Genomic DNA, 144,179 nt, shown 5'->3' on the forward strand with positions numbered 1-144,179 from the left:
TCTACCAGCTTGCTACCTATGGCTCGGCTAGCTATCTAATTCTCACTGGACCCTTTGATCACTCGGCTAAGCATGCCTCTCCTTAATGTCAATATGCCTTGTCCATTGCTGTTCTGGTTAGTGTTTATTGGCTTATTTCACTGTAGAGCCTCTAGCCCTGCTCATTATACCTTATCCAACCTCTCAGTTCCTCCACCCACACATGCTATGACATCTTCTGGTTTCAACGATGTTTCTAGAGACAATATCTCTCTCATCATCACTAAATGCCTAGGTTTACCTCTACTGTATTCACATCCTACCATACCTTTGTCTGTACATTATACCTTGAAGCTATTTTATTGCCCCCAGAAACCTGCTCCTTTTTCTCTCTATTCCGGACGTCACAGACGACCAATTCTTATAGCATTTAGCCGTACCCTTATCCTCATCCTACTCTGTTCCTCTGGTGATGTTGAGGTGAATCCAGGCCCTGCAGTGCCTAGCTCCACTCCTACTGCCCAGGTGCTTTCCTTTGATGACTTCTGTAACCGTAATAGCCTTGGTTTCATGCATGTTAACCTGTTATGGCTAGGGGGCAGTATTTTCACGGCCGGATAAAAAACGTACCCGATTTAATCTGATTATTACTCCTGCCCAGAAACTAGAATATGCATATAATTATTAGCTTTGGATAGAAAACACTTTAAAGTTTCTAAAACTGTTTGAATGGTGTCTGTGAGTATAACAGAACTCATTTGGCAGGCCAAAACCTGAGAAGATTCTGTATAGGAAGTACCCTGTCTGACCATTTCTTGGCCTTCTTGATTATCTCTATCCAATACAGGGGATCTCTGCTGTTACGTGACACTTCCTGCGGCTCCCATGGGCTCTCAGAAGGCGGCAAAAAGCTGAATCGTGGCTTTGCAGGCTCTGGTTGAAAAAAAGTAGCGCGTTTGGATAGTGGCCGGTCACAGTACTATGAAACTCAGGCTCGTGCACGAGGGGATCCCATGCTTTTATTTTCTCTCTCTTTGTACGTATACACGCTTTCCCAGTCGGAATATTATCGCTTTTTTTTTAGAAAAATGGCATAAAAATTGATTTTAAACAGCGGTTGACATGCTTCGAAGTACGGTAATGGAATATTTAGAAAATTTTTGTCACGAAATGCGTCGTGCGCGTGACCCTTATTTACACTTCGGATAGTGTCTATTTTGAACCAAACCAACATTTGTTATTGAAGTAGCAGTCCTGGGAGTGCATTCTGACGAAGAACACCAAAGGTAATCAAACTTTTCTAATAGTAAATCGGAGTTTGGTCAGGGCTAAACTTGGTGGGTGTCAAAATAGCTAGCCGTGATGGCTGGGCTATCTACTCAGAATATTGCAAAATGTGCTTTCACCGAAAAGCTATTTTAAAATCGGACACCTCGATTGCACAAAGGAGTTCTGTGTCTATAATTCTTAAAATAATTGTTATGTTTTTTGTGAACGTTTATCGTGAGTAATTTAGTAAATTCACCGGAAGTGTTCGGTGGGAATGCTAGTTCTGAACGTCACATGCTAATGTAAAAAGCTGTTTTTTTATATAAATATGAACTTGATTGAACAAAACATGCATGTATTGTATAACATAATGTCCTAGGTGTGTCATCATCAAAGGTTAGTGCTGCATTTAGCTGTGGTTTTGTTTTTTGTGACATTATATGCTAGCTTGAAAAATGGGTGTCTGATTATTTCTGGCTGGGTACTCTGCTGACATAATCTAATGTAAAGCCTTTTTGAAAGTGGACAATGTGGTTAGATAAAGGAGAGTCTTGTCTTTAAAATGGTGTAAAATAGTCATATGTTTGAAAAATGGACGTTTTTGGATTTTTGAGGTGTTTGTAATTCGCGCCACGCTCTATCATTGGATATTGGCGAGACGTTCCGCTAGCGGAACATCTAGATGTAAGAGGTTTTAACAACCCTCCAGACGAGCTTCAAAGCCATACAACTCTCCTTCCGTGGCCTCCAACTGCTCCTAAATACAAGTAAAACTAAATGCATGCTCTTCAACCGATCGCTGCCTGCACCTGCCCCGCCTGTCCAGCATCACTACTCTGGACGGTTCTGACTTAGAATATGTGGACAACTACAAATACCTAGGTGTCTGGTTAGACTGTAAACTCTCCTTCCAGACTCACATCATACATCTCAATCCAAAGTTAAATCTAGAATTGGCTTCCTATTTCGCAACAAAGCATCCTTCACTCATGCTGCCAAACATACCCTCGTAAAACTGACCATCCTAACGATCCTCGACTTCGGCGATGTCATTTACAAAATAGCCTCCAATACCTTACTCAACAAATTGGATGCAGTCTATCACAGTGCCATCCGTTTTGTCACCAAAGCCCCATATACTACCCACCACTGCGACCTGTACGCTCTCGTTGGCTGGCCTTCGCTTCATAATCGTCGCCAAACCCACTGGCTCCAGGTCATCTACAAGACCCCGCTAGGTAAAGTCCCCCCTTATCTCCGCTCACTGGTCACCATAGCAGCACCCACCTGTAGCACGCGCTCCAGCAGGTATATCTCTCTGGTCACCCCCAAAGCCAATTCCTCCTTTGGCCGTCTCTCCTTCCAGTTCTCTGCTGCCAATGACTGGAACGAATTACAAAAATCTCTGAAACTGTAAACACTTATCTCCCTCACTACCTTTAAGCACCAGCTGTCAGAGCAGCTCACAGATCACTGCACCTGTACATAGCCCATCTATAATTTAGCCCAAACAACTACCCCTTCCCTTACTGTATTTATTTATTTTATTTATTTTGCTCCTTTGCACCCCATTATTTCTATTTCTACTTTGCACTTTCTTCTACTACAGATCTACCATTCCAGTGTTTTACTTGCTATAATGTATTTACTTTGCCACCATGGCCTTTTTTTGCCTTTACCTGCCTTATCTCACCTAATTTGCTCACATGTTATATAGACATATTTTTCTACTGTATTATTGACTGTATGTTTGTTTTACTCCATGTGTAACTCTGTGTTGTTGTATGTTGTCGAACTGCTTTGCTTTATCTTGGCCAGGTCGCAATTGTAAATGAGAACTTGTTCTCAACTTGCCTACCTGGTTAAATAAAGGTGAAATAAATAAATAAAATAAATACAATTGTCTAGGCCTGCTGATTTGTAGGGGTCCAGATTTTGCAGCTGTTTTAGAACATCAGCTATCTGGATTTGGGTGAAGGAGAAGTGGGGGAGGTTTGGGCAAGATGCTGTGGGGAGCGCAGGACTGGTGACCGGGTAGGGGTAGCCAGGTGGAAAGCATGGCCAGCCGTAGAAAAATGCTTATTGAAATTCTCAATTATAGAGGATTTATCGGTGGTAACAGTGTTTCCTAGCCTCAGTGCAGTGGGCAGCTGGGAGGAGGTGCTCTAATTCTCCATGGACTTTACAGTGTCCCAGAACTTTTTTGAGTTTGTGCTACAGGATGCAAATTTCTGCCTGAAAAATCTAGCCTTAGCTTTCCTAACTGCCTGTGTATATTTGTTCCTAACTTCCCTGAAAAGTTGCATATCGTGGGTGTTGTTCGATGCTAATGCAGAACGCCACAGGATGTTTTTGTGCTGGTCAAGGGCAGTCAGGTCTGGAGAGAACCAAGGGCTATATCTGTTCCTGGTTCTAAATTTTTTGAGTGGGGCATGCTTATTTAAGATGGTGAGGAAGGCACTTTTAAAGAATAACCAGGCATCCTCTACTGACGGGATGAGGTCAATATCCTTCCAGGATACCCGGGCCAGGTCGATTAGAAAGGCCTGCTCGCTGAAGTGTTTTAGTGAGCGTTTGACAGTGATGAGGGGTGGTCGTTTGACCGCAGACCCATTACGGATGCAGGCAATGAGGCAGTGATCACGAAGATCTTGGTTGAAAACAGCAGAGGTGGATTTGGAGGGCAAGTTTGTTAAGATGATATCTATGAGGGTGTGTTTACGGAGGTTGTACCTGGTTGGTTCATTGATCATTTGTGTGAGATTGAGGACATCAAGCTTAGATTGTAGGATGGCCGGGGTGTTAAGCATGTCACAGTTTAGGTCACCTAGCAGCACGAGCTCTGAAGATAGATGGGGGCAATCAATTCACATATGGTGTCCAGGGCACAGCTGGGGGCAGAGGGTGGTCTATAGCAAGCGGCAACAGTGAGAGACTTGTTTCTGGAAAGATGGATTTTTAAAAGTAGAAGTTAGAATTGTTTGGTTACAGACCTGGATAGTAAGACAGAACTCTGCAGGCTATCTCTGCAGTAGATTGCAACACCGCCCCCTTTGGCAGTTCTATCTTGTCGGAAAATGTTATAGTTAGGGATGGACATTTCAGGGTTTTTGGTGGACTTCCTAAGCCAGGATTCAGACACGGCTAGGACATCCGGATTGGCAGAGTGTGCTAAAGCAGTGAATAAAACAAACTTAGGGAGGAGGCTTCTGATGGTGACATGCATGAAACCAAGGCTTTTACGGTTACAGAAGTCAACAAATGAGAGCACCTGGGGAGTAGGAGTGGAGCTAGGCACTGCAGGGCCTGGATTAACCTCTACATCACAAGAAGAACAGAGGAGGAGTAGGATGAGGGCACGGCTAAATGCTATCAGGACTGGTTGTTTAGTGCGTTCAGAGCAGAGAGTAAAAGGAGCACGTTTCTGGGCATGAGAGAATAGATTCAAGGCATAATGTACAGACAGAGGTATGGTAGGATGTGAGTACATTGGAGTTAAACCTAAGCATTGAGTAATGATGAGAGAGATAGCCTTGATGACAGCTTTGCAGACTCTTGGCATTCCCTCAACCAACTTCACCAGGAATGCTTTTCCAACATTCTTGAAGAAGTTCCCACATATGCTGAACATTTGTTTGCTGCTTTTCCTTCACTCCGCCGTCCAACTCATCCCAAACCATCTCATTTGGGTTGAGGTCAGGTGATTGTGTAGGCCAGGTCATCTGATGCAGCACTCCATCACTCTCCTTCTTGGTCAAATAGCCCTTACACAGCCTGGAGGTGTGTTGTGCCATTGTCCTGTTGAAAAACAAATGATTGTCCCACTAAGCGCAAACCAGATGGGATGGCGTATCGCTGCAGAATGTTGTAGTAGCCATGCTGGTTAAGTGTGCCTTGAATTGTAAATAAATCCCATACAGTGTCACCAGCAAAGCACTCCCACACCATCACACCTCCTCTATGCTTCACAGTTGGAACCACACATGCAGAGATCATCTGTTCACCTACTCTGCATCTCACAAAGACACGGCGGTTGGAACCAAAAATCTCAAATATTGACTCAACAGACCAAAGGACAGATTTCCAAGTCTCATGTCCATTGCCCGTGTTTCTTGGCCCAAGCAAGTCTCTTCTTATTATTTGTGTCCTTTAGTAGTTGTTTCTTTTTAGCAATTAGACTATGAAGGCCTGATTCACACAGTCTCCTCTGAAAAGTTGATGTTAAGTTGTGTCTGTTACTTGAACTCTGTGAAGCATTTATTTGGGCTGCAATTTCTGAGGCTAGTAACCCTAATGAATCCTCTGCAGCAGAGGTAACTCTGGGTCTTCCTTTCCTGTGGTGGTCCTCATGAGAGCCAGTTTTATCATAGCGCTTGATGGTTTTTGCGACTGCACTTGAAGAAATTTTCAAAGTTCTTGAAGTTTTCCAGATTGATTGACCATGTCTAAAAGTAATGATGAACTGTCATTTCTCTTTGCTTATTTGAGCTGTTCTTGACATAATATGGACTTGGTCTTTTACCAAATAGGGCTATCTGCAGTATACCACCCCTACCTTGTCACAACACAACTGATTGGATCAAACGTATTGAGAAGGAAAGAAATTCCAGAAATTTTACTTTCAAGAAGGCACACCTGTTAATTGAAATGCATTCCAGGTGACTACCTCATGAAGCTGGTTGAGAGAATGCCAATAGTGTGCAGAGCTGTCGTCAAGGTAAAGGGTGGCTACTTTGAAGAATCTCAAATATAAAAATATTGTTTAACACTTTTTTGGTTACTACATGATTCCGTATGTGTTATTTCATAGTTTTGATGTCTTCACTATTATTTTACAATGTAGATAATGGTACAAATAAATAAAAACCCTTGAATGAGTACAGTAGGTGTGTCCAAACTTTTGACTGTTACTGTAGGTGATGTCAAAACTAGAAGTAGTGTTTAGTTAATTCTGCGGAAAACTCTACCAGGTATATTTCTATGGTATGTTTGTTCAGTCTAAATTTGTGACACAATAGGCAGAAGTCAGTTTTTCTAAATAGATTGCAACAGTTTCCAGGTATGGACTGCAGAAGAGGAACATAATTTGTTAGCACAGAACATCAGCACACTGGGTAATTCTCTGAGAGATATTCATTTTGATGTGGTTGAGCTTCAACCTTTAAAAATTATTTCCATTGATCAAAGTCAGCAATTTCAAATTTCAAATAAAATGTCCCATAACAGACCAAAGAACCAAAGCATTTAGCCCATTTTAGCCCAAGTAATTCTACCTATATTTGAACAACATTTATGGACACTATTTACACTTACTTGATAGCCATGATATTGATATCAATATCAAGCTCTGTAAAAAAAAAAATGTATATATAATAATTACCGTCTATTCTATAGACAAAGATCCGTACACTCATGTATTTGTGAAGTGGGTGTTTCCAGGTGACACAGAGATATGTGGGAGAGAGCTTGGGCAGTTAAGAAGGTCCCGCCCCCCATAGGCCATCTCTTTACTTTGACACACGTCTAGTCTTGATGACACATGCAACAATGCTGTCCCTCCACTCCACAAACCTGACACGACTGGCTCAGACAATGTTGTGGCCTACGGACCATATGCTGTGCTTGCAGCCAGAGATGTGTCCTCTGCCCAAAGGTCAGTGGGAACAGGGAGCAGCCAGACCAGGTCGTCTAGGGTGAGCCTTGCTCAGAGCTCCAGGGGGAATCTTTCAGAGACCCAGACATAACGGCCTGGAGAGGATAAAAAAGGAGAAGAGAAGAGAGGAGAGATGGTCAAAAGTTCTGTTTTTGGTGGCAAGTTGTGTCTCGGCTTGTCAACAATTACACAAACAACTGTCACATCAGACAGAAATATTGGTTTATCACCCTGTGCACTTGGGCCACTATTCCCACCCAATCCTCTCATCCCACTCAGCCCCATGCTTCAAAACCCTTCCACCACCCGCATACACGCAGACTCTCATATCCCTCATTAAAATGCAGAACCCCTCACACCCCTGCCGCATACATTAATTAGCACTCTGGTAACAAGCTAGCTCCGTTTATTCAAACCCAGAGCCCCTTACCATTAGCCTGACAGTGGTTAACAGCAGCTGAAGGCCCACAGGCTGCAGCGCTCTCTCCTCGGGGCCCCTGATTAAAAGGAGAACCCCTTGGACACAAACCTTCCGACTCCTTTCATCATCTCTGCCCCTCAGATGATCCCTTGACCAGACCGCCAACTGTCAAGTGTACCTGTTTCCACGGGCTCCACCCCCATCCCATCTCTGTCCTCTCCAGTCGCCATCCCTCTCACCTCACGGCAGTCTAATCCAGCCCACCACCTCCTGCTCAATCTAATTGACATCTGATATTCCCCACTAGACCCTTATGGTTTTTATTTTCAGCTTAAGCCTTAATGTACACCGAACAAAAATATAAACGCAATTTCAAAGTTTTTTCCTGAGTTACAGTTTATATAAGGATATCAGTCAATTGAAATAAATAAATTAGGCCCTAATCTATAGATTTTACATGACTGGGAATACAGATATGTAGGGGCATTGATCAGAAAACCAGTCAGTATCTGGTGTGACCACTATTAGCCTCAGGCTGTTGATTGTGGCCTGTGGAATGTTGTCCGATCCTCTTAAATGGCTGTGCAAAGTTTCTGGATATTGGCGAGAACTTGAACACGCTGTTATTTTGTGAAGTGCACCAGTCCCTCCTGCAGCAAAGCACCCTCACAACATGATCCGTACTTCACGGTTGGGATGGTGTTCTTCGGCTTGCAAGCCTCCCCCTTTTTCCTCCAAACATAACAATGGTCATTATGGCCAAACAGTTCTATTTTTGTTTCATCAGACCAGAGGACATTTCTCCAAAAAGTATGATCTTTGTCCCCATGTGCAGTTGCAAACCATAATCTGGCTTTTTATGGTGGTTGTGGAGCAGTGGCTTCTTCCTTGCTGAGCGGCTTTTCAGTTTATGTCGATATAGGACTCATTTTACTGTAGATATAGATACTTTTGTACCTGTTTCATCCAACATCTTCACAAGGTCTTTTGCTGTTGTTCTGGAATTGATTTGCACTTTCCCCAACAAAGTACGTTCATCTTTAGGAGACAGAACGAGTCTCTTTTCTGAGCGGTATGATGGCTGCGTGGTCCCATGGTGTTTATACTTGCATACTATTGTTTGTACAGATGAATGTGGTACCTTCAGGCGTTTGGAAATTGCTCCCAAGGATGAACCAGACTTGTGGAGGTCTACAATTTATTTTCTGAAGTCTTTTGATTTTCACATGATGTCAAGCAAAGAGGCACTGAGTGAAGGTAGGCCTTGAAATACATCCACAGGTACACCTCCAATTGACTCAAATGATGTCAATTAGCCTATCAGAAGCTTCTAAAGCCATGACAGCATTTTCTGGAATTTTCCAAGCTGTTTAAAAGCACAGTCAACTTAGCGTATGTAAACTTCTGGCCCACTGGAATTGTGATACAGTGAATTATAAGTGAAATAATCTGTCTGTAAACAATCGTTGGAAAAATTACTTGTGTCATGCACAAAGCAGATGTCCTAACCGACTTGCCAAAACCATAGTTTGTTAACAAGAAATTTGTGGAGTAGTTGGAAAACTAGTTTTAATGACTCCAACATAAGTGTACGTAAGCTTCCGACTTCAACTGTATTTAACCACCTTTTTTGGGGGCACAAAACAGTTTAAGACCTGTCTCTGCTGGGGGGGGGGGGGGGGGGGGGGGGGTTCTACAAAGCTAAATGGAATTGCTTTAAGATGGTCATACCAAGCATAGGCTGGCTGGCTGGCTGACTCTCTCTCTCTCTCTCGTTCTCTCTGGTTCTCTCTTTCTCTCAGGATGCATCTGTCTTGGGGATTTGGACAGGTGTACCTGTCCCAGATTCCATCTTTAGGCTCTTCCCAACAGGGTCTCCCCATTCAGAGCACAACGTCTCATTAGCTGGTGCCCTTGAAAGACGTGGCACTGCATTTCAAATTCAGTTACACATTCTGTTTGAATGGAGGGTAAAGGAGAACGGAGGAGAGAAAGAGAGGGGGAAAGAGAGAGATGGACTCGACACAGAGATAGAGAGAGAGAGTCTTCTGAAACTACAGTCATTTCATGCCATCATAGTCACCTTGGGCAGGAGACATATTCTAATGGGGTTTCTGTGAGGAGCTCCTGGACAATAAAGCTTTTGAGAGATGAAAATGTGGTAGGCTTCCCATGCCACATAGTATTTCTACTTGAAATTGAAAGGTCTAAGCATAGTGAGACATTGTAATATGTGGTGAATGTTATGGACTGAGTGAATGGCTTTAATTGTGTGTGAATTGGAAGGGTGACATTTTCAGCTAAACTTTCAATCATCTCTACGCTCAAAGAGCAAAGCAGAAGACTATGAACAAACAGTTATTGGTCTGACAGTATAATAATCCCTCCTTGTTCTATTCATCCTTCCTGTAGCAGAGAAGCAGCAGACCAATGACTCATTGATCAATGTACGTGGACTGTGTCTGGGACCCATGGTACTACCCCGCTCTCTAGCTAGTCAAAACACCATCACAGCCGTACACCTTTCTGCCCTGTTTTCACAAGCAGGAAAGTGGAATCGCCTTTACCCACTCAACCTTCCCCCAGCCCCTACAGAGTACTGTGCCCAGACATACTTGATACTAGCTCAGTGCCATAGTGGCACCATAGCTCTGAGCTGATTGGGGTTTGCTTTGGAACAACCTCCAGTCTATGGGCAGGTGGGTAGGTTAGGACCTGTTCCGGTTCATAATTGTCCCCCCCCCCCCCCCCCCCCCCCGGTTCCCCTCTCTCCACAGGGATTCTCTGCCTCTAACCCTATTACAGGGGCTGAGTCACTGGCTTACCGGTGCTCTTCCATGCCATCCCTAGGAGGGGTGCGTCACTTGAGTGGGTTGAGTCACTGACGTGGTCTTCCTGTCTGGGTTGCCCCCCCCCCCCTTGGGTTGTGCCGTGGCGGAGATCTTTGTGGGCTATACTCGGCCTTGTCTCAGGATGGTAAGTTGGTGGTTGAAGGTTTCCCTCTAGTGGTGTGGGGGCTGTGCTTTGGGAAAGTGGGTGGGGTTATATCCTGCCTGTTTGGCCTTGTCCGGGGGTATCATCGGATGGGGCCACAGTGTCTCCTGACCCCTTCTGTCTCAGCCTCCAGTATTTATGCTGCAGTAGTTTATGTGTCGGGGGGCTAGGGTCAGTCTGTTATATCTGGTGTCCTGTGTGAATTTAAGTATGCTCTCTCTAATTCTCTCTTTCTTTCTTTCTCTCTCTTGGAGGACCTGAGCCCTAGGACCATGCCTCAGGACTACCTGGCATGATGACTCCTTGTTGTCCCCAGTCCACCTGGCCGTGCTGCTGCTCCAGTTTCAACTGTTCTGCCTGCGGCTATGGAACCCTGACCTGTTCACTGTGATTACTATTATTTGACCATGCTGGTCATTTATGAACATTTGAACATCTTGGCCATGTTCTGTTATAATCTCCACCTGGCACAGCCAGAAGAGGACTGGCCACCCCTCATAGCCTGGTTCCTCTCTAGGTTTCTTCCTAGGTTTTGGCCTTTCTCGGGAGTTTTTTCCTAGCCACCCTGCTTCTACACCTGCATTGTTTGCTGTTTGGGGTTTTAGGCTGGGTTTCTGTACAGCACTTTGATATATCAACTGATGTAAGAAGGGCTATATAAATACATTTGATTTGAACTCCTAGCCATGAGCAGTGGCATTGTAGCCATGGCAGTCCTTTACCTCTGTCTCTACCTGTCTCTAATGATGCGGACGACTGTGCTGGAATACAGCAGGGGGGAACTGGGTCTCTCCTAACGAGGACTTTCTCAGAGAGAGGGTGGTCAGAGATGGGAGGGCCAGGGAGGTCAAACAACACCACAGCAAGAGAGACATTCCTCATTCTAGCCCTCCAAATGAGCTAATAACTGTGATTAGCTGATGCTACAGAAACCACTGAGGAGAGGGAGTCTTGGTGGCCCTGCTGGTTCCATGGTGAATGTCCTACATCAAATGTAAGCAGAAGAGGGGGTGTGTTAATAGGATTATTGCCACAGCTGTGATGCAGTCAAAGGAAAGAGGCGTAGCCAGAAGAATTGACAAGTTCAAATGGTATACCAGTCAATTGCTACAGACCATACAGTGTAAAGACCTCCTGTACTCACAGATGGATTGTGGTAGCGACTGGCCTGCTGTTTGCTCTATGGCCACCCCTCTGTTGTTGAGGTGGATAGGAGTATTTATTGACCACCTGTCACCCCACCACTCCCCCTCAGCAGACCCCTTAATAAACACTTCAGGGGCCCAGGGCTGGTGGTCATGAAACCAAAGGATTAAGACCTTGTCTTTGCCAGACACCGACCTCAGATGAATAGGACCAGACTGTTGAAATGAAATGTTTATGGTGGTGGACAGTCTTGGTTGTAGATTTTACTTTTCTTTCTGACATGCGTTTGTATTTTTTTCATAATCCATTTAGACAAATCCATTTAGAATTTTCAGTCTTCCCATACATTGTGTAACAGTTTGTTGGAGAGGGGTAGCTTTCTCACTTTACCTGTGATGAATCAGTCATTTTAACAGGTAACAGCCTGGAAAATGTTCTTGACGTACTTCGATGTGATTTGATGTATATCCTCTCACTGAATAGATGTACGCAAGTATTGCCAGTTATTAAATTCATTAATTGACTACATTTTAATTGCCAGTCATGGAGATTGATTTCGGTACGTATAAACTTGACTTTTCAATATTTGGGCTATTTCCGTTGTCAGTATATGTATCTTAATCCATTCTGTAACCAAGTACCAATCATATTTTCCTATGGAGATTGCATGGTGGTGTGCTCAATTTTATGCTGAAATAGCCGAATTCATTCATTTGAAGGGGTGTCCACATACTTTTGGAAATGTAGTGTATGTTTTGGTAACTATGTGCTTAATCCATTATATAACCAAGTGCCTATCGTGATGAACACATACATGAAGCAGATGATAGAGAAATAGTTCTCTTTACCCTAGACATTGATGTACATTTGTAGAAGTATGCATGCTCAACCCTAATGGCAGTCAAAGGCTATTTTCTCCCCTTATTCTGCCTTTCGTTGCTGCCAGTTGAAAGCTACCTGATGGACACCTTCTACAGAAAGACTGACACAGATGAAAGCTAATGGGTTATAGTATGGAGGAACTGTAGAACATGACCGAGGTAGCGGTGCGGGCGGGCAAGTGTTTGTGCCCCACGGCACACTGCAAGGGTTGAAAGGTTCCCCCACATCTGCCAAGACAGATACAGGATTAGCATCCCGTGCTCTCGCCGTAGGCAGTTGCTACCAGAGGCACACAGCTGCTCACACACACATACACACAAACGCAAATTAGCAGGGAAAACCCACACAGAACTCACTAAGTCTTTCCTCTGTCAGGTTTGGACTAAGTTTGAAAGCAGATTGCCGATGGTGATTCCGGAAGGATATGTTGAAGCTGTGTGGGGTAATAATAGTTAGAATCAGCTTTATTACTAATGATTTAGATATATTATGATATAGGCCTACTTTACCTGATGATTTAAAGGTATTGATATATAGGCCAAGTGCATACTATGTCATTATATATACTGTATATGTATGTACTGTAGTTGTTTATATGGTTTAAGGAAAAAAACTCAGTGAGCTCCTCCTATCCAACCATATATATATACACACAGTATACACACATACTCTGCACGCTCCCCGTGGCATGTCTGAGGACGTGAAAGTAGGGCAGCTGCAGTGTCCCTGGCGTTATACAGTAAGACCCAGGGGGTCTCCCAGCAGGAAACAGAAACAGACATAGTACAGTCTGCCTTACAATGAGCCCACAAAGATCATGTCAGTGCACTACAGATGTACGATCTTCATTTGATCACCCTGTTGCAGGAGAACTTTACTGCAACGCAGGGAATTTAAAACTTGGAGTATATTTGAGTTTTAAAAAGGATTCTAAAGTTTCTAATTTCCACTTTTAAATTTCAGACTTTATTTTCCCTTACAAAAAATGAATTTTCCCTACAAAAATGTAAATTAATTATAATCCACATAATGATTCACATTTCCTGTTGCTGCAGGATTATTTTCCTGCTGTAGGAGACTGGCTCAAAAACATCTGCAGTTTTCAGGCAGGCCTGAAATAACTATGAAATTCCCTCACTGGGCAATATAACAGGTTATGACATCGTTATGTTAGTGTAGGAGTTAAGACTCAAAGAGGGACCTAAACTGATTGACCTTACTGTAAGATTACAGTTTACAGTATAGGGCATGGTTTTTTCAAATCTGTCAATACATTTCAAGTCTTAATTGTACTTAACTTTAACATTGTGTATACCTTACTTTACTCCTTCTGATGTGTCGTCACTCTTATTCAAAGAGAGACATCAAATAAACGACAGAAACATTTCTTTCGCTCTCTTTCAACAGTTCTGCCCATTTACAGTGAGGGGCTCAGAGTAGCTGTGATTTGAAAGTAACCCAGAATCTCTTTTAATGATTGCAATGATCCACAGAGAGAGCACAGGTAAAGTGCTTTATATGAAGGGGCCCCTATTCCAGCAGTCAGAGCAGTGCCGCTTCTATTCCACATCCAGCTTCAAAGCAAGGCTTCAAATCAAGCCAACGAGACTCCATCTCCTCTTATCTCCCACTGTATAGATCCTCCAGGGTGAGAGGGAGCACAGGGAAGGTGGAAATGAATGATGGGGGAGGATGTATTGCACCTACCCGAGGACACAGCGGAAGAGCCAAATTAGCTGAACATTAGGAAGGAGAGTTCCAGTGAGTTGTTAGAGGCCCGACATCACAGCTCTGGGCTTGGCGAGTCGAAGCGTTCAGTTCTACCTGTCTCTGTCCATGTTCCTCCTTCTTCAGACAGACCTGGAGAGAGACTTTATAATGTTATTGTACTGCAGTGGAACCAGGTCATTTCAGTTGGAGTCTGTACAGTATCAGTTCAATGTTAGATTTAGTTATATGCTTGGTGTCTTTAGCTGATCCAATTTCTTTTGTTCTGCCTGCGGCTTCAGAACCCTGACCTGTTCATCGGACCTGCTACCTTATCCCGGACCAGCTGTTTACACTCTCTCTTTGACATTTACTCCTGAGGTGCTGACCTGTTGCACCCTCTATAACCACTGTGATTATTATTTGACCCTGCTAGTAGTCTATGAACATTTGAACATCTTGAAGAACTATCTACCTTTAATGGCCATGTACTCTTATAATCTCCACCGGCACAGCCAGAACAGCCTAGTTCCTCTCTAGAAGTCTTCCTAAGTTCCTGCCTTTCTTGGGAGTTTTTCCTAGCCCTGTGCTTCTACATCTGGATTACTTGCTCTTTGGGGTTTTAGGCTGGGTTTCTGAATAAGCACTTTGTGACATCTGCTGATGTAAAAGAGCTTTAGAAATACATTTGATTGATTGATTGATTGATTGATTGATTGATTGATTGATTGATTGATTGATTGATTGATTGATAAGATGGCATTTTTGGCAACATCATGGTTTTATGCTCATCAAAAAATAATGATGACAAGTGAACTGGAAAACGGTTCAAACAGACTTTAGGTGGAGTAGAGCACAATAGATACATTCGTTCGGAAGAGGTTGTTTTATCTGCAAATTATGTTGACATTCCTTCTTAATTCGCATGATAACGTTATGAAAAAAGTGTTTGAGTGAACAACCTTGTGGTGACCTTTGGTGGAAGTCAGGCACACCACTGCGTCCTTTGTGAGGCTTTTAAGGCCCTCAGTCATTCGTTTATATTCAGAGTGGAAATTAAACAGCCACCTGAACAACTTTATGTGCCCTCGTAAATAAAGCCTAGGACTTCCAATACTTTTTCCACAAAGGAGATTAATGTGTGTGTGTGTGTGTGTGTGTGTGTGTGTGTGTGTGTGTGTGTGTGTGTGTGTGTGTGTGTGTGTGTGTGTGTGTGTGTGTGTGTGTGTGTGTGTGTGTGTGTGTGTGTGTGTGTGTGTACACTGTAGAGATCTGGTTATACTGTGCAAAGATGGGGGTAAAAAGTATATGCTGTTTAGGGTTAGATCCTTACTCAATTCTACTGGTGTTCCATTACTGTGTGATAGATATTCTACTGGGTAACTACATCCAACTTCAACGGCCCCTTCTAGCTTACAACAAAGCATCTTGGGCCAGAGAAATCCAGCTGGGATTGGATTGAATGAATGAAAAATGAAAATGTCACCAATTTCATACCTGAAGATCTCAGATAGAGGCAGACAATGAATGTACATCAAAGGGGGATGCAGGCCCCACAGTCTTCAAAAGGTACACTAAGAAGCACATTCAGGGTTATTAAATATATGAATATTGACAGGATCTCTCCTATTCGAGGTGAGCGGTAGCTCAGCTATCTCGGCAGATCCAAAGTGGGCAGAGAGGCGGTAAGTACAGCCTGACACTCTCCACCTGTCTGGCTTTCACAATTGCCTTAATTGACAGGCAAAACTCCAGGATGACTATTCCCCCCCAACATGTTCATTGGACCGAGCTGTTGCTGAGCCAATCACGATAAGTTTTGTTTGCCAAACTTGGAGATGTCCTTCAGCACTCAGACCCCGTTCATTTCACCAAACAATCCCCTAAGAATTTAAGTGGTGGGAAAACATCAAGCGCTTCAGTAATGGCAAGGGAACCTTGGCTGTCTGTGTGAATATTGACCTGTCATCAAAGAAGGAACATACATATAAATCTCCACCCGGGTTTGGAGGCTCAGGATCAGGCTTTAGGGAAGGGAGAGGAGAGGAGGGAGGACGGGGGAAAGGATGAACTGGCAATGGCTGTCTATGGCGGATTACTCAGAGAAGCACAGCCAGCTAGATGGGTGTAGGAGGGAGCACTAATCAAATCAAATCAAAATGTATTGGTCACGTACACAGATTTGCAGATGTTATCGCAGGTGAAGCAAAATTATTGTAAGAGATAATATAACAAAATACAGCAAATTTGGCTTAAAGCTAGAAACTGTCTTATCTTTTCATCTTGTAATGGGGAAACAGAATGATAGATTTGTGCTGTCTATTTACCACCAGAAACCGATTTTGGCTCTAAGAACACACTCAATGAGCTGTATAGGGCCATATGCCAACAAGAAAATGCTCACCCAGAGGTGACTTTAATTCAAGAAAACTGAAATCCAATTTACCTCATTTCTACCAGAGGGTAGGGCGTATGGCCAAGCACATCACTGGGGCCGAGCTCCCTGCCATCCAGGACCTCTATACCAGGCGGTGTCAGAGGAAGGCCCTAAGAATTTTCAAAGACTCCAGCCACCTAAGTCATATGTTCTCTCTGCTACCGCAAGGCAAGCGGTACCGATGCACCAAGTCTGGAACCAAAAGGACCCTGGTTTGGAGATGACATGTCCGTTCTATGAAATACAGTACAGTATATTACAGTATATTACAGTACAGTATATTACAGTACAGTACAGTATATTCCCAAATAAATGTATTTTAATTTCTCTGTTACGCTGTGTGCACTGAACTCACATGCACGACTGTTGATGACACTCCGATGTTCAGATGAAGGGAATTTAATAGTCAGTAATGCGCACCGCAGCCAGCAGCACTCAACTCAGACAGAGCTGTGAGCCTACTGTAGCTGCTGGTAAAGTCATTCAAAACCTCTATTGTATCACTCAGGATGGAACTTCCCAGTGCTACTATTTTGTCAAGTAATGTTGTTATTAAAACAAAATCAGACAACCCATAGTAGAATGAATAGTTTATGTATTTACCTAGTCAGCTTGTTGTTGTGTTCCATGCGTGATAAATATTCCTCTCTAGGCGCATTCAAGTTGCGAGAGCCATAGGAGGAAACGTATTCTGACAAGCAGTCAATGCACAGCTATTGTTAATGCAATCACGGGAAAACACTTTGAAAGCAGTTTTGGCAAATGTATTTTGGAAGATTTTTTGGACGGCGATCCCAGTTTTATATTACTACCACGTTTGTTTATCTACTCCTTCAATTGTGGTATGCTTTCACAAACGCAGTTTTACAATCGGAGTTTCAAGCATGGTTTAGGTGTAGCTGCGCAACAGAGCTCTTAAGGGGCAATGCCGTCTTAAAAGGGCAATGACATACTTTGTAATATATGTACATTTTATATACATTTATATACAATGATTTATATACATGTTTATAATAAGAATAATAATAACAATCAGGATGTTTTGTCCAATGTGGTAACCCCATGCTTCAGCCTATGTACATTTTATAGCCACTATGCTTCATCAGTTCGACTATAGGTGATAATGCTTATTGCTAATAGCATATCTGATCATATAGACCATGCATGGTCTAATATCTTAAAATTATTTGCACATCATTGTCCAGTCATTCAAATGAAGATTCCCAGTTTCCCCAACCCTCCAACTTCCTATGATTCACTAATACATTATACAACATGTTACCAATGAAATAGGACCGCAAAAAGTTATAAAACATGATCGTCCTGGGATACAGAGTGATGCTTACTTGTAATATTCCAGTGAAACATTTTTCACACCACTTTTTACTGGAGGGGGTAGTGAGATCCTAGTATCTTTAATGCATAAAAACAAAATGGCTTCCATTCTTCAGTTGAAATAAGCACTACTGCTCTAAAGGGAAATGGCTGATGGAGTGGCAAGGAACCTCTCCATACACACATGGGAATGTGTCTCGCCCTCAAGTACTGTACTCCTTTTTCCTTTTTCCTCTCCATGGGAATGCGAGAGAGGGTGGAAGGCAGGCAGGAAGGAAGGTTTTCTGCCGTCATCTCTCAATGCTAGCGAGTGCGCTCTGCTCTCAGATCAACAAAGCCCCAGTCACATACTGTATTATGTGTTGGCTCTACGTGGCTCCGCAAACCTGTCAGAGATCCTAAAGATGCAAGTAAATTAAAAAAGGAGGACCTTATTATGAGGTAGAAAAAAAACGGTTATATTTTTCTGGTATGTAGACAGATGAAAGGTGGTAATGGTAGAATAAAATGTTCTATTTATTAATTTGTTGATGTCTATTCATAATTCAATATCTCACTGTGCTAGCTTCAAATGACGTCCTACAAGACTACACGCGGCATACTGCAAATACCCATCTACTTATCAGGGTTGAATATAACAAAGAAGCAACTCACGATGTTAATACTTCAAGATCATATTCTCCTGTATAGTGACATATTGCATAATATTTACATAAATATAACTCCACAGCAAAAATAATAGCATAAAACATTGTGAGAATAATCTAACAATGTATTCTTTTAGTTTGTGGTTTCACCAGAGTCATAGAGTTATGACCAGCAGCTTGTAAACAAAATGTCAGACAAAACAACTAAACAGTTTAAGCTTGAAAAAGGCAACGTGTCTCAGTCATGTTGCTCTTTTCAAATCACAACCACACATATTAGAATACTGTATTACTTTCACCAAACTGAAAGACGGGTAACACTTTACATGACACCCAGTGTCATAACAATGTCATAATGTATCATAACATCTGATATAACTTGTCATAATATGTCATAATATGGTCATTACACTGTCATGACCCATATATTTACACCTGACATGCTGTATATTGCATTATTTTACAGCTGGTTATGACACCTGTAGGTAGCCTAGTGGTTACAGCGTTGGGCCAGTAACCGAAAGGATGCTGGATTGAATCCCTGTGCTGACAAGGTAAAAATCTGTCGTTCTGCCCCTGAACAAGGCAGTTAACCCACTGTTTCCCGGTAGGCCGTCATTGTAAATAAGAATTTGTGCTTAACTGACTAGCCTAGTTAAATAAAGGTTAAATAAAAAAGAGTGTCAAAACTCACATTTGTTCAAATTTGTTTTTTTCTTGCCAAGAAGTTTCCTTTTGTTTGGGTCTGTTTCTTAAATCCTTTGTTGTTGTTGTAATTAATTCTTTACAGTCATATTTTTTTGCATCATATTTCAATAACTTGTAGAAAATACACCTTTACTCGGACTAAGAAAATACACTTTATGACACTGTCAAGAAGCATTATGACCATCATAATCATTTAAGCCAGATAGGCCTGTCACGTACACGCCCTTATATCAGTCATCAGTCAAAAAGAGGGCGTCTTGAGATCTGCTCCTGAATTCATCCCAGTAATCAGCAACAGAGCACTGGGCTAGGTGCATGTCTGACATCAATGTACGCATAACTACAATGATAATTTAATATGGTCAATTTCACACAGAAATATATAGCATGAACATACTGTTGACATGTAGGCTGTGGTGTAATGGAAGGTTTTGCCTTGTGTGGTAGGTTTGTGGGTTTTGACACTCTTATGTAGGTATCATAACCAGCCATAGAATAATGCAATATATGTCACAAAAGGTGTAAATATATGTGTTATGATAGTGTTATCACCATATTATAACAGGTTATCACAGGTTATGTCAGCTGTTATGACATATTATGACATGGTTATGACCGTGTCATAATGTGCTATGACGCTGGGTGTCAAGTAAAGTGTTTCCAAAAGTTGTATTTTAATCTACAGCATACCGTAAATTACAAGTGATTCATTATTATCCAAATATAAAATAATACAAAGATGGTGAAACCCTCACTTGGTTTTTGATGTAATACTAGCATATTGGCAAAATTCTTGAATCCAAGACTCCTCTTCAAAATTGATTTTCCTATGAACATGACCCTCAGTTTTCATTGGTTACTTGGAGATGTGCCAGACTAATCCGGATCCATGCCTCACAATAGCAATGACATCACCACAGCAGTGTCATCAGCATACATCTCTAGGGCCTTGGCAGTTATTCCACGTTTCTTCACTGGTTTCTCCCCGTCTCTCTCTCTCTCTATCGCCCACACACAACCTATTTATTTTCAGTCATATGTCTGTAGACACACAAACACCCACATACATAAAATAACCATCTGACCACACACAAATACTCTTACTCATACAAACTCAGTCCCCCCCACTCCACTAACACACGTGCGCACACGCCCCCCACACACACACACACACACACACACACACACACACACACACACACACACACACACCACACACACACACACACACACACACACACACACACACACACACACACACACACACACAAAGCCCTTTGTGCTCTCTTCCACATCAGCTCTCCTCTTGGGGCCTATCCCATGCTCCAGACCCCTTTAGAGAGGCAGCAAGCCGTAAAATGACCCCATGCTGTCCCTGCTGGGCCGCGCCTGGTTACGCCTGTTTCCCAGGGATCCGCAAAGGGGCCAGCACCCCCCAGGCCATCCTCTCAAGCCACACCACCTCCCAGGGCCAAATGCTACAGTGGGCTCTCCGCCCAGGACAATGGGGGCTGGGGAACGTGGGAAAGAAATGTCATAGGCCTCTCTGACAGCGACGGTGCGACCCCCTGACCCCCAGGCCTGGTCCCATGTGGGTCCTTTATGTAAACAGAGGTTGGCCAAACAAAAGCATGCCTCTGTGTTAATTAGATTCATAACCCTTGTGAGGAGCTGTAGAGCTGAGGAGGTGAGTGAGGCTGTGTATGGACCACCTACTAGCTCATGATAGAGAGCTGTCTGAATGTACCATAAAATGTCCTTATACCAGTCTGTGGAAGACTCCACTAATTGCAGATCATTTATCGATAAGAGAGTGATCTTGGCAACCCTGAGCCAAATATGTTTCCTATTGACACATAAAAGTTATACACACTAATTTGCTATCAAAAGTAATCAAAACTGAGAAGTCTTCATTTGGGTAAAACAAGGCTTTAGTCAACAGCAGGGATTCAAATTACAATATTGAAGAAAGTACTATTTAATAGAGGGAGAACAGCTCAAAAGCAGTGCGGTGTTTACAATCTAATTTCCTTCTAAACAGTCCTGGTCATTTAAACTTTGACCTTTGGGGATGTCCTCACTAATTCAGACCGCTGCCCTTTCCATATGGGAGATAGAGATGCAGGTCAAATGGGGATGGCCGGACAGTCAGTTGGGTTGGGGAGGAGGAAGATGTAACACCGATAGACATGCCTCTGTGGTGTGGGACGGTTGACCAGTCAACGGAAAGCACGGTGGTAGCTTCCCTCATTGACCTCTGATCTTGTGTCTTGTTGATGGGGTAAGCTCAAGTGAGAGCTTCATATTGGGTCATTTGTATGATGTCATAGTGGTTTTAGTGGCGTGTCGTTGGAGCCTTCATACTATTGTGCTGCTTGGCTAGATATGTCCTACTATTCATATTAACTCAATTGAAAATAAATCTAGCAATGTTTAACTGATTACTTGTACGGTTGGTGGTTTTTGTTGGAATCTTTAAATACACATATTTTGTGAACTGGAATGTATGAAGAAAATTGTGGTTATGGTCAACTGTATTTTATTTAACTAGGCAAGTCAGTTAAGAACACATTCTTATTTACAATGACAGCCTTGGAACAGTGGGTTAACTGCCTTGTTCAGGGGCAGAACGACAGATTTTTACCTTGTCAGCTTGGGGATTTTATCTAGCAACCTTTTGGTTACTGGCCCAACGCTCTAACCACTAGGCTACCCACCTCTTGTTGAGCATTTGACAGACAGGCATCTTAACCATTGACCCTTAATGGTGGTATTATCACCAGTAGCGTGGCTTGAGACCCTAATAAAGCAGGCCACGTGTCAGCTACCCAGGTTCAGAGGTCAGCCCATTATGGTGTTGGACAGCGTGACGGTTGGCTGTCCCATTTACACACAATGGCCTTGCCTGTTTGCTCACGGCCCCAGACAACGTCCCATTGGTAACCTCATCTGGACATCAGCACATGTCTGGGTCAGGTCACTGTGGTGGCTGGGGGTCAGAGGTTGTGACCTTTCCACCATGACCTGGTTCCCAGGGGGTCACGGCTATGGACTCCATGGTCAGTTAGTGGACATCATTAAACCATTCAGCCCGGACAAGGATGAGGAGAAATCCCACCAAGGCATTGCTGATGGCTGGTTGTATGATTTCACCATAACATTAATATTAAAAACATTGTGTAGAGGGGAATGAAGAGGGTATGGATGGCCAGTCATTAACGATACAGTGTATTATTTGGGAATGTTAATACACTTTAATCTCAAAGAAGGCTAAGGTTAAAGATGCCAGGTGTAAATAGGGGCTGAAGGCACTACATTTCAGACCATGTTATATGTTATGAACCCTATTGTACAGGATTGGATATGGGAATATTTTATATTAAGAGGAACACCCTCTTACATCATCATGTTGAACAAAATCTGGTCCTATAATAACCCAACTGTGGAGATCATCATCCCCATCATCATCATCATCATCATCATCAGCATCATCATCATCATCAGCATCATCACATGCCCCAAACCATCCTATGATGTGCCCAGTTGAAGTGACTCGAGCACAGATGGTTTGTCGTCTTATGTCTCCTTAGAACCTCCATGGACATAAATCTATATCTATGGGCATTTACAAGAACTTCACATGAAGATCCATCTTGCAAACAACGCCCTTCATCCAGTCCCCCAACCTAAGTGTTCAGGTTAAAGACCAATGTCAGATTATGAGATGTGTGATGTCAGAGTTTGGTTTATAGAAGAAGATGCCGGATGCTCCCGTCCGGCAGACCAACAGACTCCTAAACAGCTTCTATCCCATTGCCAAAAGAGTATTAAATGGCTAACAACTATTTCTCCCCCTCAAACCAACGCTGATTGATTATTGATTAGATGTACTATTACCACTATGCTGCTGTTCATTGATAATTGATTAGATGTACTATTACCACTATGCTGCTGTTCATTGATTATTGATTAGATGTACTATTACCACTATGCTGCTGTTCATTGATAATTGATTAGATGTACTATTACCACTATGCTGCTGTTCATTGATTATTGATTAGATGTACTATTACCACTATGCTGCTATTCATTGATTATTGATTAGATGTACTATTACCACTATGCTGCTGTTCATTGATTATTGATTAGATGTACTATTACCACTATGCTGCTTTTCATTGATTATTGATTGGCATTACCATTAGTATCTATCTATTTATCCTGCTACTGGTCACTATTACTACTGTTCACATTTATATATTACCACTAGTATATTAGTTACCATAAGTATTAATATATTCCTACTACCAGTCACTTTTCGGCCTTGTTTACATAATATCCACCTATCACTCCTACACTGACACTCTCTCTCTCTCTCTTTCTATCTCACACACACACACACACACACACACACACACACACACACACACACACACACACACACACACACACACACACACACACACACACACACACACACACACACACACACACACACACACACACACACACACACACACACACACACTTGTGCTGCTGCCATTCTGTTTACTATTATAATTATTTCTCCTGCTACCAGTCACTCTATCCTAATCCTTCACCTACATGTACATATCTATCTCAAATGACTCCAGTATACCTCCACATTAAAATGTGGTGAACACTGACCTTGTATACAGCTTCCTCTTTTATTTCTTATTTCTCACGCAAGTTAAGCATTTCACTGTACTTGTGCATGTGACCATAAAACTTGAACATGAACTTGCAAACAATGTAGAGAGGCCTTGCACACAACTATAAAATGGACTTTAGGTAACGTCTATCCCATATGAAAGAGGAGGATGAGAAGTAGGAAAGACATTAAGCAAGCTATGAGGGAGAGGAGTGGCCAGGGGGGATCCTGAGGTCAAGGCTTAAATGGCTGAGGTCAGAGGGTCATGGCCCCCTGTCTGGGGATCCCTTAGATCACTGAAAGGGTGTTGAACATGTGTACTCAGAATGGGAGATGAATTGGGATAGAGACAAGTGTAGGTTTTTTGGGGGGGGGGAGTTTGGCCATCGGGTGAGCTGTGAACGTGGACAATTGCTGTGCTAATAAAACCTGAATTTGTTGGAAGTCCTAATTATTGAGTGGTTATTTTGATAAATACAGGACACCCCAACAATATGTTGGTTTTCAGAATTTAATACAATATAATTTAGATGTGGTAATATAAGCAAGCAATATTAAAAACGGAATAATCCCTGTTTTGTAGCCACTCCCCTACCTAAGTTTTGTCGGCCCAGACTGGTGTTGGTGCTGCATGGTGCTGGTGCTATGTCAAGGCCCTGTCTGTGTCCAGGCAGGTAGGGGCTCAGGCCAGGCCAGGTTAGCGTAGCGCGCCGCTCTCTCACCAGGCAGATTAGAACACGTCCCCCCGCAGCCCGCTTTCATCTACGGCCAGCTCTCCAGCAGAGCACAGACATGAGACAGATCAGCTTTCTAGATTTTTCCTCACCCCATCCTCCTCCTCCCTCTACCTCTGCTCACACAGAGAGGATAGAGAGCTGAGGCGTGCGGGGACAAACCTGGCGCCGTGAAAAGAGGAGGAGGAGGAGGAGGAGGAGGAGGAGGAGAATCAGGGGTGGAGAAGGAGAGAGAAAAGAGAGAAAAGGAGAAGCGTGCATTGTGCTTTTCAAATGGATGGTAAATGATTTGGTGGGATTAGCTGACAATTATACGGTGGGGTTTAATCAATTGGGCCCATTCACAGTGTGGAGAGGGCTGATCCTGCAGTACAAAGGGTCTGGCCGTGGGGGGGGGCGGTACCTGAAAAAGCACTGGCCTGGTGTAAGTAGCATGGGGCACACTCCCCTCTCTCACACGGCATAGGAGCATATGGCCCTGCTCTGAATTTATTAGCTGGCGGATTAAAGGCAATCCCAGAGCCCTAAGGGCCCCCCTCCTAAACCCTCGTCACCCCCAGGAGTAGGGTTGACTGACAGGGGGCATTGTGTGAGGTACCCAGCTTGTCCCAACCCTTACTTACCCTGTCACATGCTCCTGTTTGATGAGGTTATTTGGAGGAGAAACCTGGTTCTGACCAACCATCTACATCAGTGGTCACCAACCTTTTCTGAGTCTAGATTACTTTCTGAGTCTAGATTACTTTCTGAGTCTAGATTACTTTCTGAGTCAAGATTACTTTCTGAGACAAGATTACTTTCTGAGTCTAGATTACTTTCTGAGCCAAAATGCAAGTCGAGTGCTACCGCTCAGATGCACTTTTAATATTACTTAAAAAACGTAAGCCTATGCAACATTAACCTATTAAAAACAGTACTGTAGCAATGAGGTTTGTGTAGTTGGCTACTGGCCCAACACATTAGCACTGCATATTGGCTTTGCTTGAATTGCCTTGCCAATGCATTGTTGTTCGGACCAATTAAAAATATATACATATTCCCAAATTTGAGGTAGGCTATATGATCAGATGTGAGCATACATTTAAATAATTGGCTTTTTATTTGTATTTTATTGGGCTGGTGGTGCCTGCATCTGATGGTCAGTCTCAGCAAAGGAAGAGAGCAGCAGACTGAGGGTCAGCCTCTCACCATCCCTCCGCTCTCTCTTTCCTCTACTGACACTGACCAAAAAGGGACACCGTCTTCCAGCTGATGGCGAAACTCGAGTCGCACTGCATTATTTCTGCTCATGCACAAATTAATGTTGTTACTCCTATGAACAGAGAAAGTGAAATATTCCTTGATATTAAAAACTAAACAAGCCACCCAAAAACAACAACGCAAGCCTATAGATACACTTTCCTACTCATTCATTACTGCTGCAGTGCTTCTCATAGTGCTGAGTGGAAATAGGAAGAACACACATTTTATGGCTTATACAAGTGTTGAATACAAAGTGTTGACAGTTCTGAGTAAAAACTTAAACATGAACTCACTCATAAAAACAGCAGCTCTTTGCTGTATTCGTTGACCTTCTCTCTAGTCATGGTTTTAAACGTTTTGAAATCTCACAGTATGAACTTTGCTTTCTTGTACGCTTGCTATGTTACTGCAGACACGGTAATCTGAGACATCCGATTGGCCAGCGGTAGGCTTATAGTGCACTTGATTTGCTCTCCAGGCCCGCCGGGAAGGCAAAGTTTGTACCTTCAGACACATGAAACGGTTCAAAATGGGAACACTTCTCCTACCAGTCACACAGGGCAGCTGAATCAGGTGCACCTACCGCCAACAGCGGGAGACGAATAATAAAATAACAGGAACGCAAGGCTACATCCATCATGTCTGAGGAATTTGTTTTGTGTTCTAAATGTCTCATTTATTCATACAAAACCTAGAGTTTGTACTGTATTTCAACCTTTTTCTAAAAAACATGTTGTACCTAGAGATTTTATGCTGAGAGGACTAAGTGCACCTGAATGTGCCCACTGATTATCCCTCTGGATATGAGGGCTAATTAACATCTCATTGCTGCTCACCGGCCTGCTCAACATGGGGACTGCAAGTAGAGAAAAGGTCTAGTGGCCATGGGGTTGATTATAGGGCCATTATGCACCATTGTATTAGTGACTGGCTGAGAGTAGGAATTAAGAGCAGGGAGGGGCTTGGTGCTGGAGGGAGTGTGGGTCTGTGTAGCAGTGTAGCAGTGTAGGGTCTCTGACAGGAGCTTTAGCTGAGGGAGGTCACCCGGTAGCCCCTGCCTGGCCTGTCTGAGTATTCATGGGGAGATTTGGCGAGAGGGGAGCCTCCTCTCTAAGACCTCATTTGATCTGGAGAGTGGCAGGTGATCCTCCGGCTCTTTTTGTGTGGCACCGAGGGGGTCCTTGACCCTGGCGACCTCCCTTACCTGGTGCCTGTCAGCACACCTCATTAAGGGGGAACAGAGGGGCTAATACAGCCTTCGGTGCCCACCCATAGTGGAGCTACACCCAGCCTCACAGGGTACAGGGTCACTGGGTCAGCTTCACACTGTGACGGTGGGGATTCTTGGGACCTACTCTGCTAATCCCCTCACACACTGTGCAAACCCAGAGGTCAAGGCAGAGCAGAGAATGCCATCCTCCTGGTTCTTAAAACAGGATTACAGGCCCAGCAGGGGTGGGTCTTCAGGAGCCAGGACTCACGCCGGAGACCACAGATAGACCATACCGAAGACTACAGAGAGGACCGTAAAAAGGGACAGAGGTGCTCAGCCATCCTCCCCCTCTCCTGAGACCACCTGTGACCTCTGACCTCTAATACACTACCCACCACAGCCCCACAAGACTGACGGCCAGTCACACCTTTTTCAAAGCGTCCATTTTGGGGCCGTCTCTGCTAATGACTAGAATCATGTCTTATGGTTAGTTACCTCCGAGTGTTTGTTCACTTCCAAGGAAAAGGGCTCGTTAGTCGAGCACTGAGCAGTTAATCTTTAATGAGAGGGGAATTTCTCTTCCCCCGCCCCCTTTTTCTCAACAGGTGCTCTCTCTATATTTTATCTTTAAAACCCCTCGCTGGCGTTCATGTGTCTCGTCGTTGCGAGGTGAGCAACAGCTCCTTAGAGAGGCTGGTGTCTTTGAGCGCCATTGATTAATGCTCTATTTTTTATTTTATTTATTTTTATTTCACCTTTATTTAACCAGGTAGGCAAGTTGAGAACAAGTTCTCATTTACAATTGCGACCTGGCCAAGATAAAGCAAGCAGTTTGACATATACAACAACACAGAGTTACACATGGAGTAAAACAAACATACAGTCAATAATATAGTAGAAAAATAAGTCTATATACAAAGTGAGCAAATGAGGTGAGATAAGGGAGGTAAAGGCAAAAAAGGCCATGGTGGCAAAGTAAATACAATATAGCAAGTAAAACACTGGAATGGTAGATTTGCAGTGGAAGAAAGTGCAAAGTAGAAATAATGGGGTGCAAAGGAGCTAAATAAATAAATACAGTAGGGGAAGTGGGAGTTGTTTGGGCTAAATTATAGATGGGCTATGTATAGGTACGGTAATCATTGATTAATCATTGATTAATCATTCAAATGATTAATGCTCTATGAGGACAGGAGAGAGGCAACAACACTTTACATACAAAGCAAAGAAACCCTGTTTTCTACACAAACAGTAATGCCATGGAAGAAAATTGCCTTGGTGGCAGTTCATATTAATGGGCGTAAATGGCCCCCAAATGGTCAAGTCTTTTCTCTCCCAATCCACCGCCAACCACCTGGGCTCAATCAGTTGCTTGTGTGTTTTGCATATCACCACCGTCTTTCTTGACACCTTTCCAAACACTTTGGAAATTCAGTATCATTAAAAGCATTTCTCATGACAAAATTTGCCACGATATGGGTTATGCTAGCTATTTCAAGAAGTAATAAAAACATATATATATATGGCATGGCAGATACATTCAACTCATATCTTAAAAGTTATTATCTTTAAAATGTCAAATGTAGGCTAGATATTGTATTCCTCATTGGAATTGATGGTCAGCAGTAGGCCTAATAAGACATGACTGAAAATGGCCTTGGATATGCTTACAATGATTTCAATGCTAAACCTTTTGCACACTGTAGTGCATTTAGCTTAATGGGAGTGGATGATCATAATGATAACCCTTGGCAGACTTTGAATACATGCACACACGTTAACATAACAGATTAGCCTAATGCTAAACCTTTGGTTCATTTAGCTGCATTTGCTGCCATTAACGGCTGAAACCTGGCAAGAATCCATCTTTCTCGTCATAGCTCTCTCCCTCTCTCTCTTGCTAACTATCAGAGCCAGTCAAATCGAGTTAGCTAGTCAAATCTGGTTAGCCCCTCTTTAGCGTCGACCACACTTTTAATTCAGAGCCTCATTTCATCAGCACCATGCCCGGACGTGTCGGCATGCCAACACTGACGTTCCTGACCACGGCGCTGATCCGTATCTGGCAGGGTCAGCCTGGATCAGGATACCGGCCCAGTTTTTGGGCCATAGGATGTGGGTATGTGATGAGGAGAGGAGTCACTGACACTCCTGATACCCCTTCACTGTGACATGTGTGTTCAGAGGTCCCCACACCCTGTCGTCCCCCTCTGTGTCACGTCGGCTGTCACTGGGGGTGGAGTGGGTGACAGTGTGTCCCTGTTTGTGCTCCCATGGAGTGGGGTGGAGGGGGTGGCAGGGGCCATGTCCTGGCTGCCAGTCACTCCATACAGGGTTGGGCCTGATGGAAACACACACACTCCCCCACCTCCACCATACCATCCTCTCTTCACCACCTTCCCTCCTGCCCCCAGTCACTCTGTGATAGGCCAACTCTCTGGCTCTCCCATTACTCAAAGTCCACCTCAGCTGGTGACCAAATATGTGCATGACCAGACACGTCTGGACAACAAGGATGGACATACACAAGCGCATGAGCGTGCGCACACACGCACACACACCGTTATCTGTTGGCTACCGCACCAGTCCATTTCCATTGGAGAAAAATGTCATAGTGAGATACATTCAGGGAGCACATGAAGGACAGATACTTATTCTCTCTGATGTTGATACTCTCTCTACTGTTGCCTTAGGGCATCTTCACCTCAGCAGGGACTAATAGCAAATCAGAGCATAAAGGGGCTCATATAAGGCTTTGAGGCTATGCAATAAGCACTGGTTTAACTCACCGTGACACACAACAAGCAGTACTACTGTCAAACCTTCAGCCTACAACTCTTACAACATTCTTTTGATACAGCCATGGCTTCCATACCGTATGTATATGTATACAAATGAACTTCACATCCACCACAATGGCTTTAGAATGATGAAGAATATCTTGCCTCAGCATTCTGTAAATTCCTTTGAGACATGACCGATGCAAAAGTCACTCACAACACTAAACCTGAGCTGATTTGGCTGATAATTGTTAAAGCATGTGCATATAGGATGTGCACATAGGAGCTTTATTTACACCTAATTAGTGAGAGGGAAATTAATGCATTTCTGATTCATCTGGATTTTCCTGTTTCATATTTTGCTAATTACTGTGATAAAGACACAGGCACAGCGGTGTCAGCCAGGTCACCCGCGATACAAGTCAGTATTCGACGTCCTTCCATGTCTGAGGACGTCGAGAGATGACGTGGAAACGGGTCACTAGGGGCAACAGTGAGTGCTGTTACCTTCAAGTAGGTTTCTGCTTTTCTAGGGCGTTGTGGACGGGCATGGCGGATGGGTGTAAGCATCTGCCTCTGGTTAATGCTTAAACTTAGCCTTAAACATTTCAAAATTTGAAGTTTGAGAAACATGGACGAACGTCTAATTCTGATGTGAGACTGTGAGAGCTAGTTGAATGTATATCTGTTTCTTGTGCCAAAGGTTGCATGTTTGAATCCAGTGATAGAAAGTTGTTTTTGAGATTTTTCTTTTAAGCTTAAACGTAACCCTAACCTTAAGATTTCGTAGTTATTGCCTAAACTTAACCTGAAACACTTTGAAATTTGACATTTGGAAGAACTTTGAAATTGAACGTTTAAGAAGCACGGATGAACGTCCAATTTTGACGTGAGTGTGAGAGCTAGTTGGATGTGTATCTGTCTCTTAATGCTGTATTGCTCTACTCCTCTTTATAAATACATTGTGGGTGGGTGGATATTTGTATAACACCTATGTGTAAAGATGTGTAAATGTGTACATGCACGTATGTGATCAATGGTGATTAATTCAAGCATACCACCATAAATAATGGTAACTAGGGTTGTAGAATTCGGGGAACATTCAATAAATTCCCTCGTCTTCCCGAAATCCCGGTTGAAGGATTAACAAAATGTATTGAAAAAACTGGGAATTTATTGAAAGTTCCTGGAATTTTGTAACCATAATGCTAACACACATTGTCTTACATCCTGTTCCCTGAGTTAACAGAAGTAGCCCCAACCTGAATAAATGCAAATACCACAATCAATTACAGTCTTTAAAATAACTTGAGGCTACTGAAGCTGCAGGTGTGAGTCATGCATGCAGAGAGCCAGCGTCAGGTGGCCTGTGAGTCTCAACAATGTGAGTGGGAGGAAGAGGAGCAGAGGGTAGATAGTTACAGTGTCAGGGAGGCTCCAAGGCCTTGGTGTAGGTGTATGTCTCTGAGCGTGTGCGTGCGTGCGTGCGTGCGTGTGTGCTGAATCAAGGGAGCTGCAGGGTCTGAGTGTAGGTGTGGTACCCTAACTCTTCTCTGATAACTGCGTAGGTTGTGTTAAATACACTTCAGCCACATCCCACAGCCACTTTACCATACAAGATTTAGCCTGAGGGGCCTCTTTCTCTGACACTTCCCCCATCTCTCTCCCTCCACCTCATTTTCAAACACGTACATTTCCTCTGAAGGAGAATGCCTAACCCCTTTCAATAGTACATCTTTCCTTTCCTCACTTTATTTTGCAATACAGTATGTTGCATTCCTTTGCAGCCTAGTTCCATTGGGAAAAATACATGAATCCACTAAATGGAGGAAACATCCTCTAGTGAGATTGTCTATTATTTACAATATTATCACACCAAAGGTAAAGCTAGTTAATATCCAATTATTTATAAGATGTCCATCCAGACAATGTCTAGTGAAATGAAACTAACTTCAATGTATTTCCTAACAGCATAATTAAGATGATGGTTAATAATTAGTAATAATGAGATCAAACTGTTACAAAAGCATACACAGACAAATCATAGTCCCATTACATGCACTGATTATAATTCACATTATTCATATTGGTCCAGCAATTGAGATGTAAGCCAATGTTAGGCCAATGTTAGGCCAATGTTAGGTCAATGCACATCGGCTTCTGTTGTTGGAATAGGGAAGGAGCTATTTAATTGTTGAAAATGTTCACTCGTAGGGTACAGCACAAATTACCAGGTTTTCATAATAGCATTTTAACTCTGCATATTATCAATCCAGATACACATTGTAGTAATGCATGAAATAAATTGTATGATTTAATCATTTTGTAAAAGCTATTTTAGCATTTAAATTGATGAGTGATGCAACATAAAATGCAAAAACAAAGACTGTGTGCAATAAAGGGAGAGGTCTGCTATAGCACAGAATGTGATGGATGTGATCAGCAGACAGAATAAGGTGGTTTTGATCAGGAATTTCCCTGGAATAATTGTCAGGATTCACTGTTTGGAAGATGACTGACAAAAGGAAAAATATGACACTGGTATTTGTTGGGGAAACATAAATATCTGTCAAACCTCTGTCAAACAAAGAAATGCAATATTTATGGATTTTTGAGGAATCTCTCTCTAGACAGACATAAACACACACACACACACACACATCCTTGTTAATAGCCACGTTATTGTTATTTTATTGTGTAACTGTTTTTCCTTTAGTTTATTTAGCAAATGTTTATTTGTTGGTTAAGAGCTTCTAAGTAAGCATTTTACTGTTTTAGTGTTGTATTCAGTGCATGTGACAAATAACATGTTATTTGATTTTGATTCACAAATATGCAAAATGCGAATTTTCCCGCTTTTTCCTCTTTTACCCACTGCATTTCCATGTCTTCATACAGCTATGTTCCTGCAGAAATGTATTAACATGTAAAAATGTTTGTTTACATAACAATGACAAGAGTCCTCTAAAGTCATCTCCTCTTAACGTGAGTTTCATCAAAGCAACACCACACGGTGTCGAAGATCATCCTAATTCTGTTCCTAATGGAGGCAAATACAAAATATCACACATTTCCCAGAAATTAAATGGAAAGGATGCAGCCACTGAATATAATGTACAGTATGTATTCAGATTCAGATCCTTCTCTATTCCCTTTAGGGGCAAAGAGAGAAAAACACCAGAACCTGAACAGTCTTCAGTTGAATTAGATGAATGACAATTTGCAAATGTTGCTAATTTTACAGTATCAGCCCAACCGGAGAGCCGCTCGCTTTCAGAAATCATTCATTACAGAAGCTGATTAAAATGTATAAATTAAATGTGAAATCACTTTTTAGATATATGCCTATATATGGCAACCAATGACAACCCCTATGGTAAACCTTATCAAAGTAAAGCTCAGCAATCTTTCACCCCAGCTTCACTTATTAATCGCTTTTCCTAAACTTGCACTTCTCTTGGTATCCAGCAAACAATGAATATGTGCATTTGAGAGTGTTGCATAAAAACACAGGATTACAAAAATACTAACTGAGCCGATGGATTTTTATTTTTATTTATTTTTTATTTACAGACAAATGAAGGTCTTCCTGTGAATGTGTTATTTTATTTTTCAGGCTATATACACATTGTGTGTGACATTGGATTGTGAGAAATAATCTACATATTAATACAAAAAAGATATATCTAAAAGAAAGAAACTACAGTGAGATCTTTAATTCCTCTTTTCCTGCGTGGGGGGATGGGGGTCATTCTTGTTTGGTGGGTTCTGGCACAGGGTTTTTGTTGGTTTTAGTTTTTCACCCTCAATCAATACCTAACAGGAAGAGCATTAATCAGGTTTTTAATGTGGCGGTACAAGAGGTGGGCCGGGGTATTGTCCACATGTGAAAGGCTGGTCGGAGGGCAGTCCTCTGGTGTTTCTTAACATTCACCTGCTGGGCCCTATTCGTAGAGAAAGGGACAGGGGAAATGAATAAAGACCACAGGCAAAAGGGTCCGTTAGACGGGACTGTGGTTTAATGAAGGACTACTTGTAATCTCCATAGTGGCTCACAGTGCTGGCTTTTTGTACATCTATGAAAGCTTCCCCCTCTCTTTCCCATGGCTATTCAGACCCACAGAGGACCTGAGACAAGACCAACAGGGCTGCCCATAACATAACTATGAGCTAATGATATGCTACTCTAATGTGTGGAAGAGAGAGAGAGAGAGACAGAGACAGAGACAGACAGACAGACAGACAGACAGAGAGAGAGAGAGAGAGAGAGAGAGAGAGAGAGAGAGAGAGAGAGAGAGAGAGAGAGAGAGAGAGAGAGAGAGAGATGGGGGGGTCTAGGGGGAGTGAGAGAGAGATCAGTGGTGAATTGACAGATATAAAGACATATTTCTGATCAAAAGCGTAAAACCTATTGTTATCATACTGTGATTATTTAATATAAATATTTGTAGGATTTCATGACATTCCTAGCAGACATATGGATCGACGTAAGCTATATGCTTCCTAATTTAAACAGTACGAACATGAATTTTCTGGATGGTCATTACTAACTTCTATGTGATCCATAACCATATATACCCCACACTGGAGAAATGTTCCAGTAAAAGTTGACAAATGCGTCCTTGCATTCCTTTACAAAGAGTATTGTCCAAAGCGTCAGGCACCCACACAATAGTACTGTGACACCATCTAGTGGTTATTAAATGCAATGCAGTTATCACTAACGCTGGGTGACATTTGCCTTTGTGGAGGTGCATTATCACACATGCGCGCGCACACACACACACACACACACACACACACACACACACACACAACAGGAGATTGGTGGCACCTTAATTGGGGAGGACAGGCTTGTGTTAATGGCTGCAGCGGAATGGTATCAAATACATCAAACACATGGTTTCCATCTGTTTGATGCCATTCCATTTGCTCCATTCCAGCCATTATTATGAGCCGTCCTCCCCTCAGCAGCCTCCACTGACACAAACACACTTTTAATGAATTACTCTACAGAATCGAGTGGTGGTCACTGACAGGCTGAATATCCGTGGCACGAGGTGGTTGAAGTTGTCAACAAAGCAGCATGACAGAAATATGATGCCAAGTTTTCAAACTACCGGCAGTTTCTTTGAGAAGATACATAAAGCGATCTGTGCATTTGAACAACACCATAAATACACATTTCATTTTTGAACAGATTCGTCATGAACGAACTCATGCACCTGAGAGACGCAACAAGTATGCAGATGCAAGATGTGAAAACACATGATCTAACTTATATACAGTGCTGTGAAAAAGTATTTGCCCCGTTCCTGATTTCTTATTTCTTTTGCACATTTGACACACTTAAATGTTTCAGATCAAACAAATTTTAATATTACACAAAGATAACCCAAGTAAACCCAAAATGCAGTTTTTAAGTGATGATTTTATTTATTAAGGGAAAAGTTATCCGAACCTTCATGGCCCTATGTGAAAAAGTAATTGCCCCCTAAACCTAATAACTGGTTGTGCCACCCTCAGCAGCAACAACTGCAATCAAGTGTTTGCGATAACTGGCAATGAGTCTTTCACATCGCTGTGGAGGAATTTTGGCCCACTCTTCTTTGCAGAATTGTTTTAATTCAGCCACATTGGAGGGTTTTCGGGCATGAACCACCTTTTTAAGGTCACGCCACAGCATCTCAATCGGATTCAAGTCCGGACTTTGACTAGGCCACTCCAAAAAATGTTTTAAGCCATTCAGAGGTGGACTTGCTGGTGTGTTTTGGATCATTGTCCTGCTGCAGAACCCAAGTGCGCTTCAGCTTGAGGTCACGAACTGATGGCCAGATATTCTCCTTCAGGATTTTTTGGTAGAGAGCAGAATTCATGGTTCCATCAATCACAGCAAGTTGTCCAGGTCCTGAAGCAGCAAAGCAGCCCCAGGCCATCACACTAACACCACCATATTTGACTGTTGGTATTATGTTCTTTTTCTGAAATGCTGTGTTACTTCTATGCCAGATGTAACGGGACGCACACCTTCCAAAAAGTTCAACTTCTGTCTCGTCAGTCCACAGAATATTTTCCCAAAAGTCTTGGGGATCATCAAGATGTTTTTTTGCCAAAAGTGAGACGAGCCTTTATGTTGTTTTTGGTCAGCAGTGGTTTTCGCCTTGGAACTCTGCCATGGATGCCATTTTTGCCCAGTCTCTTTCTTATGGTTGAGTCATGAACACTGACCTTAACTGAGGCAAGTGAGACCTGCAGTTCTTTAGATGTTGTTGTGGGTTCTTTTGTGACCTCTTGGATGAGTCGTCGATGCGCTCTTGGGGTAATTTTGGTAGGCCGGCCACTCCTGGGAAGATTCACACTGTTCCAAATGTTCTCAATTTCTGGATAATGGCTCTCACCGTGGTTCGCTGGAGTCCCAAAACTTTAGAAATGGCTTTGTAACCCTTTCCAGACTGATAGATGTCAATTACTTTGTTTCCTCATCTGTTCCTGAATTTCTTTGGATCGCGGCATGATGTCTTGCTTTTTGAGTTCCTTTGGCCTACTTCACTTTGTCAGACAGGTTCTATTTAAGTGATTTCTTGATTCAACAGGTCTTGCAGTAATCAGGCCTGGGTGTGGCTAGTGAAATTGAACTCAGCTTTCCAAAAAATGTGATTAACCACAGTAAATTCATGATTTAACAAGGAGGGGCAATTACTTTGTCACATAGGGCCATGAGGGTTCAGATAGCTTTTTTCCCTAAATAAATAAAATGATCACTTAAAAACTGCATTTTGTGTTTATTTGGGTTATCTTGTGTAATATTAAAATTTGTTTGATGATTTGAAACATTTAAGTGTGACAAATAAGAAATCAGGAAGGGGGCAAATACTTTTTCACAGCACTGTATATAGCTAACTAACATAGTGTCACAAAGCATGATGCACTAGCCAGTTAACTTACATTCTGTAATAACTTCATATTTCTGAGTTAGTCAGATTCTAGTTTAGAAAAAGACTTGAAATTGGCATGGGAGCTAACTAGCTAGCAAGCTACCAGCTAGCTATACCTAGTTGCTTATCAAAGGTGGATAAATTATTAACTTGACCGAAAAATCTACCAAACTATTTCTCAATGTTTCTCAAAATTACTGTAGCTGGCTAGCTAATTTGATCATGATAAAATTGGCCATGCTTTTTTGTCCAACCATCTCCCCGAGAAGGTTCTAGCTAGTGTAACCCTCTGTCCTTAGACTCTTGTTGGGTGTAAACTGAACAAAAATATAAACGCAACATGTAAAGTGTTGGTTCCATGTTTCATGAGATGAAATAAAAAATTCAAGAAATGTTCCATAAGCACAAAAAGCTTATTTGTCTCACATTTACACACAAATTTGTTTACATTCCGGTTAGTGAGCATTTCTCATTTGCCAAGATAATCCATCCACCTGACAGGTGTGGCATATCATGAAGCTGATTAAACAGCATTATCATTACACATGTGCACCTTGTGCTGGGGACAATAAAAGGACACTCCAAAATGTGCAGTTTTGTCACACAACACAATGCCACAGATGTCTCACGTCTTGAGGGAGCATACAATTCCTGCTGCATGCTGACTCCAGGAATGTCCACTAGAGTTGTTGCCAGAAAATGTCATGTTAATTTGTCAACGTCCTTTTAGAGAATTTGGCAATACATCTGACCGGCCTCATAACCGCAGACCACGTGTAAACCCTTGAATGAGTAGGCGTGTCCAGACTTTTGATTGGTACTGTATATATATATTTTAACCCCCTAGTGTCGATGTCCGCCTCAGAGAAAATCGAATTAGCATAATAAAAAATCCACATTGAAATCGTCTGTTTAAAATAGTAATACTGTATCCATAAGGGCTCAATCTCTGGCTGCTCAATCCACCGCATCCGCCGATGTCAGATCATGAGACTTCCCGAAATTCGGTCTTCTCACGAAAACGTATGTTGTGTCCGAACAGTTTGGCCTACAAACTATGTATGACCACTATATTGAAAGATGAGAGTCTCACGAAAACGTACATGCCGGTTGTTTTGATCTAGGAAGCTCAAGCTTCACAAGACCAGCCGGTACCAGTTTTAAAAAATATGTAAGTATATATGGAAATAGTTTAATGTGAAAAAAATGTGTTCAATATTTGTAAAAATAATTCTAATTCTAATTTCCTGATATTTCTTATATATATCTCAGATATAGGACATACACTTCAAAATAAACTTCCTATAGGCTAATAGCAGTAAGGACAAATTCAATATTTCATCAAATAATTTATTTTTTATCCCGTAACGGGGTCGTAAGATTCTAAATCAAATAGCTAAAGGTCTTTAGTATGACCATCTTAAAACAATTCACCAATCACAAGTGTGGCGGTGAATCAAATAGCATACCATTTAAGGGATAAGCACTCCTCAATACGCAGAAACACAAAGCCTTTGCTATTGAGCGTGCACGTGGTGTGAGAATGAGTACTGCCCAACTTCATGTATCAATGTAGCCTACAAAATGCAGAAATAATGTGTAACATACATTTCTAAATGTAGAAGTAGGCCAGTCAGGACAACTGAATTGTTTCAAATATGGTCAAATCAATCTGTGATACCTTGGATTTTTTTAAACCAAATCAATCAATTAAGCAGAGCATTGTTGAATTGAACTTAAAGAGGACATTATAGAGAATTCGTGGACCCATTAGTGTCATAGGTTAAATCAAATTGTCTTTGTAGTTTGTGAAAGGGATAGGCCTACTTGCAAAGCCTACAATAATATGGTATATGCACATACCTTATTTTATTTAAATAATTAGTTAATTCATTTATTCCTTCTTTCCCAGATGATCGGAACAAAAATGATGAGAATTATGCTTCAGTGTGCTCTTTTTGGAAATTAATATTGTTCTAAATCCCTGCATGAGCAACAGACCTCAGATAGAAGCATTCAATTAAAAACGGATCTAATAAAATATGCATTGTATTATATGCCAGTAGACCATATGCTTAACTTGGTCCCAGGATATCATATGCTGTTGTTTAACTTGTCTCAGTCATGTCAAACTCCGATCTTTTTAGGTGTTCACTAAAAGGTTAGGACTTGCATTTGCAACATTTATCGAATAAAATTGCCAAACTTCTAGTGTTTTTAAAACAATTCAAGTGTTCTTTAAACGTAGCATTTGTCAAGTGAAACAGTGAACTGGTGACTTTGATGGCTGATCCTTTTTGTTGAAGTCCCTGGAAGCCTTCATACGTGTTCAGTGGGGAATCGTCACTGACCATTTAATGCTTTCAGATGTAAGGGAGAAGTTATTTTCAGATGTGAGGGAGAGGTTATTTTCAAATGTGAGTGAAAAACAATTATGTGATTATAGTGCAGCATTTTAGCCAATCAACACCCAGCTTCTAAACCTAGAATAAAAAACGTGAATAGAGACTCGGGGATTGGACTGCAGGGGCTGTGTACTATAAAGGATTGGACTGCAGGGGCTGTGTACTGTGAAGGATTAGACTGCAGGGGCTGTGTACTATAAAGGATTGGACTGCAGGGGCTGTGTACTGTGAAGGATTGGACTGCAGCGGCTGTGTACTATAAAGGATTGGACTGCAGGGGCTGTGTACTGTGAAGGATTGGACTGCAGCGGCTGTGTACTATAAAGGATTGGACTGCAGGGGCTGTATACTATAAAGGATTGTACTGCAGGGGCTGTGTACTGTGAAGGATTGGACTGCAGCGGCTGTGTACTATAAAGGATTGTACTGCAGGGGCTGTGTACTGTGAAGGATTGGACTGCAGGGGCTGTATACTATAAAGGATTGGACTGCAGGGGCTGTGTACTGTGAAGGATTGGACTGCAGGGGCTGTATACTATAAAGGATTGGACTGCAGGGGCTGTGTACTGTGAAGGATTGGACTGCAGGGGCTGTATACTATAAAGGATTGGACTGCAGGGGCTGTCTTTCTCCGCTTTTCACTTGGGATGGAGACATTCTGAGTGACAGAACACAATATGGGTCTTCAGCCCGTGTTCTCACACACACACACACACACACACACACACACACACACACACACACACACACACACACACACACACACACACACACACACACACACACACACACACACACACACACACACACACACATTTACAAAGACATACAACCTTGAACCACAGTCTCTTACGCAAACATTTCTAGTAGGTCTACAGCTAACATTCACACACTTATGGCTCCATTCAAGAACAAAAGCAGAAACATTGCCATAGAGAATTAGTCTTCCGGGTGAATGTGTTGACAAATTCCATCCAATAAATTCTCCATTTGTATATCTGAGAGGGGATTCTTGAGTGCACACCAAACCATTGTTAACCAAGGACAGCTCTATTAGAGTTCTATTAGACTGTGGACCATGTGATTTCAGCAAACCCTCAAATCAGTCTTTTGATTGAATCCTGAAATGAGTTGAAATGTGTGAAATATCTTGCCAATGGGTGGACAAGAAAAGGCTGGCATAGGGGTTCTTAACATTCCCTATAGGATGTGAAAATAAAAGACTGGCCTAGGGGTTCTTAACATTCCCTTTAGGATGTGAAAATAAAACATGCATATTTCATGTATAGTTAGAGGGTGAATTGAGGTTGTAATTTAATTCAGGACCAGTTCTGTAATAAAGTAATAATGTACTTGTATAAACACTTACTGCAGCCAGAATTCCTGACTCTGACTTCACTCTCTCTCTCTCGTGTGTGTGTGTGTGTGTGTGTGTGTGTGTTCTGTATCGCAATAAATTTGAAGAAATTAAAAGCTAGCTATTTAATTCTGCTATTTTGGATGGAGGTATGGATGAATGGATGGATGGATGCATGTGTTTCCAGGGGAGAGGAGTAGGGCTGGTCTCCTGCCTGTTTACTATGCACCTCACACAAAGTCGGTCTGTGTTCCTCATTTAGTTACTGTACAGCTGGGGAGCTGGCACACAGCGTATGCAAATGTCTCTGGATTTGAATGGAGAGGAGGTAGACACAAAGCTCAATTAGGGAGAGGGGTGGAGGGGGAGCGGTGGCTCTCTGAGAGAGAGGGGGAGGGGAGAGGGGGGGTTTAATGCCAAACTGGCTGGCTGGAGAAACATACACACTCAGACACAGAGATACACATGTATTGTGCACAAACACACAGATACACACACAAACACACACACACACACACACAGACACACACAGGGAGACACACACACAGGCATACTCACAATGTTGACAATAACTCAAAGTTAATCTGATATTCAACATAGTGTGTACATTCTCAGACCAATGAGATTGGAGACAATGTATGTGAGATAACACAACTAAATTAAACATTTTACTCACGCAAATGGGTTTCATGATTGATCAAGCACAGGTGCTTACACTGTACCAGTGTAATTCCATACAAAAACTCTAGTGGTGGTCAGTTCTGCTCTTGGGGGTGCTGTATGCCAATAGTCACCTGACACAACGCCTGTCCTTAGGGGAGCTTCTGACATCACCACAGCCACTCATGGTCACCATGGCAACTACTGCATCAATGGTGGGTGTGGAAATTAAAAAGGGGTGGGTATCATGGGGAGCAAGAATTAATATTCACATGAAGGGAATTTAAATAAGGAATTAACTGAGTGTGTCTAAGGATTAGGAATTGATATATACTATACAAAAAGCATAATTTCATACCAATCTCAAACTAAATGGTACATCATATTCTGCCTCAATGACCACTGCAAATAACTGAATGGAATCCAATAATTCTGCGGAAAATGAAGGACAACCATGTAAACTACAACAACAAACCCGTAGATAGGAACTCATCCTTTCCATCTGCACTCTCATCATCATTATCATCATCAACCTGGTCAAATCCTGGTCTTCATCCTCATAATAAATGCAGAATTCATCACTGCCACCACCACCCCACCATCATCACCACAACCACCATAACCATCATCACCACCACCATCATCATCGCCACCTTTACCACCACCATAACCATCATCACCACCACCAATATCATCATAATCACCACCTTTACCACCACCATAACCATCATCATCATCATCACCACCTTTACCACCACCATAACCATCATTACCACCACCATCACCACCACCATCATCATCACCACCTTTACCACCAATATAACCATCATCACCACCACCATCATCATCATCATCACCACCACCACCATCATCATCATCATCATCATCATCATCATCACCACCTTTACCACCACCATAACCATCATCATCATCATCATCACCACCACCTTTACCTCCACCATAACCATCATTACCACCACCATCATCACCACCACCATCACCATCATTCCTGTAATATTTTTCCTCATAATAACCCTAATACTGACTGGGTCCACAACATGAGGCTGATTGGTCGAGTATACAGTGGGGGGAAAAAGTATTTGATCCCTGCTAATTTTGTACGTTTGCCCACTGATAAAGAAAGGATCAGTTTATAATTTTAATGGTAGGTTTATTTGAACAGTGAGAGACAGAATAACAACAAAAATATCCAGAAAAACGCATGTCAAAAATGATATAAATTGATTAGCATTTTAATGAGGGAAATAAGTATTTGACCCCCTCTCAATCAGAAAGACTTCTGGCTCCCAGGTGTCTTTTATACAGGTAACGAGCTGAGATTAGGAGCACACTCTAAAAGGGAGTGATCCTAACCGCAGCTTGTTACCTGTAAAAAAGACACCTGTCCACAGAAGCAATCAATCAATCACATTCCAAACTCTCCACCATGGCCAAGACCAAAGAGCTCTCCCAGGATGTCAGGGACAAGATTGTAGACCTACACAAGGCTGGAATGGGCTACAAGACCATCGCCAAGCAGCTTGGTGAGAAGGTGACAACAGTTGTTGTGATTATTCGCAAATGGAAGAAACACAAAAGAACTGGCAATCTCCCTCGGCCTGGGGCTCCATGCAAGATCTCACCTCGTGGGGTTGCAATGATCATGAGAACGGTGAGGATTCAGCCCAGAACTACACGGGAGGATCTTGTCAATGATTTCAAGGCAGCTGGGACCATAGTCACCAAGAAAACAATTGGTAACACACTACGCCGTGAAGGACTGAAATCCTGTAGCGCCCGCAAGGTCCCCCTGCTCAAGAATACATATACATGCCCGTCTGAAGTTTGCCAATGAACATCTGAATGATTCAGAGGACAACTGGTGAAAGTGTTGTGGTCAGATGAGACCAAAATGGAGCTCTTTGGCATTAACTTAACTCGCCGTGTTTGGAGGAGGAGGAATGCTGCCTATGACCCCAAGAACACCATCTCCACCGTCAAACATGGAGGTGGAAACATTATGCTTTGGGGGTGTTTTTCTGCTAAGGGAACAGGACAACTTCACCGCATCAAAGGGACGATGGACAGGGCCATGTACCGTCAAATCTTGGGTGAGAACATCCTTCCCTCAGCCAGGGCATTGAAAATGGGTCGTGGATGGGTATTCCAGCATGACAATGACCCAAAACACACGGCCAAGGCAACATAAGAGCGGCTCAAGAAGAAGCACATTAAGGTCCTGGAGTGGCCTAGCCAGTCTCCAGACCTTAATCCCATAGAAAATCTGTGGAGGGAGCTGAAGGTTTCGAGTTGCCAAACGTCAGCCTCGAAACCTTAATGACTTGGAGAAGATCTGCAAAGAGGAGTGGGACAAAATCCCTCCTGAGGTGTGTGCAAACCTGGTGGCCAACTACAAGAAACGTCTGACCTCTGTGATTGTCAACAAGGGTTTTGCCACCAAGTACTAAGTCATGTTTTGCAGAGGGGTCAAATACTTATTTCCTTCATTAAAAGGCAAATCATTTTATAACATTTTTGACATGCGTTTTTCTGGATTTTTTTGTTGTTATTCTGTCTCTCACTGTTCAAATAAACCTACCATTAAAATTATCGACTGATCATTTCTTTGTAAGTGGGCAAACATACAAAATCAGCAGGGGATCAAATACTTTTCCCCCCACTGTAGGTAGCTAGTCGACCCTTTGAATATGGTAACCACTTTACAGAGGACATGTAGCTTGTTTAGAGAACACTTAGAGCTTCTCCATGCATAAAGAATAATAAACAGTAGGCTAGTAGTTGACGTGCTCATTTCAATCATATAAAACATATATATTCCATTTAAATAGATATCCTTTAGGCTCTGGTATTCAGTATTGTGGTATATATAATGCTAGTAAAATATGTGTCAATCAATCATTCGGATAGCAATATACACTAGAATCAAATCATGATGACAAGATCACAAAAAGCAGCATCACACTAAAGGACAGCCAACAAGGCACTACCCATTCCCCACTATCATTGCTATGTCGTCAGTTGATACTCAAATTTGTGCTAAAAGACTATCTCATTCTCTATGTAAGACTCTGGAACTAGCACTGTCACTGCCTCAAGCTTTTTATTTGAAGCAATATTTTTACATTATGCTGCACAGGCTAGAGCAAACGCAGTTCATTTGCGACTAAATGATAGTAACTCAATCAGGGTATTGCTCAGATCATTTGGCTGATGTGGTGATGCCAAAGCAACCCTGCGTGATTTCCCACCACACAGTCTGTCAGAACGCATAGACACTGCCTTTAGTCACACAGACAGTAATATGTAGAAGACTCTCGCTCGCTCTCTGTCTCTCTCACACACAGACACACACAGTTTTATGGTATAATGCTAGTAAAAATATGTCAATTAATCCCTCTGATAGCTCTCTCACACCACACACACACACACACACACACACACACACACACACACACACACCCACACACACACACACACACACACACACACACACACACACACACTCCTGTCAGTCAATGCGTGTATTAATGATTTTGTTGCACAAAAATAAGTTACACACAATTATAATACAAATAGGGAAACTAGGCTACATCACGATGTTAGCAATAGGAAACTGTATAGATGTATGCTATATGACTTTACACAAAACAAAGAGTAAGCTCATCATTGTTGTTTAGGCTGCTAAAATGTCTTAGAATTAAATCAAAATGTTCCTCTAATTTCTCACTGCTGAATCGTGCTTGAATAGGGGTAATGCAACCTAAACGCATAGCTGCATGTTATCAAAAGCAGAATAACCACCTAGAAGTGACCACGGACACACTCTTGCGCGGGCGCACACACATGCACGGACATACGCGCAAACACACAATAGTCTATAAAACGCTGCTACGGGCTCATCAATAATGCATTGCACTTCATGTTTATTCAATACACAGGGGGGGGGGAAACGAGCAGTGGGTATAGTAGATACAAGCTCCCTACATATCACGCCATACTAAAACCATATCTGTAAATAAAATGCTCAAACGTTAAAGTTTGAATATTTACCGCCGATAGAGAGCGCGTGCAAGAGTGATAAAGATAGAAAAGTGAGTCTCACCATAGGCCTACCTGTTAAAGCATTTCCTTTGATTTGGTTTATGCAGGCTTTAAGGCTTCATGATAACACCGCACACATGATATACAACTGTAGTGCCATGGTGATATGCAAATGATTGGCTCTCGCTGAAGGCAAGTATATTTATTATTCATAAATTACTAATGTTTATGCAAATGAGGGTGTACGGAATGACTGAGTAGAGTGGGGGTTGGGTTAAGCTTTCATTCTATTATAGTAAACATTTGATTTAAATTGCTGATTTTCCTTTTTCAATGCATACCTTTCTCAGATAGAATCAAATGAACCAATTTGGTATATATTGCCTTGATTGACTATAGGCTAATTGATTTCCCTTTTATGTTAAATCTATAGCCTATAATTTCAGTTGGGAAGGATCTGACAAATAAGCTAATAAAATTGTTCTCCAAAAGAGCAAGACTAGGCATCCTCAAAAGAAAATTAAAGTCAAATGGAACATTTATTGGAATAATAAAAACGAATCACTATGTGCTGATACAGTGCCTGACAACAACTAACCAATCCTCTCAGCTGATGCTCAGTTTTTGCCCAATTGAATAGCCTACCACTGGGTATGTTAAGTTCTACTTTAGCCAAGAAGATAGTTTTTGCATGTATCCACACCTACCGATCTTTACATTTTTACCATTCTTCTTGGCTTCTCTCGCTCTCTCCTTTATAAAAAAGATTGCCGTTTTGAAATTACAGTAAAAGTGCAGGAACTGCAGTCGACTGTGGTATTTTGGACGCAGTTATTGCAGAATAACTGCAGTGTACTGCAGTTACACAGCTAAATTACTGCAGAAAAAAAAATGTTTTCTTTTGGACGAAGTGTTTGCAGCATACTGCAGTTATACTACAGTGTACTGCAATTATACTGTGTGTGTGTGTGTATATATATATATATGTGTGTGTGTGTGAGAGAGAGAGAGACAGGATAAGGTTTAAGAGGACTGCTCTAGACGTAACATAGTAAATCAGGCACACTCCAATTAGTATGGTACTGTATGTTAAGTTTGGTATGGAATGTATTAATTTGTGGACGTCCATCATCCATTTCGTACGATATGTTGCAAATTACAATTTGTATGATATGTTATGAATTACAATTCATATATGTTTAGAATGTGAAAAATGTTGTGGTTAACGTTAGCTGGGGAAGGTGGCCAGTGGTGGAAAAAGTGCCCAATTGTCATACTTGAGTAAAAGTAAAGATACCTTAATAGAAAATGACTCAAGTAAAAGTCACCCAGTAACATACTACTTGAGTAAAAGTCTACAAGTATTTGGTTTTAAATATACTTAAGTATTAAAGTAAATGTAATTGTAAAAATGTACTGAAGTATCAAAAGTATACGGGAAGCAGGGCCACACTCCAACACAGACATATTTACAAATGAAGCATTTGTGCTTAGTGAGTCCGTCAGATCAGAGGCAGTAGGGATTACCAGGGATGTTCTCTTGATAAGTGCGTGAATTTGACAATTTTCCTGTCCTGCTAAACATTCAAAATGTAACAATACTTTTGAAAGTCAGGGATGGTATGGAGTAAAAAGTACATTATTTTCTTTAGGAATGTAGTGAAGTAAAAGTAAAAGTTGACAAAAAATATAAGTAGTAAAGTACAGATACCCCAAAAAACGACTTAAGTAGTACTTCAACGTAGTTTTACTTAAGTACTTTACACCACTGTAGGTGGCTAACACTTGCGTTAGCAAGGTGGCTAATGTTACCTAGGCAGCTAACGTTAGCTAGGCTATGTGTTAGGGCTAAGGGTCAGGGGAAGGGTTAGCTAACATGCTAAGTAGTTGCTAATTGGCTAAAATGCTAAAGTTGTCCGTGATGAGATTCGAACACATTTTCCAATGTGGTTGCTCAGTGGGAGGGATGTCGTTTCTTCCAGCTTCTGTCATTCTGTGCGTATTATTTTTGTTTTGTTTATTCATAATACAAAATGTTCAATAACTTACATCCCTACATTAGACATGTCTAACAAAACAAAACTAAGGTTTAAACAAGGACATACTAAATACATACAAAAAGAAAAAATATATATACACACACACAACAACAACAACAAATATATATATATAAACTTTTTTTTTTTTTTTTTAAATAATGACAATTCTAGTGTAATTGTATACACTCATTATAATGATTCAGGAAGATGTTATGATTAAATTCAATCAAAAATATTTATAACTTTGTAATATAATTCTGGAATTGTTGTTTGTGTATAAAGCATTTGGTAACAATAATAAAAAAGGCACAATAATTTCAATGGTCTTGTTATCATTGCAATAGTAATATATTACAGTATATCCTTCATGTCAAAAACATGGGTAGTGTTTAAAAAGGTAAATAATTATTCTGCAAGGTTTTCACAAAAATCTATCACAGTTTTACATTCATAGAACAAGTGAGTCAGATTTTCACCTTTTTAGCAGAAAACGCAGATATCATCAATAGCCACAAATTGGGAAACATAAAATTACATGGATATATCTTGTAGAATCTTAAAGTGCACTTCCTTAAATTTGTTTGGTAAACAATATTTGTAAGGCATCAACCAAGCTTTATTCCAGACAATGTCCTGATTGTGTGGTGTTGGTCGTGTCTCACTCTTTAAAATACATTCTCAAATATCAAGAATTTGTGTAATGTAACTGAATTAACTTGAAAAAGATGCCACGATAACAGGGTGGAACAAGGTATAACAGGGTGGACAGCTATAAACGGGACAGAACATAAATGAAACCCTGAATAGACATCTACATAGTAATAGATGTAGTAACACCATTGAAACTGCTATTTAGTAACATACAGTTGAAGTCGGAAGTTTACATACACCTTAGCCAAAAACATTTAAACTCAGTTTCACAATTCCTGACATTTAATCCTAGTAAAAATTCCCTGTCTTAGGTCAGTTAGGATCACCACTTTATTTTAAAAATGTGACATGTCAGAATAATAGTAGAGAAAATTATTTCTTTCAGATTTTATTTCTTTCATCACATTCTCAGTAGGTCAGAAGTTTACATACACTCAATTAGTATTTGGTAGCATTGCCTTTACATTGTTTACTCGGGTCAAACGTTTCGTGTAGCCTTCCACAAGCTTCCCACAATTAGTTGGGTGAATTTTGGCCCATTCCTCCTGACAGAGCTGGTGTAACTGAGTCAGGTTTGTAGGCCTCCTTGTTCACACATACTTTTCAGTTCTGCCTACACATTTTCTAAAGGATTGAGATCCGGACTTTGTGATGGCCACTCCAATACCGTGACTTTGTTGTCCTTAAGCCATTTTGTCACAACTTTGGAAGTATGCTTGGGCTCATTGTCACTTTGGAAGACCCATTTGCGACCAAGCTTTAACTTCCTGATTGATGTCTTGAGATGTTGCTTCAATATATCCACAAAATGTTCTTCCTCATGATGCCATCTATTCTGTGAAGTGCACCAGTCCCTCATGCAGAAAAGCACCCCCACAACATGATGCTGCCACCCCCATGCTCCATGGTTGGGACGGTGTTCTTCGGCTTGCAAGCCTCCCCCTTTTTAGTCCAAACATAACAATGGTCATTATGGCCAAACAGTTCTATTTTTGTTTCATCAGACCAGAGGACATTTCTCCAAAAAGTACAATCTTTGTCCCCATGTGCAGTTGCAAACCGTAGTCAGGCTTTTTTTAATGGCGGTTTTGGAGCAGTGGCTTCTTCCTTGCTGAGCGGCCTTTCAGGTTATGTTGATATAGGACTCGTTTTACTGTGGATATAGATACTTTTGTACCCGTTTCCTCCAGCATCTTCACAAGGTCCTTTGCTGTTGTTCTGGGATTGATTTGCACTTTTCGCACCAAAGTACGTTCATCTCTAGGAGACAGAACGCGTCTCCTTCCTGAGCAGTATGATGGCTGCGTGGTCCCATGGTGTTTAAACTTGCGTACTATTGTTTGTACAGATGAACCTTCAGGCGTTTGGAAATTGCTCCCAAGGATGAACCAGACTTGTGAAGGCCTACAACATCAATACATCCACAGGTACACCTCCAATTGACTCAAATGATGTCAATTAGGCTATCAGAAGCTTCTAAAGCCATGACATCATTTTCTGGAATTTTCCAAGCTGTTTAAAGGCACAGTCAACTTAGTGTATGCTAACTTCTGACCCACTGGAATTGTGATAAAGTGAATTATAAGTGAAATAATCTGTCTGTGAACAATTGTTGTAAAAATGATGTGTGTCATGCACAAAGTAGATTTCCTAACCGACTTGCCCATACTATAGTTTGTTAAAAAGAAATTTGTGGAGTGGTTGAAAAACGAGTTTTAATGACTCCAACCTAAGTGTATGTAAACTTCCGACTTCAACTGTATTCATTGTGAAAAACAACACAAAAATACATTGCCAGTAGAAAAATCATTGGAATTAGCATTAAAACACATTCCTCTCCCTCTCTTCCTCTCCCCCAATTTCCATCCGTCCCCCCTTTCACCCCAAATGCTCTTCCACGTACTTCCAGGTGGATCTTTCCATCTGTACAGAGTGTTTATTAACAGCCCATGGCTCTGGCATCTGACAAATTATCTGTCCATCAGAGTACCAACAAATATCTTCCTTTGGACTTGGCCAGAAGAATTTGTTGATGCCATTCAGGTGCATGCACTTCACCTTAATGTTATGTTCCTCTACATCTATGATGATGCCAGGGTATCCTTCATGGTCATAATTGACAACACACCACTCCCCTACGTGATTAAGTTCAATGGTTCCAGGTCGCCATGTGGTGTCAGCCTCGTCATGAGATGTAGGGAGCTGGTTAGATGCTGCAGGGTCACCCAGAGTTGCCTCTTTGAGCTGAAAACAAGGACAGTCCAACATGCCACTATCCTTCTGCACAGACAAGTATTTTATCTGGCCTGATGAGACACTGATAACCTGATTAATCTTCATCGTTCCTTTAATGGCATCTAAGGCAGGCATCCGAGGTGAGAAGAGATAGCATATGGTAAGATATAAAGAGTAACAAACATCTTATACATTTCAATACTCATCAAGTGTATACAAGAAAAATGCATGTATGTGTGTATGGGGAGGAAGGAGGGTTACCTCTGCAGACTGCAGCAATGCACTAGTCTTGACCCTGGCTCTGAGTATCCTGTTTGAATCTCTCCATTTCTTCCTTTCTGCATGCTGCACTCTGTCACTGAGTTCAGCTATTGCCTTCTTCTTCCCAGTCTCTTTTATCTTTCCTCCCTCTCTTTCTCTAGATACTCTCCTTTCTGGGGCAGCATTACGTCGTTCTCTGTATTGCCGCTGTCTTTCAGCTGCACTAAGATGAGGTGCCATTCATTCAGAAAGACCTGATTCAATTGATATTTATTTATTCTTAAAATACTATACATGCTATATATACACATTGTAATTATGTAATACAATTTATGAACAAAAACATTTTGCAACACATTACTGCAAGATATCCATTTGTCCACCCTGTTGAGTGCATGCCCACCCTGTTACGTGTACATGGATAACATTTTGAGCAAAAATTTGCAACTATGCTCCAAGTGATTGTGATGAAGCTAGGATAATGGCTGCCACTTGAAAATGAATTTGCATTGTTTGACAAATATATTTTAAAATTATGAAATTCGATTAACATCTTTTGTAATTTTGCTTAACAGGGTGGACATGTTATGCTTTCCCACATCACAACACCAACATATAATGATAAAAATGTAATAGTATGAAATCTAGATACTCACCAGGTTCACCACAGTTGTTTTCCCGCCAAGGAAGTGACATCATTTCCTGTTGGTGATCTCATTGTAGAAAATATACATTGTATTTTGATGTCAAAATATATAAAATATATATAAGTGCCAGTAACCACAATGTAACAGGGTGGACAACGACTGAGGATGTACAGAAAATAGTCAATATTCTTATAAAAAGTGCAGCATTTAACACAAAAGTCTATACATAAGATAACATTTAATGAAGAAAATTTGAAAATGTTTCTTTAAATGTATAATTTTTTTCGTTGAAGTTGATTGAGCAGCACTTGGGACATTGCTTCCTTCCACTGAAATAAAATAGTCTAAAATGTATAAAATGTAGTTTGAAGTCTACATCATTATGCTTCTATTATCATGAAGGCATACATACAAAAGGATCCTTTTGAAATTTCATCAAGTGTATATTTTTTTATATACAATTTTGAATGATTTATCTTGAGGACAAAAAAATAACACTTTTAGTGATATTGACGCACAAGCAAGAGTATTACCCCTGCTGTCGAAAACATCAAGAACAAAGTCAATATTCCTCCCATGCCAGCTAGGGTAGAACAATTACTTATGTATGAATTATTTCACAAAAAATAGCTTTATGTAGGCAAAAATTGTGCAAGAAACATTTTCCAGGACATTAAAGCTTGTTGGTGAAACCTAGCCAATTTCTCAGGAATATAATTACATTTCAGTAAAAATTGAAATCCTCCAACTTATTAAACACATTGTTTGGAATGATTCTTGATTCTGTATTGACCAAACATCTTTTCAACCAATTGGTCTTGAAAGTGTTACTTATGTCAACAAAACCCAACACTTCCAGATGAAGTCAAGAAAGGTCTTGTTGATCTCTTTACAGGTAGAGGGATTTACAAATGAAGATAATGAGGGGTACAAAAAGCGAGACAGTCCCTCTGCCTTGGACAGAAGCACTCTCCCAAGTATAGAAAGATCCCGTTGTAGCCAATTATTAAATATTTTCTTGGTTTTCTTAATGTTAGGAGAGAAATGCATATGTTGTCTCACACACGAATATATTTTTGCGCACTTTACCATATATTACGGTCTTACTACGTCATCATTAATAGACATGTTGACAATGAGTGAGAAAGCTACTTGCTATGATAGATACTTAAGGAAGACATCCTGCAAATATGTATAGTTTAGTTATTGAGCTATCAAGTTAGTTCTATCATAACGTTTATACGGATCATCTGGAGTTTGATTAGATAGCTAGCAGGAACTTTGTTGAGTTTGATTAGATAGCTAGCAGGAACTTTGTTAGCAAGTCGACCAGCTAACGACTGGCTAGCTCGTACTAGCAAGTTAGCTACCATCTAACGTTACTAGCTAGCCACATTTAGCAAGTTAGATGCTCCAACCTTTGTACATTGAAGAAAACATGTATTATGTTACCGAACAGGTCTGGCTTCCCCAAAAGCATCGTAGCACTAAGATCATGTTTTGTCCATTGAGTTTCAATGGACTTTAAGAACCGAGGTAAAGACAGTTTCAGGTTGGATATTCGCCTGTAGTTTTCCTTACGTCCACCAACAGCAGTTAGGGACCGTCAACATAGTGACAAATCAAATGTTTCAAATGTCAATAGCTCTTTAACCATTACTCCTAAAACTTTCAAAACTGGTTGTAGCTAACCCGATGGCATAGACACACATTGCACACACTTTGTTTTGTCGATTTACATCTCGCGCCATTTTAAATTATTTATTTACATGTTTGAATTTCAATAGCTCATTGGTCATATGACCTAGTGACTTCAATAAAGGTTCAGAATGTCCAATGACTACTCTTTTATATTGCACACCCTTTAGTTTGTACATTTTCATCTCACATGTTTTTACATCAATTTTTCTACATTTAAATTGTCAATAGCTCCTTGGCCATGTGACCTACTGACTTCAAACAAGGTTCAGAATGTCCACTGACTATACCTTCATATCGCACACTTTGATGTTTGTCTACTTTCATCTCATGCTATTAGACTTAAATCTGTAAGCTTTGCATGCCTTCATTTTATATGGGTGTTAAAAAAACATTTTGAAGTTAACAAGCTGGAAAATGATGGTGGCCACACAAAATATTGACACTTTGGGCCCAATTTGGACATTTTCACTTAGGGGTGTACTCACTTTTGTTGCCAGTGGTTTAGACATTAATGGCTGTGTGTTGAGTTATTTTGAGGGGACCGCAAATTTACACTGTTATACAAGCTGTACACTCACTACATTGTAGCAAGGTGTCATTTCTTCAGTGTTGTCACATGAAAAGATATACTCATATTTACAAAAATGTGAGGGGTGTACTCACTTTTGTGAGATACTGTATATCTATCCTACTCTGCCTTTCTAAGGTCTTTGAAAGTAAAGTTAAACAGATCACTGACCATTTTGAATCCCTCCGTACCTTCTCCGCTATGCAACCTGGTTTCCGAGCTGGTCCTGGGTGCACCTCAGCCACGCTCAAGGTCCTAAACGTTATCATAATCACCATCGTCAAAAGACAATACTGTGCAGCCGTATTCATCGACCTTGCCAAGGCTTTCGACTCTGTCAATCACCACAATATATCGGCAGACTCAACAGCCTTGGTTTCTCAAATGACTGCCTCGCCTGTTTCACCCAGGGGCGAAAATCTGATATCCACTTTGGAGGGGACAATTACATGAAATTTTCTCAAGAGCAATTCCTGAGGGGGACACCAAAAGTAGTGCTGTAACACATAGCCTACATTGTAATATGGTAAATGTATATTGAGGAACCAAAGAAATAAGGTGTTTGCCGTACTCCTAACTACCGGTACCCAAAACTACACAACTAATCACAACAGTAATACCATTGCCTTTAACAAATCTTAGTTCAGTCACCAGTTTAAGTTGAGAGTGGGGGTATCCATGGCATTTTCCAATTATGTTCCTATTTTACAAGTCAAAAAAATTGAGAACCTTTCATAATGTTGCCAAAAAAAGACTCAACAAACTTACCTGAGACTCCCTGTCTGCCAGTCTGTCCCTGCATATCTGTCCCCAACTCTGCTGTCTGTGTGCCATCTGTTGCCTGCTCTGCCTAGTGACATCATTGTGAAACATTTCCATTAGAATTTCATTTCTTTCTTATGAACATTTTATCAACTAGTCTTTGAGATATTAGGCTACTAGGGTTCTTACTATGCATTTTGGTGTATTGAAAATAACTGATGTCCGTCTTTTATTTTTCTGCCATTTTTCTACCTGGCTGGCGACACACACAGTGTGTAGGTTATTTACAGTAGGACATGGGCTTCTATCATCTTCAATCATTCTATATGGGCTTCGATCTAAAAGGTAGCTAGCAAATGTGAAACGGATTAAAATGATAAGAGTTGACAGCTGTATGAGTTCACCATTTACACAACATATGCTGCAACCTTTTGTAATTTTAATAGTTTGTTTCATATTGGCTGGCTTCCAACAATAGCTGAATTTGCAAAGCTAGCGAGCACCAATTCAGTTTCAGTGGTGTTTGCTATAATCTTTGCTACCCGGGTTAAATAAAGGTGAAATAAAATAAATAAATAAAAGTTCCCTTCGACAATTTAGCTTTTGCAACGAGACCATTAAATAGATTTAAGACAATGGTAGAAGAGAGTGTAGTTCTGTTCAGTTTGGACTTCAGTTTATCGCTAACCTTATCACAGGGACTTCGAAGCACTAACTTACATCATCTGCATGCTGATTCCATCTTTGACGACGCCACATAAATGGAATAGGTACTAGCTAGCTTAATAGTTAATATTTGCGCGCTAGCTCTGCATATTCAGCTAGTGTGTGTGCGCGCGATTGACTGGATGAACCTCACGGCAGTTACGTAGCAAGCTAAGGAACTGGCAGTGGATCAAACCATTGTGAGGCAAAGGGCGAGGGGGGGTCGCAATCTTTTGAAACTTAAAAACGCGCTATTAAGTGTCTATAATCAGCACAATTGCTTTCATTGCGTATTATTAATATTATTTAAATTACATAGTTATGTTTCAGTGATATATTGGGGGGGACAAATCATATTTTTCCCAGGATGGGGGGGTCGTGTCCCCCCCCGGGATTTCCGCCCCTGGTTTCACCAGCTACTTCTCAGATAGAGTTCAGTGTGTCAAATCGGAGGGCCTGTTGTCCGGACCTCTGGCAGTCTCTGGGTGTACCACAGGGTTCAATTCTCAGGCCGACTCTTTTCTCTGTATATATCAATGATGTTGCTCTTGCGGCTGGTGATTCTCTGATCCACCTCTACGCAGACGACACCATTCTGTATACTTCTGGCCCTTCTTTTGACACTGTTAATAAACTCCAGATGAGCTTCAATGCCATACAACTCTCCTTCCGTGGCCTCCAACTGCTCTTAAATGCAAGTAAAACTAAATGCATGCTCTTCAACTGATTGCTGCTCACACCTGCCCGCCCGCCGAGCATTAACCCACTGGCTCCAGGTCATCTATAAGTCCTTGATAGGTAAAGCCCCGCCTTATCTCAGCTCACTGGTCACCATAGCAGCACCCACCCGTAGCACACGCTCCAGCAGGTATATTTCACTGGTCAACCCCAAAGCCAATTCCTCCTGCCAATGACTAGAACGAATTGCAAAAATCACTGAAGCTGGATACTCATATTTTCCTCACTATCTTTAAGCATCAGCTATCAGAGCAGCTTACAGATCATTGCACCTGTTCATAGCCCATCTGTAAATAGCCCATCCAACTACCTCATCCCCATATTGTTATATATATATATATATATTATTTTTTTTTTCCTCCGTTGCACCCCATTATCTCTACTTGCACATTCATCTACTGCACATCTATCACTCGTGTTTATTTGGGAAATTGTAATTATTTCACCACTACGGCAAATTTATTGCCTTACCACACTAATCTTACTTCATTTGCACACACTGTAGATAGACTTTTCTATTGTGTTATTGACTGTACGTTTGTTTATTCCATGTCTAACTCTGTTGTTGTTTGTGTCACACTGCTTTGCTTTATCTTGGCCAGGACGCAGTTGTAAATGAGAACTTGTTCTCGGCTGGCTTACCTGGTTAAATAAAGGTGAATTAAAAAAAATATATATATACTGTATGTGGGAATGTCTTATGTCCGTCCTACATGTAGTGTTGGTACGTGGAATATTCCTCAACTGCATATATCATAAATTGCAAATAGAAGTATTATGTTCAACAACTGACATTTTCAGATATTATTTTGACAAACACACTTTAGTGCTTAAATTCATTCTCCATTGTCATAGATGGCGTAGCAGTGCAGACGTGTTTTGTTCGTCCTCTCGTGTACTTTTGTATTTTGTCCTTTTTTGTATACATCTCTTTTCCATTTTAACTCAATTATACCTTCCCGTAACCTGCCACACTCAATGTGATACAGAACCGCTATTATTTTAAATTTTTAGACCTTATAGCAAGAGCCATCTAGCCATCAGAAGCTAACCAGCTAATTTAGCTACATGCTATTTAGTCATTGTTAGCCACTGCTAGCGGCCTTTACCTTCTGCACAGATACCAGCCCTTTTTTAGCTTGGATAATACTCGCTAGCCTACCAGTATCGGACTGTCTCTCCACTACAACGCCGGACTCCTGCCGTAATCCCTGGACCATTACTCCTGATCTTCACAGCTAGCTAGCACCCACCGAGTTACCCAGTACCGAAGCTACCCCTGAGGCCCACCTCCCGGCCTACTCAGTTGTTCACCCCAACTCCACCCAAACACGGCTAGAACCCACTACTCCACCGGATCCTTGCCGTAAGCTCTGGACCTTCGCACCGGATCACCGCTGCTACCGAGTGGCTATAGTGGCTAACGCCCCATGCCCTGAAGCTAGCACCAGTTAGCCGTGAGCCAGGCGCATCCCCCGGCTAGCAAACTAAATTACTACATCTGGCTTGGATCCTTTGTCGACACGGCGCCCCACCGCACCACCACAACTGGTCTGCCGACAAATACTCCATCCGCTGTGCCTCCAACCGGCCTCCGTCGGAGCAGACGCTTCTACTAGCCCCGGGCTACTAACTTTAAGCGCCGTGTCGCCCGCGTAGTAGCGACTACTCCGCGGCCTTCCTGTTCCATCTACCGCTGCCCCCTGGACCCTATGATCACTTGGCTACATAGCTGATGCCTGCTGAACTGGCCATTTATCACGGTACTCCATTCTTTTTATTATTTGTTTATCTGTCGGCCCCAGCCGTGAACTCAGGCTGTGTGTGTAGTCAACCGACCCTCTGCCCAGTCATCGCCATTTTACCTGTTGTTGATGTTTTAGCTGATCAGCTGTTGTCTCACCCGTTGTCTAGCTAGCTCTCCCAATCAACACCTGTGATTACTTTATGCCTCGCTGTATGTCAATATGCCTTGTATACTGTTGCTTAGGATAGTTATCATTGTTTTAGTTTACAATGGAGCCCCGTGTTCCACTCATCATACCTCTGTTACCTCCTTTGTCCCACCAACACATGCGATGACCTCACCCATTATAACCAGCATGTCCAGAGATACAACCCCTCTTATCATCACTCAGTGCCCGGGCTTACCTCCGCTGTACCCGCACCCCACCATACCCGTCTGCACATTATGCCCTGAATCTATTCTACCACGCCCAGAAACCTGCTCCTTTTATTCTTTGTCCCCAACGCTCTAGGCGACCAGTTTTGATAGCCTTTAGCCGTACCCTCATCCTACTCCTCTGTTCCTCAGGTGATGTGGAGGTAAACCCAGGCCCTGCATGTCCCCAGGCACCCTCATTTGTTGACTTCTGTGATCGAAAAAGCCTTGGTTTCATGCATGTCAACATCAGAAGCCTCCTCCCTAAGTTTGTTTTACTCACTGCTTTAGCACACTCCGCCAACCCTGATGTCCTTGCCGTGTCTGAATCCTGGCTTAGGAAGGCCACCAAAAATTCGGAGATTTCCATACCCAACTACAACATTTTTCGTCAAGATTGAACTGCCAAAGGGGGAGGAGTTGCAATCTACTGCAGAGATAGCCTGCAAAGTTCTGTCATACTTTCCAGGTCTATACCTAAACAGTTCGAACTTCTAATTTTAAAAATTAATCTCTCCAGAAATAAGTCTCTCACTGTTGCCGCCTGCTATCGACCCCCCTCTGCTCCCAGGTGTGCCCTGGACACCATTTGTGAATTGATTGCCCCCCATCTAGCCTCAGAGTTCGTTCTGTTAGGTGACCTAAACTGGGATATGCTTAACACCCCGGCAGTCCTACAATTTAAGCTAGATGCCCTTAATCTCACACAAATCATCAAGGAACCCACCAGGTACAACCCCAAATCCATAAACATGGGCACCCTCATAGACGTTATCCTGACCAACTTGCCCTCCAAATACACCTCCGCTGTTTTCAATCAGGATCTCAGCGATCACTGCCTCATTGCCTGTATCCGCTATGAGTCCGCGGTCAAACAACCACCCCTCATCACTGTCAAACGCTCCCTAAAACACTTCTGTGAGCAGGCCTTTCCAATCGACCTGGCCCAGGTATCCTGGATGGATATTGACCTCATCCCGTCAGTCGAGGATGCCTGGTCATTCTTTAAAAGTAATTTCCTCACCATCTTAGATAAGCATGCCCCGTTCAAATGCAGAACTAAGAACAGATATAGCCCTTGGTTCACTCCAGACCTGACTGCCCTTGACCAGCACAAAAAAAATTCCTCTGGCGGACTGCAATAGCATCGAATAGTCCCTGTGATATGCAACTGTTCAGGGAAGTCAGGAACCAATACATGCAGTCAGGAAAGCTGTAACGGTTGCCGTCGGGAAAGGAGGACCAAAATGCAGCAGGAATGTGGATGCTCATCTATACGTTTATTTAACTCAAAAGAGAACACCAAAATAATAAACAACGAATACTCACGATCAACACAGTCTCGTTAGGCTCACACACGCTAAACAAGAAACAGGCAAAACAAGAAACAATCTCCCAGCAAAATACAAACCCAAACACACCCTAATATATAGGACTCTCAATCAAAGGCAAAGAGACAACACCTGCCTTCAATTGAGAGTTCCATCCCCAATTAACTAAACATAGAAACAGATTCACTAGACTAAACATAGAAATACATGAATATGACAGTGCCCAAAAACCCCGGAATACATAAATCAAATGCCCTTCTACAACAACCACCACCCCGAACCACATAAAACAAATACCCTCTGCCACGTCCTGACCAAACTACAGTAACAATGAACCCTTATACTGGTCAGGACGTGACAAAAGCAAAGGCTAGCTTTTTCAAGCAGAAATTTGCATCCTGTAGTTCTAACTCCAAAATGTTTTGGGACACTGTAAAGTCCATGGAGAACAAGAGCACCTCCTCCCAGCTGCCCACTGCACTGAGGCTAGGTAACACGGTCACCACCGATAAATCCATGATAATTGAACATTTCAATAAGCATTTCTCAACGGCTGGCCATGCCTTCCTCCTGGCTACTCCAACCTCGGCCAACAGCTCCGCCCCCCAGCAGCTACTCGCCCAAGCCTCACCAGCTTCTCCTTCACCCAAATCCAGATGTTCTGAAAGAGCTGCAAAACCTGGACCCGTACAAATCAGCTGGGTTAGACAATCTGCACCCTCTCTTTCTAAAACTATCCGCTGCCATTGTTGCAACCCCTATTACCAGTCTGTTCAACCTCTCTTTCGACACGTCCGAGATCCCTAAAGATTGGAAAGCTGCCATGGTCATCCCCCTCTTCAAAGCGGGTGACACCCTAGACCCAAACTGTTATAGACCTATTTCCATCCTGCCCTGCCTATCCAAAGTCTTCAAAAGCCAAGTTAATAAACAGATCACTGACCATTTCGAATCCCACCCTACCTTCTCCGCTGTGCAATCCGGTTTCCGAGCCGCTCACGGGTGCACCTCAGCCACGCTCAAGGTACTAAATGATATCATAACCGCCATCGATAAAAGACAGTACTGTGCAGCCGTCTTCATCGACCTGGCCAAGGCTTTTGGCTGTCAATCACCGTATTCTTATCGGCAGACTCAATAGCCTTGGTTTTTCTAAGTACTGCCTTGCCTGGTTCACCAACTACTTTGCAGACAGAGTTCAGTGTGTCAAATCGGAGGGCACGTTGTCCAGACCTCTGGCAGTCTCTGGGGGTATCACAGGGTTCAATTCTCGGGCCGAACATTTTCTCTGTATATATCAATGATGTCGCTCTTGCTGCGGGCGATTCCCTGATCCACCTCTACGCAGACGACACCATTCTGTATACTTCTGGTCCTTCCTTGGACACTGTGGTAACTAACCTCCAAACGAGCTTCAATGCCATACAACACTCCTTCCATGGCCTCCAACTCCTCTTAAACACTAGTAAAACCAAATGCATGCTTTTCTACTGTTCGCTGCCCGCACCCGCCCGCCCGATTAGCATCACCAGCCTGGACGGTTCCGACCTAGAATATGTGGACCACTACAAATACCTAGGTGTCTGGTTAGACTGTAAACTCTCCTTCCAGACTCATATTAAACATCTCCAATCCAAAATCAAATCTAGAATCGGCTTTCTATTTCGCAACAAAGCCTCCCTCACTCGCCGCCAAACTTACCCTAGTAAAACTGACTATCCTACCGATCCTCGACTTCGGCGATGTCATCTACAAAATAGCTTCCAATACTCTACTCAACAAACTGGATGCAGTCTATCACAGTGCCATCCGTTTGGTTACCAAATCACCTTATACCACCCACCACTGCGACCTGTATGCTCTAGTCGGCTGGCCCTCGCTACATATTCGTCGCCAGACCCACTGGCTCCAGGTCATCTATAAGTCTATGCTTGGTAAAGCTCCACCTTATTCACGATAACAACACTCACCCGTAGCACACGTTCCAGCAGGTATATCTCACTGATCATCCCCAAAGCCAACACCTCATTTGGCCGCCTTTCATTCCAGTTCTCTGCTGCCAGTGACTGGAACGAATTGCAAAAAAAAAAACACAAAAAAAAAATGGAACAAAAATATTAAAAAAAATATTAAAAAATACAAAAAAATTAAATAAATAAAAAATCGCTGAAGTTGGAGACTTTTGTTTCCCTCAACAACTTTAAACATCAGCTATCTGAGCAGCTAACCGATCGCTGCAGCTGTACATAGTCCATCTGTACATTGCCCACCCTATCTACCTACCTCATCCCCATACTGTTTTTATTTTATTGACTTTTCTGCTCTTTTGCACACCTGTATCTCTACATGCATACCATCATATGCTCATTTATCACTCCAGTGTCAATCTGCTAAATTGTAATTATTTGCTCCTATGGCCCATTTATTGCCTACCTCATGCCTTTTGCACCCACGTTATATAGACTTTCTTTTTCTACTGTATCATTGACTTGTTTATTGTGTTATTGGCTTGTTTATTGTTTACTCCATGTGTAACTCGGTTGTTGTCTGTGTCACACTGCTTTGCTTTATCTTGGCCAGGTCGCAGTTGTAAATGAGAACTTGTTCTCAACTTGCCTACCTGGTTAAATAAAGGTGAAATAAAAATAAATATAAAAGATTTGGTGGGCACTGTCATCTGTGATCTTTGTGATATGACTTTCTTTAAGCATGTACTGATGAAAGTGTCACTTAATATTATTTTCTTAAAGTCGACAAATGCTCTAAATTCTTTCACTCTGTGATCGGGTTGGATCCTATATGCTACTTTTAATGTAAATGATTCAGTGCCTATAGTTTAGGCTGTGTGTAGAATGGGGCATAAAGGAAATTACTTCTACTACGAAATTACTACTAGATTATAGTGATAAGGAAAAGAGCATACAAATTTGGCTTGTGTATTCATTTGCCTATAACTAATCAGAATTCCATTATGTTTACATAAAAAAGAGAATACTTCAAAATGAGAAGATCCTGCCATGGAAAAGACAACTGGGTGGACATAAAGTGGAAAGGAGGGGAAATAACTCACACCATGCAGCAGGACACTTTCAGCTGCAGGGTCTTTGTAATGCAGGTTTGATAGTTATATTTTCAATAATGAATGGTGGTTAGCTGTTATGTGACAATTAGGTAAAAAACTCTATTTCATTTTTTGGTGTAGATGGCCAAGGAAGTTGCACAGAACTTCCCCAACATCCCCTCCCAAATTGATATGGAACCTTCAAAACCACATGGAGCAACTGCGAAAAGAAATGGCTGAGGATATACTAAAAATGTCTGCTATGTAATGACATTTAATTCAAAGTAAATTCTTTATTTTTATGTAGTTGTGTGGGACAGCCATATGTTCAGTTCATGCCTATGATTTCAGAGTTCAACAAAGCCAACAACTGCTTCATGTGTGCCACTGATAAAGAACCTGGATGTGGGCCAAAGACTGACTGGGTTAGTAACTTTATTTAACATGTTTATAATCTTTTGACAACAGTGACGGCATGTAAGACAATTTATGATGTAACACAATGGATGGCTAATTCGTCAAACTGCATTGATATTATTTATAACGTGTTACGCTTAGTTTTGTTTTAGATTGAATGTTTTGCATGCCAACGGTGGTTCCATGTGCTGTGCCTAGGAATGAAGACAAAAGAGTTCAACAGAGTAAAGAACACAAACTGGAAGTGCAGTCTTTGTTGTTGAAAATGTATGCTATCAACCAGGGATAAAGAGAAAGTTAACACTGAAATGTTTCATACTTATTTGAAGTTAAGTGTCTGTTGACATGTTGGAAAAGATTAAAGGTCTACAATTTCTGTTTAATTTGTCAATCTAACATTTTTATTAATTGATTTACTGACCACCATTACTGTGGTTACATGTTCAGTATATGTACTGACCAGCAAACCCACTGCAGCCTACCTCACTCTCCATCCCTGCTTTGGACAATTAATAGCATGACTCTCGTACTTTGCCCTTTTCCTTTATGGTTGATATTAACGACGAAAGGAGATATTATCTGTCTCTCTCCTATTGTGTACCGCTGTTAAATACTGTGGAAAAAATTACTTAGAACTACCAATTATTATAGATACATTTTAAAGAAAAGGTTAAACACAACACTGGACTGAGCCCCTAATTGTCAAACTAATATTAATGTACAACAATATAGAATATACACGACTAGAGGTTATATCCACTGCACGCTTCTTAGGTGTGTAATTGACAAGACCAAGGAGCTATTGAAATTTAAAACGATTAAAAATGTACGTTACACCACGTGATTTTACAGTACACAAACAAGAGTGTGCAATATAGAAGGGTAGTCAGTGGACATTCTGAACCTTGTTTGAAGTCAGTAGGTCACATGATCAAGGAACTATTGACATTTTGAAAATTAATGTAAAATCTTTTGATATGAAAATTGACAAACTAAAGGGTGTGCAATGTTTAGGCCCACTCAGTGGACATTCTGAACCTTGTTTATCAGTCAGGTTTCAAGACTGGGCATTCAACTGAGACTGCTCTTCTCTGTGTCACGGAGGCTCTCCGCACTGCTAAAGCTAACTCTCTCTCCTCTGCTCTCATCCTTCTAGACCTATCTGCTGCCTTTGATACCGTGAACCATCAGATCCTCCTCTCCACCCTCTCCGAGCTGGGCATCTCCGGCACCGCGCACGCTTGGATTGCGTCCTACCTGACAGGTCGCTCCTACCAGGTGGCGTGGCGAGAATCTGTCTCCGCACCACGTGCTCTCACCACTGGTGTCCCCCAGGGCTCTGTTCTTGGCCCACTCCTATTCTCGCTATACACCAAGTCACTTGGCTCTGTCATATCCTCACATGGTCTCTCATATCATTGCTATGCAGATGACACACAATTAATCTTCTCCTTTCCCCCTTCTGACAACCAGGTGGCGAATCGCATCTCTGCATGTCTGGCAGACATATCAGTGTGGATGACGGATCACCACCTCAAGCTGAACCTCGGCAAGACGGAGCTGCTCTTCCTCCCGGGGAAGGACTGCCCGTTCCATGATCTCGCCATCACGGTTGACAACTCCCTTGTGTCCTCCTCCCAGAGTGCTAAGAGCCTTGGCGTGACCCTGGACAACACCCTGTCGTTCTCCACCAACATCAAGGCGGTGACCCGATCCTGTAGGTTCATGCTCTACAACATTCGCAGAGTACGACCCTGCCTCACACAGGAAGCGGCGCAGGTCCTAATCCAGGCACTTGTCATCTCCCGTCTGGATTACTGCAACTCGCTGTTGGCTGGGCTCCCTGCCTGTGCCATTAAACCCCTACAACTCATCCAGAACGCCGCAGCCCGTCTGGTGTTCAACCTCCCCAAGTTCTCTCACGTCACCCCGCTCCTCCGCTCTCTCCACTGGCTTCCAGTCGAAGCTCGCATCCGCTACAAGACCATGGTGCTTGCCTACGGAGCTGTGAGGGGAACGGCACCTCCGTACCTTCAGGCTCTGATCAGGCCCTACACCCAAACAAGGGCACTCCGTTCATCCACCTCTGGCCTGCTCGCCTCCCTACCTCTGAGGAAGCACAGTTCCCGCGCAGCCCAGTCAAAACTGTTCGCTGCTCTGGCACCCCAATGGTGGAACAAGCTCCCTCACGACGCCAGGACAGCGGAGTCAATCACCACCTTCCGGAGACACCTGAAACCCCACCTCTTCAAGGAATACCTGGGATAGGATAAAGTAATCCTTCTAACCCCCCCCTTAAAAGATTTAGATGCACTATTGTAAAGTGGCTGTTCCACTGGATATTATAGGTGAATGCACCAATTTGTAAGTCGCTCTGGATAAGAGCGTCTGCTAAATGACTAAAATGTAAAAAAAAAAATGTAAAAAATGTTGTTTGAAGTCACTAGGTCATATGACCAAGGAGCTATTGAAATTATACATTTTGAAAAATTCATGTAAAATATTGTGAGATGAAAATGGACAAACTAAAGGGTGTGCAATATAGAAGGGTAGTCATTGGACATTCTGAACCTTGTTTAAGGTCAGTAGGTCACATGACCAAGGAGGTATTGAAATTATACATTTTGAAAGATTCATGTAAAATCTTGGGAGATGAAAATGGACAAACTAAAGGATGCGCAATGTGTAGGCCCACTCAGTGGACATGCTGAACCTTATTTGAAGTCAGTAGGTCACATGACCAAGGAGCTATTGAAATTTGAATTTTAAAAAGTTTGTACTTCGATTACGCTCCATAATTCAACGAGGAATACAAAATGCTGCTCATATGTCCACATGTTTATTAGCTTTGGAAAGCGAATTAATGTCCAAATCGTGAAAATAAGACATGTGCGATGTTGTGCGCAATTTTTCTAACATCATGACACTTATTTGGAGTCTGTGGCTCAAGTGGTTTGAAAGTGCGAATATCCTACTTGAATCTGTCTTTACCTCGGTGAATTATGATTATTTTAGTGCTACGATGCTTTTGGGAGACCCAGGCCAGTATGCTTCATTGAACTATCTAATAACATTTTCAATTTAACAGGCAACGTACTGTCCCATGCTATTGTAGATGGCTAAAGAGTTTGCTAGCTTGCTAGGTAACTTACCTTGAACATGTCATGTTTGGTGTCAGTATCTGCAAGAAAGAGGGTGGAGCTCCATCTCTTCTCTTAACTTGTATGGACCCAGAACTTAATTGAGCAGCTGACCAATTATGTGAGACTTTAGTTCTCAGTTAACCAACATTAGGGTACACAGTAAATCCGACCTAACCAGTTTTATGTAAGAGATTAACATTGCAATCATCAACAGGGTACAGCCATCATGTATTTCCGGAGATTTTACCTGAACAACTCACTAATGGAATACCACCCCAGAACAATCATGTAGGTAGTCAAGGGCTTGATTTTGACTAGTATTCCTATATTCTTATATTACGAAATACAGTATATAGGTTCCTCTGATTACTCCTATTCAGGTAGCTACAGATACACTTGATTTCTGAACTAACTGTACATAACCTCCATGTCTCTCTCCTTCTCATTCTCTCTTCACAACTTTTCCTTCCTCTGCTCTATTGTTTTGCTAACTTCCCACTCTTTTCATCCCACCTCTTCCCTGGCTTACCTCTTTTTCTTCTCTCTTTCAGGCTAACGTGTCCAGCACCCAGTTTGTGGGGGATCTTGTGCAAGAGAGTGCGGCCGGACAGGAGAGGGCTCTGGAGCAGATCTTGGAGTATGTGCTCTTTCTCATTCAGCAGCTCAACTTCCACCTGGTGGTACACACCCTTTACAGACTGATGGAGGGCCTGCTCATAGACCTCAAGGTGGGTGGATGGAAATGAAGATACTTGCCAGGTCATTGAAGCTCAGTAGAGATACAGCAGATGAACATAACCTAATGAAGTGTGCTGCTGAGATTTAAAGACCCATTTTGCAGACTTGTAGGTGTGTTAAATCTGTATGAATAGAAAACCAAGCAGGTTAGGCTTCAGATAACAGCCCTGTCTATTGGTGACCTTTACCTCAGACAAGATACCCTCTTCTGGAGAACCCAGAGTCTCTGAGGAAGAGTGCTGATGACTTCCTGACTCGGGCCACCCTGACGGACACTGGCCTGCTGTTTCCCCCGTCTGAGATCGCCGACGGCCATCCTGAACAGTGCGTCGCAGGCCAGCCTCAGTATGGAGAGGTAGGCCAGCACCAGGGCTCTGTTCTAGACAAGAGCATGGCCCCGCTTCAGGGGATAAGGGCTGAAATGGAATGAGGCCCTAGCTAACATGGCCTCGAGAACTGCAAGTGTCAACTAACATACTTTCATAGTCTATTGTAAAGAAGGGTAGTATTCTCACGTTTTCATTCAATGCAGTAATCTATTAAGTTTCAAACTAGTTTTGTTTTTCACTTTGTTATAGCTATCTGACAGAATGTATGAGACTGAAGGAGGACAAAGAGACTCTCAAAGATGTACGACGCGATGATTCCAATTCCAACCACAAGGTTGAAAGCTTGATCAAAGTTGTGACTGCAAATCAAAATTCTACAAATGCTATTCATGGTGTTGTTTCACGGACAATCATTTTCTTTTTACACAGGGATAAAAACTCATGAAAAAGCATGAATTTCTGAAACAAGAGGAGGTGAATGCTTACAAAATTAAGCTTTTTTTTTTTTTTTAAATAGTTTATTTATTTCTTTTTTACCCTAGTTTGGTAAATATTTTCTTAACTCTTCTTGAACTGCACTGTTGGTTAAGGGCTTGTAAGTAAGCATTTCATGGTAAGGTCTACACTTGTTGTATTCGGCGCATATGACAAATAAAGTTTGATTTGACCAACCAACCAAAGGACATCCAGCCAAATGTGGGAAGTATTGTAGCCAACATGGGCCAGCATCCCTATGGAACGCTTTCGACACCTTGTAGAGTCCATGACCTGACGATTGAGGCTGTTCTGAGGGCAAAAGGGGGTGCAACTCAATATTAGGAAGGTGTTCCTCATGTTTGGTATACTCAGTGTATTGAGTTAATGAATGAATGAATTACTGTCGGTTATAAACACATGCAATTGTTGCGTTGCGCAAAAAGAGTGTATACTTACATGGGTGCACTACCACACAACTGGGGAGGTAGACATGATCAGCTGACTTGAGTAACATGTTCATTTTGTGTGATAGGAATGGCTGTCAGGTAAGGAGAGGATATTCTGTTAAAGACCACTTCAGAGTAAATAGTCTTGCACAAATGAAGCAATACCTTTTGCCAAACATACTAACAGTTTTATTTAGCCAGGTCAAACAAGTGTATCTAAGATGCAAAAGATTCACAGTTCTATCAGGTAGAAAAATCTAAAATGAACACATCCGCTATATGAAATGAAGAGGAAGCAGAACAGTTACATTTGTACATTTTGAAGAGAGGAGTTGTGTCACCCATATTGATAGTCTAGTCTATGAACACTTGGGTGAGGTCTGTGTAATCTTCAGTGCATCTAAACTGAGAAACTACAGGTCATCGGCTCCAAGGCTCTGACTGAGCTGTTTGGAAAAGCAGACGATGGTTGTACAAAATCAACCAGTTCTCATCCAAATGACTGAGTGGTGAATCTGGGCTTGGCCTGCACAGAAGTTATCTGTATGATCTTGGTAAGTGTATCACCTAGAAAGGTGGGTTAGTGAGGGTTACATTGAAGTTACAATTATATGAAAGCTTCTGTTGATGAGCCTAGGCTTAAACGGGAAGATTTCTCAGTTCCTTTAGTTTCTCAGGCCCAGACATCAGGTTAGTTTCCATAGGGTTACACATTCACAGGTTACAAATAGGTCCTACAAACTGTTAAGCTATGATACAAATATGAACCTATAGTACAACTCAATTTAGCAGTCATACACAAACACTGGTTTTGTCATATAAGCCTAAGTGTATCCTATCAACAGGTAAAACAGCTTATAAAATATATAGCTAGTAGCTTCAGTGATGTGTATATGTACATATATACATACACACACACACACACACACATACAGTACCAGTCAAAAGTTTGGACACACCTACTCATTCCAGGGTTTTTCTTTATTTTTACTGTTTTCTACAATGTAGAATAATAGTGAAGACATTAAAACTATGAAATAACACTTATGGAATCATGTAGTAACCAAAAAAGTGTTCAAGAAATCCAAATATATTTGTTATTCTTCCAAGTAGCCACCATTTGCCTTGACAGCTTTGCACACTCTTGGCATTCTCTCAACCAGCTTCATGAGGTAGTCACCTGGCATGCATTTCAATTAACAGGTGTGCCTTGTAAAAAGTTAATTTAAGGAATTTCTTTCCTTCTTAATGCGTTTGAGCCAATCAGTTGTGTTGTGACAAGGTAGAGGTGGTATACAGAAGACGGTCTTTTACCAAAAAGGGCTAAATCCAAATTATGGCAAGAACATCTCAAATAAGCAGAGAAACGACAGTCCATTACTTTATGACATGGTCAGTCAATCTGGAAAATGTCAAGAACTGAAAGTTTCTTCAATTGCAGTCGCAAAAACCGTCAAGTTCATTAGAGTTAACTGCACCTCAGATTGCAGCCCAAATAAATGCTTCACAGAGTTCAAGTAACAGAAACACATCTCAACATGAACTGTGCAGGAGACTGCATAAATCAGGCCTTCATTGCTGCAAAGAAACCCCTACTAAAGGACACCAATAAGAAGAGACTTGCTTGGGCCAAGAAACATGAGCAATGGACATTAGACGGGGGAAATCTGTCCTTCGGTCGGATGAGTCCAAATTTGAGATTTTTGGTTCCAACCGCCGTGTCTTTGTGAGACGCAGAGTAGGTGAACGGATGATCTCCGCATGTGTGGTTCCCACCGTGAAGCATGGAGGAAGTGGTGTGGGGGTGCTTTGCTGGTGACACTGTCAGTGATTTATTTAGAATTCAAGGCATAATTAACCAGCATGGCTACCACAGCATTCCGCAGCGATACGCCATCCCATCTGGTTTGCACTTAATTTGTTTTTCAACATGACAATGACCCAACATACCTCCAGGCTGTGTAAGGGCTATTTGACCAAGGAGAGTGATGGAGTGCTGCATCAGATGACCTTGCCTCCAATTGAGATGATTTGGGTTGAGTTGGACAACAGGAAAAGCAGCCAACAAGTGCTCAGCATATGTGGGAACTCCTTCAAGATTGTTGGAAAAGCATTCCAGTTGTAGTTGGTTGAGAGAATGCCAAAGGTGCGCAAAGCTGTCATCAAGACATGTGGCTACTTTGAAAATATTTAACACTTTTTTGGTTACTACACGATTCCATGTGTTAGTTTAGATGTCTTCACTATTCTACAATGTAGAAAATAGTAAAAACAAAGAAAACCCTTGAATGAGTAGGTGTCCAAACTTTTGACTGGTACTGTGTGTACGTGCATATATGCCAGTGTGGACTGTAAGCGGCCATTGTGGAGATAGGAAGAGGTTGGTTTGTAAAATCAAGTGAAGTAGTGGTGTGTAGAAAGGGAGTTAAGGCTTTCTTGGGTCGGTGCTACATTAGATTTCCCTGAAGGTCGTTGTTATCGCTACGGTGCTTTGGCTAGCCTCTGACCCAAGGTCCTCCGGGAAGGTTCCACTGTTGACAAGGAGGCTAAATGTGTAGGGACCTCAAGGGTTCAAGTCAGCCCAAATTCAGGACAAAGGCCAAGCCAGTCAACATACAGGAGATGGTCCAGGTTATAGTTCTCTGTGAATGTCTGTAAGCTATATAACTCTTCCATGTAGGCAAACAGTCTTCAAAGTGTCCTCTTGTTCGATTTGGCCCTTAAGCTTGAATATAGTTCAGGTTAGCATTGGGTAAGGAGTTACTCATTATTTCACCAGTGTCTGTTCAAGGGCTTGGGACTGGCAAGAGATTCCCAGATCCAGTCAGTCATTTTCCCATTGCAGGACTCAGTCGGCCATAATGGATCATAATGTCCAGAAAGCTACATGTTCAATACAAAACCACCTAGCTTTTCGGTCCAGCGCTCCATGCCAGTACATGGTTGACTGACCTCGTCCCATTGGTAAAAATCACATTACCTGGATGGTGGCAGCCAATGCCATGATGGTGCACTCAGTCCTGCAAGACAAAGTGCACACTGTTGAGGACTGTACATCAGTTACATCTTAATGCCATTTATTGACCATGCCACCATAACCCCTTCCACATCCATCCTGCTATGAACTCTGGACGGCCACTTCACACGGTGTTTACCATGGAGCTGTCATGACACAGATGGTACACTAGACAACAGGGGGGGGGGGGGGGGGGGGGTGCATGACTTGAAGGGATGATCATGAGGTGCAAACATTGAGGTTCTTAAAAACTAATGTGGTGTACTAAAAGATGTTCCAGCAGACCGATCTCCATGATTTACCTTGCTTTAGTCCAGTCAGTTAAAGCCTACACAGGTCAACAATACTACATATACCACCCGATTGTGCACTAACATCAGAAAAAGTACAAATATACATTTTCAAAGCTCTTTTACAGGAAACGAGGATGATCATGTAGTGAAAGAGCCCCAGATGACAGAAGAGGTGAGTCAAAACCACTTCAACACATTTTTGCTACCAGTGCTTCATGATTTTCAGGTCATTAAATAGCTCTGTTTTATAGGAGTGGACTGATGAAGATCTGGATGACGCAAACATTGTTTTTTCACCCAATCCCGTCACTGAAGGACTGTCAGCAATACTGGCCAATAGTCTCACAGGTCTACCCAATGTGTGCAAGACTCAACAACGAGAGAGGATTTAGATATTGTATTATCTTTGAGGCCATACATAATACTTTTTCAAATGTCTTGTCTTCTGTAAGATACATGTTTTATTGGGTGTCAACTTTGAAATGCAAATGTGTTTTTAATGACTCTTATGTAGTAAAAATGTGTATATTCCATGGGCATAACATCACTAGGCTCTGAGCACAGTGAACTTTCCAACATTCATTTGCCATACTTCAATACACATTTTTGAAAAGTTATGATACAAGGCTGCTCTTAAATCTCAAACCTGGCTTTCTAGGCCATAACACAGAGCAGACAGTCCTGAAGGCACTTTAACAATCACTAATTACCTGGGGAAGAACGACTCCATTATCTACTTTACAAAACAACTTTAATAAGTGCATGCATGTCTGATACAATCTGTACTATTCAAAGATGTACTGCTGTAAACATTTAACTTTATTTTTATTTATTCTGCATCTTGTCTGGCATTGAGAAGTTAAGGAAGAGTGAACCAAACAATCAAAATGTGATACAAGGAAGGAAAAAAAACAAAAGTTTCTCAACTATATACTCATGATTCCAGCAAGAATTTTTTTATAGATAAAATAAACAATTTCTGCAAGAATCTCCAGAGAAAAATACAGAGAAAGAACCCCAAAATACTGGAGACAAATAGAAACGCTAGTTTCAGCACTTTGTGGACATTGTCACAAGCATTACAGGGTTGACTGTAGCTTCTTCATGTCAGTTGACTTTCCTCATATTGAGCAGGGAGATAGATATACTTTGGCAACCTGTGCTGTGTGGAAAAACATGTCTTGGGCATGTGAAGCTTTACTTTGAAATCAAATCTTTGACCCTCTTGATAAAGGGGAATGATACACATACATGTACCCAAGTCACAGAATCATGAACACTGTTTTCAGAAGAAAAAAAAACATTTCCTGCACATACAGCAGTCTGGTGCAAGTTGAGTTTTTTTTGTTTAGGTACTGCGTTGGTTCGGTTTTCTGCTGCTTTCATTGCATAGCTCTCCTGGCATGGGCAATGTGGTGGGTGGGACTGTCGAAGGAGGAGATGGGAGATGCCATGGTAATGATTGGAGCATGCTGGGTCAGGTCCCCTGTGCGTCTCTGTGCAGGGAGACAAAGGGAGAGAGCAAGAGAGAGAGGCGTGCTGTACTACCTGTTGCTGTTGGACATGGCATAGTGATCTTGTTTCTGCTGAAGGAGCTCAGTGATGGCCAGCAGCTTTTTCAGCACGTGCTACAAAGAGAGAAAACAAACGAGACAGAGCCATGGTTTACAATCATGACAACTTGGCATGTTTCTGGTACTGATTGTCATATTAAAAGGGGAAATCAGCAGTTGTAACAAAAGTGTACACCCTGCCCCTGTTTTGCTAAAAAGCAGAGGGACAGCCTAGAGAAATGTAACTACTAAAATTCATAGACATAGCTACGGATGCAAGGACTGACCATCCATGATAACATGGTTAAAACTAATGTTGATTTGAGGCTATATAGTGTTTGTTTACATTTGCTTTGTTTACACACATTGGAGAGAAACAAGCTTAAATGTTTTGGGTTCTGATGGGGTATGACAGTTGAATTAAGCTCATGAGGAATGTGTAAGTTACAACGATGTCGCTCTTGCTGAGGGTGATTCCTTGATCCACCTCTATGCAGACGACACCATTTTGTATACATCTGGCCCTTCTTTGGACACTTAACAAATCTCCAAACGAGCTTCAATGCCATACAACACCACTTCCATGGCCTCCAACTGCTCTTAAATGCAAGTAAAACTAAATGCATGCTCTTCAACCGATCGCTGCCTGCACCCACCCACCCGACGAGCATCACTACTCTGGACGGTTCTGACTTAGAATATGTGAACTACCACCTAGGTGTCTGGCTAGACTAAACTCTCCTTCGACTCGTATTAAGCAGCTCCAATCCAAAAGGAAATCGGCTTCCTATTTCGCAACAACGCCTCCTTCACTCACACTGCCAAACATGCCCTCATAAAACTGACTATCCTACCGATCCTCGACTTTGGCAATGTCATTTACAAAATAGCCTCCACTCTACTCAGAAAACTGGATGCAGTCTATCACAGTGCCATCCGTTTTGTCACCAAAGCCCCATATACTACCCACCACTGTGCCCTGTATGCTCTCGTCGGCTGCCCTCGCTACATATTCGTCGCCAGACCAACTGACTCCAGGCCATCTATTAGTCTTTGCTAGGTAAAGCTCCGCCTCATCTCAGCTCACTGGTTACCCTAACACCCACCAGTAGCACGCGCTCCAGCAGGTATATCTCACTGGTCATCCCCCAAAGCCAACACCACCTTTGGCAACCTTTCCTTCCAGTTCTCTGCTGCCAATGACTAGAACGAATTGCCAAAAAAACAAAAACAAAAAAAAATCTAAAAAAAAAATCACTGAAGTTGGAGACATATCTCCCTCACTAACTTTAAGCATCAGCTATCTGTGCAGCTTACCGATCGCTGCAGCTGTACACAGCCCATCTGTAAATAGCCCATCCGTAAATAGCCCATCCAACTACCTACCCCATATTGTTTTATTTACTTTTTTTGCACACCAGTATTTCTACTTACACATCATCTGCCCATCTATCACTCCAGTGTTAATCTGCTAAATTGTAATTACTTCGCTACTACGGCATATTTATTGCCTTACCTCCTTACGCCATTTGCACACACTGTATAGACTTTCTATTGTGTTATTGACTGTACATTTATTCCATGTGGAACTGTGTTGTTGGTGTCACACTGCTTTGCTTTATCTTGGCCAGGTTGCAGTTGTAAATGAGAACTTGTTCTCAACTGGCCTACCTGGTTAAATAAAAGCTGAGAATTTTTTTTACAAAAAATGTCAAGAATCTATTTAATTCAGAAATCCCAAAATGGGTGAAACAGATTGTCCCTTTAACATTCAAAAAGCCGTTCTAGCCTTTCGATCACTGGTTAAATGCACGACACACACACTACATGATCAAAAGTATGTGCACACCTGTTGAAAATATCATTCGAAAATCATGGGCATTAATATGGTGTTGGCCCCCACTTTGCTCGTATTACAGCCTGAACTCTTCTGGGAAGGCTTTCCACTAGATGTTGTGACTTGATTCCACTCAGCCACAAGAGCATTAGTGAGGTTGGGCAGTGATGTTGGGCGATTAGGCCCGTCTCAGTCGGTGTTCCAATTCATCCCAAAGGTGTTTGATGGGAATGAGGTCAGGGCTCTGTACAGGCCAGTCATGTTCTTCCACACCCATCTCAACAAACCATTTTGGTTTGTTAAGATGGGTCTGTTAGATGCATAGAATCGTCTAGAATGTCATTGTATGCTGTTGCGTTAAGATTTCCCTTCACTGGAACTAAGGGGCCTAGCCCGAACCATGAAAAACAGCACCAGACCACCTCCACCAAACTTTACAGTTGGCACTACGCATACCGGGCAGGTAGCGTGCTCCTGGCATTTGCCAAACCCAGATTAGTCCGTTGGACTGCCAGATGGTGAAGTGTGATTCATCATGCCGGAGAACACATTTCCACTGCTCCAGAGTCCAATGGCAGCAAACTTTACCCCACTCCAGCTGAAGCTTGGCATTGCGCATGGTGATCTAGGCTTGTGTGCAGCTGCTTGGCCATGGAAACCCATTTCACGAAGCTCCCGACGAACAGTTCTTGTGCTGACGTTGCTTCCAAAGGCAGTTTGGAACTCGGGAGTGAGTGTTGCAACCGAGAACAGACAATTTTTATGCGCTATGCACTTCAGCACTCGGTGGTCCCGTTCTGTGAGCATGTGTGGCCTACCACTTCGCAGCTGAAAAGTTGTTGCTCCTAAACGTCTTCACTTGCCAACCACAGCACTTACAGTTGGGCTAACTGACTTGTTGGAAAGGCGGCATTCTATGGTGGTGCCACGTTGAAAGTCACTGAGCTTGTAAGTAAGCCACGTTGAAAGTCACTGAGCTTGTAAGTAAGCCATTCTACCGCCAATGTCTATAGAGATTGCAAGGCTGTGTGCTCGATTTTATACACCTGTCAGAAATGGGTGTGGTTGAAATAGCCAAATCCACTAAGTTGAAGGGGTGTCCACATACTTTTGTATAGATAGTGTACATATCTACCTCTATCACTCCAATATCCCTGCACATTGTAAATATGGTATTGGAACTGACCCTGTATATAGCTTCTTCCTTTCTCGTGTTCTTATTTCTATTTCTCGTGTTTTTATTCTACCCTGTTATTTTTAGTGCTACATTGATAATGATTACTGTTTTGTTGGGTTTTCAGCTTGCAAGAAAGGCATTTCGCTGTACTAGTGCATGTGACATTAAAACTTAACACACCTGCTGTGCTCCCCTCTCATTGCTCAGGGTGCGGAGGTCGTCTGAGTGTGAGACACAGATCTCATGCAGGGCAGCAAGGTCACGGGACAGGTCTGTCCTAAAGTGCTCTGTAGCTTCAGGGAGGTCAGGGACATTCTAGAAAGGACACAAATGCACACACATTAATGTCGTCCCTAGACATTGGGAAAGAATTGCTATGACGTCTACAAGTACGTAAGAGTTCCAACAATGTCTAAAGGAAATGAAAACAGGTAACCTACACCCAACTCATCCAGAAACATGATCATCCTATGTTTGTTGTTTTTGATGAAGGGGTTCACTCCCTCCATGTAGGGCTCCTGGATTGAAAAGAGGAACACTATTACTTTCTGACATACAGATGGTAGAGTTATGAATGGGTGAGTCTGTTTTGCATGGCCCCATGTCCTGGGTAGGTGGAGATTTCACTTGAGCCCAATGGAATGGTCTGAAATGTACAAACTCCAGCCCCCAGGGGCACCGAGCCACGCAAAATAAACTCTCCCAATATAATAACTACTGTTCCCTGAACCAGGTACAGCACAAAGCTGTGAAGGATTACTTTGGTTTGCCTGTGCTTAGATGACACAGGGATAGAAACGTCCCCACACTGAAAAGCGTAGGAGCTTTAAGGAGGTCTTACCTTAGCACCAAACTCCACCAGGTTAGCCAGGTTCTGGACAGACTTGGCAACCAGAGTGAGGGTACGTCCCGCTGTTGCAGAGGGAGGGTCTACACAAAACAAAAAACAATTGAACACACACGGATATAAAGTAATGTATGGACATCATACTGTTCATACTGCAATACATCGAAGGGTTAAGCTCACCAGTGATGATGTTGAACATTCTTGGGTTGAGGATGGCAGGACAGATCAGTCTCAGGAACACAAAGCCACTAGAATAGCCAAACAAGAAATCAGTTAGATCAGAACTTCAAATCAAAATTGTATTCATCACATGTAGAACTTACAGTTAAATGTTCCCAAATATAGCTCCCCCTTGACCAAGGGCTTCACCATTCCAATTATATGCGATGCCTATACATGAGGCTTGCAGACAGCAAAGTAGATTTATGGTGTTTATAGTTAGTTACCTGACCACCCGGGTTCTCATAGTGGTGTTGGGCCATTTCTGCTGCACTGACTTCTGTAGACACCCATAGATATATCTTAGAGTTCTGGAAGGGTCAATGAGAGAGAAAGTGTGAGTACTGGAATATGACATATATACTGTATATACGTCAAACTACCCTATGGATCTACTGTCATGTGTTCAGTTAATTTGCTGGTTTGTCCGATGACATAATAGAGTGATTGTACAACAGAAGAACGTCATGATATAAGGTTCAAACTATGGAAATGGTTGCTTATTGGCAGTGTATATTTTACTGGCAGAAAATTAATGGCGGTGGGTGGCGGTACTCTAACCCAATGTTACTTTTCCCTAACCTCAAACTATACCCAACCTTATTCTGACTCCCATTCCAAAACCTAACCATAAGTGATTTCGACCCCTAAACTTAAGTTTGTGTTCTGCTGGTCGAATATACACATCCTTACTTATTAGGGTTGGGTCGATGAACGATGTCATCGGGTGTCGACAATGATTGACAGCCATCGTCGATGGGGACGTCATCGTCGATAACAGACGAAAGCCTATTTACACTTGACAAAGCAGAACAGTACAGACACAGTGAAATGTTTTAATTCTAGTCAAATGATCAACTGGGATTGATTCGTCTTTTTGTTAGTCCAAATAAACGAGTCACGATCGACGATATGACTAAAGTTCGTATATCACCCAACCCTAATATCACATGTGGATGGTTCCCGTGTTAGTTTGTTGGTATATGCACCGTGGAGTGGTGTGTGTGCTTACGGGGGCAGGATCTCAGCAGCCATGAAGATCTTCTCCACCAGCTCAGACAGGATGAGGAGGAGGTGGGCCAGGTTCAGATTAACATCCTCATTCTTCTCCAGTTTAGAGGGGTTCAGCTAGAGGGAGGGGGGGAAAGAGATGTTTCATCATAGACATACATCGAGTGTAGAAAACATTATGAACACCTGTTCTTTCTATGACAGACTCACCAGGTGAAAGCTATGAACCCTTACTGACGTCACTTGTTAAATCCACTTCAAATCAGTGTAAATGAAGGGGAGGAGACCGGTTAAAAAATGATTTTCAAGCCTTGAGACATGGATTGTGTATGTGTGCCATTCAGAGGGTTTGAGGCTGTTCTGATGCAAAAGGGGGTGCAACTCAATATTAGGAAGGTGTTACGTGAGACCTCTTCTATTACTAGAGTAGGATTTGATGTTGAAAGCAACTGTACAATATCAATGTTCAATGTCACAGTGTGTGTAATGCCCTCTGTCCCAGAAGAGAGATTCAGAGTCCTGCAGGATCACAACGGAGACTGGGGAATGCCAAGCAGGAACCAAAGTTGAATCTGTGTCATGAGTTACCGTTTTGTCTTCTGGGTAGCCAAAGTACTAATATGATGTTACAAATGCCAAGTGCTCCATTCCACTCAGGAGAGAACATGAATAAATAGCTGGGTTGGAGCCCACACACTTCTCAGCTGAAAGAGTTGTGACCAACGTAACTTTACAGATGTTGCCGAAACTACTTCACAAGCCCAAACAGATACAGTAGGTAGAGCTTGGGCTAAACAAAAACAAGTATGAAAAGCCTTTCTGCATAAATAGAAAGTGTGCGTTTACCTCGCAGGACTGCTTGCTCTCCATGATCTTGAGGATGGTATCTTTGAGGGCATGGTGGACGAAGGGTGTGGCCGTGGCCTTCATGTACTGCTCCATCAGCGTGCTGGCCAGAGTGGTCGCTCGGAACAGGGTCGTCGCCTCGTCTGGGAAACGTCAGAGAGAGGGGACTTCTCGTCAGCCAACGGTGTGTATGTGTCATAGCTTTCATGTTGAAATCACACTAACACAATCTGCCTCCAAGCATCTACAAATGGAGATACTTCAGGATGATAAAGACCCAGCCAAAGGGAAATTCTATGTCACTAAAATAGCATGATGTCGCTAGAACAATAGAATATGTTTATATTCATCTCAATACCCTCCATGTTGATCTCTCGGTCGTTGAGTGTCCTGAGTAAGGGGGCCTCTGTCTTCTCGTGTCTGAAGATGCGCAGCAGGATGCTGGCCAGCAGGGTGCGGTCCTGCCCACACACATGGGCCAGAGCATAGATCACATGGAACTCCTTCAGCAGGATCAGCTGAGGGACACGGACAGACGGACAGACTGGGGTCAGTGACGCGAGTGGGCGATTATTTTCCATTTATCTTTTTCCAGGACACGTACTCTGCACATCACAATACACTATGTAACTAACTGCTGATCCTTGTTTTGGATGTCTCACTGAGTATGTGTATTAAATCAAATTGTATTGGTCACATAGACATATTTAGCAGATTTTATTTCAGGTGTAGTGAAATGCTGGTGTTTCTAGCTCCAACAGTGCAGTATTATCTAAGAATTCACAACAATACACACAAATCTATAAGTAAAAAAATGGAATTAATAAATATATAAATATTAGCTCGAGCAATATCGGAATGGCATTGACTAAAATAAAGTAGAATAAAATACAGTACATATGAGATGAGTAAAGCCGTATGTAAACATTATTATAGGGACTAGTGTTCTGTTACTAAAGTGGCCAGTTACTAAAGTGGCCAGTGAATCCAAGTCTATGTAGATAAGGCAGCAGCCTCTAAGGTGCATGGTTGTGTAACCAGGTCACTGCTAATCCTTGTTTTGGATGTCTCACTGAGTGTGTATTACTTAACTAACTACTGATCCTTGTTTTGGTGTCTCAATGAGTGTGTGCTGGTCATTATACCTTTGTTGGAGCTGGAAACAAGCCTTTTGCTGCACCTGCGATAGCATCTGCAAAACTGTGTACACGACCAATAAACTTTGATTTGACTAATGTTAATCCTACATTGATGAATTCATTCATTATCTTCATTAGTAGGGTATGTCTGACCTCTTTGAACTCGCTGTACTCCTCCTCAGGCATGATCTTCTCCATGGAGTAGCGGGCTCGAACCCTCAGAGAGCCTGGCTCGATGCCCTTCAGAGGCACGTGGGAGCTCAGAGGGAACCACTCGTCTATCATCTGGCCCTTCTGTAGGCGGCTCAGCTGGCAACGCATGAACACTGAGGCAGAGGGAGAGAGAGATGGAGATTGAGTACACTCAGGTCAATCAGACCTTTGGGTTTGGTGGCTCTCTTCTCCCTCTAGTGGTGTGGGGGCTGTGCTTTGGCAAAGTGGGTGGGGTTATATCCTGCCTGTTTGGCCCTGTCCGGGGGTATCATCGGATGGGGCCACAGTGTCTTCTGATCCCTCCTGTCTCAGCCTCCAGTATTTACGCTGCAGTAGTTTATGTGTCGGGGGGCTAGGGTCAGTCTGTTACATCTGGAGTATTTCTCTTGTCTTATCCGGTGTCCTGTGTGAATTTAAATATGCTCTCTCTAATTCTCTCTTTCTGCCTTTCTCTCGGAGGACCTGAGCCCTAGGACCATGCCTCAGGACTACCTGGTATGATGACTCCTTGCTGTCCCCAGTCCACCTGGCCGTGCTGCTGCTCCAGTTTCAACTGTTCTGCCTGCGGCTATGGAACCCTGACCTGTTCACCGGACGTGCTTGTTGCACCCTCGACAACTACTATGATTATTATTATTTGACCATGCTGGTCATTTATGAACATTTTAACATCTTGACCATGTTCTGTTATAATATCCACCCTGCACAGCCAGAAGAGGACTGGCCACCCCTCATAGCCTGGTTCCTCTCTAGGTTTCTTCCTAGGTTTTTGGCCTTTCTAGGGAGTTTTCCCTAGGGAGTTTTTCCCTAGGGAGTTTTTCCCTAGGGAGTTTTTCCCTAGGGAGTTTTTCCCTAGGGAGTTTTTCCCTAGGGAGTTTTTCCCTAGGGAGTTTTTCCTAGCCACCGTGCTTCTTTCACATGCTTTGCTTGCTGTTTGGGGTTTTAGGCTGGGTTTCTGTACAGCACTTTGAGATATCAGCTGATGTACGAAGGGCTATATAAATACATTGGATTTGATTTGATTGAGTGGAACAGAGGCACTAACACACTGCCGCAAGTCATTTCTCATATCGATATGGAATGGGATTATAAAAGGAGAGGGTTTGAGATGGCTAGTCCAAGTAGAACGGCGACTCACAGATGTCACTTTCTTTGCTCTTCTTTGTCTTGTTGCTCAGGCTGATTTCAAACCTGTTGATTTCACTCGACAAGTCACTGTGGGGAATAATAATTTAAAAAAAAAAGTCTGTCAATGTAAGGAACCCAAACATGACAGCTAATCATTGTATCAATGCAATATTATAGACATATTACTAAGTGCAGTGAGGAGTTAAGATATAAGTTATAGTATATGGAAGCCAAATACAAAATTTCCATTTCACACTAAATTGCCATTGAATGGAGTTGTAACTGGGACTGACTCAAAGATGAACTCTTCTGTGAAGACGGGGTTCTGGCCCTCTCGGGGGTGGGTCTTGGCCACCTGCACATTGTTCAGGTAGATGTTGCAGTAGGGATTGGTGAAGTGCTTCACAGGCAGCTTGTGGGCCTCCTCCACATACAGGACCAGGCTGCTCACCTGATGGGACACACACACACACACACACACAGGGTTTCTGATGCCTCAGCTGGCTGGAGTAAGGTGCATGGAACACCACAGCAGCGGGTTTGAATCTCACATTGGGTCACATACATGCCACTTTGGATAATGGCATAATATCAAATGAACATATTGGTAAACAATCTTTCTTTTAAAAGAGATGAGTGATGCATAGGGTTTGTTCTTTGGGGAGTTGAGGCCCAACTTGCATTTCAAGATTCAATACTGTATTGCCATATCAAACAAATTTGTTAGGAATTTGATTTACTATGCATACATTTGTGGCAAATGCATTTTCCGAAATGCACAATGCAAACAGCATTTGACTGGTATTGCCAGTGTTTGTACCTGTCGGAGCCTCTTGTTGGGAGTGGGCTGGGTGGGTTTCCTAAGGTTACTGCAGAACGTGTGCAGACATTTCATCCAGTCCTACAGAGAGGGAAGAACACTGTTAGACTAAAGAAAGGTGTGATTGGGACAGAACATCCAGACACAGACAAACAAAGAGGGATCGGTACAAACCTGTGCCTGTTCAGGAGTCTCGCCAGCGAAGTAGAATATGTACTGTTCCTCACTAAAGTGCTGGACCACAACTTGGAAACAGTTTGGTCTGCAAACAGGAACAGCCAGGTATTACTGAACAAGTATGTACCCAATCGAACGTATCCAATTGATCAAACTCAGACTGCGGAGAACTAAGTACAAACCTCAGCACAACATGGCAACAAAAATAAAAAAAATACATTTGACATTTTGCTCAAATCCAGAGTGAATTACAATTAACACATTCATCTTAAGATAGCTAGCTGAGACAAACACATATCAGTTGTAGTAAGTACAATTTCCCTCCGTAAAGTAGCTATTATGTTATTTTGCAATGATTCGTAGATCTACGCGGAGTGTCTCACCTGCCAAACAGACTGTCGTGCACACCGTACACGGAGCATACACTCAGGTCAATCAGACCTTTGGGTTTGGTGGCTCTCTTCTCACTCTCAAAGTAGATGAGCTGGGCGTCGTTCCCCTCCAGGATGAAGTAGAGGTTCTTCCACCGCTTACCTTTGCCTGGAGGTGGTGAGAGGGTTAGGGAGGATAGGAGAAGACGTCAGGTCAATTTCCAAATTATCAATTCTCTCTCATCTGCCTGCACTTCTTCACTCCCTCAAGTTTATGAGGGAGTTTACACCATATTTAACACACTAGTCCTTTCCTTTTAAATATGGAGGAGAAGTAAGAGTAAGGGAAACAGGCTAAGGTCTACATTACATTTACAGACATTTGAGATTCCATTCTCTGTGGAAAAATCAACTAAGAGTAAAAACATATTGGTACCTTTGTTACCAACTCAGTGGCCTTGCGGTTAGAGTGTCTGCCCTGAGATTGGAAGGTTGTGAGCCGAGTCATACCAAAAAAACGGGACCTGATGAATCTCTGCTTGGCACTCAGCATAAAGGAGATAGATGGGGGTAAGGCCCTGCGATAGACTCCTGTTCTATGAGCCGTTCCGGCTCGCGCAAGCAAAGGCTCATACAAGGCGACTTACGTCGGAAGTTCGCATACAACTTAGCCAAATACATTTAAACTCAGTTTCACAATTTCTGACATTTAATTCTAGTAAAAATGCCCTGTCTTAGGGCAGTTAGGATCACCACTTTATTTTAAGAATGTGAAATGTCAGAATAATAGTTGAGAATTATTAATTTCAGCTTCCATCACATTCCCAGTGGGTCAGAAGTTTACATACACTCAATTAGTATTTGTTAGCATTTCCTTTACATTGTTTACTTGGGTCAAACTTTTCAGGTAGCCTTCCACAAGCTTCCCACAATAAGTTGGGTGAATTTTGGCCCATTCCTTCTGACAGAGCTGATGTAACTGAGTCAGGTTTGTAGTCCTCCTTGCTCACACACGCCTTTTCAGTTCTGCCCACACATTTTCTATAGGATTGAGGTCAGAGCTTTGTGATGGCCACTCCAATACCTTGACTTTGTTGTCCTTAAGGCATTTTGCCACAACTTTGGAAGTATGCTTGGGGTCATGGTCACAAATGGGTTTTCCAAATGGACAAAGCTTTAACTTCTTGACTGATGTCTTGAGATGTTGCTTCAATATATCCACAATCGTTCTTCCTCATGATGCCATCTATTTTGTGAAGTGCACCGGTCCCTCCAGCATTTAAACACCCCCACAACATGCTGCTGCCACCCCCGTGCTCCATGGTTGGGACGGTGTTCTTCGGCTTGCAAGCCTCCCCCTTTTTCCTACAAACATAACGATGGTCATTATGGCCAAACAGTTCTATTTTTGTTTCATCAGACCAGTGGACATTTCTCCAAAAAGTACAATCTTGTCCCTATGTGCAGTTGCAAAATGTAGTCTGGCTTTTTTATGGCGGTTTTGGAGCAGTGGCTTCTTCCTTGCTGAGCGGCCTTTCAGGTTATGTCAATATAGGACTCGTTTTACTGTGGATATAAATGCATTTGTACCCGTTTCCTCCAGCATCTTCACAAGGTCCTTTGCTGCTGTTCTGGGATTGATTTGCACTTTTCGCACCAAAGTACGTCCATCTCGAGGAGACAGAACGCGTCTCCTTCTTGAGCGGTATGACGGCTGCGTGGTCCCATGATGTTTATACTTACAAACAATAGTACGCACAGATGAACGTGGTCATCTTCAGGCGTTTGGAAATTGCTATCAATTATGAACCAGACTTGTGGAGGTCTACAATTCTTTTTCTGAGGTCTTTGCTGATTTCTTTAGATTTGTCCACCATGTCAAGCAAAGAGGCACCGAGTTTGAAGGTAGGCCTTGAAATACATCCACAGGTACACCCCCAATTGACTCAAATAATGTCAATTAGCCTATCAGAAGCTTCTAAAGCCATGACATAATTGTCTGGAATTTTGCAAGCTGTTTAAAGGCACAGCATCCTGACTGGTTGCATCACTGCCTGGTACGGCAATTGCTCGGCCTCCATCCGCAAGGCACTACATAGGGTAGTGCCTACGGCCCAGTACATCACTGGGGCTAAGCTGCCTGCCATCCAGGACCTCTACACCAGGCAGTGTCAGAGGAAGGCCCTAAAAATTGTCAAAGACCCCAGCCACCCCAGTCATAGACTGTTCTCTCTACTACCGCATGGCAAGCAGTACCAGAGTGCCAAGTCTAGGACAAAAAGGCTTTCAACAGTTTTTACCCCCAAGCCATAAGACTCCTGAACAGGTAATCAAATGGCTACCCGGACTATTTGCATTGTGTGCCCCCCCAACCGCTCTTTTTACGCTGCTGCTACTACTGTCTGTTTATCATATATGCATAGTCACTTTAACTATACATTCATGTCCATACTATCAATTGGGTCGACCAACCAGTGCTCCCGCACATTAGCTAACCGGGCTATCTGCATTGTGTCCCGCCACCCACCACCCCCTCTTTTACACTACTGCTACTCTGTTCATCACATCACACACTTTAACCATATCTACATACTACTTTTAAAAAATCAGCCTGACTAACCGGTGTCTGTATGTAGCCTCGCTACTTTTATAGCCAGTCTTTTTACTGTTTTATTTCTTTACTTACCCATTGTTCACCTAATACCTTTTTTTGCACTATTGGTTAGAGCCTGTAAGTAAGCATTTCACTGTAAAGTCTACACCCGTTGTATTCGGTGCACGTGACAAATAAACTTTGATTTGACTTAGTGCATGTAAACTTCTGACCCACTGGCACAATTCCAGACTTCAACTGTACCTTTGTTGAATAGGAGGTAGCCTTTCTTGACAATGTTTTTGTAGAACGCATCTTTCGTTTTCCGTCTGATAGTGTTATAGATCTCCTTGCCGTCCACCAAGTCTGAGAGCACTTGTTCCTGGTGCTGAAATTCATGTTTGTATGTCAATAAAACAACAGAATTAAATAAAATGTAAATCTATAGCCTTCTGAAAGTGATATGACAGGGGTTGCACAACTATGGAGGTGTCTGAACTCAGGTTTACCTGCACCGAAACAGCATCTTTCAGGTTGTAGCCCTCCACGATCTGCTCCTTCTTATAATGGTCCACAATGTCATCAACACTGTCAGAGAGAGAGAAGAGACTGAGCACATCAGTTATTTCTACTGACCAGCAGTGACCATCATAACGCTTCAGACTTAATAGTATTTAGTACTTTCTGTATAAGCTATATTTCTATGTGGGACTGTAAACCTGGATATCGCAACATCTTTACACAAGTATAGTTAAGGCCACAGGGTTTTCCTAACCAGTTATTTTCTGATTCTATTAAAATGCCTGCCTCATGGTTGATGGTTACTGCACTGGGAGACAGTATGAGCCCCCGTCAGACATACCTGTTGTAGTACCTCCCCCCCATCATGTACTGATTGTTGGGGGTGGGGCATATCTTAAACCTTTGGATGTTCTCATTAGTGCGAAAAAACAGTGAGTAATCCCCGGGTGTGTTGTCTGACGGCCGGACCAGGAAGCTGCACACTTGACCAACTAAATGAGAGAGAAATTCACTGATATTGTTGGCATTAACATGTTTAATATTGATGTTTTACTACCAATACATTATCGGAACATATATTTTGGCAACAGAACATTGTGTTGATAACAAGATCACATAGAAATGGGAACGTAACCCCCACTGTGCAGAGAGAGTTTACCCGTGGTACCCGTCATCAGAAGGTTATAGTGAGGATCACGTAATATGTAAAGTATAGTGGTACCTGTCATCAGAAGGTTATAGGCCTCCTGTTTGCTGATCTTGCCGTGATACCAGCTAAGACAGGATGGACCATTGGAGAGAGCGAGAGAGTAGAGGGAAAGAGAACCGACAGATCAATATGTGCTAGGTTAAAAAGGGGCAGTGAGGGGTTTTAGAAGGGTTAGGTCAGTCTGGGATGATGAATCACAACTTCATAGATCCTGTTGGACTTGGTCAATTGTGACATCACAAAGCAACCTTAGTCTGTGAATTAATTAACTAAAACAAAAGAAAAATAAATTGATGCTCGATTTGTGAAATTTATTTCACATTCTACAGTCCGTCTTTGGGAGGCTGGCAAACAAAATAAACACACCTAGAAATACAGCCGGATTGTGTTTGTATCAGAGTCACTAACTACGTCATAGAGACTCGCTTAGCCGCATGGATGCAAACATGGACTATGTCAACGTCACTAACGACATATGCTGTATACCCCACACTACCCTTCCCTGCACAACAGGAAAACATATGTTGGATAGAAGATATTGTAACCATGGGTTGCGTGCATAGAGGCAGCCAGAAGGTGGGGATATAATGAACTTCCAATGATAGGCTGTCTAAAAATATGGGGGGGGGGGGGTGTTGTTGGATAGTATGGCCACCTAGGAGAATAAAAATATATCCAAACTTACACTTTGCCCTCATGTGGGTCCTCCTCCCGTCCCTGAAAACAAGAACAATGTCAGTTCAACCAATCAGTGGAGCAGTAATGACAAATTTAATAGACAGAAAATACTTATAAAATAGCTACCATTGCCACCTGGGTTAAAAAAACAAAACAAAAAAAATGTAAAAGTTGAAGGCGTTTTCAAATGGCAAACCACAACAGTTTCCCCAAATGGTACCATATTTACTTTAGTAGTGCACAACATAGTGTACCGTTTGGGGCACAAACCAAGTGAATGGTGTCTGGTTAGGGCTGATCTTAAGCCTGTGCAGAGCACTGATCTTAACTCACCACCTCCTCCACTAGGTCCTCTACGATGAGGCCCTGCTCCTCCGTCCTCACGTTGGTCACCCACATCCAGCCGTCATCCAGTTCATTGTGAACGATAAACATGTCCCCTTTCAGGAAGCTGACGGACAGGACGGGAGGAACAGGTCAATGTTTTGCTACACATCTCCTTTTACACAAAAAATAACACTGTTCTTCTCAATAATGATTGTCTATTTAGTTAAGAGATCTAAAGGCCATGGGGTTCCTTGAGGCTTTACAGCGAATCGCCGACTGAACTAGTATGTGGACACCCCTTCAAATTAGTGTATTCTATTTCAGTCACACCGGTTGCTGACAGGTGTATAAAAAAAAAAAAAAAAAAAAAAAAAAAAAAATATATATATAATCGAGCACACAGCCATGCAATCTCCAGACAAACATTGGCTGTAGAACGACTGAAGAGCTCAGTGACTTTCAACGTGGCTCCGTCATTAGATCCCACCTTTCCAACAAGTCAGTTCTGCCCTGCTAGAGCTTCCCCGGTCAACTGTAGGTGCCGTTATTGTGAAATGGAAACATGTAGGAGTAATAACGGCTCAGCCGCGAAGTGGTAGGCCACACAAGCTCACAGAGCGAGTGCTGAAGCCTCTGCCTCTGGAAGCAACGTCAGCACAAGAACTGATCGTTGGGAGCTTCATGAAATGGGTTTCCATGGCCGAGCAGCTGAACACAAGCCTAATATCACCATGCGCAATGCCAAGTGTCGGCTGGGGTGGTGTAAAGCTTGCCGCCATTGGAGCAGTGGAAACACGCTCTCTGGAGTGATGAATCACACTCCACCATCTGGTAGACAGACAAATCTGGGTTTGGCACATGCCAGGAGAACTACCTACCCAAATGCATAGTGCCAACTATAAAGTTTGGTGGAGGAGGGATAATGGTCTGGGGCAATTTTTCATGGTTCGAGCTAGGCCCCTTAATTCCAGTGAAGGGAAATCTTAACGCAACAGCATACAATGACATTCTAGATGTTTCTGTGCTTCCAACTTTGTGGCAACAGTTTAGGGAAGGCTCTTTCCTGTTTTAGCATGACAATGCCCCCTGTGCACAAAGCAAGGTCCACACAGAAGTGGTTTATCAAGATCGGTGGAAAAACTTCACTGGCCTGCACAGAGCCCTGACCTCAACCCCATCAAATACCTTAGGGATGAAATGTAATGCTCACTGCGAGCCAGGCCTAATTGCCCAATATCAGTGCCGGACCTCACTAATGCTCTTGGCTGAATGGAAGCAAGTCCCCGCAGCAATGTTTGGGTGTAGTAGCACCAATTCACCACAAGGTGTCTTCTGTAAGCTACACAACACCACTGTAAATAAAGATTGCATGGTTCTATCCAGCCAGCTAAGATTGAGCTAGCAGTGACCTCTGTGTTAAGGCTTGGATTCAGAAAGATGTTTCTCAGATCTGACGAAGACTATCGAGACTCACCTGTTAGTGTGCTGGGTCTTGCTAAGGTATTGTATTATTCCGATTATGTGCTTTTCGGTGCTCTCCTTCAACAAGGCAAACACGCACTCACATTCCATAAATGTGTCTTTGTAGGTTTCTTGTAGGGCTTACCTGATCTCATCGGTCTCTGGCACTTTGGTGTATGGAAGAATGGCTCTCACTCTCCTCCTGTCCTCTACAGGCTACACACGAGCACAGACAGACACAAGCACACTATTTAAAACAACTGCACTATTAACCAATGCTTCCACTAAAATCTTCAAACCCTCCCCTCAGCAATCCAAATGAAAGTATTCGCCTAGACACCCTCCAGGACACCTCTCATTAGTATTTTCCTGGGTTCTCTCTTGAGAGTAGTTATGAAATATGGCCTGGGGTGTTGGGGCAGTAGGGACAGATATCTCCCAGATACAGTGCCTTCAGATAGTATTCATACCACTTGCCTTGTTCCACATTTTGTTGTGTTACAGCCTGAATACATTTTTGTACTAAAATAGATTCTCTCTCACACTATGACTACGTGGATTTCTGCTCACTTGTCACGAACATGCACACTGTCTAATCTGGCCATATTTTAAAACGTTGTATTTCCCTTTTGCATTTAGCCATTTCTTTCTAGAAGCACTACTATATTATTCTATAGCTCCTTTGTTAGCAGTAAGCTACTGTTTATAGTTCATGCCCAGTTTGGTAGGAAAATGTTTGTATGGAAAGATTTGTATAAATTGGTTCCACACATAAATTAGGTTATTTTCCTGTCTCTAGCCTACCAGAGTGAAATGTTATTTGCATTTATTTTTTTAGTATTACTTCAGTGCTTTGTTGCAAACAGGATGAATATTTGGAATACTTTTTATTCTGTACAGGCTTAATTCTTTTCACTGTCAATTAGGTTAGTATTGTGGAGTAACTATAATATTGTTGATCCATCCTCAGTTCTTCTATCACAGCCATTAAACTCTGTTTTAAAGTCACCATTTGCCTCATGGTGAAATCCCTGAGCGGTTTCATAACTCTCTGACAACTGAGCTAGGAAGGACGCTTGTAATCTTCGTAGTGACTGGGTGTATTGATAGCCCATCCAAAGTGTAATTAATAACTTCACCATGCTCAAAGGGATATTCAATGTCTGCTTTTTAAATGTTTACCAATCTTCACCTTTATTTAACTAGGCTAGTGAGCTAAGAACAAATTCTTATTTATATTGACGGCCTACCAAAAGGCCTCCTGCGGGGGCTGGGATTTTAAAAAATAAGACAGAAACACACATCACGACAAGAGACAACACTACATAAAGAGACCTAAGACAACAATATAGCATGGAAGCAACACATGACAACCCAGCATGGTAGCAACACATGGTACAAACATTATTGGATACAGACAACAGTACAAAGGGCAAGAAGGTAGAGAAAACAATACACCACGTGAAGTAGCCACAACTGTTAGGTTACCAATAGGTGCCCTTTTTTGCAAGGCATTGGAAAACCTCCCTGGTCTTTGGGGTTGAATCTGTGTTTGAAATTCCTTGCTCGACTGGGGGACCTTACAGATAATTGCATGTGTGGGGTACAGAGATGAGGTAGTCAAAAATAAAATGTTTAACACTATTGCACACAGAGTGAGTCAACTTATTTAAGTTGTTAAGTAAATTTTTACTCCTGAACTTATTTAGGCTTGCCATAACAAAGAGGTTGAATACTGATTGACCCAAGACACTTACGTAAACATTTCTAAAAACATAATTCTACTTTGACATTATTGGGTGTTGTGTAGGCTAGTGACCAATTTTTTTATTTATTTTTTAAACTAAATTTAATACATTTTAAATCCAGCCTATAACAACTAAATGTTAAGGCAAGGGGTGTGAACACTTTGAAGGCACTGTACATTGAGTATGTAGGGGGAAGAAAAAAAATTAATATCTAACCTCCGTTTCTACTCTTGAGCGTAATGGAATCTTACCTCTGGGGGAGCCACGGGTGATAGCAGCTTTTCACCTTTCAGCAGGCAAGACACATAGCTGTAATAACCAATCAGGTCCGACAGGGACGAGAACCGGCGCCCGCCAATGTAATAGTCTCCACACATGGCGATTATCCTGTAAACATGCACAGATACACAGAGCACAATATTAAATATTAAGTATGAAAATAAAGGCCTAAATTAAATTGACAGTTTGAACAATTCAAATCAGCAGAAATAACTAGGCTACACTTTCCACAAATTCTACTCAAACCATCAAAAAGTACAAGAGCAGAACAGCACAGTGCTAAAATTAGGCCCAGTTGCCCTGGGATCGATGAAACAAAAAGGAGAACAGATGCATTAAACTATCGTGACTCAACTGATTATAGTCTGGTGTGAAATTACTCCAGTAATGATGACAATGGCATGATTAAAGTCTTGGCGAGCCAGCTAACAGTGGGGAGCCCAGAATAATTCTTCAGTCTCAGCTCATCTGTTGAGCAAATCTCTGTCTGACTAATGTACAGTAGATTAGACACCATTCAAGGACATCTTCCCATGGTTAGGCTATTGTTTAACCTTGCCTTCCTAATACCATTCCACAAGGGTTTCCAGCATCAATGCTATCATGTCTCTGTAAAGAAATGCTGTGAATGAGATGTCATCATTTCCCCATAGGTTAATCAATCGTCTACTGAAATGCTTGGTGTTGATCTGGTCCAGGCGGGGTTGATGTCATGAATGCAGGCCAGGCCTTATCGACAGATATCGAACTCACTGGAATAAATACAGTTGAATGTACAGTGCACACACCCTGAAGGTATTAATAAATAATATGCCATTTAGCAGACGCTTTTATCCAAAGCGACTTGCATACATTTTACGTATGGGTCGTTCCAGGAATTTAACCCACTACCCTGGCGTTACAAGTGCTATGCTCTACCAACTGAGCTACAAAAGGACCCAACAGTCTTGTGGACACAGAGCCTAGATAGGGCAGACAGAACTGCTATTTGTGGATGGCTGCATGCATGTTCTGACTAACATCTACTCTCACAGCCTCAGAAAGCCATCCAAAGCACTGGAGAAACCCAGAAAACTTCACGCCAGGAGTGCTGTGAAAACTTCTCCACATTTCAGTAGATGCGAGTGGGTAGTGTCGTCAGGGGCTAATGTCTGATGGAGACCCAATACCAAGATGAGGGGGTGGATTATTATAAAAAATTTTACACCTTTATTTAACTAGGCAAGTCCGTTAAGAACAAATTCTTATTTACAATGATGGCCAACCGGGGAACAGCGGGTTAACTGCATTATTCAGGGGCAGAACAGATTTTTACCTTGTCAGCTCAGGAATTCGATCCAGCATCCTTTTGGTTACAGGCCCAACGCTCTAACCACTAGACTACCAGAGCCCCAAAAGATAATGAGGGGGTGGAGGTTATGTCCTGCCTGCTGGTAATCGGAAACATGGTTGCCGGGCCGTCCACCCACACACCCCTCTGTCAAAGACAAGTCTCACCTTCACCCACGCACTTGCCCCAAAGGAGCCAGCAATGGGATCCTGAATGTTATTTCTAACACCTGCATTGGCTCACTTTCTGAACTGCTCTGTGATGCAGGCTGTTAGAGACATGGTGGCTAAGGCTATAAACTTAGACTCAGTGGTCTGTGCAGTATTCATAGCGTCTGTATCTGTACCCCACGGGGATAGGTCACGGGATAGCGGTTAATTTCTTGTTTGGGTCTCGAGCTGAAAAAAAGCTTAAGAAGCACGGGTCTACAAAAAAAGGTTTGTAGCCCACGATATGCAGGTCATGGAGACATACTTCTGCATCTGTGCGATTGACCTGCGTCATGACTATTGCATTGTGAATTAATTAACTCTGTGTGCGCGCGTGCGCATGCTTTGACTGACCTGAAGTGGTTGACCACGCTGGTCAAGCTGAGGAAGGACAGGACAAAGGAGCCGGGCCGGCGGTCACTCTCCCTGATGAGGTAGCTGCCAGGGGTCTTGGCCTGCCGCAACCGCTCCTCAGCAATGGTCCGGTCCAGCTTCCCATGGTACCACCTAAAACACAAAGGGAGGGAGGGACGGACATCGTCAACCTTGGATACCTAGGCCTACATGTACCCCATTTTGGCCTCTGTATTCAGCTCAAAATATTATACTTTTTCTCTCTCTGGGAGACATTGTCAACACTAAGGCTGTGTTCTATGAAGCATACCACCTGAGAGAACTCGAGGGGGGAGGGACATACGCACAGTAACACACAAACAGTCTTTATGTAGGCTTGTTGCACGGCGTGACATTAGCCAGAATGTGATTCAAACACATTTTATATTCAAAAACAAGTGGAACACTTTTCTGTGCTGTAAAAATAAATCAGCCTAATAGCTGTGCAAGTTCAAATTGGGTTCACTTTGTAAAACAATATGAATAATAAATAAATAAAAATCACAGAATTTATGATTAACTGTGCTGCAGTGTCATTCATAAATTGACTTACCACATTCATCCAAACACCCACTCCACTGTTCACCCCATCTATCATTAGCTTAGGCTATTCCATTCAGTCACATGAACTCTTTCAGTTCCCAACATCTCAAACCATTCTCAGTTTGTTACAGCCATCCGCTCCCACACAGACTCAATGGAGTCACATATTCAATGAACATTTAACTCGTTGGTCCATCATTAGTAATCATTCAGTGGTTAACACTCATTCATCCAGGTCTCCTAAAAAAGGTCTGAATCAAGAGTTTTATAAATTAGAACATTTCTTCTTTACTAACACTCATTCATAAAACCCTAACAACCACACAGGGATTCTTTGTGACTGATTCAAGGCAAACAAATAGGCCTAGCCTGCTGCTCAAAATAACCCTGTATTAGGCTGGGTCTGTTACGTTATAGTCTTGACTTGGGACTAGGCTTTGTTTTGGGGTTCTTGGTCTCGCAGAGATCGTAGTATACGGCCTTGCTCTTGGACTTGATAGAATGCCCTTATCTAGTTTTATGTAGACTAGACAACACCTAAATGCCAGCAAACTATGCTAGCCAAAACATGTAGGGATCACCACTATTCATGTTATGCGTTTAAAAGACACCACTGAGTTTGAGAAAGTGTCTAGGACTCTAGGGTCAATTCTCAAGTCAACAGCGAGTGTGAGCATAACATTACATTGACATCTTCTGAAATATTAAGCTAGTAAGAAACTGCACCAAGATTTTACCCTCTAGTCTCCCTATATAGAGCAGCCACTAAAACAGGCGAGAGGAGAGTGGAACGGAGCGTAAACGACAAAAGCTTTTTAAGCTTCAGCCGCACCATTAAAAGCAGGCTGCTTTTTTAGTCAAACAGAAGCTTTTCTACCACTGGTTAAAGTTTCAGCAGTTCACCGACTTAGTTCCCGCCAGATGAGTGAAACATATACACGTTGGCCCAGATTTTGGGCTAACGCCTCAGAACAGGGGGGGCCTGGGGAGGTGAGATAAATGAGTTGTCACAGTTATTTTCAAACAAGACTTTAAGGGCTCCCATCTGGTTTAGAGGAGCAGGGGTATGCTATTGTAAAAAAAAAAATGAGAGCGATGAAGTCTGGTGTGTGGGTAGGTGTGGGGATGGGGAAAAAGGCCAGTGGAGCTCCTGGGAGGGGGTTAAGAGACTGGCAGTTTGATGGAGAGATTGAGGAAGACAGATGTGAGAAGTGAGCGCATGATTGAGAGACTGCTAAATAGTTAAAATATCTGTATTGACCCTTTTGCACCAACTCCTTTGACTCATCACATACTCTGCTGCTACTGTTTATCATCTATCCTGTTGCCTAGTAACTTTACCTCTACCTATATGTACATATCTACCTCAATTATCTCGTACTGGTAGCCCGTCATGTATATAGGGGCATGGAGACATCTGTCAGCATGGAGACTGACTATAGTACAATGCCTTCAAATGGTGAGGTGGAAGATAAATGTTGGCCTGAACCAACAGTATTGCTGTTGAATTGGATGTTCAGGTCTTCATTAATGAGATCCTCCAAACAGCCGAGTTTTTGCTGACTTAGCATCTTTCCAACATCTGCCTAAACTAAAAAGATATTATATATATATATATATATATATATATATATGAAAAGATGGGTTTATCAAGTGTCTAAGCAGGCCTAAGCCTACTGTAATTTCAAACTCTGAAAGAACTGCTGAAATTGATTCATGATCATTCTCATTTCAAATGCATCTTTCCTAGTGTATAGAGAACCATATTATTCACCCAACATTTGCATAGAGCAAATATCCTGCCCGTCTCAATCTGAAACAACGACAACACAATAACAGCAGAGGAAAGAGTCTGATCCAGGGGTGAGTCATTTGGTGTTTGCCTATGCACAGTCTGCTTTGTAGCTCGGGGTCAAAGAATATCAGCACAACCAGGGTTGTGATTCCACTAAAGATGCAGCAGCTCCAAGTTTTTTTTTTCCCTCTCCATCTCCACTGTCGGTCACGGTTGTTTCTTTCATTATTTATCCAGCAACTATTAACCCCTCAGCCTGTAAAGGGAACAACACACGGCTTGCCAACACACACATTACCTGCACCATGAGATATGTGCACAGAACATCCTCTCATCATCATAATTTACAGGCCAGAAGACAGTGGGGGTTCCATCCGGAGGAAGCAGAATGAGAGCTGTGCATGGATTGACTTCCTTATTAAACCTTCCAGTGAGGATAGGGTCAAAGGACTGCTTCATAAAAAGGTCCACAGTAAACTCAGTGCTGCTGTGCAGATTCACAGAGTGTTAATGCTAAGGCAGGTGGGTTCCTACATTGAAACTCCCCCAGGCTGTGAGTCTTTCTTCCGAAGCGGAGCTGTACTGGCCAGCTGTGGCTTGGACAGACGTCCAGGTTTGCTAAACTACACTGTAGCTGCACTGGAGAGAATTGAATTGCCTTAGATCAGAACTGTCTGTATAGCCGTTATAGTCACTATGGTGTCTGATTGTGGATGTGTGAGTAGAAAGAGATGGCTGATTAGCCTAGGGGCCAAGGTGTGAATGTTTTTTGGGCAAATTTTCTTGCATACATTCTAAAAAGTGCCACTCTTGCAAACAGATTATTATTGAATAATTTCAGTGTTCCTTTTTAGTGTTAGACCGATGCTTGTCATATTTTTCATTGCAACACCCGTCATAAGAGTTCCACTCCCACCACGTCTGAAAACGCTTGTGTGCGCAAGTTTATTCATTGAGAGATGAGCGCGTAGAAACACTTTCCATTTCCCATACTTAAAATTAAAACGTCTATAAATATTCCACCGACCTATGTGCAGTAACCAGCTAGAAGTTACTCAAGCTGCTGCATACAGTTACTTTCAAAGCAACAAAAGCATGGAAACTAAGCAATGTTTTATCAAAATTAAGAAGTTGTTACACCCTATGACAATGCACAAGCTTATTTTTTATATAGGTGTACGTTAGCACGTTTTGAGGGGTGGGGGAGGCCGGGGTTAGCCAGGGTGTTGATGAATGGGGTATGAACATAAACCACAACAGCAGCGATAGGACACGCTGGTTTTATCAGCCTGAGGAATGCCTCGTAGTGCCAGTGCATGAATCAAGAGCAGCACAGTGAAGCTCTGCTCTGGCTGTTCCTACAGGCAACTACTAGTTTAACCCTTAAGCACTACTCTTAAAAAAAAAAAAAAAAAGCCTAAAATAAGGCTGCTCTATATCCTGCGTACTGTGCACTAAAATAACAAACTAAACTTGTCAACAATAAAACTGACTGGTCATGCAAACATGAATGTCCTTCACCTAATAGGCTAGGTAAAATCAAAACAAACCTTCACCCACTCACACAGTGGAAGCAGGCACTCTCCTCAGAGTCTAAGTACCCCTTTCTCACAGGAAGCCCAGGTACAGGGAGTTACATCACATGACAGCAGGCAACAGAGGCTCCTTCACTTCAACAACATGATAGAAGAGGGCCTCCATTTCCAGCATGTGACATATGCAGCTGGCACGAAGTGAAAAAGCAAGACTAATTTAATGCAAAGTCAGAAATTCACACCAGTCATGAGAAAGAGTAAGAGAGTTGGGTAGATTTAGTGTTGAGGACTAGATGGGAGGCTCCTATCTGAAACCCAGAGAGCTTTCACACACAGCATAGTGCGGGCAGACAGAGTTAGTGGCTGCTGCAATGTCGTGTCTTGACAGTTTCGGAAGGAAGCATAGCAAGCAAATTATTTAAATCCTCCATTTGAGTCAGTGTGTATCGCACATAGCCAGTACGCTACAGTGTATCCTGAGCAGATTAACCAATACAAAATGTTTTTTTTCCCCTCAATTAGCTGAGTGAAGAATATGACAACAGTTTTCACCTATGAAACCAATGTGCAAGAGTATTCAGGGAAATATAAACAAGCTGAAACCCTGCAAATCTCTCAAAAGTATTTCTGAAATCTATATAGAACAGACTATTGCATTGGATTCCCAGGGTGCTGACGTTCATAATAGCAATTTTCAGACCATTTAGAGTGTACCATTTGGACTGACAACCTGTGGAAGGGTTTCTGCCACAGGAGGCTACAGGCTGAGAACAAATTTTTCATAAAACTACCTCCCTCCGGAGCTGCTGAGATGGTGTCTAGTCGCATGCAGCTTTAGTGAGGCACATCAAGGTTCACCTCTGTCTAAATGTTTTAGGTGTAGACCGACCTAACTTATATTTTTACATCAAATATGGCCATGTAAAAACACTGTAGCATTTAAGCTACCCGATTTCATTAGGCTAGACTACTCACTGAAAACATTATTTGGCAGGACCAATGTGAGATTCCTCTACAGATGGACTTACACAATGATATCATTTGTAGTTCAAAATAGCCACTTTGAAGGAACAGGTTTCAAAATTATTTTGGGGAAAGCATTTTGCAGCTTGAACCCTCAAATTGTGCCGAGGGAAACAAGCCAATAGCCTAGCTATGTACCATGTACTGTCTTTTCCCTTCCGCCGGGCTCCTCAAACCAAAGAATCAGAACTGCATCGGTGTTTGAGCATTCAGGACATGACCTCTGGTTAGCCCTGGACGGATGGCGTGGAGGGCAGGAGGGAGAGAGGGACGAGACCTCGATTTCCAAGGGCTACATCTCTAGGGCTGAAAAGTCAGACTCAGCTTGATGTTCGATTGAGGAATTACCATTTCTCTCTAGTTCTCGTGTGCATTCCCTCTCCTGTCTTCCCCCCTTCCTCCTCCCACAATGGATGACAACATGCTAAAACATCTCAGAAGACGCCAAGTCACTCCTCATCAGCGTCAACAAGTAATGAAACTGCACCACTTTAGATTAGCGATGCGCCTCAGCTGAGCTGCCAGCGGTCATGAGGGAAACGAGCCAATCACGCTTTCCCCGCACGGACGGGATTGTCCTCCTTAACTGGTGCCCACAAGGTCTAGCAAACATATAGCCTAGAGCTGGGCAAAATGCCTGTGGTAAGTGTCAATAATATTCGGTTTATCATCCAATCTCTAACAGCCTATTTCAATTTATATTAAACTTCATCAATCAACGGTTTTCTTTAGTGGTCAACAATTTGAGTTAAGAGCTTGCTTTATTCCAACGTAAAATAAAAGTTCATGTGCAATTTTCTAAAAACAAAAATGTGATATTTGGAGCCATATTGAAATGAGATGGGGATAATGTAGCTTGTCATAAGAATGAAGACTATAAAAACCTCAAAGGAGCATCAAGTTGTAACTGCAGGAGGAGAACCTAGGGAACATTTGCTACATCCTTATATAGAGCGCAATTTGTCTACATCAATGGATCCAATTAATGTGGACTCCAACAATCGATCAATGAAATAGAATCATAGCATTAACTCACACAAACAAAAAGCAAAGCCTTACAAAAAGATATTTAGGGGAATAAGGTATGGGTAAATCCAAGAACCATACTCTGTCTGGTAGAGATGAATAACAAAGAGAGAAAAGAGATGGCGCATCATCCACCGTCTCCTGTCCTACCAGCCTGTTAGGAAAGTAAAGAGGGCTAGATGGCTAGGTGCCACACTTACGCGGAGTTCGCTCTCTGCTGCATCTCCTGGTCTGTCCCGCTCTCACAAGGAGTTCCCGCTCCACTGATGCTGATTGTTCTGCTGCCGAGGAAAACGTTGAGTTGGAGTGACTAGGGTCTGAGTGCTCCGGTGCGGAAAGCAATGCAAACAACTCTAAATCCATCTGTGCCACGCTATGAACCTGCTGCCCAGATAAAGTAATCTCCGCACTCTAGGGTCAGTAAGCAGCAACCAAAGTAGGAAGAGGGCTACTGGAATGGACCTCACATAATATGAAGGAAGCTTTGCTAAGTGATTTAAAAAAATATTCTGAGCAGTTGTCCAGTTTTTTAAAATTGTCTAAACACTGAGGGAAGAGGTTAGTCTTACAGGATGAGGAGGCGGAGTCCGTCTGCACCTTCAAGCCAAGCAGAGAGGATGAATCTCACTCCATTTCCCTCGCTCTCTGGAGCCTAAAATAAAGCCACGCATCATGAGCACGCAGCCTATAGGTTTAATGAGAAGTGGGGCAGTGGGGGTAAGGAGTTGTATCACACGAGTGTGGTTGCATGGCAACACACATAATCCCATGACCTCTGGGTGCTTATGTGAACGGCTTACGTACAACCACACCTGAAGCTAGCGGTGTGCATGGTTCATAACACACTCACCCTGAAATTCCGTATTGGTTACAAACCCCGGGATTATTTAGGTAAATGTACAAAATGCCACAGCTTCAAAACCCTGCATGGATTTATGCACTAACCAGACCCTTCAACTTGTCTCTAACCAATTTTTTTGTTTTTACTTTCCACAGTGGGGAAAAAGGGAGCAGTTGTGAAAATGCTCTATTTTTCTTCACACATGGAATGTCACAGCTTGTTACCCTCAGTCAGAGCGAGAGAGTGACAGCACACGGACTCGTTTGACGCACACTAGGGATGGGCATTTGAAATTATTTGTGATATATTCGGATAGTCGAAATACATGTTTTAAAGAAGAATAAAAACTGGGGGGGTAAACTTCAACGGAGAACTGCTCCTGCAACTCAAGAGCCGATGTGCTGCACTTTGCTTGTTGTTTCAGCAGAAGGGTGGGGGGAGGGGCGAGAGAGGAGTAGGGGCCGGTGTGTGGCATGGAAGTAGTGCCTGTCTTGACTGCATCAAATCATTGACTTGCCTAGTTAAATTAAATGTTAAATAAAAATAAAATAGTAAAGCTAGAGTAGCCAGCTAAGTTGACCAGCTAGCTAGCTAAAGTAGCAAGGCTATTTTGCTGCACTCCCCATCCAATGTCTACAACAACTCCATTCATAGGAAACAACCTACTCCTCATTTAGCCAACTTAATTACAATTTTAAATTCCATTTTGTATTTATGAGAAATCTCCCACTTTACTTGCTACACAGGGATGTTCTGACTATAATCGCCGTTTTGATTGGCTGACCACACAGCTACACGTACGAAGGCTACCAGCATATACATACCATACAAAAAAGGGGCACACTAGGCTTGGACAATAGACAGATTTTCATATTGTCATACCGTCCTCTCATCCCGGGATTGCCGTTAATACCGTAATCGCACACACGGGGTGCTAAAAAGGCAAAAAAAGCCACTCGGGCCTCGATTACCAGAACGCTAACAAAATTGGCACAAACTAATAGCGAAATTAGATTCGGTTAGTTATATGCCAACGAGCAAAAACAGAACAAAATATAAAACGCAACATGTAAAGCGTTGGTCCCATGTTTCATAAGATGAAATAAAAGATCTCAGAAATGTTCCATATGCACAAAAAGCTTCTCAAATTTAGTGCACAAATGTATTTACATCCCTGTTCCTGAGCATTTATCCTTTGCCAAGAATTCATCCACCTGACGGGTGTGGCAGATCAAGGAGCTGATTAAACAGCATGATCATTACACAGGTGGACCTTGTACTGGGGACAATAGAAGGTCACTAAAATGTTCAGTTGTGTCACACAACACAATGCCACAGATGTCTCAAGTTGAGGGATTGTGCAATTAGCATGCTGCCTGCAGGAATGTCCATCAGAGCTGTTGCCAGAGGATTTAATGTTAATTTCTCTACCATAAACAATGGTGAAGGCGGCTTAAGAGAATTTGTCAGTACGTCCAACTGGCCTCACAACTGCAGACCACATGTAACCACGCCAGCCTAGGACCTTCACATCCGGCTTCTTGACCTGCGGGATCGTCTGAGGCCAGTCACCCAGACACCTGATGAAACCGGGTTTGCACAATCAAAGAATTTTTGCATAAACAGTCTCAGGGAAGCTCAGGTGCTCATCTTCACCAGGGTCTTGACCTGACTGCAGTTTGGCATCGTAACGGACTTCAGAGGGCAAATGCTGACCTTTGATAGCCACTGGCACGCTGGAGAGGGTGCTCTTCATGGATGAATCCCAGTTTCAACTGTACCAGGCAGATGGCAGACGGCAGTATGGCGTCATGTGGGCGAGCGGTTTGCTGATGTCATGATTGTGATCAAAGTGCCCAATGGTGGCGGTGGGGTTATGGTATGGGCAGGCATAAGCTAAGGCCCATTGTCGTGCCATTCTGCCATCACCTCATGTTTTAGCATGATAATGCACAGGCCCATGTCGCAAGGATCTGTACACAAATCCTAGAAGCCGAAAATGTTCCAGTTCTTCCATGCCCTGCCTACTCAGACATGTCACCCATTGAGCATGTTTAGGATGCTCTGGATCGACATGTATGACAGCGTGTTCCAGTTCTGCAAATATCCAGCAAATTCGCACAGCCATTGAAAAAGGAGTGGGACAACATTCCAAAGGTCAATCAACAGCCTGATCAACTCTATGCGAAGGAGATGTGTTGCGCTGCATGAGGCAAATGCTGATCACACCAGACACTGACTGGTTCTGACCCACAGCCCTACCTTTTTTTAAAAAGGTACACTACATCACCAAAAGTATGTAGACAACCCATCAAAATTTGTGGATTCGGCTATTTCAGCCACACCTGTCACTGACAGATGTATAAAAATCGAACACATAGCCATGCAATCTCCAAAGACAAAACATTGGCAGTAGAATGGCCCACACTGAAGAGCTCAGTGACTTTCAATGTGGCACCATCATGGGATGCCACCTTTCCAACAAGTGAGTTGGTCAAATTTCTTCCTTACTACAGCTGCCCCAGTCAAAAATAAAGCTAGTAGAAAGCACAGGGGAAAAAATGTCAACTAATTCAGAGCCTTTGACTTCTGGCAGAAAGCCATAATAAGATATGATGGCAAACATTTAGCAGTGAATCTCATACAAGTGTAACGTTGTCACCTCACGTGCGCCGCACAACATAGACTTGCCAATAAATATAGAACACTATGGACTCACCAGCTCCTGCTTTCTCCTGCTGTGCTATTCACAAACACGTGACTGGCTCAACTGTTCTGGGGAACTAGGTTACGCTTAATAATAATAATAATGTGACAGGTGAATCTGCTTCATCTAAAAAGGTATTGCACTAGTTGACTGCAAGTATTAACTTAGAAAGTAGCTCAAAATATTCAAATGTATTTTAACTTCAAATAAATAGTTGATGGTATTAAAAAAAAAAACATTGTGGCTTTTTCCAAATACCCCGGTATACCACCCAAGCCTACTCATAAAAACTGTTATAAAACTGTTATAGAAAAAAAAGAAAAGTTTAGAATGTAATGGTCTATCCTTGTAGGCTTTGTGGCAATGTCATAGATAATTGTACCCCATGATGAAATCGGGGAGCGGACGAAGGATCTGTCTAACTTCTGTTAATGCATCCATACGTTTGTTAGTAACACGCGATATCTCCAACAGCACTGGCCCAATTTTGATGAAACTTGGGTGAATGATGAGTCTTGCAATAGAGATCCAGCATTAACAAAATTATACTGATTTGCCCAAGGGGGGCACTATAATAGTCAACTGAAATTCCAAACTTTCAGTCAATTCATTGACATCAACCATTACCATCAGTATAGTCCGGCAAGACTGCTATCAGTAAATATCTCTCATCTGCCCATAAAAACAAGTTCTGTTTTATATCAATGCATCTCCTTATCAAATAAAATGTTACTTATCAAAAGCGCCAAATACAACATGTGCCGACCTTACCGGGAAATGCTTACTTACAAGCCCTTAAACCAGCAATGCAGTAGTAAATATTTACTAAATAAAGTAAAATAACGAGGCTATAGACAGGGGGGGGGGGTACCGATACCGAGTCAATGTGCAGGGGTACAAGTTAGTTGACATAATTTGTCCATGTAGGTATGGGTAAAGTGACTATGCATAAATAAACCATATCTACAAGTACATACTACCTCAATCAGCCAGACTAACCGGTGTCTGCATGTAGCCTCACTACTGTATAATGCCTGTCTTAACTGTTTTATTTCTTTACTTATCCATTGTTCACCTGACACATTTTTTGCACTATTGGTTAGAGCCTGTAAGTAAGCATTGCACTGGTCTACACCTGTTGTATTCGGCGCACGTGACAAATAAACTTTGATTTGAAACAGCGAGTACTACAAGTCCGGGTACTATGGCTAGGGGGGGGTAGAAGCTGTTAACTTTTTAGTGACTGGGGGCAGTAGTCGGTAATTCAGATGAATGACGTGCCCAAATTCAACTGCCTGCTACTCGGGCCCAGAAGGTAGGATATGCATATCATTAGTAGATTTGGATAGAAAACACTCTGAAGTTTCTAATGATGTCTGAGTATAACAGAACTCATATGTCAGGCAAAAACCAACCAGGGAGTGGTTTGTAGTTTTTTCAACTGATTGCCTTTCCAAACTACAGTGTCTGTGGGGTCATTTTGCACTTCCTAAGGCTTCCACTAGATGTCAACAGTCTTTAGAACCTTGTTTCATGCTTCTACTGTTACTGGGGAGAGAATAAGAGCTGTCTCAAGCCTGGGACCAGTGAGTTGTTTACTGCACGCTCACGCAGGCGTGCCGTTCCTTCTTTTTCCTCTGTAATGAATACGCTATTGTCCGGTTGGAATATGATCGAAGATTTATGTTAAAAAGACCCTAAGGATTGATTGTAAACATCGTTTGACATGTTTCTACAAACGGTAATAGAACTATTTGACTTTGTCTCGGGTTTTGCGCTAGCGCATTATGCCTTTGGATTAGTGATCTGAACGTGAACAAAACGGAGGTATTTGGACATAAATATGGAGTTTATCGAACAAAACGAACATTTCTTGTGGAAGTGGGAGTGCATTCCGACGAAGATCAGCAGAGGTAAGTGAAGATTTATAATACTATTTCTGAGCTTAGTTGACTCCAGAACTTGGCGGGTAACTGTATAGCTTGCTTTGATGGCTGAGCTCTGTACTCAGAATATTGAACAATGTGCTTCCGCCGTAAAGCTATTTTGAAATCTGACACAGCGGTTGCATTAACCTGTTAGGGCTAGGTGGCAGCATTTACACGGCCGGATAAAAAAACGTACCCGATTTAATCTGGTTATTACTACTGCCCAGAAACTAGAATATGCATATAATTACTGGCTTTGGATAGAAAACACCCTAAAGTTTCTAAAACTGTTTGAATGGTGTCTGTGTATAACAGAACTCATAGGGCAGGCAAAAACCTGAGAAGATTCTGTACAGGAAGTACCCTCTCTGACCATTCCTTGGGCTTCTTGGCTCTGTTTATTGAAAACTGAGGATCTTTGCTAACGTGACACTTCCTACGGCTCCAATTGGCTCTCAGAACCCGGGAAAAAGCTGAATGATGTAATTCCAGCCCCAGGCTGAAAAACATTAGCGCCTTTGGTAAGTGCTCTATCAGAGGACCATCAGACTGAGGCGCGTGCATGGGGCGACACCATGTTTTTATTTTCTCTCTTTGTACTAAAACACGATTTCCCGGTCGGAATATTATCGCTTTTTTACGAGAAAAATGGCATAAAAATTGATTTTAAACAGCGGTTGACATGCTTCGAAGTACGGTAATGGAATATTTAGAAATGTTTTGTCACGAAACGCGTCGTGCGCGTCACCCTTCTTTACCCTTTCGGATAGTGTCTTGAACGCACGAACAAAACGCCGCTATTTGGATATAACTATGGATTATTTTAAACCAAACCAACATTTGTTATTGAAGTAGAAGTCCTGGGAGTGCATTCTGACGAAGAACAGCAAAGGTAATAACATTTTTCTTATAGTAAATCTGACTTTGGTGAGGGCTAAACTTGTTGGGTGTCTAAATAGCTAGCCCTGTGATGCCGGGCTATCTACTTAGAATATTGCAAAAAGTGCTTTCACCGAAAAGTTATTTTAAAAATCAGACATAGCGAGTGCATAGAGGAGTTCTGTATCTATAATACTTAAAATAATTATGTTTTTTGTGAACATTTATCGTGAGTAATTTAGTAAATTCACCGGAAGTTTGCGGGGGGGGTATGCTAGTTCTGAACGCCACATGCTAATGTAGAAAGCTGGTTTTTGATATAAATATGAACTTGATTGAACAAAACATGCATGTATTGTATAACATAATGTCCTAAGATTGTCATCTGATGAAGATCAAAGGTTAGTGCTGCATTTAGCTGTGGTTTGGGTTTATGTGACATTATATGCTAGCTTGAAAAATGGGTGTCTGATTATTTCTGGCTGGGTACTCTGCTGACATAATCTAATGTTTTGCTTTCGTTGTAAAGCCTTTTTGAAATCGGACAGTGTGGTTAGATTTGAATAACGCGCCACGGGATTCCACTGGCTGTTACATAGGTGGGACGAAATCGTCCCACTGGCCCTAGAGAAGTGTATCTATAATTCTTTCAATAACTGTTGTAAATTTTATCAACGTTTATGATGAGTATTTTTGTAAATTGATGTGCGCATTCACCGGAAGTTTTGGGAGGCAAAACATTTCTGAACATCACGCGCCAATGTAAAAATGGGGTTTATGGATATAAATATGAACTTTATCGAACAAAACATACATGTATTTTGTAAAATTGAGTCCTGGGAGTGTCATCTGATGAAGATCAAAGGTTAGTGATTAATTTTAGCTGTATTTCTGGTTTATGTGACACCTCTCCTTGCTTGGAAAATGGCTGTGTGGTTTTTCTTGTTTAGGCGCTGTCCTAACAATCTAATGTTATGCTTTCGCCGTAAAGCCTTTTTGAAATTGGAAGTTGGATTAACGAGAAGATTCTCTTTAAAAAAATGGGATATAATAGTTGTATGTTTGAGAAATTTGAATTTCGAGATTGTTGTTTTGAATTTGCCGCCCTGCTATTTCACTGGCTGTTGGCAGCGTGTCCCGCATGTCCCAAGGAGTTAAGGAGCCTTTTGGTACTAGAGACTTTGCCCTCCAGTACCACTTGCCGTGCGGTAGCAGAGACAACAGTCTATGACTTGGGTGACTGGAGCCTGACAATTTTTGGGCCCTTCCTCTGACAACACCTTGTATATAGGTCCTGAATGGCAGGAAATTTGGCTTCAGTGATGTACTGGGCCGTACGCACTACCCTCTGTAGTAGAGGTCGACCGATTTCAAGTTTTCATAACAATCGGTAATCGGCATTTTTGGACACCGATCAAGGCCGATTACATTGCACTCCACGAGGAGACTGCGAGTGCAGCAAGGAGCCAAGGTAAGGTGCTAGCTAGCATTAAACGTATCGTATAAAAAAAACAATCAATCAAAACAAATGGTTAATAATATTACTAGTTTATCCAACTTGTCCTGCGTTGCATATAATCGATGCGGTGCCTGTTAATTTATCATTGCCTACCTCGCCAAACGGGTGATTTAACAAGCACATTCGCGAAAAAAAAGCACTGTCGTTGCACCAATGTGTACCTAACCATAAACATCAACGCATTTCTTAAAATCAATACACAAGTATATCTTTTTAAACCTGCATATTTAGTTAATATTGCCTGCTAACATGAATTTCTTTTAACTAGGGAAATTGTCACTTCTCTTGCGTTCTGTGCAAGCAGAGTCAGGGTATATGCAGCAGTTGGGCCGCCTGGCTCGTCGCAAACTGTGTGGACCATTTCTGCCTAAGAAAGAACGTAATTAATTTGCCAGAATTGTACATAATTATGACATAACATTGATGGTTGTGCAATGTAACAGCAATATTTAGACTTAGGGATGCCACCCGTTAGATAAAATACGGAACGGTTCCGTATTTCACTGAAAGTATAAACGTTTTGTTTTTGAAATGATAGGTCATTAATATGGTCAAATCTGTAAACTAAGGCTCGTATTTCTGTGTGTTACTATAATTAAGTCTGATTTGATAGAGCAGTCTGACAGAGCGGTGGTAGGCCGCAGCAGGCTCGTAAGCATTCATTCAAACAGCACTTTCCTGCATTTGCCAGCAGCTCGTCGCTGTGCTTCAAGCATTGCGCTGTTTATGACTTCAAGCCTATCAACTCCCGAGATTAGGCTGGCAATACTAAAGTACCTATTAGACCATCCAATAATCAAAGGTATATGAAATACAAACTAGAGAGAAATAGTCTTATAACTACAACCTAAAAAAAACATTACCTGGGAATATTGAAGACTCATATTAAAGAGGAACCACCAGCTTTCATATGTTCTGAGCAAGGAACTTAAATGAAAGCTTTTTTTACATGGCACATATTGCACTTTTACTTTCTTCTCCAACACTTTGTTTTTGCATTATTTACACCAAATTGAACACGTTTCATTATTTATTTGTGGCTTAATTGATTTTATTGATGTACAGTCGTGGCCAAAAGTTGAGAATGACACAAATATTAATTTTCACAAAGTCTGCTGCCTCAGTTTGTATGATGGCAATTTGCATATACTCCAGAATGTTATGAAGAGTGATCAGATGAATTGCAACTAATTGCAAAGTCCCTCTTTGCCATGCAAATGATGGAATCCCCCCCCCAAAAAAATGTCCACTGCATTTCAGCCCCGCCACAAAAGGACCAGCTGACATCATGGCAGAGATTCTCGTGTTAACACAGGTTTTGATTGTTGACGAGGACAAGGCTGGAGCTCACTCTTTCATGCTGATTGAATTCGAATAACAGACTGGAGGCTTCAAAAGGAGGGTGGTGCTTGGAATCATTGTTCTTCCTCTGTCAACCATGGTTACCTGCAAGGAAACACGTGCCGTCATCATTGCTTTGCACAAAAAGGGCTTCACAGACAAGGATATTGCTGCCAGTAAGATTGCACCTAAATCAACCATTTATTGGATCATCAAGAACTTCAAGGAGAGGGGTTCAATTGTTGTGAAGGCTTCAGGGCGCCCAAGAAAGTCCAGCAAGAGCCAGGACTGTCTCCTAAAGTTGATTCAGCTGCGGGATCGGGGCACCACCAGTACAGAGCTTGCTCAGGAATGGCAGCAGGCAGGTGTGAGTGCATCTACACGCACAGTGAGGCGAAGACTTTGAGGATGGCCAGGTGTCAAGAAGGGCAGCAAAGAAGCCACTTCTCTCCAGGAAAAACATCCGGGTAGACTGATATTCTGCAAAAGGTACAGGGATTGGACTGCTGAGGACTGGGGTAAAGTTATTTTCTCTGATGAATCCCCTTTCCAATTGTTTGGGGCATCCGGAAAAAAGCTTGTCCGGAGAAGACAAGGTGAGCGCTACCATCAGTCCTGTGTCATGCCAACAATAAAGCATCCTGAGACCATTCATGTGTGGGGTTGCTTCTCAGCCAAGGGAGTGGGCTCACTCACAATTTTGCCTAAGAACACAGCCATGAATAAAGAATGGTACCAACACATCCTCCGACAGCAACTTCTCCCAACCATCCAGGAACAGTTTGATGACGAAGAATGCCTTTCCAGCATGATGGAACACCTTGCCATAAGGCAAAAGTGATAAACAAAAACCAACTAATTCTGACAAACTCCAAGCATTGATTATGCAAGAATGAGCTGCCATCAGTCAGGATGTGGCCCAGAAGTTAATTTACAGCATGGCAGATTGCAGAGGTCTTGAAAAATAAGGGTCAACACTGCAAATATTGACTCTTTGCATCAACTTCATGTAAATAGTCAATAAAAGCCTTTGACACTTATGAAATGCTTGTAATTATACTTCAGTATTCCATAGTAACATCTGACAAAAATATCTAAACACTGAAGCAGCAAACTTTATGGAAATAAATTTTTGTGTCAGTCAACTTTTGGCCACGACTGTATTATATTAACTTAAAATAAGTGTTCATTCAGTATTGTTGTAAGTGTCGTTACAAATATATAAAAAAATAAAATTATGCCGATTAATCGGTATCGGCCTTTTTTTGGTCCTCCGATAATCGGTATTGAAAAAAAAATTAAAGTCATTAAAAAAATAAAATAAATCATTTTTTTTTATTTAAATAAATAATAATAAATTAAAAAATAAAATAAAAAATAAAGGAACTTGAAGCTCTCAACCTGCTCCACTGCAGCCCCGTTGATGAGAATGTGGGCCTGTTCAGCGCTCCTTTTCCTGTAGTCCAATCAGCTCCTTTGTCTTGTTCACATTGAGGGAGAAGTTGTTGTCCTGGCAGTGTGACCTCCTCCCTATAGGCTACCTCATCTTTGTCGTGATCAGGCCTACCACTGATGTGTCATCAGCAAACTTAACGATGGTGTTGGAGTCGTGCTTGGCCACACAGTCGTGGGTGAACAGGGAATACAGGAGGGGACTAAGCACGCACCCCTGAGGGGCCCCAGTGTTGAGGATCAGTGTGGCAGATGTGTTACCTACCCTTACCAACTGGGGGTGGCCCATCAGGAAGTACAGGATCCAGTTGCAGAGGGAGGTGTTTAGTCCCAGGGTCCTTAGCTTAGTGATGATCTTTGTGGGCATGATGGTGTTGAACGCTGAGCTGTAGTCAATGAACAGCATTTTCATATAGGTGTTCATTTTGTCCAGGTGGGAAAGGGCAGTGTGGAGTGCGATTGAGATTGAGTCATCTGTTGGGGCGGTATGCGAATTGGAGTGGGTCTAGGGTTTCCAGGATGAAGGTGTTGATGTGAGTAATGACCATCTTTTCAAAGCACTTCATGGCTACCGACATGAGTGCTACAGAGCGGTCGTCATTTAGGCAGGTCATCTTCGCTTTATTGGTCACAGGGACTATGGTGGTCTGCTTGAAACGTGGTTATTACAGACTTGGTCTGGGAGAGGTTGAAAATGTCAGTGAAGACACTTGCCAGTTGGTCCGCACATGCTCAGAGTACACTTCCTGGTAATCTGTCTGGCCACGCAACCTTGTGAATATTGACCTGTTTAAAGGTCTTGCTCACATTACCAGCGGAGAGGGTGATCACGCAGTCACCCGAATCATATCAAGCAGTATAGTCCATTCTTGAACACACCGCCCATAGTCAACTATCAACTTTTAATTTCCAGCAAGGGACATTTGTTTTTTTACTCTCATTAATCCACACAACATACATTGGTATAATTGTCACTAATTGACACTGGTGGAGGGCGAAGTCTTTAGAGCCCAGTCTGAATGTTGCCCCATATCCATCACAGTGCCCACACGGGAAACAAATATACAACATTATGGTCACCAATCAGGTTCCCTGGAATAACTCAAACCTACAAAGCTACCCAGAGCTTTTGACCCATTTAAAATCAGTGGGCCATTAGAGTTTCAAGGGCTTTGCTCCTCCTCCAAAAATGACTAATAATCATGTACCATCTGATTTAATTGACAATGGGCTAATGAGGGAAGAACATCCTGAGGGTTGTTCTCTCGCTCTCAAACGGAAGAAGTGTTTCAGTGTAGTCATACGTTTGATTAGTCATAGTTAGGTAAAATATTCAGTAGCTAAATGTGTTTGTTCTGTGACAATGGAGAGTAAAAGTTCTGAAAAGGAATGATAAAAAATAAAATCCCAAACTATTGTAGAATGCCTGAAGATCCTGTGGAGGCCACAATGAGAAGCTCAGAAGTCTTGAAAACAAGATGCAGGAGAGAAAAGGCAGGCCAGTGTGGGTATGGAAAGGCATGACATTGCATAACATGCAGAAAATGCATGGAAACTGTGCCTTATCAATACACAGTTTGACCAAATATGAACGTTACCATTATTGCACTGATGTATGCATTTAAGACGACAAAAACATAAGAATGTAGCTACAACCGAGAGGACTGTCAACCACCATCCCGGCATTTAGTTTTAGAGTGGCGTCTTGTGGCTTTTCAGCGTTGTGCATTGCAGCAATTTCAAAAGCTTAGGCCAAGGAAATTAGGCTACACTAATAAGGTTCTCATAGGCCCAAGCTAATTCTAATTGTTGGGATCACCACTCAGCAAATCTGTGTAATTACTGAGACTTTAAAAAAAATTAGTGTGTATTGTTATAAAAAGGACTGTAGTATTTGGCTCTAAAGATAAGCGGCTGCGTCTCAGCAAGGGGATAGGTATGTAACTTGATCCTCGTGCCATTAGGAATTCCACCAGTGCCAAGTTTCAAAAAGGCAATTAGGGAGCGTGGGTGCTCAATTAGCACTTCAGCAAGAGACATTTGCATGACCAACTGCTTATCTGGTGGTTTATGACCAAATCCTCTCTAATCTTCGTGGAAACACAAAATCAGCAGCTTGTTTCGAGGTAGCCTGTTTTAGCTCAGGCACTGGGCTGGCGTTCTCCGAGGTGGGGAGAGCGACATTAGGCCTCCTGACGTCTTCGTTATGCAGTTGTTAGTGTGAAACATTGATCCCACCGCTGCCGCCATTGTTTATGAATGAGCCTCTGTTGTACAGAGGCGTGAATGAGTCTGCTGCTGGTTGTGTTGCTCTCCCTCTCCATGGCATTCTACAAAGTGCTAAGTTAAGCACCTCTAAATGAACATGAGAATTAAAGACTATAGCTTCTGACAGTCTCCAGGGATGATGAACCTATGCTGCAAATACCAGGTCACCTCAGAAGTGGCATTCTATGATAACATTTTAGCAAGACATTCTCGAGTGAAGTAGGCCAGGCCTTGTATTTACCCATCACCACCAATACTGGTAAAAATGTAGGCCATTAGGCCTAGCCTACATGAGTTTTCAAATGTGTTTATTAAGACACCACACAAGGGGTTGATTTAACCTCACCAAAACTGTGTTAAGTCCACTGACTCTTGGGCTATGCACCGTGTACTTGACTGACTGCCTTTAGAAATCAGACTTCGTATCATCCATGGGACGGCACCACTGCTTCAGTCACCCTGCCACGGCTCCAGTCGACAGCCATCTGTCACAGTGGATCACTGCCACATGCGGAGGAGACCCGCATCTTAATTGGGTCATCATTTCATAGCAAGGGCGGAGTCCTCGCAATTACACTGTCCTCAAGAGTGGTCCATTAGGCTCCCAGGGAAGTAAGGGTGTGCCGCTCCGAGTGTGACATTGTAAAGAGTCGCCTATGGACTTGTGTGTAGATGGTGTGTAGATGGTGTGTGCATTCCAATTAGCGAATTAAAGCATTAGCTAAAATGTGTTAGGGCCTCAAATATAATTGTCAATGAAAAGTGATGATGAAACTGCTCCCTTTTGCTCTGTAGTGTTAGGCTTCATTGAAAATAAATATAAATCACTCAATAAGAAAAATGACTTGATACGAAACTGTTTTGCTCTGGTATTTGATGTTGAATTGCAACGCACTTGGTTATATATGACAACATGAGGTGGGGTAATTTGTAACCACTGGCACAGCACCTCACCACATGCTAGTTCGCAGCAGCCAGGTCACCGCAACTCAACCAACACACACCATATTAAGATAAATAATACCAGATAAAAGAGGAACTTGTGTTGCATCAGACTCCAGTCGTGTGAAATGTCTCACATTGAGTCAGTGTAGTGGACCGATGAGTGGCTGGTAAAAAATAAAATCTCACTAACCAGGCTTCCAGCCAACCATGTCATGCAGATTAATTACCTGACCAGAGCTCCAAATAAAAGTTAGGAGCACCAGAAAATACGTATTCTTTATTTTTAAATTGAGATACAGCCTTTATTGGGCCTATATCAATTAGTTACTTTTGAAGCAGGCTGTGCCCTAGAAACTAATATATAACTGTAAATAGTACATGACGGGGTAAGCTGCCTGCCATCCAGGACCTCGACACCAGGCAGTGTCAGAGGAAGGCCCTAAAAATTGTCAAAGACCCCAGCCATAGACTGTTCTCTCTACTACCGCATGGCAAGCGGTACCGGAGCACGAAGTCTAGGACCAAAAGGCTTCTCAACAGCTTTTACCCCCAAGCCATAAGACTCCTGAACAGGTAATCAAATGGCTACCCAGACTATTTGTATCATGCGTGTGTGCCCCCAACCCCACTTTTACACTGCTGCTACTCTGTTTATATATGCATAGTCACTTTAACCATACCTACATGTACATACTACTTCAATTAGCCCGACTAAACAGCGAGGCTATATACAGGCACCGGTATCTTTCATTGTTTTTTTATTTATTTCTTTACTCATCTATTGTTCACCTAATACCTATTTTTTTACTTAAAAATTGCACTGTTAGTTAGGGCCTGTAAGGAAGCATTTCACTGTAAGGTCTACACCTGTTGTATTCGGCACACCTGACAAAAACTTTGATTTGAAATACATTAGTTTATTAGGAAAGGTAAATTGTTAATATGAATACCTGTCATAGAAATGACTAAGTCATTTGTGGAATATTAGGTTTCTACATTATGTAAAAAAAAAAAAAAAATTAAAAAAAAAATTAACTATTTTCCTATTGAGATTTTATTTATGATGTCAGGTTTGTGATGGGAACGCATTTTATATTCATGTCTATGATCATTCTGTGCCCCCAAATGTTTGCATATGCTGGTAAATGTACTAGGTTGTTAGCTAGCCAGACAATGAGGTAACATGACTGAACAAAGTATAAACAAACAGTTAACATGCGAGTAGTTTTAGAACAGCACACATGGTTTATGAATATAAAATGTGTTCCCGGCGATCCTCTATAGGAAGATAAAAATGTTGCACCAGTAACATGGGTCAGATCGTTGCACTAGATGCAAGCTGTTTTCGCTGTAGTAATGGTGCTATCGTGCCGCTATTAAATCGGAACTTTTTTATTCTGGTGCACTGTGAGAAAAATATAAAAAGTATATATATAAAAAAAAAAATCAAAATAAAAAAAGGGTACAGCAAAGCCTTATCATTACAACAATTATAAAATCTGAGATTTTCCTTCCTAGTCTCATAGTACTCCCAAAATAAAACTCCTGGTCGCACAGCAAAATATTTTGGCAATTTTTTTTTTTTTTTTTGTAAATGGTTACACTTTAGAGCCCTATATATCTGACGTATTAAAAAAAGAATGGCCTGATGGAAACAAGAAATGTCAGTAGAATTTCATAAAATGTCGACAGAATGTTTACCTTCAACATGGTGGGATCTTTTTATTAATTAGGCGAGAAATGGTGTTGGGAATGCCTTAATGCTCAAATATTGATATAATGACCATCATATTAAGGTAAACTTGGAGTCACGTGAAGATGTCAGGTCCTCCCACTAAAGATGAAATAAGTTACGAGTCACTTCACAGGGTGGTGAAAGTCCACAGTGATGAGCATGATGCTCCTTTCCAATAGAGGAAATTATTTTGGGGACATGATGATCGGCTGCCATTTGACAAATAAAAATTCTCGCTCTTATTCATAATAATTCCTGATGTAGGCTAGCCTACCGGCACTATTTGAGAGCTGTTCTCTAGAACGTATGTGCCAAGACCAGAGTGCATATATGCCATTTAACGCAACAGTTTGTGATAAAACTAAAATAGGTAGAGTTGAAAATGCAATGGAAACACATTGAACTTTAGATTTTTTATTCAGGACATAACTTACACAAAAAAAGTACCTTCTATGCACTAAATCATCACGCAATGCTTTATATCTGCAACAAGTCAGTTTGGTGGAAATACGCCACTGGTGGGCAAGTGCATGTTCTCTTTATGCCGATTTTAGAATAAGTGCATGAAAAACTGTCACCAATTGGATGGAAACCTAGCCATTGTGGAAAACGAGGGGGGGGGGGGAAATAAAAATCCATCCCCTTCATTACATCTTTGCTACTGCCTGGTGCCCCGGCAGAAAGGGATGTAAAGGAAACCGGAGGAGAATCCACTGACTCATTGAGCTAAACATTTATTTTTTCAGCTAAAAAGCTGGCCAATCTGACAGGGAGATATGTAACTTCTAAAATAAGAGCTGATTTCACACTCCAGCCCCAGTTATTTCCATATCTCACAGCGTGAGGCCAGAAATTATAAAGCTCAGCACTTCACTAATGAGACTGACAAAAGTGAGTGCCACACACACACACTACAAAGATATATAGGCTAATATGATTGTGTAGGGAAACCCAATACGTTTAATCTCCCACAATGGTTAGTTCTACTGCAGCAACACTGACACAAAAGCCTGCAGCAGCAGACATTGGCTACCCTTACTCAGGAGCTGGATGTGAGAGGAATTATTATTCCATGAGAAAACGTTTCCATTGAATATGGTTATGACCACATGATTGTGTGGTTAAAAAAGAAAACCCTAATTTGTGGCCAGAACAATGAAGATAAAAACATTTGTTGACAAGTGCTGTAAAGATTTCAAATCTGCTACACCTGCCGCATTACAATGATTCTGGGAATTAGAGTACCAGTCAAAAGTTCAGACACACCCACAAGGGTTTTTCTTTATTTGTACCATTTTCTACATTGTAGAAAAGTGAAGACATCAAAACTATGAAATAACACATATGGAATCATGTAGTAATCAAAAAAAGTGTTAAACAAATCAAACTATTTTCTATTTGAGATTATTCAAAGTTGCCACCCTTTGCCTTGATGACAGCTTTACACAGTCTTAGCATTCTCTCAACCGGCTTCACCTGGAATACTTTTCCAACAGTCTCGAAGGAGTTCCCACATATGGTGAGCACTTGTTGGCTGCTTTTCCTTCTCTGTGGTCCAACTCATCCCAAACCATCTCAATTGGGTTGAGGTTGGGTGATTGTGGAGGCCAGGTCATCTGATGCAGCACTCCATTGCTCTCCTTCTTGGTGAAATAGCTATTACACAGCCTGGAGGTGTGTTGGGTCATTGTCCTGTTGAAAAACAAATGATAGTCCCACTAAGCCCAAACCAGATGGGACGGCGTACCGCTGCAGAATGCTGTGGTAGCCATACTGGTTAAGTGTGCCTTGAATTCTAAATAAATCACTGACAGTGTCACCAGAAAAGCACCCCCACAGTATCACCCCTCCTCCTCCATGCTTCACGGTGGGAACCAAACATGCGGAGATCATCCGTTCATCTACTCTGCATCTCCCAAAGACAAATTTGGACTCATCCGACCAAAGGACGGATTTCCCCCGTCTAATGTCCATTGCTCATGTTTATTGGCCCAAGTATGCATCTTCTTATTAGTGTCCTTTAGTAGAGGTTTCTCTGCAGCAATTTGACCATGAAGGCCTGATTCTCTGAACAGTTGATGTTGAGATATGTCTGTTGCTTGAACTCTGAAGCGTTTATTTGGGCTGCAATTTCTGAGGCTGGTAACTAATGAACTTATCCTCTGCAGCAAAGGTAACTCTGGGTCTTCCTTTCCTGTGGCGGTCCTCATGAGAGCCAGTTTCATCATTGCGCTTGATGGTTTTTGCGACTGCATTTGAAGAAACTTTCAAAGTTCTTGAAATTTTACAGATTGACTGACCTTCATGTCTTACATTAATGATGGACTTGTTTCTCTTTGCTTATTTGAGCTGTTCTTGCCATAATATGGCCTTGGTCTTTTACCAAACAGGGCCATCTTCTGTATACCAACCCTACTGTACCTTGTCACAACACAACTGACTGGCTCGAACGCATTAAGGAAAGAAATTCCACAAATTAACAAGGCACACCTGTTTATTGAAATGCATTCCAGGTGAAGCTGGTTGAGAGAATGCCAAGCGTGTGGAAAGCTGTCATCATGGCTCGCTACTTTGAAGAATCTCAAATATAGTTTGATTTGTTTAACACTTTTTTGGTTACTACCGGATTCCGTGTGTTATTTCATAGTTTTGATGTCTTCACTATTATTCTAAAATGTAGAAAAGAGTAAAAATAAAGAAATCCCCTTGAATGACTAGGTGTCCAAACTTTTGACTGGTACTATATATTGCATTCATAATTGTATACAAACAAACTGGCTGAGTTGGGAGAATAATCTAACCTCTAGGTATGCAAATATTTCTCTACATTATGAGATATGGAAATCGTTTTCAGGACAGGTTCATGCATTATTCACTACATGGCTAGATTGAAGATCAGCAGCCTGAACCCCCTCCTTCAATTTGACTGCCTACCTGTCATTTGGGGCATGTTATAAACTGCAGTAGTCAACAAGTTGAATAGATACTTGAGCACTGGTGGTGGATGCAGCTGGAAGGAAATATACCCAGGACGTTTCAATAAAACCCTAATTTAGATTGTTAGCTAGGTGTCAATGAACAATAGAACAATTTGAGTGAATATGAAAAGTCCTTACTGGTTAGTGGGTGGCGCTGAGAGCGGGAAGACCACCTCCTCTTCCTCGTATTCTGGTCCATCCTGCATGTCGCTTTCATCCACAGTGCCGAGTCCCCCGTAGCCTGTGGGCAGCAGAGGTGGTGGTGGTAGTGGGGGGAAGACACTGGGCCCGTCTGGACCCGCCGAGGTGGGTGATATCCGGCTGCCGGGCCCCTCTGAGGTGGGGGAGTAGCACACACCGCCAATGGTCCCTGAGCTTGTTCCTTGACAAATTGCGTTTCCACCACCACCATTCCCTGTAGCGGACAAGACTGGTCCGGTAATATCTCCTCCAGATACGGGGTAAATCATACTCATATCAGGGAGGGCGTCCGGGGAGGTGTTCGACTGGTAGCGGGAGTTTGGTGCTGATCGCTGGCCAAAATCAGTGACCCGCACTCTGGTCTGATTGGGATAAAACGGAAAATGGGCCGTCTCGGGGCCTCCGCCGCCTGCCACCCCTGTCGAGACAGAGCCCGTGTCCTCACTACTGACCTCCGCAGCTATCATTTTAAGGAAAATGTGTAGAGGGGTTATATGTCAAGAAGGGAACCTGCCCTCCCCCTCTAGTCTTGAAGCACTCCCTCACTGTTCGGGTTATTAAAAACACCACCAAAAGTTTATTGGAAAACAACACGTTTAGTCAGCTAGCTAGCTTAGCTAACGTTAGTCGCTAGCAAAACGCTACTGTAGCTAGCGAACACCGCTCACTCACTAGCTAACTAACGCTAATTAACGTTAGCTACTACAGAGACACTTGATGAGTTCTGGCTAAGTCTTCATTGTTTCATGAATTTAAAGTTCAGTGAGAATTGATGTTTTGAAAATAACGTTTAAATACCTTAAGGGAGAAGCAGATGACGTATTTATTTCCTTTTTCCCTTGTCCTGCCTGCTCCTTCGGCAGCCAGCAGCCCACTTGTCAGGGAGTGTTGTTTTATTGTCACTGCCTGTGTTAAATCCCGTATTTTTGCTTTTGTTGTTTTGTTCCTACGGAGTTCCCAAACGGTCTCCTCTGTCACCTGAGCCTCTGGTGGACTTAATTTACCCAATGTAGCCCAGCAGGTGAGAAAATTACAGTAATTCTTTCTTGCGTAACTTATCTTTTCTTTTCTTTCTCGATTACGGGGCTGGTGGCTTGCTGCCGCCGATGTTAGTTCGCTCCCTCCCTCTCCCTCTTCTCGCTTGGCGCGTGCTAGCTCACGCGCAGGCCCAGCCAAGCGAGTACCGAGTAAAACCACGACACGAGCATCACCCATGATATCTGGCATTATATCCTATCCGTGGTCAAGAAATCTGAAAGAGGTAGTTGTACTATTCAATTCTACTCTACTATATTCAGCTTTTAATCTACAATATAATAGTTTATTGTTTTCAGGAGGAAATTATTTTCCACACGCTTATATCAAACAAACCAACCAACAAAGGCACTAATTAAGCAATAAGGCCCGAGTGGTTGTGGTATATGGCCAATATACCATGGCTAAGGGCTGTTCTTTGCACGACGCAACGCGGATTATCACAAACCCCCGATGTGCCTTATCGCTATTATAAACTGTTTACCAATGTAATTAGAGCAGTAAAAATAAGTGTTTTGTCATACCCCTGATATACCACGGCTGTCAGTCAACCAGCATTCAGGGCTCGAACCACCCAGTTTATAAATTAAATGTAGGCCTACTGGTATTTTTATTTTATTTAACCCTTATTTTACCAGGTAAATTGACTGAGAACACATTCGCATTTACAGCAACGACCTGGGGAATAGTTACAGGGGAGACTAGTCTTTTCAATAAGACACATTTTGTCAGAAGTATCCCTCCAAATCGATAAATGATTAATATCTCCAAATCTATAAATTATTCTTATGTGTATATATATATTTATATTTATTATTATTGTTATTATTATTATTACCTGCTGATTTGAAACACAACCAAGCTAGCACATTTGGTTCATTGGAAGTTGTGGGAACGTACGTTTTTTGGATTCTCATTGGTTCTGGGAACGAAGCCATACGTTTCCTGATCGATAAAACAGAATGTTTTTTTAAACGTTCTGAGAACTAAAGTAAAATTGTAGCCTCTTATGGGAACTTTCATTTTTAGGTTGCAGGGAGTTTCTGAGAACGTTTTACTATGGTTTCTTGAAAGTTTTATTAACGTTCTGATCATTTTTTAATAGATTATTTGAAGATAATTAAATAGCATTCTGAGAACATTCTCTAAATGTTGTATTTGTATTTTTGCATTTATTAACGATCCCCATTATCTGCTGCCAAGGCAGCAGATACTCCTCCTGGGGTCCAGCAACATTAAGGAAGTTATATACATAATTTAAAATATTACATGGCATTACATTTTATAACACTTTACCTAATACATGTAGTGTGTTCCCTCAGGCCACTACTCCACTATCACATATTTACAATACAACGTACATGTGTGTAGAGTGTGTGTCTTATCATGTGTATGTGTGTCTGTGCCTGTGTGTGTGTGTCTCTCTTCACAGTCCCCGCTGTTCCATTAGTTGTATTTTTTTTCTGTATTTTTTTTATCTGATTCTACTGCTTGCATCAGTTACCTGATGTGGAATAGAGTAGCTATGGCTCTATGTAGTACTGTGTGCCTCCCATAGTCTGGACTTGAGGATTGTGAAGAGACTTGTGGTTCCCAAACATGTTATAGTCCCGTACCCCTTCAAACATTCAACCTCCAGCTGGGTACCCCTTCTAGCACCAGGTTCAGCGCATTCTCAAATGTTGTTTTTTGCCATCATTGTAAGCCTGCCACACACACTCTATATGATACATTTATTAAACATAAGAATGAGTGTGAGTTTTTGTCACAACCTGGCTTGTGGGAGGTGACAAAGAGCTCTTATAGGACCAGGGCACAAATAATAATATAATAATAATCAATCGTTTTGCTATTTATTTGGCCATCTCACATATAAAACTTTATTTGTTCATCGAAAATTGTGAATAACTCACCACAGGTAAATGAGAAGGGTGTGCTTGAAAGGATGCACATAACTCTGCAATGTTGGGTTGTATTGGAGAGAGTCTCAGTCTTAAATCATTTTCCACACACAGTCTGTGCCTGTATTTAGTTTTCATGCTATTGAGTGCGAGAATCCACTCTCACATAGGTACATGGTTGCAAAGGGCATCAGTGTCTTAACAGTGCAACTTGCCAAGGCAGGATACTCTGAGCGCAGCCCAATCCAGAAATCTGGCAGTGGCTTCTGATTAAGTTACATTTTCACTGAACTGCTTGTTGCAATTTCGACGAGGCTCTCTTGTTCAGATATCGGTAAGTGGACTGAAGGCAGGGCATGAAAGGGAAAACGAATCCAGTTGTTTGTGTCATCCGTTTCGGGAAAGTACCTGTGTAATTGCGCACCCAACTCACTCAGGTGCTTTGCTATATCCCATTTGACATAGTCCGTAAGCTTGAGTTAATTTGCTCACCAAAAAAATCATACAATGATGGAAAGACCTGTGTGTTGTCCTTGTTAATGCAGACAGAGAAGAGCTCCAACTTCTTAATCATAGCCTCAATTCTGTCCCACACATTGAATAACTTCTTAGGGCTAGGCCCCTTTTTTCTCAATTTCCTCCTGAATGACGTGCCCAAGGTAAACTGGCTGTTGCTCAGGCCCTGAAGCCAGGATATGCATATAATTGGTACCACTGGAAAGAAAACAATTTCAAGTTTGTAGAAATGTTAAAATAACGTAGGAGAATATAACACAATAGATATGGTAGGAGAAAATCCATAGAAAAATCAACCAGATTTTTTTTTGGAGAGACCATCCTCTTAGAATGGCAAGTGTAAGGTCATATTGAAAATGAACTCCCTGGATGCAATTCCTATGGCTTCCACAGGTTGTCAGCAGTCTATGTTCAAGGTTTCAGGCTTGTAAATTTAAAAACGAATAAGAAATATCAGTTTTAGTACAGAGACACAGTCTTGGAAATTTTCGGTTTCCTATTGTTTCAAAACATCTCCTGCCATGTCACTGATGCGTCGTGAAAAAGTGTTGTTTGATGAAGGCATTGTTTGTATAGTTTTTTTGGCCTTTTCTCCAAGCATTGTCCCAGCCATATCCGTGGCAGCAGGAAGAATTAAGTCCTCCACAATAGTATGGGACTTGTCTGTCCTAGCCACTCGGTAGCTCACCATACAAGACACTTCTAGCCCCGTCTTATTAATGGTATCTATTGCTTTTATACATGTCTTACTACTCGAAGGTCGTCTATATTCTCGCTCCAAAAACTCCCATGGCTTATTTTTCAAATTTGCATGTTTTGTTTCTAAATGTCTGCACAAGATTGAAGGTTTCATCGAGTTGTGAGATAGTACTTTTGCACATATAACACACTGTGGCTGAGGAAAGGCACTACTCCCAATATAAGTGAACCCCAAATCAATGTAGTTCTCATCATATTTGCGCCTCTTCGATGGTCCAACGCCCCTGTCTGTTGTTCGGTGCTTTCCCGGGTAAGGGGGCGGTAACCCCCCCTTCCCAATCCTCCTACCACGGAGGTGGCTCTGGCTCTGGCCGTAGCTCCGGACTGGAGGGCGACTCTGGCAGCTCCGGACTGGTGGGCGACTCTGGCCGCTCCAGACTAGCGGGAGACTCTGGTAGCTCCGGACTGGCGGACGACTCTGGCAGCTCCGGACTGGCGGGCGACTCTGGCAGCTCCGGACTGGCGGGCGACTCAGGCATCTCTGGACTGGCGGGCGACTCTGGCAGCTCCGGACTGGCGGGCGACTCTGGCAGCTCCGGACTGGCGGGCGACTCTGGCAGCTCCGGACTGGCGGGCGACTCTGGCAGCTCCGGACAGGAGTCAGGCACAGGACTCGCCAGGCTGGGAAGACTTGCAGGAGGCCTGGCTCTGGGCGCAGGCACAGGATTCACCAGGCTGGAGAGACATGCAGGAGGCCTGGCTCTGGGAGCAGGCACAGGACTCACCAGGCTGGGGAGACTTGCAGGTGGCCTGGCTCTGGGAGCAGGCACAGGACTCACCAGGCTGGGGAGACATGCAGGAGGCCTGGCTCTGGGAGCAGGCACAGGATAGACTGGGTCTTGGAGACGCACTGGAGGTCTGGAGCGCACGGCCTGCACAACCCGTCCTGGCTGAGTTGTCACTGTAGCCCGGCATGCGCGAAGCGCTGGCACAGGGCGAACTGGGCTGTGCTGGAGAGTGAGGGCTGCCGTGTGTAGAAGAGGTGCAGGGTAAGCTGGACCGAGGAGACGCACTGGTGGCCAGATGCGCTGAGCAGGCACACTCCTTCCTGGCAGAGTGCCAACTCTAGCACGGCAACGATACAGAGCCTGTACCGACCGCACCGGACTGTGCGTGCGGATGGGCGAGATAGTGCGCATCACCCCGTAATGCATCGCTCACCCCTCCGCACGCCTGCTCAGTCGTGCACTCCTCGTCAACCGCTCCCCACGGTAAGCACGGGGAGTTGGCTCAGGACTCCACCCTGACTCTGCCCAACTCCCCGTGTGCCCCCCCCCCCTGCCTCTCAGGCTCCTGTAGCTCCCTTAACTTCTCCTCCCAGAATCGCCATTCCACCTCCCAAGTCCATTTTTCTCCACTCTTCTCCTGCTCCTTACCCCGCTGCTTGGTCTTCTTTAGGTGGGTGGTTCTGTCAGGTGCGTCATAAAAGCTAGACCAAGGCGCAGCGGGTATCATGCTCATCTTCTTTATTTATTAAAAGAGAACACTTAAACAAAAATTAAACTAACGCCAAACAACAGTTCCGTAAGGACACAAGCATGATACGAAAAACAACCACCCACAAAACCCAAAGGAAAACAGGCTGCCTAAGTATGGCTTCCAATCAGAGACAACGAAAGACACCTGCCCCTGATTGGAAACTACACTCGGCCAAACCTGGAAAACGGAACATAGAAAATGAAAACTAGAACCAAAATCCCCTAGACAAAAAACCCCAAAACACAAAACAAACACCCCCTGTCATGCCTTGACCATACTACAATGACAAAAGACCCCTTTACTGGTCAGGACTTGACAGTATTTGACATTGTGTTGTTATTTCGCTGAACACTAGATGGTTTAATTTTATTTTTGTCAGTGAAACGATGCTACTCAGGCGAGAATAAAACCTCACCCAAATGTATAGCCTCGTTGGAAAATGTAGATGGACTGTTTGAAAATGTGAAGAATTTTTATTTTTTTGAATAACATTTAACATTGAATAACATATATATATATATATAAAAAGTGAATCCCGACGGCATTGCGCGTACCCCTGGTGGTAGTCATTGTCTCCTCCACTTTGAGCTATGAGAGATGTACATGCATGTTATTAACATTAGCTCCCCGGGTGCATTTAAGGGCGAGCCTTGCTTCCCTGTTCTGAGCCATTTGTAATTTTCCGAGGTCCCTCTTTATGGCACCAGACCATACAACTGAACAGTAGTTATGGTGCGACAAAACTAGAGCCTGTATTACCTGCCTTGTTGATAGTGTTGTTAAAAAGGCAGAGCAGTGCTTTATTATGGACAGACTTCTCCCCATCTTAGCTACTGTTGTATCAACATGTTTTGACCATGACCATTTACAATCCAGGGTTACTCCAAGCAGTTTAATCACTTCAACTTGCTCAATTTCTACATTATTGATTACAAGATTTAATTGAGGTTTAGGGTTTAGTGAATGATTTGTCTCAAATACAATGCCTTAGTTTTTGAAATATTTAGGACCTACTTATTCTTTGCCACCCATTCTGAAACTAACTTCAGCTTTTTGTTAAGTGTTGCAGTGATTTCACTCACTGTAGTAGCTGATGTGTATAGTGTTAAGTCATCCGCATACATAGACACACTGGCTTTACTCAAGGCCAGTGGCATGTCATTAGTAAAGACTGAAAAAAGTAAGGGGCCTAGACAGCTGCCCTGGGGAATTCCTGATTCTACCTGGATTATGCTGGAAAGGCTTCCATTAAAGAATGCCCTCTGTGTTCTGTTAGACAGGTAACTCTTTATCCACAATATAGCAGGGGTTGGAAAGCCATAACACATACATTTTTCCAACAGCAGACTATGATCAATAATGTCAAAAGCTGCACTGAAGTCTAACATAACAGCCCCCACAATCGTTTCATCATCAGTTTTTCTCAGCCAATCAACAGTCATCAAGTGCCATGCTTGTTGAATGTCCTTCCCTATAAGCATGCTGAAAGTCTGGTTGTCAATTTGTTTACTGTAAAATAGCATTGTATCTGGTCAAACACAATTTTTCCAAAAAGTTTACTAAGTGTTGGTAACAGGCTGATTGGTCTGCTACTTGAGCCAGTAAAAGGGGCGTTTACTATTATCGTGTAGCAGAATTACTTTAGCTTCCCTCTAGTCCTGAGGGCCCACTTTCTAGTAGGCTTAGATTGAAGATATGGCAAATAAGAGTGGCAATATCGTCCACTGTTATCCTCAGTAATTATCCATCCAAGTTTTCACTTCTTCCACATTCACTTTACAGAAGAAAAAATTGCAATGCTTGTCTTTCATAGTTTGATCAGTTACAGTTGGATGTGTATTGTCAGCATTTGTTGCTGGCATGTCATGTCTAAGTTTGCTAAAAAATAATTAAAAGTAATTGTGAATATCAGTGGGTTTTGTGATGATTCAATGAATGATGGAGCTGAGTTTGCCTTTTTGCCCAACATTTCATTTAAGGTGCTCCAAAGCTTTTTACTATAATTTTTTATGTAATTTATCTTTGTTTCATAGTATAGTTTCTTCTTCTTTTTATTCAGTTTAGTCACATGACTTTTCATTTTGCAGTACATTTGCCAATCATTACACCCACAGACCTGCACAAGTCTCGTAGCCAGTTATGGAGGGCTAAAAGTCTGCTGAAACGTTCAATGCCAAGATTTCAGGAGGGCACAGGGACAGATATTATGGGGCGTTTGTTGGTGTCAAGCAGAGACCCAGTCAGTTCTTTAAAATCCATCTTCAGCTGTTCTGTGCTGCCCTTCATAATGTCATTGAATCCCACATGAAATATGATTGAGTCAATTTCCTGATGCAGGTTTAAAATGTTTGGGAGCAGCTTATTGATGTCCTGTACTTTTTATTCAGGAACTGAGACATTTCTCACCACTGAACTGCCCAATACAATGGCCAGAGAAGGGGTTGGAGAAATCCACCCATTCCTACCCCTCACACAATTAGTTCAATCTTTCACGGGCCCACGAGAAGTAGGGTAGCATACACCCTGTGCTCCCAGTGATAAGTCCAGACCTCCCACAGCAGGCAATGCCCTGTCAGATCAAGAGAGGGAAAGGAGCCGAACTCGACGATGACGCCACTGCTGGAGTCAGCGTAGTTGGAGTCAGCACAACCGCCGCAGGCACAGGCAGTCCCAGCGATGAAGGCGCAGGTACAGTAGATCAGGCACCAGTGCAGCGAAGCTATTCCTTATGTCAATCTGCTCTGAACCTCTTGCAGACACTGAATCCGCTTAGCAGCATGCTGCTGCCTTCAGTTTCCACGACTTGTGACATGGGACCTGCGCTGATTGGAACAATCCTCTTGCTGATCTCCATCTACTCCACTACAAGATGGAGGAGGAGAAGCAGATGGAGACAACTTCCTTGGCAGACAAGTTCCAGGTAGCACAGGCCATTCGGATAGGGACAGATGACAAGGAAGGGATACATCCATCAGGCCTGAGCGGCGACCAGCCACAGGAGTTGAGAACGAGAAAGTTACAAATACGTTTTCCCCATAAGTTTGTGCAGAATTGAAATTTGCTTGCTAAAGATAGCCACCTCATTTCTGTAATCCTCTGCAAGCAAACAATTGCTGCATTGGAACTCTGGATTGTCAATACTGTCCTGGACAAGAGTGTAATTAACACAGCCTTTACAGCGCTGGAAGTGTTCGTTAGCTATTCCAGGTGAAGCGGGCTCCATTGCAACCTTGCTGGGTAGTTGGTAGCAGGTGTTGACACAAACATGAAAAAAAGTAATACCGTTTATAAACAACTGGCCGAAACAACAGGTCGAGGCAAAGGAGGCATCTGAGTTTGTGAATGTTTTGACAGAAATGTCAAGGTTATTTGGAGGTTTTTGAGTAAGTTCCTTAATAACCTGTTGGGGCTAGGGGGCAGTATTTGCATGGCCGGATAAAAAACATACCCGATTTAAACTGGTTACTACTCTTGCCCAGAAACGAGAATATGCATATAATTAGTAGATTTGGATAGAAAACACTCTAAAGTTTCTAGAACTGTTTGAATGGTGTCTGTGAGTATAACAGAACTCATATGGCAAGCCAAAACCTGAGAAGATTCCATACAGGAAGTGCCCTGTCTGACAATTTGTTCTCCTTTTGTGGCATCTCTATCGAAAATACAGCATCTCTGCTGTAACGTGACATTTTCTAAGGCTTCCATTGGCTCTCAGAAGGTGCCAGAAAGTGGAATGACGTCTCTCCTGTCTCTGGGCGAAAAACAGCAGGAGATTTTGTGAGTGGTCAGGCTGAGAACAGTGACACTGGAGATGCGCGTTCATGAGAATTCTATTTTTTTTTCTTTCAGCCTTTGAATGAATACAACGTCACCCGGTTGGAATATTATCGCTATTTATGAGAAAAATAGCATAAAAATTGATTTTAAACAGCGTTTGACATGCTTCGAAGTACGGTAATGGAATATTTTGAATTTTTTTGTCACGAAATGTGCTCGCGCGTCACCCTTCAAATAGTGACCTGAACGCACAAACAAAACGGAGGTATTTGGATATAACTATGGATTATTTGGAACCAAAACAACATTTGTCGTTGAAGTAGAAGTCCTGGGAGTGCATTCTGACGAAGAACAGCAAAGGTAATCCAATTTTTCTTATAGTAAATCTGAGTTTGGTGAGGGCCAAACTAGGTGGGTGTCAAATTAGCTAGCCGTGATGGCCGGGCTATGTACTCAGAATATTGCAAAAAGTGCTTTCGCCGAAAAGCTATTTTAAAATATGACACCGCAATTGCATAAAGGAGTTCTGTATCTATAATTCTTAAAATAATTGTTATGTATTTTGTGAACGTTAATCGTGAGTAATTTAGTAAATTCACCAGAAGTTTGCGGTGGGTATGCTAGTTCTAAACATCACATGCTAATGTAAAAAGCTGTTTTTTTATATAAATATGAACTTGATTGAACAAAACATGCATGTATTGTATAACATAATGTCCTAGGAGTGTCATCTGATGAAGATCATCAAAGGTTAGTGCTGCATTTAGCTGTGGTTTTGGTTTTTGTGACATATATGCTTGCTTTGAAAATGGCTGTGTGATTATTTTTGGCAGGGTACTCTCCTGACATAATCTAATGTTTTGCTTTCGCTGTAAAGCCTTTTTGAAATCGGACAATGTGGTTAGATTAATGAGAGTCTTGTCTTTAAAATGGTGTAAAATAGTCATATGTTTGAGAAATTGAAGTTATAGCATTTTTTAGGTATTTGTATTTCGCGCCACGCGATTCTACTGGCTGTTGACTAGGGTGGGACGCAAACATCCCACCTTGCCCAGGGAGGTTAAAACTTTCACTGAATGTTTCAATAAGACTTTTAAATGCACTGCTTTATTAACTGTTTTGAACTCGAAGCACAGATAGGACACATGGAAATTAATTGCTTAGGCATTAGTATGCAAATACATGTATTTTTTTGTGACACAGCGTCAGTGAGATGAAAACCTATGGGCCCTGTTTCAGAAAACAGGTTTAGTGAAAACTCAGTTGACTCACAGTTGAAGGAAACTCTGGGGTTTCGGTTTCAGAAAGCAAATTCAGATTAACTCTGAGTCAGTTACTATGGCAACATACTCTGTGAAGTTAACCTGCTCGCTGTCAGGTTTTCTTCAACTAACCCAGAGTTTCTCCTCCTCTTTAGCTGAAGCCTGCAGACTGAAGGAGGTGTCAGACACGGCGTGTCCTTTTCTTGAAGAGCCAGTTGATATTGAAGCACAAATACGCCGCAGAGTAATGTGACTCTTGCACTGAAACGTTTACTGTACACTTTTGTGGTGTTCCCAAGTCACAGACCCACAAGACTCAAAGAATTCCAGGTATCAATCTCAGCAATAATTTATTTAGTATGAAGCTTTGAGACTTGAAGCACTAATCAGTTAATTTGATATATTTTAGGGTTTCCAGGTGTGATTGGCTGCATAGACGGCACTCATATTCCTATCACAGCTCCTTCAATAAATGAAGGAGATTATGTGAATAGGAAGTCTTTCCACAGCATTAATGTGCAGGTAGGCCTAAATAGTAGCCTTTAGCATTCCAATTGAAAGATACTTCACAATACAGCTACTGCAACTAATTAGTGTTCTGCACTGTGAAGATCATATGTGATGCAGCCTATATCATCAGCAATGTGGAAACAAAGTGGCCTGGGTCTGTGCATGACTCGCACATTTTTCGTGAGTGTACACTGACCATCTAGATTTGCCCGTGGTGACTTATACATCTGTATCCTATTATAATCAATATTTTGTTTCCTCCTATTGCAACTGAAAATGTAATCTTGTATGATCATAGGAGAGTTTGATGGTTACCTGCTCAGTGACAGAGGGTACCCCTGCCAGCCCTATTTGCTGACCCCTTACCCTGATCCTGAGCCCATCCGCAGCAACATTATAACTTGGCTCACTGCAGGACACGAGCCAGGGTAGAGATGACCATTGGGATGCCCAGGGCCCGGTTCCAGTGCCATCGTAGGCTCAGAGTCACCCCAGAATGGGCGTGTGACATTATTGTGGCATGTGTGATTCTCCACAACATTGCCACAATTAGAGGAGAACAATGTCCTACTCAATCAGTGAACGATCCTGACCACCCCGCTGACACACAAGGTGGAAGAGCAGTCAGAGACACAATATGCTGCCATCATTTCTGATTGACCCATCACCTCCCCAGTGTCAAATAAAGACAATATGCTTTTTATGAAGTCTTCTTTATTTTCTGCAAGTACAAATGCAGTACAGTAGTTAATATAAAACTGATGTTCCAGCAGTTGTATTTCTATTTTTATCTTTTGCATCTGCAGCCTTGTGGTCAATTTCTAAATTTCATTTTTCAATTTGTTTCTCTAAGTACGCCTTGCACAGCGGTTTCACACGGAGCTATAGGAACACAAAAAATGACATTGAATTTCACAGTGTCAGGTCTACTTGGGTTCATTGTAAGTCATGGGCCAATGCTGAACAACATCTTACTGAGGTAAGTTGTGCCGTGGAGGTGGATGGACCCTCTTCCTCATTGTAATTTCCAGCATTGCACTGTTAGAGAAAAATAAGGTGAAAGTTTTATTATGGTACAACACTATCAACAGTTAGTTATTTAAGGTGTATACCTCAATAGGCCTCACTGTATTTTCCCTCTTTGTTGCAGCTGACAAGGTGTCTTCATCATCCTCCTGTAATGAAAATGAAAAACGTTGGTGTTATACTCCAACCCATTATGAAACATCTGTGCAGTATTAAGAGTATTTACAACTGCATGGAGGTATGTTATGGCAGAAGGCTCCACCAGACATTACACCATCAGTAACTGGTAGAAGATTAGACAGTTAAATTATAACTTTACCCAGAAGTGCCCCACCTAATTAGAATTTTGTTTTTACAACAGCGTGCAGGCCACATCAATTTTTCAAAGAATTTTAGTGCTACAAGAAACTCAGTGTGTCAAGTTGTGTCTAAGATGGATGGGTGGGAGCGTCACTCAGGTAACACTGACAAAAGGATGAATGTACATATACCGTTAATTTGAATAACTAACCTCTTATGTAGGCCCTTCTGGGGGTGGTTGTGTCAGATGAGCTTCCTCTAGAGATGCCTTCAGCAATAGGTCACCCACTGTTTTGACTGAGGGCCATCTCTTCAGCCTCTGAGTGGTGGTGGACCCCCACCGGTTTTTCAGCCCTCAGCCATTATTCTATTGGCTATAATGGAGGTCAAATTTGAACATGTTCAGTAAGCACAACATGTATGTATAAAGGCATTTAGGTGTTATTTTTAACTAGACAATATTAATACTTGCAGTGTTGGGATGGCTGAAATGTTTTCTTTTTTTTGCTTAGAAAATTTCACTAACTACTTAAATATATCACATGTTGAATGTAGTCTCTGAATGCTGTTTAATTAGGTAGGGTAGGCTAAACAACATCACAATTGCTTGTAATGAAATGATACCTTACCTGTTTGAAGTATATTTTTATATTTCATATTCAGTTGCTGCCAAGTACATTTTCTGCCTGTTGGGTTGCACCTGCATAACTATTAACACACACACACACACACACACACACACACACACACACACACACACACACACACACACACACACACACACACACACACACACACACACACACACACACACACACACAATAAATGTTGATTAAGTGGAACACTCGAGATAAAACGTTTATTTTTTTTCAATGAACACTCACGCATTGACTCGGTCAGCAATATTCTGCCACGCCAGCTCACATTCTTTTGCTGCTGCTACTGTATTGTTTTTTTATTAAATATATACTCATATTCCGCATACACAGTCATTAATATTTCTAACTCCACTGGGGAGAAGTAGGAGGTTTGAGCCCTTTTCTCTCCTGTTTCCATGATGAATCATGTTATCTGCGTTCCATTGACGAGGGCTTTTTATCTCCTCATGCATGTACTTTACTCAGGGTTAACTTAACTCAGAGTTGATTGAACTAATTGTTATCACCTGTTCTGAAACTGAAAACTCTTGAGTTTGACAGCTCAGAGTTAGTCAACCCAGAGTTCAGGTTTAAACCTGCTTTCTGAAACAGGGCCCTGATCTTCTGTTGTCTATCCATGGAACTAGTCCACTACAACACCAGGATGGAGCTAGCATACGCATAGAAAACTGTTCATTAGTCTATTCAAACAGACCCCATTTCAAAGGAAACAAGTACTCATTAATATCAGATGTGGCCAATTTAAGTGTGATCACACTTAAAGTTACATTCACTTTTTGGGCGACCTGACCAAATTCACATAGAAATGTGTATTAAAAATGTGTGATCTGTCATTGTCATTGAAAGCCAGTCTTAGAAGCTGTAGATCTGTTCTATGTAAGCAATTTTATGCTTAAATTTCGTTTTTGGTCTTTTACTTTCAGTTTTGAACTCCAGCTTCAAACAGCTAAAAATACAATATTTTTGGTTATGGAAAATATATTTCACAGCGGTTTAGATGGTACAATGATCCTCTACACAATCATGGCTTGTTTTGTCACATAAACTATTAGAATTTTAGCAACCTGGAAATGGCAAGGTGATTTCTGCATATGGTATTTTTACCTAGATAGAGGATAGAGAGAGTTATGTTGAAGCTGAGAACAGAATGTACGTGTCTTTAAATTCTTTTTTAGAATGTTCTTTGAACGTTACTATGGTTTTCTTGTCTTCTGAGAACAGAATTTATGTTTTTAAATAATATTCTTAGAATGTTCTCTGAATGTTACTAAAGTTTTCTGAAATTCCCACAGAAGAATGTTCTCTGAACATTTTGAGAGCATGACTATATATTGAATCACGAGGAAACCTGTAGAAAAAGTTTTGCTGTACTGACATTCCCACAGAAGAACGTTTCTTAACATCTGAATGCAAAATAACCATAGGATAACCACACTCTCACCAAGCTCTAAGAAACATATGGTTCTCAGAACGTTATGTGCTAGCTGGTTATGGTTCATCTGAAATGAGGGATGATGGTCTTTACAAAAATCAATAACATTGCTATCATGCTTTATGGCAGTTGTCAATCAGGTGTTACAGATAGTAGACTACAGATATCTGTTTTGCTTGAGGATTATTTTTTGAATTTGCATTGATATTGTGTTCCTCATCTTTCCTTAAAAAAAACTTCCATCTTAGTGAGTTTCTCTTTCATTGTTTTTGACAATTTGAGCTTCCCCATTCTCTTTGACCATGCCTGAGTGGATGTTTCCCGATTTGACTAACAAAGCATAAATGTAATGTAGTCATGGGAACCGGGAAGCTGCTGCCTGTGCATCTGTGTGTGATCTCATTTAACCCGTGCTTTGATCTGATAGCACTGCAAACTCCCCCTCTAGTCATCCTTCTAATGACCATGTCAATACACATTAGCTAAATGTCTGAGTACCATGTCGTTTAGGTTATGGCCATGCACTTAATTACGCAGGCCTGTACAGTAGGCATCAAAAACATGCTGTATCTAAAAAATATATTTGACAAAACCTGCTGTTGAGTTAAGACACCACATTTTCAGTCCTCAATGTCTGATAGGATTATGTTTACTGTCATCATCTAGACAATGTTTTGTTCCAAATAACCCCTCAGCAGCAACTAGGCTAGTCCACCATACTTTCTCAGATACTAGGCTGTTTTATCAATTTAACTTTAGAGTGCCGTAGATCTGTAGAAGCATAGAGGAGCTAAAAGGCCAAGTGTGATTCATTTTGACAGGAAGTGCAGGCCAGGTGTGAGGTGACATCAAATACCTTTCTCACCCGCTCAGCAGGATGTGATTGGCCTGGTGGCATACACTGTGCGACAGCCACCTGCTGAGTTGGAGGAAGTTGCCTCAAGACATTGATCTTAGGGCAGTTTTGTGTCTTTATCCCGAATGGTTAAGAATAGGATTTGGGTAGGTAAGCTGTTCTTTAATCTGCAACTTTTACCCAGAGTGACAGGCTTCAGAAGTGGGCGGTGGCCTCCTGTGGTGCTCCTCTCACCACTTCCTGTTGTGCCCTCTGGGATTCTGTCTACCATTACCTTCCTTCCCACCACCACAATGTTGCTGCTCTGTCTGAGAGCTACTGACACACACACAGCATTAAGCATGTCTTGGTGTCACTACTTCTCTCTTTTCATTGCTAAAGGTTCATTGCTAAAGGTTCTCTCTCTCTCTTTGACTCCATTTCTCTGTATCCCTCATTCTCTCTCTCTCATTCCTCCTCTTAGAGAGAGAGAGAGAGAGAGAGTAAGTACTGGGTGACACTTTTTTGAGAATTTTATTCTGGTCTGATGAAACAAAAATAGAACTGTTTGGCCATAATGACCATCGTTACGTTTGGAGAAAAAAGGGGGAGGCTTGCAAGCCGAAGAACACCATCCCGACCGTGAAGCACGGGTGCTGTCTAGCCCCCTGCGGTCTAGCCTCCTGTTGTCTAGCCCCCTGCTGTCTCTCAGTGCTAGCCCCCGCTGTCTAGCCCCCTGTTTTCTAGCCACCTGATTTCTCCCCCCTGCTGTCTAGCCCCCTGCTGTCTCACCCCCTGCTGTCTAGCCCCCTGCTGTCTCACCCCCTGCTGTCTCACCCATTGCTGTCTCGCCCCCTGTTGTCTAGACCCCTGCCATCTAGACCCCTGCCGTCTCGCCCCCCCTGCTGTCTCGCCCCCTGCTGTCTAGCCCCCTGCCGTCTCGCCCCCTGCCGTCTCGCCCCCTGCCGTCTCGCCCCCTGCCGTCTCACCCACTGCTGTCTCACCCTCTGCTGTCTCGACCCCTGCCATCTAGACCCCTGCTGACTGGCCCCCCTGCTGACTCGCCCCCTACCGTCTTGACCCCTGCCGTCTGAATCCTGCTGTCTAGCCCACTGTTGTCTCGCCCTTGCTGTCCAGCCCCCTGCTGTCTAGCCCCCTGCTGTCTCGCCCCCTGTTGTCTAGACCCCTGCCGTCTCGCCCCCCCTGCCGTCTCGCCCCCTGCCGTCTAGCCCCCTGCCGTCTCGCCCCCTGCCGTCTAGCCCCCTGCCGTCTCGCCCCCTGCCGTCTAGCCCCCTGCCGTCTAGCCCCCTGCCGTCTCGCCCCCTGCTGTCTAGCCCCCTGGTGTCTCGGCCCCTGCTGTCTAGCCCCCTGCAGTCTCATCCCCTGCTGTCTAGCCCCCTGCAGTCTCATCCCCTGCTGTCTAGCCCCCTGCAGTCTCGTCCCCTGCAGTCTCGCCCCCTTCTGTCTTGCCCCCTGCCGTCTCGCCCCCTGCCGTCTAGCCCCCTGCCGTCTCGCCCCCTGCTGTCTAGCCCCCTGCCGTCTCGCCCCCAGCTGTACCACCCCCTGCTGTCTCGTTCCCTGCTTTCTAGCCCCCTGCTGTCTCGCCCTTGCTGTCCAGCCCCCTGCTGTCTAGCCCCCTGCCGTCTCGCCCCCTGCCGTCTAGCCCCCTGCCGTCTCGCCCCGTGCCGTCTAGCCCCCTGCCGTCTCGCCCCCTGCCGTCTTACCCCTGCCGTCTAGCCCCCTGCCGTCTCGCCCCCTGCCGTCTAGCCCCCTGGTGTCTCGCCCCCTGCTGTCTAGCCCCCTGCAGTCTCATCCCCTGCTGTCTAGCCCCCTGCAGTCTCGTCCCCTGCAGTCTCGCCCCCTTCTGTCTCGCCCCCTGCCGTCTCGCCCCCTGCCGTCTCGCCCCCTGCCGTCTCGCCCCCTGCTGTCTAGCCCCCTGCCGTCTCACCCCCTGCTGTCCCGCCCCCTGCTGTCTCGTTCCTTGCTCTCTAGCCCCCTTCTGTCTCGCCCCCTGCTGTCTCGTCCCCTGCTGTCCCGCCCCCTGCTGTCCCGCCCCCTGCTGTCTCGTTCCCTGCTCTCTAGCCCCCTGCTGTCTTGTCCCCTGCTGTCTAGCCCCCTGCTGTCTCGTCCCCTGCTGTCTCGTCCCCTGCTGTCTAGTCCCCTGCTGTCTCGCCCCCTGCTGTCTCGCCCCCTGTTGTCTAGCCCCCTGCTGTCTAGCCCCCTGCTGTCTCGCCCCTTGCTGTCCCACCCCCTGCTGTCTCGTCCCCTGCTCTCTAGCCCCCTGCTGTCTAGCCCCCTGCTGTCTCGTCCCCTGCTGTCTAGCCCCCTGCTGTCTCGTCCCCTGCTGTCTAGTCCCCTGCTGTCTCGTCCCCTGCTGTCTAGCCCCCTGCTGTCTCGTCCCCTGCTGTCTAGTCCCCTGCTGTCTCGCCCCCTGCTGTTTCGCCCCTGCTGTCAAGCTCCCTGCTGTCTCGTTTCCTGCTGTCTCGCCCCCTGCTGTTTCGCCCCTGCTGTCTAGCTCCCTGCTGTCTCGCCCCCTGCTGTTTCGCCCCTGCTGTCTAGCTCCCTGCTGTCTCGCCCCCTGTTGTCTCGCCCCCTGCCGTCTAGCCCCCTGCCGTCTCGCCCCTGCCGTCTCGCCCCCTGCTGTCTCACCCCCTGCTGTCTCACCCACTGCTGTCTCACCCTCTGCTGTCTCGCCCCCTGCCATCCAGACCCCTGCTGACTCGCCCCCCTGCTGACTCGCCCCCTACCGTCTTGCCCCCTGCCGTCTCGATCCTGCTGTCTAGCCCACTGTTGTCTCGCCCTTGCTGTCCAGCCCCCTGCTGTCTAGCCCCCTGCTGTCTCGCCCCCTGTTGTCTAGACCCCTGCCGTCTCGCCCCCCCTGCCGTCTCGCCCCCTGCCGTCTAGCCCCCTGCTGTCTCGCCCCTTGCTGTCCCGCCCCTGCTGTCTCGTCCCCTGCTCTCTAGCCCCCTGCTGTCTAGCCCCCTGCTGTCTAGCCCCCTGCTGTCTCGTCCCCTGCTGTCTAGCCCCCTGCTGTCTCGTCCCCTGCTGTCTAGTCCCCTGCTGTCTAGTCCCCTGCTGTCTAGTTCCCTGCTGTCTCGCCCCCTGCTGTTTCGCCCCTGCTGTCAAGCTGCCTGCTGTCTCGTTTCCTGCTGTCTCGCCCCTGCTGTCTAGCTCCCTGCTGTCTAGCTCCCTGCTGTCTCGCCCCCTGTTGTCTAGAACCCTGCCATCTAGACCCCTGCCGTCTCGCCCCCCCTGCCGTCTCGCCCCCTGCCGTCTAGCCCCCTGCCGTCTCGATCCCTGCCGTCTCGCCCCCTGCCGTCTAGCCCCCTGCCGTCTCGCCCCCTGCCGTCTAGCCCCCTGCCGTCTCGCCCCCTGCTGTCTCACCCCCTGCTGTCTCACCCACTGCTGTCTCACCCTCTGCTGTCTCGCCCCCTGCTGTCTCACCCACTGCTGTCTCACCCTCTGCTGTCTCGCCCCCTGCCATCCAGACCCCTGCTGACTCGCCCCCCTGCTGACTCGCCCCCTACCGTCTTGCCCCCTGCCGTCTCGATCCTGCTGTCTAGCCCACTGTTGTCTCGCCCCCTGCTGTCTAGCCCCCTGCTGTCTCGCCCCCTGTTGTCTAGACCCCTGCCGTCTCGCCCCCCCTGCCGTCTCGCCCCCTGCCGTCTAGCCCCCAGCCGTCTCGCCCCCTGCCGTCTCGCCCCCTGCCGTCTCGCCCCCTGCTGTCTAGCCCCCTGCTGTCTAGCCCCCTGCTGTCTCGCCCCCTGCCGTCTCGCCCCCTGCCGTCTAGCCCCCTGCAGTCTCGCCCCCTGCCGTCTAGCCCCCTGCCGTCTCGCCCCCTGCTGTCTCACCCCCTGCTGTCTCACCCACTGCTGTCTCACCCTCTGCTGTCTCGCCCACTGCCATCTAGACCCCTGCTGACTCGCCCCCTACCGTCTTTCCCCCTGCCATCTCGATCCTGCTGTCTAGCCCACTGTTGTCTCATCCTTGCTGTCCAGCCCCCTGCTGTCTAGCCCCCTGCTGTCTCGCCCCCTGTTGTCTAGACCCCTTCCGTCTCGCCCCCCCTGCCGTCTCGCCCCCTGCCGTCTAGCCCCCTGCCGTCTCGCCCCCTGCCGTCTCGCCCCCTGCCGTCTCGCCCCCTGCTGTCTAGCCCCCTGCTGTCTAGCCCCCTGCAGTCTCATCCCCTGCTGTCTAGCCCCCTGCAGTCTCGTCCCCTGCAGTCTCGCCCCCTGCTGTCTCGCCCCCTTCTGTCTTGCCCCCTGCTGTCTCGTCCCCTGCTGTCCCGCCCCCTGCTGTCTCGTTCCCAGCTCTCTAGCCCCCTGCTGTCTCACCCCCTTCTGTCTCTCCCCCTGCTGTCTCGTCCCCTGCTGTCCCGCCCCCTACTGTCCCGCCCCCTGCTGTCTCGTTCCCTGCGCTCTAGCCCCCTGCTGTCTCGTCCCCTGCTGTCTAGCCCCCTGCTGTCTCGCCCCCTGTTGTCTCGTCCCCTGCTGTCTAGTCCCCTGCTGTCTCGCCCCTGCTGTCTCGCCCCCTGTTTTCTAGCCCCTTGCTGTCCCACCCCCTGCTGTCTCGTCCCCTGCTCTCTAGCCCCCTGCTGTCTAGCCCCCTGCTGTCTCGTCCCCTGCTCTCTAGCCCCCTGCTGTCTAGCCCCCTGCTGTCTCGTCCCCTGCTGTCTAGCCCCCTGCTGTTTCACCCCCTGCTGTCTCGCCCCTTGCTGTCCCACCCCCTGCTGTCTCGTCCCCTGCTCTCTAGCCCCCTGCTGTCTAGCCCCCTGCTGTCTCGTCCCCTGCTGTCTAGTCCCCTGCTGTCTAGTCCCGTGCTGTCTCGCCCCCTGCTGTCTCGCCCCCTGCTGTCTCACCCCCTGCTGTCTAGCCCCCTGCTGTCTCGCCCCCTGTTTGCTGATCTAGTGCTGATACCATCCACTTATTTACTTCTACTCCAGTTCCTCTGAAAGACTGCTAGCATGGGAAATGGCTCCAGACACGGCCACTGAAAGGGTTTGGACGTTCACGGAGCGTTGTGAAAAGATATACCACCACTCAGGAGGAGGCCATGGCCACCTTCTCCTCCCATGGGTCAACTAGGGAGCCCTGAATGTGTTCATGAGTAAAGAAAGCATCGGTTTGGTTTTCCCTCTGTAACACAGAAGGCCAGTGAACTGTAAACCCGACAGCTTGATTTGACAAGCCCCCATGAAGAAGCCAGACCATTTTCTTATGCGTGCACACATACACGCACGCACGCACGCACGCACGCATGCGTGCCCCCCCCCCCCCCACACACACACACACACACACACACACACACACACACACACACACACACACACACACACACACACACACACACACACACACACTCAATGCATCAACGCGCACAACAAATAGATGCTTGAATGGACAACAAAGCCCCATGTATTTGTGGCTTGCGCTTTGGCTAATGCTCCAGCAAACATGGTGAGACCTGGCAGCCCCCAGGCCACCATGTGTAGTTTGGCCTGGTTTGGTGGTGTAATCTGTGGTAGCATAATCAGGATCCCCTATACCTCTGCCTGTGTGGCTGTGTCCTGTAGAGCCTCCCAGGTTGAAGATAATTAGATTCCAGGCAGGATCTGGCTAATCACCTTCCCTGGAAGACAGACTGTGTGGAAGAGGACCAACACCTGCTGAGAAGTGGAGAACTCTCCACTCATTCTTACTGATGGATAGAGGAACTCATGAGTTAAAACCTGGAAGGGGTTAGTAGAGACTGAGAGAGCAGGGTGGTTGGATTCTGACAGGCAGCCAGAGGGTATGTGAAGGAGTGCAAGGGCAGACAGAGTCACCGTTCTGCTCTGTTTCACAGGAACTGGGTTGTCAGATGTGAATGGGCACTGATTTGAGAGTAGCAGGAGCTTGACAGTGCAGAGATGTTATCATTCATATTCAACACTGTATCAGAAGGCTTCATTCAGCATACCTCTTCATCAAAGACATTTTGAAGCACCATTCAAGGTTGATTTCCATGGAATGGTCTCAATAGTAGCTACTACCAAGCAAAACGTCCCTGGGATCGTCCAGCTTGTACATGGCAGAACTCAGTTAAGACTGGCAACATTCTGACTTGTTCCCACCAGCTACCTCATTCATCATACACTCTCTGGTATGTCTCTGACATCCTTCATGTCTGTTTTAAGTGCCTAGGTAAGTGGTGGACATCTGAAGGGGAATCCTCTATACACACATTGACACATCGTCTCCAAGCCTCTGGACCACTGCCCTTGCCAGTTGCCTTTTCTTCTCTAAATGAATGGGGGGCACTGGCACCAGGACTATGAATAATTCACTCTATTAGCATAACACTTTAACAGAGACTGAGTGACGCACGAGGGTTGGCGTGAGAGAAGGTTTTTAGGGAGGAAACGACTTGGTTCTTCAACATTACTGTCCAGGGACCTATAAAAATGTGCCATGTCCAATGTTAACCGCCTGCTTAAAAATAAATGCTATGTGCACTTTCGATTACAGATGAAGGAGTGCTATGAAACTTTAATCAGTAGGCTAGTCCTCCACCGACAAACGCATATGGATGAGTTCCTTCGATGTGTGTGCTGAAGAAGATCGTGCAAGGACAGATAGACGTGTTGAAAAAGTCACTCTCACGCACGCACGCACACACACACGCACACACACACACACACAAAATGGCTTTCCGTCATGCATCCATAGCATTACATCTAACCATCACATCATGTTTTATCATTTGTATCTTCATTGTTCATTGCCAAGACTTTACCTACCGAAAGCAGAAAAGTATACTCAGTTAATACTCTACTACTGTATTCTCTACTTCAGTACTCTCTACAACACTCTACTACTGTACTCTCGACTACACTTTACTACTGTATTCTCTACTACTGTACTCTACTACTGTATTCTCTACTACTGTACTGTACTACTGTATTTTCTACAACACTCTACTACTGTACTCTCTAGTACACTCTACTACTGTACTGTCTTCTACACTCTACTACTGTACTCTCTACTACTGTACTCTCCACTACTGTATTCTACTACTGTACTCTCTACTACAGTACTCTACTACTGTACTGTACCACTGTACTCTACTACTGTACTCTCTACTACACTTTACTACTGTACTCTCTACTACTGTACTATACTACTATACTACTGTACTCTCTACTACTGTACTATACTACTGTACTCTGCTACTGTACCCCCTACTACTGTACTATGCTACTGTACTCGCTACTACTGTACTATACAAAAAAAATGAATCAAGTTAAAATGTACCAATAAACCATTTGCCCAAAATGTCAGGAGTACGTCACCCAAGAAAGCAAGTAAATCCCACAATTGTATTATAGGTTGACTATGCAACAATAGGGTTAATTATACAATACAATAGGGTTAATTATACATACTAGTATTTAATTTTTTTTTAAATAACACTTGAAGACACTGGCAGTGTTCTATAGGCACAAAGTAGATTTTAAAAAAAAAAACTGTACAATACTCTACTACTGTAATCACTACTGTAATCACTACTGTACTCTCTACCACTCTACTACTGTACTCTCTACTACTGTACTCTCTAGTACACTCTACTACTGTACTGTCTTCTACACTCTACTACTGTACTCTCTACTACTGTACTCTCTAGTACACTCAACTACTCTACTCTCCACTACTGTATTCTACTACTGTACTCTCTACTACAGTACTCTACTACTGTACTCTCTACTTCATTCTACTACTGTACTCTCTACTACACTCTACTACTGTACTCTCTATTACTGTATTCTACCACTGTACTCTCTGCTAATGTACTCCCTACTACTGTACTCTACTACTGTACTCTCTACTTCATTCTACCACTGTACTCTCTACTACACTCTACTACTGTACTCTCTACTACTGTATTCTACCACTGTACTCTCTGCTAATGTACTCCCTACTACTGTACTCAACTACTGTACTCTCTAGTACACTCTACTACTGTGCTCTCTACTACTCTACTCTCTAATACTATATTCTACTACTTTACTCTCTACTACTGTACTATACTACTGTACTCTCTACTACTGTACTTTCTACTACTGTACTCTCTACTACTGTATTCTACTACTGTACTCTCTACTACACTTTGCTACTGTACTCTCTACTACTGTACTCTGCTACTATACTCTACTACTGTATTGTCTACTACTGTACTCTTTACTACACTCTACTACTGTACTCTCTACTACACTCTACTACTGTACTCTCTACTACTGTATTCTACTACTGTACTATCTACTACTCAATCAATCAATCAATCAATCAATCAAGTGTATTTATAAAGCCCTTTTTACATCAGCCGATGTCACAAAGTGCTATATAGAAACCCAGCCTAAAACCCCAAACAGCAAGCAATGCAGATGTAGAAATACAGTGGCTAGGAAAAACTCCCTAGAAAGGCAGGAACCCAGGAAGAAACTTAGAGAGGAACCAGGCTATGAGGGGTGGCCAGTACTCTTCTGGCTGTGCTGGGTGGATATTATAACAGTACATGGCCAAGATGTTCAAATGTTCATAGATGACCAGTGTGGGTCCTGTGTGGCTCAGTTGGTAGAGGATGGTGTTTGCAATGCCAGGGTTGTGGGTTCGATTCCCACGGGGGACCAGTCCGGAGAAGAAAAAAAAAAAGGTATGAAATGTATGCATTCACTACTGTAAGTTGCTCTGGATAAGAGCGTCTGCTAAATGACTAAAATGTAAATGACCAGCAGGGTCAAATAATAATAATAATCACAGTGGTTGTTGAGGGTGCAACAGGTCAGCACCTCAGGAGTAAATGTCAGTTGGCTTTTCATAGCCGAGCATTCAGAGTTAGAGACAGCAGGTGCGGTAGAGAGAGAGTCAAAAAAACAGCAGGTCCGGTGAACAGGTCAGAGTTCTATAGCCGCAGGCAGAACATTTGAAACTGGAGCAGCACCACGGCCACATGGATTGGAGAGAGAGAGAGAGAGAGAGAGAGAGAGAGAGAGAGAGAGAAAAAAAAAAAAAAACACTTAAATACTCCAGATATAACAGACTGCCCCCAGCACATAAACTATTGCAGGAGGGGTCGGGAGAGACTGTGGCCCCGTCCGACGATACCCCCGGACAGGGCCAACCAGGCAGGATATAACCCCACCCACTTTGCCAAAGCACAGTACTAGAGGCCTTACTTCGCTCACCAGGGGGTGGGAACAGTTCCTTCTGTCCCTCACACGCCTCAACAGCAAGACCTGTGTGTGTGTGAAAGAGAGAAATTAGGAATAAGGGTGCCTGTAAATGTATAGTTTTTAGTAGGAATTTATGAGTGTGTATTACTGTGTGAGTGGTCCCCACTCTCCTAACTGGGTCAGTGGAAGCCCTCTCCTGCTGCTCTCTCACAGAGGCCCCACCCTCCTTGTGTCATACAGATATGAATGTGTTGGAGAACGTACGACGCAGACTGCTGCTCCGCACTTCCCACAATCCCCTGAGGGGATGGGGGAAGCAGATGGGTATACTTCTGTGTTATTAGTGGATCACTGGAGGCTGTGTGTGTGTGTGTGTGTGTGTGTGCGCGTGTGTACGTGTGACGTTTCTGTTGTGTGAAAAACTTTGGAATGTTATCCAGTCCAAGCGATTAGGCAGAAGGTCTCTAATATAATGACGCTTTTTCTGATGGACACCGCAAACATCTGTTCAGCCATTTTGTCTTCTCCTGACATTCACATTGTAAGTTTCAGTGAGTTTGAGCAGAAGGAATGTCCCTGTAAAGTACACCCACTTTCACTGGGCAGACTGGACAGCTGTTTCTCTTTTTTTGGGAAGGGGGTTGGCGGGAGGATTGCAGCTGCCACTTGATGGCACATATGGGCAGCAGGGTGGTGGGACCGGGTAGAGGGGGAGGCACATGGCTACCCCAGTCAGTCACCCCTATGAGAGGGACGACAGATTGGAGGAACTGGGCTGAGGTCCACTAGGCATCTGCTTCAGTGTCTGGTACGAAAGAGGACACTGTCCAAATACAGAAAGAGAGAGCAAAAGAGAAAAAGGAAGAGAGGTTGGGACAGCAGAAGAGGCTGTTTTACAGTCAGACAGAGCTGCACTAGGCAGAACAAGGCCTGTTACAGTTAAAGTCGGAAGTTTACATACACCTTAGCCAAATACATTTAAACTCAATTTTTTTTACAATTCCTGACATTTAATCCAAGTAGAAATTCTGTTTTAGGGCAGTTAGGATCACCACTTTATTTTGAGAATGTGAAATGTCAGAATAATAGTAGAGAGAATGATTTATTTCAGCTTTTATTTCTTTCATCACATCCCCAGTGGGTCAGAAGTTAACATACACTCAATTAGTATTTGGTAGCATTGACTTTAAATTGTTTAACTTGGGTCAAATGTTGCGGGTAGCCTTCCACAAGCTTCCCACAATAAGTTGGGTGAATTTTGGCCCATTTCTCCTGACAGAGCTGGTGTAACTTAGTCACGTTTGTAGGCCTCCTTGCTCGCACACGCTTTTTCAGTTCTGCCCACAAATGTTCTATAGGATTGAGATCAGGGCTTTGTGATGGCCACTCTAATACCTTGACTTTGTTGTCCTTAAGCCATTTTGCCACAACTTTGGAAGTATGCTTGGCGTCATTGTCCATTTGGAAGACCCATTTGCGACCAAGCTTTAACTTCCCGACTGATGTCTTGAGATGTTGCTTCAATATATACACATAATTTTCCATCCTCATGATGCCATCTATTTTGTGAAGTGCACCAGTCCCTCCTGCAGCAAAGCACCCCCACAACATGATGGTGCCACCCCCGTGCTTCAGGATTGGGATGGTGTCCTTCGGCTTGCAAGCCTCCCCCTTTTTTCTCCAAACATAACGATGGTCATTATGGCCAAACAGTTCTATTTTTGTTTCATCAGACCAGAGGACATTTCTCCAAAAAGTATGATCTTTGTCCCCATGTGCAGTTGCAAACCGTAGTCTGGCTTTTTTATGGCGGTTTTGGAGCAGTGGCTTCTTCCTTGCTTAGCGGCCTTTAGATTATTTCAATATAGGACTTGTTTTACTGTGGATATAGATACTTTTGTACCTGTTTCCTCCAGCATCTTCACAAGGTCCTTTGCTGTTGTTCTGGGATTGATTTGCACTTTTCGCACCAAAGTACGTTCATCTATAGGAGACAGAACGCGTCTCCTTCCTGAGCGGTATGATGGCAGCGTAGTCCCATGGTGTTTATACTTGCGTACTATTGTTTGTACAGATGAATGTGGTACCTTCAGGCGTTTGGAAATTGCTCCCAAGGATGAACCAGACGTGTAGAGGTCTTGGCTGATTTCTTTTGATTTTCCCATGATGTCAAGCAAAGAGGCACTGAGTTTGAAGGTAGGCCTTGAAATATGTCCACAGGTA

The 144,179-nt window shown here is 43.1% G+C and overlaps 1 protein-coding gene and 1 pseudogene across 6 annotated transcripts; one reads left to right on the forward strand and one right to left on the reverse strand.

Annotated features, from left to right (window-relative positions):
* The first annotated feature begins 20,536 nt into the window (after window positions 1–20,536).
* LOC106585750 (cyclin-H-like) lies at window positions 20,537–67,740 on the forward strand (annotated as a pseudogene).
* A 74-nt stretch (window positions 67,741–67,814) lies between these two features.
* Window positions 67,815–118,463, reverse strand: LOC106585767 (ras GTPase-activating protein 1). Of its 6 annotated transcripts, none has more exons than XM_014172363.3 (28): window positions 118,059–118,462; window positions 117,198–117,678; window positions 92,506–92,658; window positions 90,585–90,720; window positions 88,731–88,801; window positions 87,131–87,248; window positions 86,805–86,836; window positions 86,132–86,184; window positions 85,751–85,901; window positions 85,398–85,476; window positions 85,153–85,276; window positions 82,308–82,464; window positions 81,922–82,009; window positions 81,748–81,828; window positions 81,221–81,378; window positions 80,938–81,014; window positions 79,740–79,912; window positions 78,806–78,965; window positions 78,448–78,590; window positions 77,603–77,718; window positions 77,284–77,388; window positions 76,818–76,901; window positions 76,552–76,619; window positions 76,366–76,454; window positions 75,965–76,042; window positions 75,705–75,839; window positions 72,506–72,585; window positions 67,815–70,668 (listed from the first exon to the last, which is right to left on the reverse strand). In XM_014172363.3, exons 2-28 carry the CDS (start codon window positions 117,533–117,535, stop codon window positions 70,620–70,622), a joined length of 3,096 nt encoding a protein of 1,031 aa, XP_014027838.3. In that variant the 5' UTR covers window positions 117,536–117,678; window positions 118,059–118,462; the 3' UTR covers window positions 67,815–70,619. The 6 variants fall into 6 exon arrangements, with proteins under 6 accessions (XP_014027838.3, XP_014027837.3, XP_014027839.3 ...); XM_014172362.3 differs by having other exon boundaries at window positions 117,198–117,720; XM_014172364.3 differs by having other exon boundaries at window positions 117,198–117,474; window positions 118,059–118,461.
* Window positions 118,464–144,179: the final 25,716 nt, after the last annotated feature.

Source organism: Salmo salar, chromosome 24 (genome assembly GCF_965601325.2).
Source record: "Salmo salar chromosome 24, fSalSal1, whole genome shotgun sequence".
NCBI lineage: Eukaryota > Metazoa > Chordata > Actinopteri > Salmoniformes > Salmonidae > Salmo > Salmo salar.

Coding starts and splice junctions, on each gene's coding strand:
- LOC106585767 (XM_014172357.3), bottom strand. CDS start 117,727: ATGATAGCTGCGGAGGTCAGTAGTGAGGACACGGGCTCTGTCTCGACA. Junction 81,379..81,747: donor CCAACAAGAGGCTCCGACAG/GTACAAACACTG, acceptor GTGTCCCATCAG/GTGAGCAGCCTGGTCCTGTA. Junction 78,591..78,805: donor CCGAGAGATCAACATGGAGG/GTATTGAGATGA, acceptor GACGTTTCCCAG/ACGAGGCGACGACCCTGTTC.